The 130,690-nt window shown below is 38.4% G+C and overlaps 7 protein-coding genes across 12 annotated transcripts in view; 2 read left to right on the top strand and 5 right to left on the bottom strand.

The window, feature by feature from the left end:
* Window positions 1–24,119: 24,119 nt before the first annotated feature.
* Window positions 24,120–33,113, bottom strand: LOC109035869 (RNA-binding protein 1). Of its 2 annotated transcripts, XR_002009294.2 has the most exons (6): window positions 32,853–33,113; window positions 31,577–31,782; window positions 30,114–30,260; window positions 27,628–28,097; window positions 25,803–25,926; window positions 24,120–24,531 (listed from the first exon to the last, which is right to left on the bottom strand). XR_002009294.2 is itself a non-coding variant. In XM_019049677.2 (5 exons), exons 2-4 carry the CDS (start codon window positions 31,780–31,782, stop codon window positions 25,818–25,820), a joined length of 462 nt encoding a protein of 153 aa, XP_018905222.1. In that variant the 5' UTR covers window positions 32,853–33,108; the 3' UTR covers window positions 24,120–24,531; window positions 25,803–25,817. The 2 variants fall into 2 exon arrangements, 1 of the variants encoding a protein (XP_018905222.1); XM_019049677.2 differs by lacking the exon at window positions 27,628–28,097 and having other exon boundaries at window positions 32,853–33,108.
* Window positions 33,114–34,400: 1,287 nt separating this feature from the next.
* Arp3 (Actin-related protein 3) lies at window positions 34,401–47,648 on the bottom strand. The gene is made up of 8 exons (XM_019049678.2): window positions 47,444–47,648; window positions 45,382–45,562; window positions 44,375–44,531; window positions 43,351–43,508; window positions 42,234–42,551; window positions 41,095–41,313; window positions 39,338–39,421; window positions 34,401–38,811 (listed from the first exon to the last, which is right to left on the bottom strand). The coding sequence occupies exons 1-8, from the start codon at window positions 47,485–47,487 to the stop codon at window positions 38,716–38,718; spliced, it is 1,257 nt and encodes a 418-aa protein (XP_018905223.1). The 5' UTR covers window positions 47,488–47,648; the 3' UTR covers window positions 34,401–38,715.
* A 1,784-nt stretch (window positions 47,649–49,432) lies between these two features.
* On the bottom strand, window positions 49,433–53,125 carry mge (translocase of outer mitochondrial membrane 22 homolog mge). Its single transcript, XM_019049682.2, has 4 exons — window positions 52,877–53,125; window positions 52,078–52,192; window positions 51,102–51,229; window positions 49,433–49,899 (listed from the first exon to the last, which is right to left on the bottom strand). The coding sequence occupies exons 1-4, from the start codon at window positions 52,994–52,996 to the stop codon at window positions 49,867–49,869; spliced, it is 396 nt and encodes a 131-aa protein (XP_018905227.1). The 5' UTR covers window positions 52,997–53,125; the 3' UTR covers window positions 49,433–49,866.
* An 88-nt stretch (window positions 53,126–53,213) lies between these two features.
* Window positions 53,214–57,656, top strand: LOC109035873 (uncharacterized). The gene is made up of 3 exons (XM_019049680.2): window positions 53,214–53,483; window positions 55,305–55,506; window positions 56,924–57,656. The coding sequence occupies exons 1-3, from the start codon at window positions 53,362–53,364 to the stop codon at window positions 57,038–57,040; spliced, it is 441 nt and encodes a 146-aa protein (XP_018905225.1). The 5' UTR covers window positions 53,214–53,361; the 3' UTR covers window positions 57,041–57,656.
* Window positions 57,657–57,727: 71 nt separating this feature from the next.
* On the bottom strand, window positions 57,728–114,952 carry Naglu (N-acetyl-alpha-glucosaminidase). Of its 4 annotated transcripts, none has more exons than XM_072305219.1 (18): window positions 77,067–77,383; window positions 75,175–75,311; window positions 73,299–73,480; window positions 71,962–72,180; window positions 70,466–70,627; window positions 68,725–68,790; window positions 68,197–68,260; window positions 67,680–67,825; window positions 65,413–65,497; window positions 64,577–64,726; window positions 63,562–63,704; window positions 62,664–62,736; window positions 60,770–60,856; window positions 60,444–60,634; window positions 59,522–59,642; window positions 58,915–59,008; window positions 58,216–58,386; window positions 57,728–57,906 (listed from the first exon to the last, which is right to left on the bottom strand). In XM_072305219.1, exons 1-18 carry the CDS (start codon window positions 77,137–77,139, stop codon window positions 57,797–57,799), a joined length of 2,274 nt encoding a protein of 757 aa, XP_072161320.1. In that variant the 5' UTR covers window positions 77,140–77,383; the 3' UTR covers window positions 57,728–57,796. The 4 variants fall into 4 exon arrangements, with proteins under 4 accessions (XP_072161320.1, XP_072161321.1, XP_072161322.1 ...); XM_072305220.1 differs by lacking the exon at window positions 65,413–65,497 and adding an exon at window positions 65,268–65,352; XM_072305221.1 differs by lacking the exon at window positions 71,962–72,180.
* LOC140225644 (solute carrier family 35 member F3-like) lies at window positions 83,730–111,187 on the bottom strand. Its single transcript, XM_072305223.1, has 3 exons — window positions 110,776–111,187; window positions 86,389–86,478; window positions 83,730–84,278 (listed from the first exon to the last, which is right to left on the bottom strand). Exons 1-3 carry the CDS (start codon window positions 110,960–110,962, stop codon window positions 83,929–83,931), a joined length of 627 nt encoding a protein of 208 aa, XP_072161324.1. The 5' UTR covers window positions 110,963–111,187; the 3' UTR covers window positions 83,730–83,928.
* Window positions 114,953–127,927: 12,975 nt separating the features above from the next.
* Window positions 127,928–130,690, top strand: part of LOC109041900 (myophilin) — a 143,600-nt gene continuing 140,837 nt past the window's right edge. For both annotated transcript variants that reach the window (XM_072304876.1, XM_072304875.1), the window contains exon 1: window positions 127,928–128,087. In XM_072304876.1, the coding sequence (XP_072160977.1) occupies window positions 128,082–128,087 (6 nt within the window). In that variant the 5' untranslated portion in view covers window positions 127,928–128,081. The remainder of the gene's footprint in view (window positions 128,088–130,690) is intronic.

The following is a 130,690-nucleotide window of genomic DNA, read 5'->3' as shown; positions in this document are numbered from 1 at the left end:
CGAAATACAATCCTGGTTTTAGCGCCCTTAAACTACGGCTTAACGGTCAAAACTGCAGTAGCGGCACACAGGGGCGGACTGGTAGTCGAAAAATTAGGAGGAGACCGAAATGTAAGAGCTTCTCCTGTCGTTTGAGGGCCCCTCTAAGAAGGTCCGGGGGCCCTCCCCCGGTAAATTTTGAAAACTTTACACTTTTTAAACACGTAGGCATTATTAGAGTTGGATTCTGCAGTACTTGAACTTCAAAATAACCCATTCTTAGGATTCATCGGGGGTCCCTTCATCACAAATGCTTTTGGCGACCTTCCATGTCTCTTAGAGACAAAGTTTCAAGGAATTTGGGGCCTTTCAGTGATTAAAAAGGATAAGAAAATTACAACATAACGGGAAAAAAACGACTCGAAAAAAATTAGCCGCGGGGGCCCCTTCGGGACCTCCGCGGCAAATTGTTAAGGGGCGATCGCCTCCCCGCCCCTATGGCCAGTCCGCCCCTGCTATTGTATGAAGTAAAGTTAACTGATAAAAAAAGTTCGGTTACATGAACCGAACGTTCGATTACAAGAGAAGTTCGGTCTGACAAAACCGAGAAGGCAGGATAGTTCATATCACCACTTATTTTGGTGAGTTTTCGAGCAAGTCGCTTTCTAATACTGCCGTGCTAAGGGAGAACGCCGGATGAACCATCAGGCGTTGCCAAATTTCTTTTCATAAAAGGCGAATTTCCTGGTAAATTTATGAATATTCTCCACAGTTCACAATTTTACCTGAAGATTCAGAAAATTTAAAGGAAAAATATTCATAACTTTCCTCAAAAATAACCATTTTATCGAAGGAAATTTGGCAACTCTCGAATGTTCATACGGCGTTCTTCTTTAGCACGGCAGAATAGGTGAACGTACTTGCAAAGTGAGGAGAGAGCCGAATGATAGGGGGATTGACTCAGGGACTTAGGTTATAGGACATTCCGTCAACGATTTTTTTGTCCGCGCACCTGTTTTTTCTAGTAATTTACGTCTGAGCGTTTTTTCGGCAGGGGAGTTTTGTTCCACTTACCAATTGAGACCCATAATTCATGGGTCCACATGTTAATAAAAACGACAATTTATTGCTCATGACTCTTTTAGATGAAAATTTATAATGTCTTGAAAGAAATGGCTTTGCTTGTTTTTTTTTGTTTTTTTTTTTTCGTTTGTTTGGTTCAACGGAGGAAAATATACAATGGAATACTAGACAAGGTACGAATTTAAGCATTCTGATACATGCTTCTTGAATGAAAATTCAAGTAGAACACGATTCTTGCATTGAAAATTACTGAAATCAACACCTGACTGAGATATTGACGGTTTTATTTTACATTGGTTACGAGAATTTTTAACTGCCCGCTCACAAGAAACTCAAAGCTCGACGTGAGTCAAATCGCGCACTATAGCGGTTTCAGTAAGCTTCTCAATCGAGCAATGTTCATTTCCCACCATGTATTGTTCAAATTATGAGCAATTTGCTATAGCTGAGCCAAAGCGTCAAGATTGAGGTTGCCGGATTTTCATATCGCAAAGATTGTCAAGGTAAAGTTTAGTGTGCGATTTGATTCACCTAGACTATTGTGTTTTCATGAGTGAAAGGTTTGGATTCACACGTCAAGAAACATTAAATATCTTAATTAGGTGTCTATTTCAGTAATTTTTGTTTTGCAAATCGAGTTCTACGTGAAATTTTGGTCAGGAAACATGAATCAGAATGCTTAACTTCGTACCATGCCTAGTGGTCCATTGAGATTTTTGGCAAAAATGGGGGAGCGTCAATTCCATAAGGGAAAGTTCGCTAAAACTGTCTACACCTCTTTGGTGCAACAGGACTTAATTATATTTCATGAACATCCCATCTTGTTATAACTGAGTTATAACAACTGAGTGAACCTTTTGATTTGCATAACCTAAAGGCTCTTAGATTTTTCCCGCTTACGATGAATCCGCGATGGCGACGGCGCTGGCGTGCCGTGGCGCTTCGAGCTACTATGCCTCGCCACGGAGGTGTTGCATATTATAACGCGAGACTGAAAGCGCCCCCAAAGTATTATGATTAATGGCATCTTTCAAAAGCACGAAATTTCCTCGCAAATTAAATCGAGTGACGGCGGCCAAAAAGAGCGGTAGTCGAAAACCTTCCTAAGTCCTGGTATCCGTATTCAATAACGTTTAGCATGATTTTTGAACTTCATTAGAGGAAAAATGACTTGATTCAAACAGAAATATGCTCATATTCACCGCAGCGAAGATTTCCTTCTGAATCAATAAAGAAAATAATGCTTGTTTAAAGATGAAAAGATGCTTATATAAAAAGAAAAGTCCCTTACATTAAGCAGAAACCCGCTCTTTTCCAGCTTTTTTCCTATTGATTCAAAATAAAATCTTCTTGACGGCATACTCAAGTCTGTTTCTGCCTAGATTGAGTCATTTTTTTCTCTGACGAAATTCAAAAATTATCCTAAACGTTATTCAGTACGGATGGATGCTAGGACTTATTGAGTTTGGACTACCGCTCTCTTTTTGTGCCGCAGTATCTTCATTTATTTTGCGAGGGAAACTCTGTGCTCTTAAAGGACGCCTGTCATTCTTAATATGTTTGAGCACCTTCAATTTCGTGTGATACTTTGCAACACATCTGTTGTGAAATAGTTGCTTGAGGCGCCGTGCTGCCAGCTCGGAACGCGCACTGGCGCCTACAAACCTAAGGGGATATTTCAAGCATTGTGCAATGCGTGAAGTATCCACTTAGGTTTGTAGGCGCCCGTGCGCGTTTAGCACTGCCACCACGCAGTTCCGCTATTAGGTTCCGTTCTGTGTTAGGCTCTAATATTTATACGCGAGGAGTCACCGTTTTCCAACTCATGATTTTGAAATGTTTGCACACTCTGCATGGGTTATTCTCATTTGAATTGATGAAAAAAATGAGTACTATAGGAAAATATGATGTGTGTTTTGTAAATATTAAGGTGGTTCCGTGTCAAATTTAATGATTTCCAAAGCTTTCCAATTTTTTCTTTTATATTTTGTGCTTTTACTGTCCTGCAGCGTGGTGTATGCGCAACCAAATGCTCGAAATCGGACGTATTTGACTCTAAAAGATCGATGTACAAATGGGTTAAAACCATAGATTGCGTGCTTCCTGGTTTTTTCCTCTTTTATTTATTTTTGTATAGTTTTTTTCAGCACAACTACGGTTTATTGCGATTTATATCGATGCCATCGCTTGGAAAAGGTTTTACAAATACTTGCCACGTTTTAAAAATGTACATGTCTTTAAAATGAAGTAATATTTTCAACAAAAAAAAAAGAGGTATGTATAAGGTATATACTCATAGGTACCCCAAATACTCATATCCTTCGAAAGTAAGCAAATATTCGCGTGTGCGTGGATATCTTTGTGGTATAAACGAAGATTTGGGGGCGCTCCGTACATATCGACGGTGAAACTACCAAACCACGTATCTCGGTTTGCGACGTCGCAGACTTCCTGTCATACTTTATTTTTTAAATGAAAAACTACTTCACATCCAGTCTTGAAAATTTCTGTGATTTTTCCTCTTTGTGCGGAGAAAATTCCGTGAAAATTTCAAGGAATGGTGTTGATTTGGTCTACTTCAAAAAAATAAAATGTGAGCGTAGATTTTTAAACACCGCAAACGAGATACGTGGTTTGGTAGTTTCACCGTCGATATGCAACACGGGCATCCGTGAAGCTCGAATAGTTGCATCCAGGCGTTATAATGAAATTCGCTCGGTGTTTATAGTGTTCTCAGTGTGCGAAACTACACTGAGAAGAAAGTGAAGTTGATTTAACATTCTGGATGTAAAAAAGCGTGTGAGAGCTCATAAAATACTGAATTACCTATCACAGAAGTTAGTTTTACATCTTGGCATTGTTGAAATAACTGGTGTACAGAGAGTAATTCAGCATTTTATAAGTTCTCGCACACTTTTTACATCTAGAATGTTAAATCAACTTCACTTTTTTTTCGGTGTAACTGAGTGCATTTTGCTTGTTTTTTACACCTCAGCTTAATTCCAGCGTCACTCTAGGTCACTCATTGCATCGATGAAGTAAATTTTACTAATTTTATGGTAACACTGTGAATTTTCCCAAAAAGTAGTTTGATTGTTTAGTGAAATACAACGTTACTGCTCCTAACTTGCCGCTCTAATAGCGTTTCCGCGTGCCCTGTACCCTGCTGCTATACCCAACCGCCACTGAAAAAATTTGACACGTCATTTTCAAGCTGCCACTGAAAAAAAGTCTCGGCGAGTTTACCAAGGTCTGTTGGTAACTTTACCATCTCACTTTTGTTACCTATAACTGGTAATGTTACCGAGACAGATTGGTAAGCTTACCTAAAAAACGGTATTTTTACTGGTATTTACAGGTAATAATACGACTTGTATTGGTAATCAAGTCTCGGTAACTTTACCATTTTTTCGCAGTAATTCTACCACCGTGGGAAAAAATTATTTTCGTTTTTACCAAGGTCCATCGGTAACATTCCCATTTCACTATTATTACCAATTACTGGTAATTTGACCGAGACAGAATGAACAGCTTACCAACAGAATCGTATTTCACCAACCGTATCTTGAGGTATTTCATAAAGTAAAATGGAGGGATTATAAAAAGAAGTCTAACAAAATCTCGGGTTAGAATACCAATTACAAAAATGGTGACTATATCAAGGAAAAACCGGGATCATATACGACCGGAAATTCTCGGTAGCGGTTACCGTTTTCTCGGTGGAAACGTCGATAAATTTTCGCACTCAACTTTTTTATCTCACTCAAATTTCAAGTTCCGGATGTGGTCGTTAGATGCCAGCAGTGATCAATTCGTGCATGTGGATTTGCCGCGTCTATCTCGATTCTCGAGAGTAAAGTTGACACCGGGACGGAGCAGAACAGTTCCTAACAGTGCACAAGCACAACGCTGTCGTGCTGAGGAAAAACGCCGTAAGGGCCTTCAGAGGTTGCCGCATTTCCTTTGACTAATCACGAATTTTCTGAAAATTTTACAAATATTTTCGGTAAACTTTACAAACATTTTTAGAAGAATTTACAAATATTTTCGGAAAATTATATAAAAATTTCCGTCCAGTTTCATAGAGCATTTTGTTCCTAACTATTTTATCTTGCGTATCCGAAAAATTCCAAGGAGAAATATTCGGAACTTTCCTCAAAAATTCATTTTCTCCGAGAGGAAATTTGGCAACTCTCGGATGTTCACACGGCGTTATTCCTTAGCACGGCAGAACGGTGCATGCATGCGTGTTCATATTAGTGCGGCTCAATTCGCTGGGATGTGAGACTGCCATGCTAAGGAAGAACGCTGTATGAACATTCGAGAGTTGCCAAATTTCCCCGAATAAAATATGTATTTTTGAAGAAAGTTATGCATATTTTTCCGATTTTTTAAATTAAATTGGGAACAAAATCGTCTGAAAAATTGAAGGGAAAATATTCAGAATTTTCCCAATAAATTCGTAGGTTATTAAAGGAGGTATGGCAACGCCTGAAGGTTCATACGGCATTTTTCCTTAGCACGGCAGAAGAGGTGTTCGGCGGCAGGACGAAAGCTCCTATCCCATCGCACACGGGCGGGAAAGTGAGGAGAGGAGAAAAACAAACGAGAGTTAATCGGATTTGGTGACAAACAAGCCCCCTCTCATTTCCGGGGGATTGCCTCAGGCGGTGACGGGGGCTCCTAACTTCTGAACTTTCGGCTGTGCGCGAGGGCGCGAGACTTTAGCCCGAGGCCGCGAGGGAGAAGAACAGGAGTGGGTGAAACACCCCGATCAACCCAGCTCAGCTACGCGGTTTTCATCCCACGTAGCAAAATGGAAATATTTTATCAAAAAAAAATTAATGAAAAAAATTTAGAAAATATAGAAAAAGTAGTGAGAGTGTTAGTGTAGTTACGTGTCCGTAATGAGAGAATTCGCCAGGTGATGAAGGTTGAGAAAGATATCGTGCACGACGTCATGTCCAGGCAGTTATGCTGGTATGGACATGTGCAAAGAATGTCGGAGGAGAGGTTGCCCAAACAAGTTTTGGATTGGGTACCACCTGGGAAGAGGCGACGGGGACGTCCCGTAAAGGGTTGGCGGCAGGGCGTTGACAAAGAGATGTTGCGGTGTCAGTTGCCCGATAACCTCTGGGAAGACAGGCATATGTGGCGCTTGGGTGTCGTAGAACGCCAGAGTGCGTTATAAAGCGACTTTATATATATATATATATATATATATATATATATATATATATATATAAAGTAGTTGGCATTATGGAAAGCAGTAGACAGAAAATTTAAAGTCGTAGTTATAATGTTCCGATACCCGGATTATCAGGGGCGGACTGGCCCTAAATTAAGTATGGGGCGGGCCCCTAGGGGGGTCTGGGGGGGCCCCCCAGTAGAAGGGGGGTCCGGGGGCCCTCCCCCGCAAAATTTTGAAAATTAGGCCCTTTTAGAATGAATTTTACGCTATTTTAGACCCTATTCTTTAATATTATTTTTGAAACATTATCCAAAAAGAGACCAGAAATGCAAAACTTAGTATATTTTCTTAAACTGGATGAAAAAATGAGAATCCGTTGTATACTTGGAATTCAACTTTTATTTTCCTCTTCCAACGAAAAATTGTGCCAAAGCTAAATTAGTATACAGAAGATACATAGAATCAAGTAGAATAGTAATAGTGACAGTCTAAAAAGAACACATTCTGAAAAACACAGTTCGGATTTTTTTGTTCGTTTGTTTTTTTTAAATGTACTTTTTAGCCGCCAAAATTGACAACTGTCTTAATTTTTTTTTGAACGTTTTATTGGATCCTTTCTTCGCTCTGCTCATAGAAAAATCAGTGCCGTTTACTAGTTAAATGACGCGTAATGAATGAATAAATCGATCATGCGTTACGGAGGGGGGATGGGGGTAAAAAAATCGGAAAAACTGCTTTACGTATATTATGGACAGCCCCCATTATGGATTTCGCTAAAGGGGGAAAAATCGCCGAAGGCCCCTACGAAATCCCTTGAGGAAGGTAGGAAAGGTTCCCTACTAGGGGCCTCCAAAGTTCAAAATTGCATAGAAATGCGCCCTCGAGGCCTCTCTGAATCAGTACCAAAGGGCCCCCGGCAAAAAGGACCCTTTTGTCGAATCGGCGATAAAGAGCCCGGTGCCTTGAAGGTCCTTAGAGGCGGTATAAAACCGCATCAAGGCCTCTTCAAATCGGCAATAAATGGTCCCTTGGAAACGGCAAAAAAGGACTCCTTCGAATCAGATAAAGGGGCTCTTTTAAGGTCCTTAGAAGCGGCAAAAAAAGGCTCCATCGAGTCTTCTTCGAATCGGCAATAAATGAGTCCTTCAGGGCTCTTCCGAAATGACAAAAAAGGACCCCTTTGGACTTATTCGAATCAGAAAAAAGGGCTCTCAAAATGCAACGCCCTTAGATACGGCATAAAAAAGCTCCTTCAGGGCGCTCTCCGAATCAGCAATAAAGTGTCCTGTCCTCTCAGGAGTCTCGGGGCCCTTTCTCGAGGACGAACCGAAAAAGCCCTCGGGCGCTTCTTCGAAACGGCGAAATACGGCCCTTCAAATCGGCCAAAAGGGGCCCCTCTAGGGCCCCTTTTGGCCGATGAAAGTGGGGCGATCGCCCCATCGCCACCCCGGCCAGTCCGTCCCTGCGGATTATGGTTTTGAATAGTTCATATTCTTTTGTTATGTTCCGCTCCACTTGTTTATTTTTAATCCTCGTATAAAAACCACCAATTTGCTAAATGCAATTCTAGCTGGAGCGCACTTCAGCTATGCATTTACCGCTGCAAAAATGTCAAAGAAAATTGACAATCCCAGCGTGTATGGAGGCTATTTTAATTGTAATCTGCCGTCGCATGTCTAAGGCGCAATGATACAACTATTTGAACTCTCCGGAATGCGTGAGGTATCACGACGCATTTGAAGGCGTTTTCAAGACAGCCAAGTTCCGGTACCCGGATAATCGTTTTGCAAAGTTCTTATTATTATGTTTCATTTCCTACCATTTGTTTTTTTTCGATCCTCCTATAAAAACTAGCTGTCGATTTTACTGGATTTCCGATGTTAAAAAAAAAAATCGAGAATCTATCGAATTCTATGTACTTCGAGGCGTAGAATCGATTCCACGTAGTCTCGAGCCTTGCCAGAACTTCCTGGGCCGAGGAATGGTCACAAACGATCATTTTTCGCCGTTTCGAGCATGCTCGAATACCGTGGTTATATCTACGATTGTCAAGGCGAGTCGACTCTTGGAGCGTTTTGGACCACAAATTCGGACTCCTTGTCTCATTTTACGGGCGACTAGCCTCATTTTCGCCCATGTAACCCCTCACTGAAAAAAAAGGATTGCTATTTCACTGATTTAGGGTCGAGCTAAATTTGCCTAACTTCGTAAAGCTTTCTTATCCGTGCACGGTATTGAATCAAGTGAACGACTAACACGAATTGCTACACCGATTTGCCACATATGCGCGCCTTCATGTAGTTAATCTTGCATCGAGTGGCTTGGAAGTGTAACTCCATTTTTAGGTATTGGTACTTTGCCAACAGTAAAAATAGCTCAAAAGTTAGGCTGAAATAGCGGAATTTACGGAAAAATTGCGAAAGGAGGGGTATCGTTAAGGGCCTTTTTTGGGCCCACCCTGAAATTCCTCAACTCCGCGATTTTTTGGTCATTGAAGGTCTATATTTTACGGAATGCATAATGGTTTGGTCATTTTCGATCTATTTCGGGGTCTATCACTGGCCTAAACATGGGTCTGAAGGCCAATTTTGGCGAAAAATGCGGGTTTTTCGGCATTCAACGCGCTGTTTCATACCGATCCCTTCGGAGGACAAAAAATTCCTTCAAGTATGTTCATTAGGGATGTAAGAGAGTCACTTTGGCCAATTTTCGTTGATGTCAAACTTTGCGCTCATTGTTAAAAAAAACTTTTTAGAATTTTCCTGTTTTTCATCGTTATTTAAAATGGCTTAAAAAAGCGACTCATCTTACGCCAGAGTTTAATTTTTTTGACAATAAATGGACGTGGGTGGTCAAAACCTTCCTCAAAAAACTTTTTTGGATTCAAAGCCCCCCAAAAAAGCCGGTGTTGCCATATTTTATTGCCTGAATTCACGGAAAACCTAGTATTTCAGAATTCGGAGGCTGTTCCTCGTCAAGAACATTCCGCAAGTTCAGAAACCTTTATTTTTCACACGCAGTGGCCACATTAGTAGGGATTTTATGCATGTTTTATCTATTTATGTATTTATCTCCCGCTGTGGCTCAGCGTTGCCACATGTTATTCGGGAAAATCGAGAACAATTCGCGTTTAGGTGGTTTTGCGCCATTTTTTTCGGATCATGCCAGTGGTAGACCCCGAGATAGATCGAAAATGACCAAACCATTATGCATTCCGTAAAATATAGACCTTCAATGACCAAAAAATCGCGGAGTTGAGGAATTTCAGGGTGGGCCCAAAAAAGGCCCTTAACGATACCCCTCCTTTCAATCTAAGTTAATTTATTTGATTATTTGCCTAGGCATTTGACAAAATGCCTGATTTTACTATTTGCCTGAGACATATACTTTGTGACCCTGACGATGAAGCGCTCGCCCTTCGAAAAACCTCGGTCAAAGTTTATGTAAGTGTTTTTTTTTATAAAATTGTAATATTATCTCTAGCACTTGGCTACACCCTACATGCCAATATATTCAGTGCTACTACCTTTTAGACATTGTGTTATACAATATTCGCTGAACTTGATTTCCTATTTCAACACATGTAATTCAGCGGATTAAATCATTTTTTCGTATCTCAGTAATTAGGTAATCAATCTATGAACCAAAAGTATCCTCGTGCTCAGTTCTCTCGGTAGTTTCTACTTAAATACAAAATATTTATCAAAGTTCAGACTCCTGCAAGGAATTCTTATCGAAAGATCCGAACTAAATTTTGGTCTTATTTTAATTTTTAGTTATAGCAAATAGAGTTAATACTTTGTAGTTCTCTATATTTTGAATAAAGAAAAAAAAATTAATTTCAATTCAACCACTAGATTCCTGATAAACGAGAAGATCGGTTGCCCGATCCTAGGAATGCCTGATGGCGCTCACCACAGATTTGGAATTTTTGCCCTATTTTTGGGCACTGTTTTAAGTTGAGTTTTAGTTCAAGCTGAACAAATTATGATGATTTAAAATTAAAAGTATAATAAGATTGGAACTTCCGATGGAAATTTTTTAATACGATCGACAGAAATGAAATTGTGTCGAACTTGATGAAAATCCGCCTATTTTTAGCCGGTGTTCATCCGAATCTTCCATGGCAAATTCTGCCGTGCAAAGGAGAAACACCGTATGAACCTTCAGGCGTTGCCAAATTTTCATTTATAAAACACGAATTTCCTGGTAAACTTATATATTTTTCTCCCAATTTTTCAGATTATGTTGTTTGCAATTTCACCTAAAGTTTCCTGCTTTTCTGCTTTTCTACTCCTGCGTTAAAGTCCCCTTGTGATAGACTCGGAACGGTGCAGTGTAACACAATGGTTACAAACCATAGATCCTATACTGCTAGCGATGCGATGCGTGCTATGGAAAAACGCCGTATGAACCTTCAGGCGATCCCATATTTCCTTTGATAAAACACGAATTTCCTAGTAAATGTATGAATATTTTTCTCCCAATTTTTCAGATTATGTTGTTAGCAATTTCACCTAAAGCTCCTGAAAATTTCAAGAAAAAATGTTCATAACTTTTCTCAAAAATGAACATTTTACTGAAGGAAATTTGGCAAGTTTCGAATGCTCATACGGCGTTCTTCCTTAGCGCGACAGAATTACTAGGAGACTTTAACGATTGAGAAGGAAAGCAAAACGTGCGTTGATGCAAGACAAAGAATTAGTGCGCAAGAGATTGCATACTTTCCAGGCTGTCTTTAAAAAACACGCATTACGATTGCTTCCGAGCCACGCAGTGGCGTGGCGTGAATTGCGATGTATCGATTGTTTTGCAATTTAAACGTATGGTAAAGAATCGATTATTAAGGTGTTCGTAGCGAACACCCTGTTCATCGATCATTTTCCATAGGTTTAAATGGCATAACAATCGATATATCGCAAAGCACGCCACGCCACTGGAGCCACCCTAAAAAAAGAGTAATCTCCGGGTTTTCCGGACCTGTAGACACCCTGATCTAGGGAGAGCAGGCCCAGCTGTAGAATACCTCTCATCGATAGCCAGAAAAATCAATCGGCAGAAAAAATGTTTGAAGTCAACACTCAAATCCCGTCAGTCCGAACTCTGTATTGCGAAAGAACGTCCTATGAGCCCTCGGACGTTGCCAAAATTTGTGAGATAAAACGGGAATTTCGTGGGGAATTTGTGCCCCCCCCCCCCAAAAAAAAATTTGTTTATGAATTTTAATCGCGATTTCATCAAAACTATCTAAATATTTCAAGGAAAAATATTCATACCATACCTCACCAAGACATAATATTAATATTATCGTGATACGCACCGCTTTTGTTTGTGGAACTACGCAATTCACTTGGATGGCATTTAGCAAAAAGGAACCAGCGCGATTACAGTGTTTTCAAGATCGTGCACCTTCTTCTGTACGTTTAAAATTACTTATAATCTATGTACAGTGTTAGAACTTACCTTCAGTATTTTCCTTCAAAACTAACAATTGTTTCGTGAGAAGCCAGAACTATTTGGACTGCATTTTGCAATTTGGAACTATAAATTTTGGCTCATATGAAAAAACACTCATATGCATTGGGAAACTAATGGCACATACATTGTTTTTAAACTGAGCTAGAATTTATAGTTCCAAATTGCAAAATGTAGTCCATTTGTTATTCTGGGAGATTTCTTTGATAATTATGAAGAAGCAATCTTTTTACAACACTGTAATTGCGATGGTTCCTTTTTCCAAAATTCGACCCACTTAGAGACTTTCTCTGGACTTTGCCACCCGCCCCCTCTCTCTCTCTTTGTAGTTCAGTATTTTTTTGCTTTTTCACTGTAACGGATGTGTTTCCGAAATAATTTATTTCCGTGTTCTTTTTCCTGTTTACGATCCCCCCCTCTCCCATTGTTTTGCAGCCCGGAGGTTTCTTGACCGGACCGCCAAAGAAACAAAACAGGGGATTTCCATGTCCTGATTACAGTGACGCGTAAGGTCCATCATCCATCTCAGTGAAACAAAGGACCCCGCCTGGCCGCATCCGAAAGTGATGGAATGCACCCCTTCCTGAAATCCCGCAAAGCTCGGATTTTCCGCCATTGGAAAACAAGGAAGAAGTTTCTGGAATACATCCTAATTGCGAGAGGGGTCAGCCAGGGGGGGGGGGGGTGGGATTGTTTGTGGTGGCTTCAGGCCAGCAGTTTACGAGATTATAAAAGGGCAAACCCAACCCTAAATTTCAGTCAGTTTGGTTTCAGCAAGCGAAGTAATTTCATGGGTGAGCAGGTCAGTGGGTCAGTCAGTCGGTCAGTCGGTAGTGTTGTGTGGTGTTGTGTTGTGTTGTAGTGGTCGCTTACACTACAGGTTCTAATCCGTGAGTACACTGCGTATAATAGCTTATTCTTAACTTCTACTGCAAGAAAATTTATAGTTTAAAATTTATATGCTCTACAATTCAAAAATTTATTTTTTAATTTTTTAATTTCAAATTTTTTATATTGTAAATTTTAGATTTCAATTTTTACTTTATAAATTTTAAAATTTTTGGTTTTCAATTTTATTTTTATCTTAATGCTACATATCATTTTTCCAATTTATTCATACTCAATAGGTCAATAATACATATATATTATTACTACCGCAACTATATACTTACTACTACTTATACTATACTTACTTACTTACTTACTTACTTACTGTACTTACTATACTTATTTACCTACCATACTACTCACTATATGCCTACTACTACAATATTTATAGTATATATACACTATTGATCTATTGAGTCTGAAAAATGGAAGAAATGATGTAAAACATTAACATAAAAATCAAATTGAAAAATAAAAATTATAAAATTTAAAAAGTAAAAATTTTAATTCTAAAATGTAAAAGTTAAAATTTTTGAAATCAAAAACTTTTAATTTTAAAAATCTAAAATAAAGTTCCTAAACTGTAAAGACTGTTAACTGTTAAACTTTTTTCTTAAGCCAGATTTTTTCCCCTCCTCAAAAGCTTCACGTCAGCTTTTCTTTCTCATTTGTATGTATCTTTTCTGAATTGACGAGAGATGCGGTTAGATAATTTTCAGCATTTTAATCACAAGGAAAATTGATTGACTGCGTTTTTATTACTCTCTCGAATAAGACACTAGTTTTGCTCTCTGTGTTTTACTTTCATTTATTTTTTTATCAGATGAATATGAAACGAACACAGTAAAAATTGTTGGAGGGTATGATCGAAAAATGAAAACGTGAATCGATCGACAAATTATTAAAAAACCAGTGTCGACTCGATCGACATGAATCAATCGAAAAATGAAAACGTGAATCGATCGACATGAATCAATCGACACCGATTCGATCGACAGTTAATTTAAAAACACCCGTATCGATTCGATCGACATGAATGGATCGAAAAATAAAAACGTGAATCGATCGACACCGATTCAATCGACAACCGTGAATCGATCGACAAACCCTTGAATCGATCGACAAACCCGTGAATCGATCGACAAAAGCCGTGAGTCGATCGACAAACCCGTGAGTCGATCGAATTTTGTCGATCGAATCAATGTCGATCGATTCACGTTTTTATTTTTCGATCCATTCATGTCGATCGAATCGACACGGGTGTTTTTAAATTAACTGTCGATCGAATCGGTGTCGATTGATTCAGGTCGATCGATTCACGTTTTCATTTTTCGATCGATTCATGTCGATCGAGTCGACACCGGTTTTTTAATAATTTGTCGATCGAATCGGTGTCGATCGATTCATGTCGATCGATTCACGTCGATCGATTCACGTTTTCATTTTTCGATCGATTCATGTCGATCGAATCCATACCCTCCAAAATTGTTTCACCTTGTTTTATTTAGTGTTTTTTCTTGTATACTTTAAACTACTTTTCCTCTATTTGCATAGTTTCAGACCAGTAGGAAAAACAGTTTTTCAAACTGTTCAGCTTAGTTTCCGTTTTATATTCCGTAAACCTCAAACTACCTAATTTTCTTTTGTTTATCTTTTTTTTCAGATCGGCAAGAAACGAAGCGCTCACAGCGGAAGCTGTTTTACTCGCATTTGATCATTGAATTTCACATTAATAATATTTAGTGTTGCAAATATTAACATAGATTTTCGCATGATTAAGCAGGAAACACTGAGTCGTTTCTAATTACTTATCACTTTTTTATCATTTATAATCACTTTAAAATGACTTTTATTAGTAGCTCACATCGTCGCCTACCTGACATAAGGGCGTAGCTACACTTTGCAATGAACCCTGTCTTCCACACAATTCAATGCTTTTCCGGGCTCATCTCAATCTGTAGTTACGCCCTTCTGTCAGCGGGCCGATTATTGAAATTGATAGACAAAGCTATAGCCAAAGAAGACAAAAGAAATATAGAGGGATCCTATTGGTGATAGCGGGCGGTTGCATTGGACAAAAGAGGTAGGTAATAGACTAAGTAACAGCAACCTACGAGGGACCCGATAATTAGTCCATTATTTTCTCCCTTCGTCTAAAGGAACCACCCGTTTCAACCAATAGGATAGCTCCATACTCCCTATGTCTTCTTTGTCTATCGCCTTATCTTTCAATTTCAACAATCGGCCCGCAGCCAAGCGACGACATAACAAATAGCGAAAGAAAAGACAAAAGTAGAAATTAGCTACATTACATTCCAAATAAATAATTAATTTTGTATTAGAATAAGAGATGGGTATCAGCTTCATCAAATTGATTTTACATGAACAAAAAGCCCGAAGGATCATCATATTAAAAACAACAGAAAAGGGGATAGTATTCAAACAAACAAAAATATTTATCAAATTTCTTTATATAAAAACACAACTTCTATTTAAAATAAATCTTCCACTAAACTTTTTATTTTCAAGTTAGGTTAAGCTCCAACTAATCTTTCTTTTTTTTATTCTTAGTTTGTTTCAGGTCTGCAAAAAACGAAGAAAATGCTCCGCATGATGAGCCATTGAAGACGGAAGTAGTGCCCTCCAAAATGTGTACCTATTTGTTCTATCGTATCCATAACTTAAATGCCCTCAGTTGCTGAAAGAGATAAAAAGTATTTGCAATTCCTATAAGTTATGCATAGTTCTCGTGTGATACCTACTATCGAACAATACCGCATTCAACTGAAAGTAATTGGACTGAATCATGTAGAAAGGAATTATCATTTTCGGTTTATTGTAGCATAGACATAAATGCCATGAATTTTTCTAAATGAGCCAGAAATATTAGTTTCTTTTTGCGTTATACAGTTCAGTTACTCTACAGCTGAATGCAAACTTGAAATTAACGAGAGAAACAAAACCATAAACCCACGTAGCCCGGACGCATTGTCGCTTATCTGACGTAAGGGAGTACCGCAATTTCCGTATGAGCCTCAGAAAGCATGGTTTTATATGCGAAATAGAGCTCACATGGAAATTGAGATGTGCCCTTACATCAGAAGGGGACGGTATGTAACAAGGTGGTACAATAGTGATTAATAATAAAATAGGTAGTAGATAAGCCAAATGGTACAATAGTGCTGCGTCCACACAATTTTGCTGGGAAAACAAGGCCAAAAAGTTCGAAAAAATAGAAATCAAAAGTTCTATTTGGCCTCGTTTCCCTCACAAAATAGTGTGGACCCAGCACTATTTTCCCACCTTTCTGCAATTAACGCTGCATGATATAGTCCAAAAGCATCACGGAACTGCATTTTAAATTTGAAAAAGTAATACCTAAACTTTGATATCTGAATTTTGGCATGGTGCCTTGACTAAAATTTTGACAAGAGATAAATGGACAAATGGATCATGGACCTATGCACGCTAAAAGGAAGTATGTTGCATGCAAATAGTTCCCTTTAGCATTTATAAGTCCAGCGTAATAATCAGTGGCGTGGCGTGAATTGCGATATATCGATTGTTATGCCATTTAAACCTATGGTAAAGAATCTATTATTAAGGTGTCCGCTGGGAACACCCTGTTTATCGATCATTTTCCATAGGTTTAAATGGCATAAAAATCGATATATCGCAATTCACGCCATGCCACTAATGATCATAGAACAGAACTTTTAACTACGTGGATGAGGGATTAGATAGAAATGTAGAAGCCAGTTTTGTCACCTGTTGCTAATCATACTAATAATTCATGATTTGCCTTGTTTGTTTCAGATGCGGCTGAAGATTCGGGCTTGGGGGGAGGGATCGCTGAGGGGGGAGGTTCCCAGGGAAGGGGGGTTCGTAGGGTTGGGAAGTATCGCGGAACTAGGATTCCCAGGGGGGAGAGTCCCGGGGAGAGGGGGGTCCGTAGGGTTGGGTGCGGCATCGCGGGGTAGGGTTTCCTAAGGGGGGTTCCCGGGGAGAGGGGGGGATGTCCGTGGGGTTTAAGTAGGATCGCGGAGTAGGGTTTCCAAGGGGGGAGGGGCCGCGGAGTAGAATCACGGGGGGAGGAGTAGGATTTTTTTTTTTTTTTTTTTTTTTTCCGCGACTGGCTTGCTGAGATCCTCCGGGGCGTTACGTCCCGGGGTCCGCCGTCGCCGGCAGGGGCGCCCGCCGGGACCCCGTGGGTCCGTTGGGCGTCCCTGCCCCCGACCCCCCGCGAGGGGGGTCTTTGCCCCCCCGCAAGGGGGGGCTTTTTCCCCCCTCGCGGGGGGTCGGGGGTGGGGGCGCCCAGCGGACCCTTATGGGGTCCCGGCGGGCGCCCCTGCCGGCGACGGCGGCTCCGGGGCGTTACGCCCCGGAGGATCTCAGCAAGCCACGAGTGGAAAAAAAAAAAAAAAAAAAAAGGGAGGAGGTGGGAAAGGAACCTGGGGGCCGGAGGGGCCTGAAGCCGGGGTTGGGGGAGGCCGTCATCGTAACGGGATCGTCGTACCGGGATCATCGTACCAGGATCATCGTACCGGGATCATCGTACCGGATCGTCGATTTTTTTTTTTTTTTTTTTTTTTTTTTTTTTTTTTTCTGTTTCAGGTGCAGCTGCCGTTCCCGCAACCGAAGGTAAGATACCGTTTAATTTCTCCTCATTTGTAAATAAGGGTTATAATCGTTAAGCAGTTTTAGCGGGCACTACTTCCGTCTTCCGAGCAGAGCTGCTTTTTAGCAGAATCAAAAATGGCATGGAGCAGAGGAAGCATGGAGCTGCGTCAGCATTGGTAAGTACTTTATTTTTTTCCTCCCCCCCCCCCCCCCGTGGATTAGGGCTCATGGCGATACCACGTTAAAAAAAGCGCGCCTAAAGCTCTACCTCCAGGAGCAGTACCGTATCATTTACCTGATCGGACTATCCTAAGGTGGTGTGGAAACGAGCTTTTCAAAAATTGTTTCCCCGTTCCTTTTACGATTTGTGCTTTATACTGCCGTGCTGAGGAAAAACGCCGTATGAATATTCGAGAGGTGCCAAATGTCCTCCGATAAAACGTTTAGTAAAGAAGAAAGTTATGAATATTTTTCCTTGACATTTTCAGGAACTTTAGGTGAAATTGCGAACAAAATTATCTGAAAATTTGGGAGAAAAATATTTAAACATTTTCCCAAAAATTCGTGATATCGCGGAGGAAATTTGGCAACGCCTGAGGGTTTATACGGCGTTCTTCCTTAGCACGGCAGTATAGCTTCTGGCTGACGTCAAAACCTGAGAATCTTTTTATTGAACCATACGAAACTGAAATTTTCAGGTGAGAGCAACACGAAGCTGAAGAAGTGTGAATTTTCTTTTTTACACGGAGAGCAGAAATTAAATACCTGGTAACTGCCATCAGGTGCCTATAATGGGGCATCAGTTTCTAATAGACCAAATTTAGAGAAAATTTCCTGATGGAAATCCAATGAAAACGGGACACTTTACGCTGAGGAGCAACATGCATATTTTAGCAATAACCTGATGACGCTCGCCAGGTTTTGAATTTCTACTCGTCATGTATGATAGGCCAAGGTGATGTCATAAGTCTGTGTGGTATACTGCCGTGCAAAAGAAGAACGCCGTATGAACATCCGAGAGTTGCCAAATTTCCTTCGATATAAGGTTTATTTTTGAGGAAAGTTATGAACATTTTTCTTTGAGATTTTCTGGAGCTTTAGGTTAAATTGGGAACAAAATTATTTGAAAAATTGGAAGAAAAATATTCATACTTCTACTAGGAAATTCGTGTTTTATCAAAGGAAATGTGGCAACGCTTGAAGGTTCATACGGCGTTTCTCTATAGCACGGCAGTGTAGGGTCTACGGTTTGTAACCATTGTGTTACACAGCACCGCACCGTTCCGAGTCTATCACAAGGGGACTTTAACGCAGGAGTAGAAAAGTAGAAAAGTACGATGCCCATTGATGGTAAGCCAAGGTGACGTTTAAATGCTGCAGCACGAAGTTTACTTTCACAGTGGAGGGAAAGTTATTTTTCTTGAATTTCTGCATTATTTCATCTATTAATTATGACTTGACAAAAAAATTAGTCTAGATGCGTGAAATCACAAACTTTTAATTGCTTTAAATTTTTATCCTTTTTAATTGTCGTTTCCTTCTCACATCTCGTCTCTTTCTCAACCTATATACATAATTTTGGTTTTTTATTACTGTGTTTTGTTAATTGTAGTATGTGCGTTTGATGATGGCGTTTGCCAAAATGTATCGGTATGTCAGATTAATATAATACAAATTATGTAATTTCATGCATGCGGGCTACATTTTTGGAAAATTCTTGTGAGAAATTGAATGGTTTGAATAATTTTGCAACGTTGGAATTGGGTTACGTTCCATCGTCCGAAATATGATGAAGAAGAAGTAAGCAGTTGCTGACTTTTATAAACTTATTGGGATGATAGCGGGAGACGCATAAACGCACACGAATATTGTGACTTAATTCCCTGGTAAGCTGACATGAGTGACAGGATAGGTGTGAATGAGCATAAAACAAGAAGGAAACAATCTTAATCCAATTATTCAGAACAAGTTCTAAAGCCCATTTCTGATCTCTCTCTTCTCATGTGGCGGCTCGATATGTTTCGATGCATAACAAATGGAGGAAGAGTATCGTAGTCTCTCCACGAATGTTTCGTAATATTCGTTGAGGATTTGGTTGCGCATCAAAAATGTGTAAGCATGAGAAAAATACCTCGAGATTACGTAGCACTGAGCCCGTGCACGCAACCCCGGATTCCCTCCATTTAAACCTATGCTAAAAAATCGATTTTTGTCGGAGCACATGCCCCCCCCCCCCCAAGAATCGATACATTTCCATAGGTTTAAATGGAGGAAAGACGATGTTGCCAATTTGCTGGATCCGCCAATGTCGCCTGGACAAAAGTACGGAACTACATTTCAACATAGCGAAACGCCTGCTCCTAGATTGTATTTATCAAGTTTTTAACTGAAAATGTGGCAGAGTTTTCATCTGATTACATGTGAAATCAGCATGATTCGGGCAGCTCTTCTGCCGTGCTTAGGAAAAACGCCGTATGAACCTTCAGGCGTTGCCAAATTTCATTTGAAAAAAACACTAGTTGTTAATATTTTTCTTCCAATTTCTCAGATAATTTTGTTTGCAGTTTGATCTAAAACTTCTGAAAATTTTAAGAAAAAATATTCATAACTCTCCTCAAAAATGAACATTTTATCGAAGGAAATTTGGCAACTCTCGAATGTTCACACGGCGTTCATCCTTTTTTTTTTTTTTTTTTTTTTTTTTTTTTTATCCGGGATATTCCCCTTCTAACTTTATTCAGATATTTGTAAATACAAGGACATAATGAGTTTGTGTACATATTGTAAGGTTTACTTGAAGTTAATAAAATTATTTACATTGATATCGAAAGGGACGGAAGTATCTGGTGATATAACTATCGCCCTGGTTAGAAAAAAAATTAATATTATGATAGGTCAAATATAATGATATAATTTCTAAAGTAAGGCGTTCATCCTTAGTACGGCAGTATTCTGCCGTGCTATGGAAAAACGCCGTATAAACATTCGAGCTTCTCGCCGAAGTTTCAATGTCTATTTTAAAGGAGAATTATGAATATTTTTCTTTTAAATTTTTGGATAATTTAGATCTGATTGCGAATATACTTCTCTGAATAATTGGTGGAAGATAATCACAGATTTCTTTTCATAATTTGTCAGAGGAAATTTAGCAACGTCTGATGACTCATGCGGTGTTCTTCCTCTAGGTGTGGTAATATTGCACAGTTATATTCCTACATACATCGGCAAAAATTGTAGTTACATTTTTCAATCGTGAAACGACGTATTTTGTACACGTGTTAGAGCTTTGAGAATAGTTTGATTATTGTCCTACTTCTCTCGTTGCCTTTGAAAAATGGTCGACCCAACAAATTCCCATAACATTTATCTTTACGGAAGAATAACTAAAAAGGTAACAGACGTAGCTTTTCAGAGAGCAAAATCACCTACACGCATGTGTGTAAGTTAGGTGAAATTTGTGTAGCGATTTTACCTGCATGGTTTGCACGTTCGTTTTTTAGCTACACCATGCCATGAAATCCCCGCGTGCACGGCAATTTCAGCAATATTTTTTTTTCAGTGATACTCGTTTGCTGAATACACTTCTAGCTGGAACGCACTTCAGCTACGCAGTCACCACTGCAAAAATGTCAAAGGAAATTGACAAGCCCAGCGTGTATGGAGGCTATTTCAATTGTAATCTGCCGTCGCATTTCTAAGGCGCAATGATACAACTATTCGAACTCTCCGGAATGCGTGAGGTATCACGCCTCATTTGAAGGCGTTTTCAAGACGGCCAAGTTCCGATACCCGGATTATCGTTATGAATAGTTCATATTCTTTTGTTTTGTTCCGTACCACTTGATTATTTTTAATCCTCGTATAAAAACCACCCATTTGCTAAATACAATTCTAGCTGGAGCGCACTTCAGCTATGCATTCACCACTGCAAAAATGTCAAAGGAAATTGACAAGCCCAGCGTGTATAGAGGCTATTTCAATTGCCTTCTGCCGTCGCATTTCTGAGGCGCAATGATACAACTATTCGAACTCTCCGGAATGCGTGAGGTAACAAGCCGCATTTGAAGGCGTTTTCAAGACGGCCAAGTTCCGATACACGGATTATCGTTTTGCAAAGTTCTAATTCTTATGTTTGATTTCCTACCATATGTTTGTTTTCAATCCTGCTATAAAAACTACACTGAAAAAAAAGGATTGCTAATTCACCGATTTAGGGTGGAGCAAAATTTGCTTCACTTCGTAAAGCTTTCTTATCCGTGCACGGTGTTGAATCAAGTGAACGACTAGCACGAATTGCTACACCGATTTGCTACATCTGCGCGCCTTCATGCAGTTAATCTTGCATCGAGTGGCTTGGAAGTGTAACTGCATTTTTTGGTATTGGTACTTTGCGAACAGTAAAAATAGCTCAATAGGTCAGGCTGAAATAGCGGAAATTAACGGAAAAATTGCGAAATTTACGGAAGAATAACTAAAAAGGTAACAGACGTAGCTTTTCAGAGAGCAAAATCACCTACACGCATGTGTGTAAGTTAGGTGAAATTTGTGGAGCGATTTTACCTGCATGGTTTGCACGTTCGTTTTTTAGCTACACCATGCCATGAAATTCCCGCGTGCACGGCAATTTCAGCAATATTTTTTTTTCAGTGATACTCGTTTGCTGAATACACTTCTAGCTGGAGCGCACTTCAGCTACGCAGTCACCACTGCAAAAATGTCAAAGGAAATTGACAAGCCCAGCGTGTATGGAGGCTATTTCAATTGTAATCTGCCGTCGCATTTCTAAGGCGCAATGATACAACTATTCGAACTCTCCGGAATGCGTGAGGTATCACGCCTCATTTGAAGGCGTTTTCAAGACGGCCAAGTTCCGATACCCGGATTATCGTTATGAATAGTTCATATTCTTTTGTTTTGTTCCGTACCACTTGATTATTTTTAAACCTCGTATAAAAACCAGCCATTTGCTGAATACAATTCTAGCTGGAGCGCACTTCACCTATGCATTCACCAATGCAAAAATGTCAAAGGAAATTGACAAGCCCAGCGTGTATAGAGGCTATTTCAATTGCTATCTGCCGTCGCATTTCTGAGGCGCAATGATACAACTATTCGAACTCTCCGGAACGCGTGAGGTATCACGACGCATTTGAAGGCGTTTTCCAGGCGGGAAAGTTCCGATTCCCGGATTATCGTTTTGCAAAGTTCTCATGCTTATGTTTTATTTTCTACCATTTGTTTGTTTTCGATCCTCCTATAAAAACTCTCGATTTTACTGGATTTCCGATGGTAAAAAAAAAATATCGAGATGAGTATCGAATTTTATGTTTTTCGAGGCGTAGAATCGATTCCACGTAGTCTCGAGCCTTGCCGGAACTTGCTGGGCCGAGAAATGGTCAAAAACGATCGTTTTTCGCCGTTTCGAGCATGCTTGAATATCCGCGGTTATCCGCGATTGTCAAGGCGGGTCGACTCTTGGAGCGTTTTGGACCACAAATTCGGACTCCTCGTCTCATTTTACCGGCGACTAGCATCATTTTCGCCCGATCGGAGAACTATCGATTTTGACCGGAAAATTTTAGTCCATGTAACCCCTGTCGATTTTACTGGATTTCCGATGGAAAAAAAATTCAAGATTACGACGGTGTGAGTCGGCAATGACATAACTCGTTTGCGGTGTCGGAAAATGAAGTGACATCATTCCTAGAAGTTTAAACAGAATTTTCTTCGCTTAGAGAAGAAAAATCACAGAAGTTTCACAGAATTGCCGTTGAGTATTTTTCCGTTTAAAAAATAATGTATGACAGGAAGTCTGCGACGTCGCAAACCAAGTTATGTGAATGCCGACTTACACCGTCGATTAGTATCGAATTCTATGTACTTCGAGGCGTAGAATCGATTCCACGTAGTCTCGGGCCTTGCCGGAGCTTCCAGGGCCGAGAAATGGTCAAAAACGATCGTCTTTTGCCGTTTCGAGCACGCTCGAATATCCGCGATTTTCAAGGCGGGTCAACTCTTGGAGCGTTTTGGACCACAAATTCGGACTCCTCGTCTCATTTTACGGGCGACTAGCCTCACTTTTGGCCGATCGGATAACTTTCAATTTTGACCGGAAAATTTTAGTCCATGTGACCCCTGTTTATTTTACTCGATTTCCGATGGAAAAAAAAATTCGAGATTAGTATCAAATTCTATGTAATTCGAGGCGTAGAATGTATTTCACGTGGTCCTGAGCCTTGCCGGAACTTCCTGGGCCGAGAAATGGTCAAAAACGATTGTTTTTTGCCGTTTCGAGCATGCTCGAATATCCGCGGTTATCCGCGATTGTCAAAGCGGGTCGACTCTTGGAGCATTTTGAACCACAAATTCGGACTCCTCAACTCATTTTCGCCCGATCGGAGAACTTTCGATTTTGACCGGAAAATTTTAGTTCATGTAACCCCTGTCGATTTTACTGGATTGGCGATGGAAAAAAAAAAATTCGAGATTAGTTTAGAATTTAATGTACTTCGAGGGCGTAGAACAGATTCAGCATGGTCCTCGAGGCTCACCATTTTCATGCAGGGGCGGACAATACTATTAACCAACTCCGAAGCAATTTCAGTGATATATTTTCTAATTACCTTTTGTTTTTGGCATTCATAACATTTAATATTCGCACACAAAAAGTTCTAGGAAGTTTGATTTGATTCCCTGGTTGATTATGATTGGCTCTCAAATCTTGGTTGTTCCTATTAAGAATCGTCTTGTAGTACTATTTTCATAACAACATATTTGAGGATTTCAAAATAAGATCTGAATCCTGTGGTCAATGATACAAACAATGGTAGTCTAATGATTAAAACTTGAGGATATATTTGGGTTAAAAAAAAAAGATTCAACATTATATAGTGGGTAAGAGACCATTTAATAGAAACATGATGATATATACAAGTTTTTGTCAGAAATTACATCCTTCAGTTTCAAAATCACACTTGCGTAAACTATTCTTTCAAACTTCTATTGAATCACCTGTATAGTATTAGACTAATTTAAGAATGAACAGGACTGAAGGCTGGATGCCTATATGTAGAACTAAGAATTCAAAAGTAAACAGGAAGAAGTAAAAAGTAAGAAGTTCGAATTAAGTATAAGTAATTTGGAAATATATAAAACCTTGCTTGATCCACACAACAATTAACGCAGGTAACTGGAATTTGAGAGACAGTAAAAAATTAAATGCTTACAAAATAACATGTTATCTTGATATTTGGTTACATGAACGTTTCGGTTGTTCTTGCCTCCAGAAACAGCATCTGAAAACACAAGCAAAAAATTTCAGTGGATGAATACATACAATAAGTTTGATTCTAGAGGATACAGGACTCTCTTGCCATATCAACACCTATTATGAAAAAAAATGTCTTCATAATCATAAGATTCTCTGGTTCCTTGAACATTCTGTGTTAGTTACTTTCATTAATTCTTTTAATGTAAATTTCTCTACAAGGAAATATCCTTCCATACAAAACTGATTCGTTATAGAGAGACCATATTGTAGTTTGCTTATTATCCAGTTTACTTATGATAGTGACAAATTATTCGTTGGTTCCTTCGAGCCGAGATGGTCATAAAGAGCAATGTGTTAACTGCGAGTTTTCATCCCTTTACCATCAAAAGTATTCCTGTCCCATCATGGAGCCAATCTAAAGCTACATGCATTTGGACCAAGTCTGACAAAAAAGAACCAAGTCTTATTGAGATTGTATCGAGAAAAAGAGATTTGAACTTCTCTTCCTTCAAGACACTCAAGGTTGGAGATGAAGTTTAATGCCTATTTGTGCATTCTACAATAATTATCCTCAACTTTACATTTATCACCGGACAAAATATGTGGCTAGTTAAGCTAAAATTTAACCAACTCAATATCTCTCTTAACTCATTTCTTTTCAAAATAAGATTTGGCTCCTATTTACTTAATTCTGTCCGTACGATTATACACCAGAAAAATCTCCTTATTTTGTGAGTATCATCAAATAATCCTATTCATAGGAAAAAGGACTCGAAGCTGAAAATAGGAAGTTGGTACCACTACATTGAGGAGAGTTTTGCGACTAGTTTGGCATATAAGTCAAAAACCAAAAATTACGAACTAAATCAAGTTGACAACGGTTTGAAGATCACAGGTGAGTAAACACACTTCAGAGTAAAAGCTTCTTCAATTTTTATCTGCCATATGCGAGGCTAAAACTTTACTATGCGCGACTAAACACCCTCATGCAGTACCAAAAACAAAACGAAATTGGACCTAAAAGTTAAAAACTTTTGCTATATGCATTAACATCCCCTCTCCAAGGGATGGTCACAAGTGGATTACATTTTGAAATAAGGAACCATTATCAATGACTCTCCCATAAAGGCACATAACAGCATAAGAAAACCAATGGCATGTGTGTTGTTTCTAAAATGGGACAGAAATAGTGATTCCTTATAGCAAAATGTAATCCAAATGATGAATACAGAAAACCCATTTCTGAGAATAAAATATTCAGATTGGGTGAATAAATTAGAAAAGGAAGTAACTCACCCTCGGGAAAAGCTATTAGCGTGGGGAAATAGATCTTGAGTAACGTCTGCGAACCTCTGGAGAACGGCTGCGACTACGAGATCGGGAGAAAGATCGTCCACGTCTTGGAGATGGTGACCTAGACCTTAAAAAAAAAAAAAAAATTGTTAATATGATAGAGTGCAACCGTCTTAGTTAAGAGAGGGAGAGATGGGGGAATTTACCAGAGCAATAATCAATTATTTTCAGTTAAAACAAAGATCACTAAAATGCACCAATTCAAAATTTGTACGCTTAAATCTGTTGTGGTTGAGAGACTGGCTACGAATTGGATGAAGGCAATCTGTGACGATATGCAAGTAGATGCTTTCAATGGAAGTGACTAGACAACCCAGATATGTTAAGAAAAAATTATGACTTCGGGATGAGAACGGAGACTCATTGTGGAGTCATTTTATTGGTCGAGGCACAGGATTATAGCTGAAAAACTAATGATATTTTCGAGTTTTTATTATGGTTTGTAGTTACTATGCCTGAAGAAAAAAAATTGGCTGACTTATCCAGACAAGAAATTTTAGGACTTTTGAGATTTCCATTGAAAATTGATCATTCCAATTTGAATTTTGTGGTTAGAGCTTAACATAATAATAAACCGATAGCAAAGTTAAAAACAGAAAATTAAAAAAGAGAGAAAATTGAACTCAATATTTAAGACAGTAAACACATGCAAAAAGTTTGTATTCACAATTGAGATCTCTGATACATGTTTCACTCGAGATCATCGAGATGAAAGGCTGGCTCTTTTCAACCCACATATCCATTGGTCATCTGTCTTATACACCCTTCTTTTTAGTAAAAATATAATTCATTGATAAACTTATTTTTTTGGTATTGGAATAAAAATGTTTCGAGTCTTTAAAATTGACAGCAATGTAAACGTATAACTTAATTCAACTGCATACAAGCCTTAGACAAAAATGCAGAGGGTTAAAAACGATTATTAACATTAAAAAGGGCACTTGCACGGGCCAAGAAAATAGTGCTAAGCTCGTGTAGAATGGCTGAGCTGCAAATAAAATGTTACTATGCAATAGACGTTTTAAATAAATGTTACTTATATCTGCTTTTCTAAATTTCAAAGAGTTAAATTGGATGGGAAAGATTTCCCTTACAACAACAAAATTTAACTTTGCTGTTTCTTACCAGAGCAAAGGAAAAAAAAGAGAGAGACAGAAAATTGGGTTGGGCCAAAAATTAAAAAATTGGCAGAAATGGCATTTGATAAAACACACACTATGGATAACACTTAAACTGCAAAACTCTAAATTCACACGGTTCTTACTTCAAGGACTAAATGACACTACATTACATCCGTGTGTACTTATGAAAGAGACAGTGATCTCAAACACATGCTAGTTGTGAAATGATCTTTAACGAAAGTACATAGGCTATTTGAAAAGCTTTTCATCGGTGCATGAACTTCCATCGTAACCCTTTGTCTAATCCTACTTTTTAGGAGATCCGAAAGCTTCCAAGTAATTTTTGTCACTTCCTAACTTTTCCTGATAATAAAGATTAACTTGCAGATGAAAAGATCTCTCTTTAACACTAACCTACCTCCGTCCCAAACTTGTATGATGTTAAAATAAAAGTTCTTGGAATTTAGCTACCAATTTGTGAATTTTAATTAAGATAAGCACAACGGCAACCAAACTTAGTTTTCCCGTGTTCTAACTGTGAAAAGTGCCAAAACATGAACTTCAATTGCATCAGACAGAACTTCTTAATCAAAACGTGCAAGTGACCTTAAAATGGTAAAAATTACGGCTAATTAAGATTTACGCACCAGACCTGACGTACAATAAAGGATGAGATATTAAGTAGAATGCTTTAAAAAGATGATCGGCATGAAGCATAGCAGATGCAGTTTCATCTTAGATGAATAGACGACAAGTCGAGTTATTGATGAGACACCAAGAAAAAACGGAGGCTAAGTTGGTAAATTTTTCGCTTCAAAATGAAGAAGTTTGCAATTCCACCGAAGCACCATTATTGACTAAGTGGAGAAGTTTGCGATTCCACTGTAGAGCCAATAGCGACTATTCGAGAGGAATGCACTCAATTTGGAGAATGGTTGATTGGAGTGCGCTGGCTTCTCAGCAAATAGCAGTTCAGATAACAGATAGGAAGAATTTTGTGAAAAGGTATCTTGTTGATGGGTGGTTGGATGAAATAAAATCCATGTTTTTGGGGGGAAGATCTCGTATTCGTGTTAACAGATGTGTAAAAGTCGTGAGGAGGATCTTGGCACATTTCCTGCAAATTATGTGATAAACCAATTAAAATGTGTCTAGGAAATAGTTATCAGGTTTTTTTTCTTGACTGCTCAATCCATCACTCTGATCAAAGCATAACAAAAATCATGGTAAAAAATGCGTGGCAAAATCTAGTGCGAACACTTTGAATCTAAGTTCTTTCATGCTCTGCACTTGACCAATTCTATCAAAGTCACATGCTGAAAAACGATTTCAGCCGCAAGATAGTACCACTCCTTCACTTAAGAGCTAAACCAGATTATTGTAAGAGACATTATGTTGGTATGTACACTCAATAACATAGCAATACTAAGGACCCCTGCTAGCTTTAACTTCTTCATTTTTATCTACATTCAATGAGTAATCCCATCTGCATGTTTGTTAAGTGAACCTGGAGGTTAATAGTAGTTAACGTATGTCTATGTAAACTATGTAAAAGTCCAAAACTGTATATTTGGTCAAATTTGGCGTGGCAAAATACATTCGTACTTTTAATGCAACAAACAAGACATTTTTGGAATCTTTAATGCTAGATTTGGAAAGCAATATCCTTTGAAAACTTTTGAGTGATGTTAGAGATGTAGGAGAAATAGTTAAATGACTGTAAAACTGCCCTAAAGAATAATACATTGACTGAGAGATAATGCTTATTGAATGTAGATATGTAGAAAGGTATGAAGCTTCTGACTTTATCTAAAATAAAAAATAAAAATGACGACACACTTTTAAAGTTTCATAAAGTAAATGAAAAACATTTTGCTTCATCACAACCAGCATAGTGACAGATAAATTACTCTTCATGCTTCCAGCTGACGTTGTTACGAATTAGACCAATTCTTTTCGTTTGAGCTTTAAGATAATGAAAATAAACGCCCACAGAATTGATTGCAGCCCTGATACAAATTTGTCTTTTGTGTGGAGACAAAGATAAGAGGTGGAAAGTGAAGCCTTGAAAGTTCAAGAACGAACTTTCAATTTCAACATAGAGTTCAACCTTTATTTTTACCTACAGAATTTTTCAGTTTCTGCATTACCTTCACTGAGGTATTTTTTTTCAAAATTTTCCACACCCTTACTGCAATCATTGTTGCTCTTCACACTGATTTGAACGAAGTACAGGTAATGTTTAGCTGTACTAGAATAAACATCAAAAAATCGTTTCTTGAGGTCTTTAAGACCATATCTAAATTAAACTTCAAGAAAACATTTAAATTATAGTTTGAAGTTTAACTGAATGCCTTCCTTTCAAAACTGCTCTGAAAAAATGAAACGCTCATTTTATTTATGGTGGAAAAGGTTTTTCTTAAAGGTATCTTTCCACGACTTTTTCTTTCCATTATAAGTACATAAAAATTAAGCGCCAATATTGTTCATGGTAAGAAGTGCCAGCTCAAAGGTTTCAGGATAATCATAGTGCACCGTTAAAGCACCAAAAAAGTTCAAATTTTTGGTTAGAGGTGTCATGAGTAAAATTGACACTTATTTACATTCTGTTTGCAAACAATCGCAATGCAGTCGTCTGATAGGGATCGAGGATTGACTACAATAACGATCGGGCCGCAGTCAATCCTCAATTGCTATTGAACAATTGCATTGCGATCGCTTGCAAGTAGAATGTAAACGAGTGCCAACTTAACTGACGACAATAGGGCGCTTCAGGGAAACTGACAATGAGCAACATTCACCAAACAACGTATTCCATTTACTTAAAATCTTCAGCAGAATTAGTTTTTATTTTCTTTTCTAGAATTTTTTTTTTTTTTAGAACCAATCACTTCACAAAACACGTGATTCAACTGTTGTCACACCTATGACAATGGAATGATCTATAAATGGTTTTAAATGTCTCTTGAAAGTTTTAGTGAATATTCTTGTAATTCTTTTGAATCTCCTTCATGATATGAACACCCATTAAGAACAAGGAAGAAATTTGTCAGGTGAAACTATGCAACACATTGAGGTCCCTCTGGCTTCTTTCAAATTAAGGAGATGGACAAAAAACTAAACGGCTAATTACCTGTATTTGTATGGACGTCTTTCGCCTCCTCTTCCGCTACCTCCAAATCGTCCACCACCACCACCGCCTCCACTGCCGCCACCTCGCCTTCTGCCGCTTGAGTGACCTGATGACATTTCTACTCGGATCCTTGTTCCGCACAATTTTCTGAAAAAAAAATTATTTTCAAAATCGATTGAATTTCAAGTCTTTTTGAGTGATTAGATTCATCACTGAAATTTTATCATATTTCGATGTCATAGACGCATTTAGTGTGACGTCACATTTCTATTTAATTTCAATATCTCGAAAGTCGAAATGTGCCCCAACAAACGAACACAACGTTCGTCCGAAGACTAAGTATTATGTCACGAGCTTATTACATTATCAATTCTTATGAATGTGGTCTCAAACGTTTTAGAAAAGGACTAGCTTTCATAATTTTACAGTCGGATGGATTAATGTTTTAGTTTTAGCATTCTTTCATCAATTGTCCGTTCTGGAGGTTAAGTTTGTTTTATGGGGCGCATTTTGACTTTCGAGATATCGAACCAACAATATCGCTCCGTGACGTCACCACTAAATGTGTTTATTTCGCGAATAGGAACTGCGATTTCTGGCTCATTTGTAAGAGCACTTATGTGCATGGGGAAACTGAAATACCTTCCTGATATTTTTTGTGAATACTTTAGGATGAAAGAAGAAAATTAAGAGAAAACTTAAAGACAAACTTTTGGTTAATTGACTTTAAAAAAAACTCATTAGCAGAGAATGAGTCTGCTGAAAGCAAGGGTAGCAGTTAAAGGAAGATTTTCTGGGGATGAAATCATGTAAAAATCTTGATGGACACATCGAAAGTCTGAAATTCACTCTTCAAAGCACAACTAGTGTAGCTTACTACACACTTTCCAAAATTTCTTGCATTTGTAGACAATTTTTTATTAAGACCAGCAATCAGATTGACTCGAAGAGAGATTCAAGGAAACTTACCCCAAATAAACGAACAATTTTGCTGTTGGACCACTAGACAAGGATGCTCTCTGCTGAAAATCTTGCATGGAAAATGATTCACACGACAAGAAGTTTTGAAATCAGCTCCTGAGCGAGATATTGTCAAGTGTTTTTAACACATATTAAAAGGAAATCGAACCATACAAATGATGTCATTGGTATTTTTGCCAGTTAACCCATGATAATTGTGAACACTTGTATCTTGTTGAGGAATTACTTTCCACACTTTCTGTTGTGTGGTTCATTTTTCTCGTAAAATTATGCGAAGTAAATGTAAATAACTGCGTAATACTTTCATTCATACCTTTTATAGAGGACTATTGTTATACCTACTCGTATTCTAGGTATGGTTTCTTTTGATTTAAAACTTTTTTTTAAAATTAACACAAAGAAATAAGGAGAAACCAGAGCTATTGAGTACCTAGTGATTCCTCAGAAATGAATCTTTAGGACCAAAAATCGAGGATACTTACGTTCCATCTAAAGCTTTCACAGCGTCTTCAGCATCTCTTGGATCTTCGAATTCAATAAATGCGAAACCTGGTGGGTTTCTGGCGACCCAAATATTACGGATTGGTCCATACTTGGTAAAAGCATTCTGGAGTTCATACTTGGATCCATGATTCCCCAAGTTACCCACATAAACTTTGCAAGCTAAATCCCAGTCTCTATGTGACATCTGAAAAAACAAACATAGTTACATTAGTGTTCAAAATCATAATTAACAAAAGCAGAGAACCATACAATGTTTCTGCATTGAAAAGTTTCAAAATTTCTCTGGACAACTTTGTCTTGATTACAGGAAAGTCTAAATGAGGTTAAGGTAAAAATAACCTGTTGAGCGGTGCTGATTCGGAGGTAATCGGAGATCGACATTAGTCTCAACATGCGATGTGTCTGCTCTAGCAAACATACTGATTGAGGAGACTGAACATGAGAAATAGTATCTGCTAGATAGCCTGGAACTTATTTATTTCCACTTGATTATGCATTGATGAAGAACAAAAAAGAAAGTCAATATGTGGTTACCATCAAAAGTTTGGTTGATGCTATGTGAATCTGCAGACTTCAAGAGTCAGAATCCATCACCTGGGATTCTATGCTTCACACCGAAGTCTATCAAAAAGAAGTTTGGTCCAAGTAATTTGATGCAACTATAATTTCAACTCTTCATAGCATCCAAGCATTCTCATGATTTTGTGCAGTACCTATGAGTGAGTTGGGCATCATATGTTTCCACACGGATTGCGTAAGTTCGTAAACTTCTTTGGCGTGGACTCAAGACCATTTTACGTCACCACATTGATGGTAGAAAATGTTTTTCCTTTCAAAGCAGTTTTGGTGTTTAAAATGCATAGTTTAAATTACAAAGTTGTGGATTATCAACTTTGCCCCGGCTAATGTAGGCCATTCATAGTGAGGGATAGATTCTTGTGAAGGAAGTATAAACATCAGTACCACTCTTCAGCGTTGGCTCAAGCCATCAAGACTTCATGTAAAGGACACGAAGGGTGACTCTGAATGGGAAAAAATTTGAAGTACAAAGCACAAGAGAAAATATTGTGAATGCTCTTTGTAAGTTCCTTCCGAACCTCAGGGCCAGCACATTCAAGATGCTTGGAAGTAGGAGGCCAGGCGCAAAATTAGATTACGGATGGAACACATGAAAAGTTATAAAAACAGTGCGTCGCCACCATGGTGATACAAAAATTTATTTAAGGAATTCAGTGAATAAAGTGGATAACATACCGTCAAAAAGGCGAAATGCGTCGGTAAAAGGCGTCGCTGGAGGAGATGAACAGACCAGCTTTAAGTAGGAATATCGGTGAATAAAAATGAATGGGCAGTAAAGTGACGTTTCTGTTCTAGTTGCACACAGTCTTAATGCCTTACTTGAGCAAAATTAAATTGAAATGAAAGTAAAAAATTAAAAAGACGGACAATCATGAGTTCATGACAAGCTGCGGTTTTCGGTCGGTGCCTGCGTGAGATGATTGGAGAATGAATAAAGGTGCGCGCATCTGTCTGATTTTCTTTCTAATGACGTGAAGTGGGTACATGCCTTGTGACGTCAAGCGGGTGCAAGATACAACTAAAAGTTGACCACTTACTTTTTGAAAGGAATGAACATTTAATTTCTCTCCAGGAAAACTTTCTTAAATGCACAGGCACAAGCTTGATATAATAATAGAACTTTAGGAATTTTTATTGAAAAACTTGGGAGTCTTCTTAAAAGAAAAGTGAGCAAAAAGACACTGTAATGTTTGGTGATCATAATGCTCCGACTTTCTAACAAGGCTTGAATGATCTACCCTGATAGCAATGAATGTTAAAAACTTTTAAAACACTATTAAATTTCAAAAAGACAACTCTTAATATAACTGTTAAAATGTTTGTAATAGGAAACCCTTTGTAGATATTTTCTCAGTAAAGTTTACGAACGGTAAAATTTAAGTAAAAAGGTGTTAAAAAGACTCTTAAAATATCAAGTGTAGTTTTTCAAGTCGGAAAATATTTGAAAATTTTTTAAAATACACTACAGTGATATTTCAAGACTATAACAACACTTTTTTCCTTAAATTTTTTTCCCCTTTATTTTTTTGTAAATTTTACTTAAAGAAGTTAGTGAGAAAGGGTTTCTTAAATACGAGCATTTTAACAGTTTTTTTAAGCGTTTTTGAAAAATTTTTTAAAGGGTCACTGCTACTAGAGCTGGTTTATTAGAAATCAGTAGGGGGCCGTCCATAAATTACCTAACACTTAACGGGAGGAAGTGCCTCTGAGCCTGCATTGCAGGAAAGGGGGAAATAATAAAAAAATCCGATTTTCAGGTTTATGTGATTTATGAACGGCCCCAGATACCTAGTATTTAAGAAGAGATACAACACAAAGTTAAAATCCACAGTCTTTTATGACTGAAAATTCAGATAATTACCTACCCACACAACTGCATGACCAGGTAGCTAGAGCCTCTGAGATTATCTCAAGGGAGGCCATTTTTCCTTTCAAGGATAAAACGAAATGCCCAGCGGGCCGTTTCTTAAAAGCTTAAAGCAGCCCGATACGACATCGAAATGCGCTACATTGCATGGTAAAGATAGGGTTATGTCTTGTCTTGTTGTTCTGACATAGTTTTGATAATCAGTGCGCAGGTTGATCGACAAATTTTCAGACTGTAAATCAAACACTACACAAATGCACGCATGTAAAAAAAATGAAATGAGCTCAAGACTTCACTATGAAAGCTGCGGTCATTTTCATACCAAGGGTCATAAACGGTAAAAAAAAAGCAGAAAATAATATTATGTAAAGTAATTTACTTCTATTTTAAAATTTCTATACAGTTAAAAAAGTACAAAATTCTACATTGTAGAAAACATTATGTGTGAATAGAGAATGGTTAGTGATAAAGAAAATATATTATCTACATTAGTTTAGAACCTATCTATTTGAGCAGGTCAAATCGACACATCAGACATTCCTATCAAAATTTAAAATGAAATTTTACAAATCATACTGTCAAAATTGAATGACTGTACAGAAAAGTAGCAAGCTGAAAATGCTTGCTAGCGGTGGTACACCATTGGTATAAAACACATTGAAAGCCTTAGCAGGCCAAATGAACCATAACTGTATTCCAAGCGTAGACTGATAATTGAAACTGATAGGCCAAGTGACAGACGAAGTACCTACGTAAACAGAAAATTAAGCGATCCTATTGGTTGAAGCAAGTGGTTGACATGGACAAAGTAGAAAAGCAATAGACTAACTAACAGCAACTCATGAGAGATTCTATGGTTAGTCTATCATTTTCCCCTTGGTCTAAAACAACCACCTGTTTCAACCAATGCGATCTCTGCGCTTTCCTTATGTCTATAGCTTTGATTATACCTTTGTCTATCGATTTCAATAATCAACCCACCGCACAGTGTGCTCATACCCACTCATGAAGATAACGAGTAAACCTGAGATTAAATATACTGTTAGTTGATCAGAACTATTACGGTTATGAATGGTTTGAAGTGAGAATCTTACTTTTGTTTTGGCATCTAATAATACAATATACAAAATCACGAATAAGTTAGAAATACGGTGAAAATATTTTGTACAGTAAAATTTTAAATGTAAGCTACTAAAAAATGTCTCTGCTTTCGACACTTATTTTTGGTGAGGAATGGAAGTATAGTAACTGGATAAAAGAATTGTAGAGTTTAGGAGCAACTTACATTTTCTTTAGGTAACCCTGAGAAAAGCAGGGAGCAGGGAAATCACAGAATTTAGAAAATGAAATTCCTCGGCACATCTTTGATTTGCCAGCACATTTTGAGAAAATTCAAAAACAGTTAAAGATAGGTTACAAAGACATATCTGAAAGAGTTTTCCAGAAAAATTTGCTTTTTGAAACTTCAAACCAATTCTAGAGAGCAAATATGACTCAACAATAATTCCTTGACACTTGCGCTGATTTCCCTGTCATTTCCAAGTTTTCCCTACCTTTTTAAAATTCCCTGACATTTTCTAATTATCTCAGTATTCCCTGACTGTGGCAACTCTGTTTTCAACATCTTTGCAAGAGTCAAAAAAGTTTAGATCTACACAGTTAGTGATAACTGATGATAAGAAACCCAAGAAGCTTCAGGATTATGTTAATGAAATGTGAGTATTTCCACTCATTTACTCTAAATTTCCTGTTTTATATTTGGTGTTCTTATTTTGGTGAGAAAAGGTTGAATAAATACAGAATTAATGTTATTAGACTAAATATCTGATGAATAACGAAGCATTTTCAGTTTTTTTAACACAACTTAAAATAGATAAAGCTGAGAGAGAAAATTTTTTTTACAAATCATAATACATTTCATAAATATTTTACAAGATACATTGCCTCAGTTTTTGTACAAGTTGACGATAGTTGGAGGTTTTGGGAACTATCGACGGTACTACACAAATAAAAGCGCTAGGAGGGTGTTCAAAGCGCTTGAGATTGATCAAAACTCAATGTTTGTTTCTGAAGATAAAATTTCATTCAGGAGATATGAAAATGAAAAGAATTTTACTCAAAATTCCTGCAGCTCTCCTGAACGAAAATCGTTCCACAAATGCAGCTGAATAATGTCTATACAAAAGCAATGGTACAATTATTAAATGATACAGAATAGCTGTAATTGGAAGACACTAGGATAAGTAATTTTCTCCCTTTCCTTAGAAATAATTGAAATATGAGCCCTCACAAGAAAAAGGACCTCAGTCCACCCGCATACACAAAATTTACAATAGGGAGATTTTCGTTGCGGAGGATCAAAAAATCAAATTTTGAAAATTTGATTGAAAGCTCTGCCTGAGATCCTTGAAAAAAGGCTACGAGCGTTGAACTACATTATTGTACCAATTTAGGGCATAAAAAGGCATTCAATTCCGGAACTTCCTATTCTAAACATGGCAGATCAGAATCGGCCACTAGACAAAGTCTGAAGCAGAAGAAAACATCACACGTTTACTTTTCAAAATCTTACATAGAGAAGAATTCACTCAACGGGAAGTTTTGAAATCAGCTCTTTAACGAGATATCAACATGTCTTTTAAAAACAGATCAAATGGAAGTTTGATTATCCAAATTATGTCATTTGTGCTTTTTCCATTTAACCAATGTTAATAGAGAACGCTTGTATCTTGCTCAGGAGTTGATTTTTAAACTTTCCGTAATGTGATTCGTTTTCCTGGTGGAATTTCAAAGAGAAAACACGTAGGGTTGTACTTAAATACACACCTTGTCTGGAGGCCCTTTCATCTCAGAATAAATGTATTTGAACTTTCCTCAGTTTGGTTCGGCATTTTAGGATGTTTTTCATCCCAAAATGTTCGCAGAAAAGTAATCTATGTACTGGTATCAATGACTCGATTTTGAGATTCTGTGGACTAAAATCCCTCTTCTTGTGGACAGTGACAAGTAAGCAGTTTACATTTGAGAAAGTGAGCTTGAAAAGCAATTTTACGCAAGTTGCTTTACACTGAAATTACTTGAAATCAAAAGCGTTATAAGAAGCGGAACAGGAATAGTGACTAAACTGGAAAAACACATATACTAAACTCGGCATCCACATACCTTGATCACAGTGTTTCTAAATTTCTATGATTTTATTTTTTCAGAAGAGGATGAGACAGCTTAATTACTTAAAATATTCATGGAAAATTCCCAAACAGAGAAAATATTTCATGAAAATGTTCGCACTTAATCGTCTTTCGATTAAGACTTATCATACAATGATAAGTCAGCATTGTCACAAATCAACATACGTGGTTTCTGAGTTTAGCAATTGTAAACTTGATCTTTGAATTAGAAAACTGATAATTAGTTCTCGCAATAAAGCTTCTCTGTTGGATTGTTACCCTGTTTGAGCAGATATGCTCAATTTTAAAAGAAAGGGAAGGGAAACACTAGGGGGAGAGAAACAGATTATACATATTAAACAGAGAACATTGAGTAGAAAAATAAAACAATTATAAATTAAAAAGTAGTATTGATACCTAAGATTTTTTAATTAAAACTTATTGTGAAAAAAAAGAAAGAAAAAAAAATGCAGAAATTGATTTTCTTGAGAGAAGTGAACAACATAAATTGTTGACTCAATAAATATTGCAAAAAACCAAACTTAGGCCACATAAAAACAATATTTTATAATTTCCTAGTATTTACAACTTTCAACAGCCATAGGAAAGGATTCCAATAAATTTATAAAAATCTCTAGGGAAAACCGATGTCCTTTGACAATCCATAAATGCAACAAAAAATTTGATAAAAACAATGATAACGATAGACTTTGTCTGATTGTGGGAGGAAATCACAGGAACCGATCAAAAAGCGCCGTATGAGGTTTAACAGTTCTCCACCGGATCTAACAATAGTGCCCAGTATCAATATCACTGCAATACTTAGGAAATCACCTGTTTCACATTGTGATACATCTGACAAGATTGGAGATTCTTCAGTAAAAATGAAAACTATGCAAATGCGCAGTTGGCCGGTCATTTGAAGAGCAAGTTTTTTATTTGACACAAGTTATTGCATGATTCCGTAGAAATTGATAATTACTCAAATTGAAAAGTATACTGAAGCTGAGGTGATACGCGAAACCAAAAGCTTAATTCCTATGCCGCTCATACAAAAGGACAAGCGGTGGTATTCACTTTAACGCAACACCAGGATCAGATTGCACATTGCTTTTTGAGCAACATCTAGTAAATATTTTTGCAAGCTTTGCAACTAACATAAAGCATGTTGAGAAATTTTCAAAAATGAAACAATCCAACACAATAGACGTAAAAATCAAACTGCAAGAGCAAATACTTTCTATTGGTTTGGATTGCGCAAAGCGATTTCTGAATCATTCAAGCGCTGGTTATGTCAAAATTGAGAAAATTGTGGCGATAGGCAATTTTGACTTGAGTGACTAGTCTTCATTAAGTAATAAATCATACAATTTTATTCAAATTCTAGTTTTGACGAATTGCAAATATACCTACATAAAATTGCTGAAGATTCAAGACTTAGAAGTTGATCAGATAATGCACTTAGAAATTCAGCGAATATTTAACAACAGACTTAAAGATTGACTTAGTTCATGGTTCCAAACACTGGATTATGCCTACATATGCTTGGTCCAAACTCTTCGTAAGCTTTCTTCGTGTGGCACATTTGGAAAAATTCGGGCTGTAACGAAAGATATAAAGAGATTGTGATTCACAGCTTAGAAAAGCTAAGAGATAAAAAATTAACAATAATTTTTAACAATAGAATTTTTAGTTTCAATGAAAAGTAGGTACCAAAGAGAACAGTTTTAACTCAAATTCAGGCTGAAGTCTAGGGTTCCATACTGAATTAAAACTTTCACCCTAGAAGACCCTTTATAATTAATTTAATGCACTTTTGCTGGTTTTTCCCCCCTTTGCAAACCCGGTGCAAAAAAAGTAAAACAGCCTCCCTCTTTGGGATTTGAATATTAAGGGGCATTCACTTCCTATCTCCATCAAGTTTTTCAAAGGACGTTGGAATAAAAATCTTTCTCTTTCCGATAAATAATGCAAATTCCATAATTTCAAACATTAAGTGATGCTGAATTCGGATAGGGACCTTTACAAAGTTGCACAGTTGCCAACACAATATGATCATTTAAAAGAACTACTCGATTGTGAGTCAGATAAGATATAATATACAATTGTGGTAATTTTGAACTTACCGTTGAGGCATACAGGCTCCCACCAAAGAATACTGCATATCGTTGCATCTTGTGTGAAACCACTTGAACATCCACAGGTTTTGGCTGGAAAAATAGAGAGAAATATTAACAATCATTAAACTTGAGCATTATGATATTGAACATAAGATTATATTCCCAACATTCATATTAAGTTTTCTGATCTTTTAAATTGATTTTGATTGAAAATTCTGGTTCTTTTTGCAGCGGTTTCCTTTAAAATCACAATACATTACATAATTATGGTTTTTTCCTATACTTCCTCTTCACTACATGTACAGTTTTTTGTATTATCTTGATCGTCTATTTTGTATTTCTTTTTCCGTTCAAATTATTTCACAGGCACTTTCTGAACAACTACAATCTGATTTTAAATTGATACTCTCTCATACATGAATTTTTCTCTGCTCTAAGGTTTCAAGCAGGTGGTAGATTTTATCATTTTTGTTGTTCTTCTCCAACTTTCATTTTTGGTTTTCGAGTCTTTTAGAGAGACTGATTCAATTGCGCAATTTTAGAAAACAGTCGTAAGACATTTGTATGAGATTGCACTCGCAAGGTTCCTTGCGAAATTGATGTGCACCATTGTGTTTGCCATATAATAGAACCTCGCTAAGTCAGAATGCATCAGGACCAAGCATTCAGTCAGAGTTAGCAGGGTTTCCGAGTTAAAAAGACTTGGTATTGTTTCGTCTCGCACTTTCGAATTTCACGCCAAAAGCGCAGCAAAACTACTCCACGTCGTAACAACATGTCGAGCGCTCACAGCCACTGCTAGAACCACCAAATAAAAAGCTCTACGCACTGTAAAGGCGACGGGAGGTAGTATTTCAGTCATTCTTCTAACTTTAATGCCTCCTAAAACTGTAAGGCATACATTAGTTGAGGAAGCTGTAAAGTTATGAGATAGTGCCCGGCAACCGGCAACCATCGATCCCAAGAAAACGCGGCATGAGTTCGCACTTCCATCTGTCAATCTTTATCTTGCGCAGAAGCTGACTGATTAACGCTGAGCGAATGATTAATGACTTCTCCAGACGGAGGGTGCGCTGATGTCACGGAATGAAGAGGGTACGCCAGAGGCATTCGGTTCATTTCAGTTTTCCTCCTGCCTTTGTTGACATGAACTATGATCCTGCATTTTCTGCAGCCCTGCTGCACTCAAAATTCTATTAATAGCAGGAGGCACTTCGACGGTGTAAGTCGACAATCACATAACTCGTTTGCGGTGTCTGAAAATCTCCGCCTCTATGTTATTTTTTTAAAGGAGAAAAAATTGGCATCATTCTTTGAAGTTTACGCAGAATTTTATTCGCACAGAGAAGAAAAATCACGGTAGTTTTAAAGAATTGCTATTGAGTAGTTTTCTGTTTAAAAAATAAAGTATGGCAGGAAGTCTGCGACGTCGCAAACCGAGTTATGTGATTGCCGACTTACACCGTCGACTTGGGTTTTCTGACTCTGCTACACATGCATTTCTCTTAAGTGGTGCAATTCTAGAGGGCGTGTTCACTATTCCATTAAAGATAGGTCCAGTCTTTTACTGCTCACTCTTTTGACAAGGGCAGCAGTCGAGATTTCAATTCCGCTAACCTCAGCATGCAAACTTTAATCCTAAAATGCAATTAATCTCTTGAATGAATGGATTTTCTTAGACAATGTAGATACACTTAGTTTGTGAGAAAGTGTCAAAGTAAAATCGTCACTTCTCTAGTTCAAAATCAAACAAAATAACTTACTTTGATATATCCCCCACTTAGGGTTTCACTTTGTTTCAATCGGGCATCGACAACTCGTTGAATGTCCCTCTGGAGCCTTCTATCGAAATCTCGGAACATTGTTGATCCACCAGACAGGACAATATTTTGATACAAAGAACGGCGAACATCGATTGGGCAGTTTTGAATGACGTTATCGACAATTTCAGATATTGGTGTATTGAAATCAGGATTTGAAAACTGATGAAACAAAAAAAAGTCAGGGTGTAGAAAAAAATATCACTAAAAGACTAATAAATTTTGATAATTTTCACTGAAATGACAGGGTAGTGACTGAACTCAAATTATCGTAATTCCCAGACTTTTCCGATTTTTCAGACACATCCTTCATTAATTTTTGCAAAATTCACTGAATATTGTGAATGTAGAAACTTCTTTCTAATTTACAGAACATACTAAAACTTTGAAAATAGAACTTTTAAAACAATGTGTGAGCCAAATCGTCAACCACCTGAATTCTGAGAATAATACTTTTTGAAAAAAAGAGAAAAAGTAAGTGCGCTCAGAATTTTTGTAATTGACGACTGGGTGTGCCTAAAATTCACTGACTTTTCATTGTCTACAAACAGAGAGAGTAAATCAAATCAACGACCAACTAACGCAATCGCTTGAGGTTGTCTTCTCATCAAATGAAAACATTTCCTATCTTCCAGCAAAATGTCCTGATCTTCCCGGTTTTTAAAGCTCTCTGCCTTTTCAGGGTATTCCCAGATTGATGCAATATAAAAGATGAATGCATATAAAAGATGATATGCATTGATGAATATAAAAGATGGAAAGTACTAAACAGTGATTAAAAATTTGTGGTGGATTCTATGAAATTTTTTTCACCAGCCAGAAATTGTTAGTAGTCTACTTCCCCACTGTTTTACACCCGGATTTTTTTCTTTTTTACTTGCGGTAACTGAAAAGAGTATATATTTTAATTCCATTTGCTAGAGGTCTACATATTACGATAAAATTTTGGAAAATAAAATACTAATGATGAACTTTGTTTTATTTGAGCAAAATGATCATTTATCCAGTTTCAATTCAATGATACACCCTTTCAAGTTCAAACTGATTTACATCGAAACAAGACATGTGAAAAAAAAACTCACCTCAGGATGAAAGAAGATTTCAGGTCCTAGAAAGCGTTCATACCCTACATCAACACTGAATGGAACTTTCGTGACAGAATTTACACCTTCAAATTTTTTCGTCCATTTGGCAGGATCAGAATCGTATTTTGCGAACTCTCGAGCTATATCTGGACAAACGTATGAGTACCTTTCTTTGATAGCCTTGGCTGTTTCTAAACTCTGCTCAGGAGGGATTCCAACCTCCCTCTCTCTCAACAGAGATTGAATGAAATATGTTATGTTGCGACCAGCTATCGGTATGTGCTTGATACAACTGCCAATAACATGACCTTCCGCCTGGAAGAGAAAAAAAATTGTTAAAGAAAAGAAAAGGCATTAAGGAGGTTGACAGGTTGGTAAAAACTTCGTTCCGATGAGAAACCGACAACTATGAGGTACTCTAAGTCTTCCATGAATAAACACGACATAATTTCCTGACTTCTTTAATCACCAAAAACTAAAATGAATATCTTGCAACAAGGAAAACATTGCGAGTATATACATGCAGGGAAATTTGAAACAGTCCTGATTTAAATAAATCATCACTAAAAAGAAAAGGTTTTCTATTCTTTTTTCTTTTCTTTTCTATTGATTATATACATTATACAGGAAAAACCTGATTTATTATGGTAAGTACATTTTTCATCTTAAACTGCATAATACAAGTGTGCTTTCTGCCAAAAGAAACATTCCCGCCAAATAATCCACTACTCAGCCTTAACATTTCAAAAACCTCTTTTCTCCTGACCTCACATTTTTCACAGAATTAGCTGCTGTCAGCTAATCACACATGTTTGGCACTCCTGTGATCATAAATTTTCAAGACCATTGACCCAAAATTTTCCCCTGACATTGAAAAAGAACATACATTTTGTTAAAACTTTGGGTGGCTGTAGCCGCACAAGGTTTAACTTTAGAAGCCATTTTTATGGAGAAAAAGTCTCATTTAGACCTGAAGAATCGGCTTCTAAAATCAAGTTGGTTAAACCTAAGACATCTCATAAAGTGCCTTAGTCAACTTCAACAAGGCTTTTTGGCATTAACGTGGAAGAGATTTTAAAGACCTGAGCATCATAAATAACTTAGTTCAACTTACCACAGGTATAACGTGAGTTACTCCATCACCACTGTCTACGACAAGACCGTTCAAGATAGCAGCATTTTCTGTTTTCCTATTCCAAGATGCAGCAAGAGCTAATACAGCTTGCACTGCTATGTACAGCCCAGGAACATTGAATGACTCGAACATAATTTCTAGACAAAGGATTGAAATAGTATCACCAACAGTATTTGTAACCCTCTACGGGGAGCCAAGTTTCTATTAAAAGTCAAGTTTTACAATTAGGACAATTCCCAAAATTCAAACAGAGCTGGAGTTAAAAAATTGAATTTTAGCTTCAAAGTAAAGTTCTAAAAATTTGAGGAAGGTGGGAACATTTCTAGGCTGGCCTTTTATTCTCTCAGGATTAGACTACGTTCAAATTAAAATTGATGGTTTTCATGGATGCTGAATTTTGGTCAGACAGTAAACAGAGTTACAAATCTGGAAGTTCAAAACTTTTAAAGTCTGTTTCACATCAGCCAAAAACGCACAGCCTAACAAGACAAATGTTCTAAATGTTCGCAAATGGACATTGGACCTTGAGAGGAGAATTTTCCTGACTGCTGTACGGCAAGCAGATACCTAATTCTAGCACCACCCTGATTTTTTTTACCCGGTTCAATGTGTCAACTATAAGTTAGTATAATAAGCTTTTGGGAAAGATGGTACTCAAGAAAAGTTTTGGGAGTATAAATTTATTACCCACTATGAATATGTTTTTTCCCATTTTTTAAATTCATGAATTACTTTAAACATATACAGAGCATTTGAAACTCTAGTCTTTTCATATCATTGCACTTCTGTTTTCAATCTATTGATCTTAACCCTTTTTGTGAATGGGAAACAATTACCTGCAAGGTATTTTCGATTTTCAGGCGTATTCAGGGGCAGAATTTTTTAAATTCATGAATTACTTTAAACATATACAGAGCATTTTAAACTCCAGTCTTTTCATATCATTGCAAGTCTGTTTTCCATCTATCGATCTTAACCACTATTATGAATGAAAAAAAATTACCTGCAAGGTATTCTCGATTTTCAGGCGTATTCAGGGGCGGTTCTGTGAGAAGAAAATAGTGATCTTCCGGGTCGGCACGAAGATATTTAAAAATACATTGCTCCAAGAACTTTTCCATTAGATCCCAATCCTCAACAAGACCATGCCGCACTGGATACTGAAATATATGAAAGAAAACTCCAATAAAGGTGAAAAAGGGTACAAATGAATCTTGAAGGAATTAGACTCGAGCATCTCACATAGCCTAGAGATAGATGGTTCATTTAATCCGATAGGGCTATCAAAGATGAACCATTCTGATCGAAACCTTGCCCTCCGCAGAAAGGTCCACTTATTCCTCCTGGACCAGAATACACACAAAATGCTCATTAGAATCAGGGCATATACTGGTTGCTGTCGAGGAGCAATGGAGCATATTTTTGTTGCAGCCAAGCTTCACTTTCTTTCCTGCATACCTTTAAGTGCCTCTTCCTGGTATACAGTCTTTCATGGTCAAGCCTTTCAGTTTTGTAAAAAAATTACTTTCTTAATTCATGTTCTTCCTGCCAATTCGGTCAGTTTTTTTAGAGCATAATAGACATCGGCCAGAGCTCTTCTTTTTGGAGTCTCAACCTCTCAACTCACATTTAGTGGCACTTCAAGGCATGCTATATGTTTGGTGGATCAAAACAATTTGTACACCTTTCTTGTGACTCTTGAAATTCTAAAAACACATTTGTCACTGGCATTTCAACGATTTTACAGAAATGTTTTAAAGAACTTGATCCTTGAAAGATAAAAGGCTGTACTCCTCCAACAAAAAGTCACATTTACCTGGCAGTTTAAAGGGAAAGGAAGGTTGGGATATGCAACGCTCTTCCTTACCATGTCTGAAAAACTTCGTTTTTCCACAATTATATTGTCGTTTTTGCTATAATTTTCTTCTAATTTGGTACTAAATTGCATTGTCTGAATGCTTAAGTGTTGCAAAAATAACATTTCAGTCTGGAGACCTTGATTTTGCTTACCTTGACTGCATATCCTTTTGCATTCGTGGCTTCATCGCCAATGTAGAAATCTAAATCCTCCACTCCTTTGGTTAATCGTCTGATGGACTGTTCACCAACTTTGGCTGTTTCTTTAATTGCGATGGCAGACGGGATTATAAACTGCGGCTCCTTGTTACAAGCAAAACCTAATTTTGTGTACCTGCGGGACGAAATTGATAGCAAGCATTAAAACGTATTACTTAGTGCATCATCTTCATTACTGTAAGCTTTGGTTCTATAAATTTTCAGTTTTTGTATCAGTTATAGGAGATCCACAGAGTTGATTTCCATGATTCCACAGCAATCAATTTTTTAACAGGCGCTGGTGAGGATAAACTCATGGTGTTTAAAGTTTGGTACTGCAAAGCAGCCCTCTCTTGGTGCAGATGCTGTCAATTAGAGTCAAGCTGCATAGCAACCAGGGGGGGGGGGGGGGGGGGGTCCCTAGCATGGGCAAGTAGGCGAGCAGGAACACTAGGAAAAATCCGGGTCGGCCAGTCAAAAATGAGAATGATTTTAGACTAATTTCTTTCCTCTGCAAAGCAAAAATAAAACTAAAAAAGGCTGGTCCAGTAAAACCGGATCGCAAGAACAATGCTGGTTCAAACCTAAGTAGTAGAATTACCCTAAGCATTTTGCAATTTTTTTTGTTTTGATTTTTTTTAACAAGGAAAATATGACATATATTGACTAATGATTCACAGAAATTCCCTAACTGTAGGATAGTGCCAGGGAAACGTTTCATTTATGGAATGAAGAAATCAATGAAAATTTTGCAATGTTGGAAAAAACAAACTTGATCCAACTTTAAGATTTCACAACGAGGTGATTGCTGGAGTAATCTTAATGCTCAAAACTGGTACCAGTTTCTAAATTGGTATTCAACTATCTACTCTGTGACTCACACCCTGAAAGTGTAATTTAGAGATAATGCAAACTATGAATGAATCCATGGTTGCCACCTGTGCGACTGTCAATATACAACTGCCATGAAAGATACAGTATCTTATCTTCTGAAAAATTCGAACGGGGCCATACTTGCCTCAACCAGGCATTGCTGCTTAAGGCTATAAAATTACCGCTGAAAACGTTCAACAAGAAAAATGGCAAACTAAGAATGCTAATACTTTTTATCAACTTTCATGGCTCAAAGCATGGAGAGCAATGAGCCAATGAGGGCAAAAAATAAAAATCTACATTTATAATTTCTTGTATCTCAAGAAATAAGTTCTACAATGTGCCTTTCAAGATCAGTGTCAAATCAAAATCAATATCAAACGACATTAACCTCCCAAATGTGGCAACACTTAACAATGAATCATGGAATATGTATACTGATAATAGGAATGTCAGTAAAAGGCAAGTCAAATACAAAGCTCGTTTAAAACTAAATGAATAAAGAAAAACCATAATTCTGAGGATGAGATGCAACGGTTATACTGCTGTTAGGCTGACAACGAAATAAAAATATCATATTCAGGGAACATTTGGTTCAGTTGAGATAAGGCTAACCTTGCAGAATCCTGTGTTCGCTGCGATCATTGAGTTCAGTACGAACATGTCGTATCGAAGTTAAATGAAATACGTGAATGCTTAGTTTGGTGATTTAGTAGAATATGCACCAAACTGTGTCAACAGGAGAAATGATGGGAAGAGAGGAACACGTCTTGATGTGCCTGGTCCCAATATCTTATCGTTAATTATCAGCAGATGAATTTAGCATATGCATCGTTTTCCTTGCAGTCACATCAGGAGAGTTAGGGAAACTGTATGATACGGTCACAGAAATGAGGCCTGGGGTTGTTTGAGCCTCGCAGAAGGGAGGCCAACACCCTTTCGTAAACAGACCTCAATGTGCAGTATGTAGAACAGTTTCAGGCGAATTTGTTACTACAAAACTGCAAGTCTTGAGACAAAAGATACGGGAGGTATTGTACATGAATGCCTCGCAAAACGATAAATGTAAAGGGTGGAGAAATTAGCCCACAGAGAGATCCTGCCCTGCTATAAATGGTCAAGGGAGCATGACAGCTTCACTTACCCGGTCCCAACGTCAATTACACAAGCTGGTAGTCGGCCGGTCATGATTAAATTTGATGAAAAACTGAGAAAAGATGCGGCTGATTGCTAATCAACCTATTTTCTACGCACGGATGAACTAAAATAATTTAATAAATAAGTAATCAATTGCTTTTTTATCACCAGAGCCACCGCGGGGAATCGGGGATTCGGGGAAACCGTCATCACATCACAACTGGCGCTGACTGTTGACCTCCACTCGGTGGCCAACGTTTTAACTAAATTCAAAATTAGCCCGCCATAAAAAATGCCGCACCTCGTTATGTCTCCGTCGACTGATTCAAAAGTAGGAATGAATTAGTTTCTGCTTATTTTTTACCCTTCAAAAACATATGGTCGATGAAACTACGAAAGCATATTTTGTGATTGCGGTGTTTCAAAATTTCCGCTCCAACTTTATTATCTTGGATAATTGTTTCCTGACATAAATTTTAAATTCCTAATGGATACGCTTGAAAATGAGAAGAAAAACCACATCAATTTCGTACAATGATGGTGATTGATAAAAATTCATAAAAGTAGTATTGTAGGATACTGACAGAATATGCTTCATGCTAATTTGTTGTTATTGTAATATTTTCATTTGTTATTGACCTGTGTAATGGCTGTAATTGCAGTTTTTACATACGAGCGTTTTTAAAATATAATAAAATAACAGCACTGCAATTTTCCGATATCAACATCGATTAATTTGCCTTTTGCAATGATTGAAACACTACCAGAGAAGACTGTGGAATTTTAAGAGAACAAAAAATGGTTTGCGATGGCAAAATAGTTTTGGTTACCTTAAGTAAAACAGTGTTATAAGTAAAGTAGTGCCTACTTGAGTCTTTTTAAATAGCAAAATTTGAATGAAAATTTTGGCATAGCATGTCATTGTATAGGACAATTCCAAAATCTTAGAACATTTTTTTGGCCACAAATACCTAGGTACGAAGGTCTGAAAGCAACAGTCGAAAAATGATGAAATTTACTATTTAATTTTGACACCCTATGAATAAATAAATGCCTACCTCTTCTGCTGGGCAATTTCCTCAAAGTTACTTTTAACACTACCTATCCTGCGCTCGAATTTTATAGGATGGAAAATAATCACAATTTCTTTTTTTAAGTTTTTTTACCAAATCTGTCTTGAGAGGAATTTTCCATAGAATTTTGGGTAAAAATAATTCACGGACTTATTCTTTCACCCAAGATGCGGAACTATCTGAGATATCCTTGAATAACAATCTCAGGTATTAACATGAATATTTTAATCATTTTGCACAGTACTTCAGTAAGGTATAATAATTCAGAGAAAAAATATTTTTTTCCTTCACAACTTTATTGGAAATTTTCTACTTCTTCAATCAATTTATTATAGGTAACTTCTTCACAACATAAGTTTTTGCGATTATCAAATTAAGCTCAAACTGAAGATGGATAAAAATACTGCTTGTCATTAAGACACCAAGATGGATTTCGGTGAATGAAACATACCTAAATAAGAAAAATTTTTTATTATAATTTGTGATGAAGTTAGACAAAATGTGCTTTGAGGTGGGGGAAAATTTTGAGATAACTTTACTATGGCTTAGGAGGATTATTTCTGCATACTTGGCGCAACTAACACCCAAATTCCACCAATTAACCCACATTTTGAGGACAAAGAATGAGAAATTCAAGAAAAATGCTGTTGAAGCTTCTCGATTCTGCCACTACCCTTAAGAATAATTAATTATGGACGCTCATGACATCATTATAATGGCTTGAAAGAAGCTTTGATTCAATACTCTGGGAAGTATGAGACATTGTTTGGCATTGACAACTTAAAATCAATATTTTTGACCGAGGCAGGGTTTTTTGCTACACTGAACAGCCATAAGCAGCAATTTACCTGACTCCATCACATCTTTCATGAGGTTTGGATTCGTTCGATCGAAATTTCGTAAATAATCAAGACTAGAGAAAATCATAGCTAGAAACTTATTATATTTTTGAGGCTGAGATAACGTTTCAAACATCAAACACTTCCCACTTATCATGTACACACATACAAGTTTCCCAAACTCAAAAATAAAATGGAAAAACAGGAAACAATATGAATACAGGAACAATGTTCATTGGAACATGAAATACGGTTCAAACCATAAGAGAAGATACAAAAAGTGCTATGTATTAAGAAAAAACAAAAGCCTTCAGATGGAAAAGTGACGGCAGTTGACTAGCTACAATTAAAAAAGAGTGAAAAATAAAATCCTTTGCTCAAACCAGGTGAAATGCATTGAAGTTAAACTTTTAAACCTAGAATTTAAACTGAAGTATCCATGGTAAAATTTAAACAAAAGAGTAGGACTTTTTTCCATTACTTTTCATGATAAAAGAGACTATTCTCTGGACTAACATTTACCGGGGTGCAACTCCAGGGCCCAGCAGTGCCTGTAACAGGAAAAGAAACAATCAAGTTAAAAAGTAACCTGAGAATATTTTCAACACTTTAAAAACTGACCAGAGTCGTTACACAACTTGTGAGTTGTTTGCCAATGATCAATTGACAAAAAATTTAAAATCTTGACCATCATAACTATGAAGGTGTAAAAATATCTGTTTCTAATGATTTTGTGAAGTCCTTCAGTTTTTTGTGGTTTTTATCACTGAAGCAAATTCTCTATTTTCCAATTTTCCCAGTTGCCATGAATCCTGTTCAAACTTGTACAATGATACAATTTTGCATCTAGCAGACAAGTTAAAAGTACTTGAGTTGAGGTTTTTTCTTCATTTGAATATAAGTGACAGTCTGCGGGAAAAGGGACCTCGAGCTTTAGAGGCAGCAATCCTAGATGAAAGTGTCAACGTGGGCCAAGAAATAGGATTTTGAAATGATGACTGAGGATATTCTCTAGTGATCTAAAGATTTAGTTGTCAGCAGTATGGTTCATTTTTCTGTCAATAAAAGGCTTATTGAGGGCTCCCTGTTTAACACAATCGCATCAAATTCTATTTATTGGAATTTCATTTTGGATTTTCCTAATTTTTCCGGATGACATCAAATTATCAAACATTTTCTAATTATCCTGGTTATCATTAACAGTCAACTTCCTGTTAAAATGAGGCAATTTTGTACCCCATGCATGTTATTAAAAGAATTTTCAATTGCTTTTCCGTAAAGGTACATTTCTTGAACTCCAAACTTCAAACTGACAAAACTCCAGAGTAATTTGAAATTTGTTTGAGTTTTTTGTTCCAAATATTTGTGAAACACATATCTTAAGATGGTTCTTAGTAATCTAAGGACTAGATCTACCATTACTTTGCACTGCTACACGATTAGTGCCTTGGAAAAACAATAATCATTGTGTTGTAAAAATTAATCCAAGAAACTAATCCATGACGTGTAGCAGCATCAATACTGAGAAAGGTGACATCAAATTTTTGAGAATTCATTGAAAATTTATATTGGAAAAACCACCATAGCGGACATCACTCATTGACTCGATGATAGATTTAATTTACGCAGATTGTTCACTAGATTTGAATTTGCTCAGGATGATCTTCTGCTGTGCACAAGAAAAATCCTTTCAAATATTACACGAGACAGAACAGGTAGACGACTAAAGATGGCAAAAAAATAATTTAATCACCTGTTTCTGTTGATATTTCTGAACTTCTTCCATCTGGCAGCGTTCAATTTCAAAAATGATGGGAGCGACTAATATAGTCGATGAACTGAAGAAGATCCACGCGGATAATCGTGAATAATGGTACAAAGCTGTTGGAGAAGAGAGATTTGTATTAGAATAGAAAAGGAGAACAGGTGAAATGTTAACGCGCATGGCAGTGTGTGTCATTTCTTTGAGAAAAAATTGTAGAAGATGATATGATGACATGAGAATGTCAGCAGTGCTGAGCAAAAACCTCAGAGCTCCACTTAAAATTTGGCGAGTCTTTTCAAACATGAAGTTTCATGGGGAAAAAAAACTGAATATCTGGAAATAATGATCATACTTTCAGCTAACATACTTCATTTTCTTCAGTATTTGCAGTTATCCACACGTGAGTTCTACCTTCCCTCTAAAATTTTAGGAGCCTCCTTGACAAGAGAGCCTGATTTTTTTTGAACCCAAATAACTTTTAGCATGCACTATGTCATTTTACTCCGCAAGTCTGACTTAGCCTAAGCTGAAATTATTTGCATGTATTGACAAGTATACTCGTCATGGCGCGCCATCTTGCAGCGTTGCTAAGCGATTGTTTTCGTCATGTTTCTCCAAAGTTTTCATTGTTCTAAAAATCATCTGGAAAATTCTGTTGCTGACCTGTAAGAATCTTGGTAATTTATTATTCCATCTGAAGCAACAAAGTATTTTTATTGACAAACAAATTATGTTGCTAAGGGTGATCGGGAAATTTATAATGACATGTGGATGGGTTAAGCCTCTGACACAAATGATAATTTTGGCAGAGTCATCCTTCTTTGTTGATCATTTTCTGCACAATTTTTTTCTTAAAATACAATGAACTTTGCACTTTGACCTTTGATTGTCATAAAATCTGAGAAACACAGGAATCAATTTACATGGTATTAATTCATTTCCAGTTATTTAAAGTAGTACTTACTTTTGACAAGATTTTGGGAGCCCTTGCAGAGCGAATGAGTCTTATTCCTGAGTCCTTCGGGGAACATCTCTGTTAAGCCCCATAATCTTTCACTCAAAGTTTCATCTTCGCAGTCCTGTGAACAGAAAAGTTTAAAAGATAGACATTAGAATCAAGTTATGAGAAAATCATCATTCCATCAGAAAACACATAAAAGTGTCCATATCTGAAATAGCTTTAAAGCTTTCAACAAGACATTTAGATTAGGGATCAGTTACGATTATAAATTTCCTTCGTTCGAAGAGTTGCAGATATCTTAAGTACGGACATCGAGTGAGCTAAGATTGTTCTTTCATATACTTCACAAATTTTAGTGGATATTTCTGAATGAGGGAGAAAGAATCAACTATATATCAAGAGAGTCTGTTGGTAGATTTTCTTTTGAGAGAATATGATATGAGCTGGGATTTGCAAAGTCTCTAGTGAAGCTATGTATTTAGTTACGGACATTTGAGTTGAAAAGAGACGATTTCAAGAATGGAATTTTCAGTTTGACTCCCTGAAAAGTTCCTCCTTACAAGGCTTCTAGGCTGTATCGTAAAAATGAGCCTCCTGAAGCAGTCAGACAACGACATTCTACAACACTTTCGCGAGCCAGTCCACCTCCTATCGTTGTCTATCCTGCTCATTTATGGGAAAAATTGCTGATTCGATGAAAGTTTTAGTCATACGGAGCGAAAACCACGGGCTAATTTTATTCTATTACAGGTACAGTTAAAGCGAGTCAAATGAAAGCATGCTTCGACAAAAAGACAGTTACCTCATCCAAATCATCGTCGAGACTTTCCACCAACTGGGCAGTGATTTTTTCCGGAGTTAAGTCTTTACTTCCTTCGTTCATTGATTCTAATCCACTGTCGAGGTCCTCGACACCAGCCATTAGAAAACTTACTTGAAAGGAGGAGGAAAGCTGAAGCTACACACTTGTACTGCTTCAAAAACTCAAAAACAGTGAAAGAAAATTGCGGAAAAATGACAGTGGCTAACCTCACAAAATTGGATTGGATGCTGATTGGATAGCGATGGATATTCGGTAAACAAAACAATCTCTGACATTTTCTAACCTAAAAGTCGCGATTGCCATGTGGGAGCAGGATATTGAAAATTGAAATGAGTGATGTTTGTGCTCTGTGGACTGAATAAATTTTCAGGTGTAATTATTTAATTCAAGCCTTTTGTGATTTTTCCTTGCCATTAAAATTTACCTCTGTGTCAATTTGTCCGTTTTCCTCTTTTTTAATCACGATGAGTTCATCCTCAGACGAAAGCATAGATGAAAATAAAGTGATAGCACAATCGGTACCAAAAGGACGACCCAAACAGTGGCCTTATGTCTTCAAAACTTGGAAACCTCATGATAAAAAGCTGTAAGTCTGTTTTATTTACCTTGACCTAACAATAAGTATTCTTTTGGACCAATCTTATTGCACCGTAAGATCGCCAGTATTGTCCAGCAGGAGGATGAATGTGGAATGTGACCAAGTTAGGCCATCTACCTTGTCTTTTAGAAGCGTATTTTCATTGATGATTGGTCGAGCCAAAATACTGCGGTCGAATGGCAGCGGATCATACTCGGGTTTCTAAACATTTGAGGTAGGGCTCTCGAATTTGATGCTTGTGGAATGCCATCATCTACATCAGGTCATTTCTTAATCCCACCGTTTTGGGTCCACTATTGGCTCTAACGTTTGCAAGAATTCCACCTTCTATCTGTCTGGTGAGTCCCGACTTGATTCCGAATAAGTATGATCGCGTCAAAGCAAAATACTAAAAGCGCCACCCATCCACCCATTTTGGCTCGACCAACCATCAACAAAAATACGCTTCTAAATGCTACTAATATTCAGGAATTTCTTGATGCTCAGTCAAATCTTAGGGGTGTTCTGCTGTTTTGTCAAAGGATTGCACCTGAAGTTTGTAATCAAGTTTCATGATGACAAGCAAAATGCTGCGCAAATCTTGGCAGGGACTTAGCAGGTGTTTAAAGTGATTTGTGAAGCACTAGTGACGTGATCGAACTGGCATGCGATATATCACATCGATCAGGTGAAAAACCTTGGCATATTTTGACTTTTTAGCAAAAAAAAGGACGACAGCCCCTGCGCATCAGCCTAAAGAATTATTCTAAATCCAAAATCCAACAAAATTCAGAGAAATGAAAGCAGAACAATGTTTGGAAAAAAACCTTGCATTCGGTACAGATATCAATGGCGGTATCAAATGCGAGGTTTTTTTCCAAACATTATTCTGCTTTTATTTCTCTGAATTTTGTTTGTTTTTGGATTTAGAATAATCCTTTAGGCTTATGCGCAGGGGCTATCGTCCTTTTTTGCTAATAGCTTAAAATCTACGGAGATTTTTCACCTTATTGCGATATATAGCATGCCAGTTTGACTACGTCACTTGAGCTCGACGAACCACCTTCCAAGTCAACGGGTCAAATTTATCAGATGCCATGAGACCAGTTGAAAATGTGTAGTGCACGTTCAGCTTCCTGTCCGAAGAGAATAATCTCAATGTTAGCATCTTGGCAGGCGCTTTTTTTCTTCGAAGTTGGCTCTCTGAAGAGCTTTCTTTTATCCATGGAACGCTACAAACTGGAGAACTTTTGAATAGCCTTTCAAAAGGTTTTTTGTAAGTCATGAAATGCGTTGGGTTCCCCTAACACGATGTTAGGATTGTACATAACTGTTTGGTGGCCTTCCAGAGACATACAGACATCATGCTAACAGCAGGAAATGAAGTCATTGTTTTGCATTGTTGAAGGTGTCACTGCCAAACTGGGGCAATTTTTTCAATAAGAAGATGGAGGTATCCAAAGGATACGACCTTTATTGTACCTATCAATCTTGTCAACATAGATTTTTGGAGTTTAACCACTTAATTAATCTAAACCACCATAATAATAATATTCAGTGAAGCACCATGATGCATCTAAATGAATATTTCTCAGTTTGAGTTTAAAGGTTTTTCCTTGATATTCTTCACTGCTAGGAAATCGGCTGTTTCCGAGAGGGTAGTAGAAACTAATGGGAGTAGCACTAGTGTGTGCAAACATGAAAAGTCAACGGTTTTTATCTGCTGTAAAAAGACTGTTTTTTTGTATGCTATCTCTTGGGAATTTTCCATAGATTCTACCCATTTCTATGCGTTGAACTTTCAAACAATGTGTTCATTTTCTTTTACAGTATAATTCCTTTTCACTGTCGTAAGAACAAGCCCAAGTACACTGCAGAAGAAAGGCAAAGGATCAAGGATGAGAAGAAGCGCACAATAGAAAACCAGAAAAAACTACAGGAAAAATTACTTAAAGCAAACAAGAAGGGAACAATACAGAGGAAAGAAAGAAGAAGAGAACGATTTGAAAAAAGAGAAATCCGAAAGAAAGAGGTGAGAAAAAATTTCATCATCTATCTAATAAATGAAGATCCATTTCCCAGCCGAACCTTTAATTGATCCAATTTTTCTCATGATCAATGGTTAAGAATTGTTGAAGAGCTCTTTCAACTTTTGGCCTTACATTAGTGGTCTATCGAGTTTTTTTTGGCAGCATGAAGAAATTTATCTACCAAAGTTAAACAAGAATTGAACCGCGTTAAGCAGAAAGGAACCAAGTCACATCAGCTGTAGCCAAATTTAATTATGCACTTTAATTTTTTACGCGGAGACTGCTGTGCGGATTTTTGGGCAAATTTCAGTGAATTTTTCGCATAATGCAAAGCAAATTCCTTAAAATTCTCAAAAGGATCCACACAAACGTTTTCTTGTAAAAAATTGAATTGCCCCGTTAAATTTTGCAACAGCTGGTGTGGCTTGCTTCCTTCCTGCTTAACGCAGTTCAATTGGAAGTGTTGAACAAATACTGACCAATTATTATAAGTTATTTAAATTATATTTGAAAACCAAGAAGATTAAACCTTGTCTCTGGCTATTTCTTCTGCCTTTTTGAAGGCCCTTTGGCGATTGCCCTGAAGAATGAGAGTTACACATAGGAGCAACAATCAGTGATGAACAAAAAAAGATACTCAGTGAGTAACAGTAAGGAGATTAGTGCTATCCGCACTATTCGGCTGGGAAATCAAATCCACAAAATTGCAAAAATTGTGATTAAAGTCGTAAAATGAGCTCTAATGAAAATCGGTGTAAAACTGAGAGGGGAGATTGTTCAGTTAAGACAGATGTATTTTTGCACTTAATTTCATCAGAGTTCATTTCGTGACTCTAATCATGATTTTTGGAATTTTTTGGCTTTAATTTCCTTGTAGAATAGTGTGGACCTAGCACTGTTCTTCCACTCTGTTACTAACAATATTTAGGTCACATTTTTGATGCTCAGAGATAAGCAAGAAATCTCTGCTCCAAATTAACCTCCAAAAGTTTCTTGAGAACGCTTGATAATATACATGCTAACTGTTACTGTTTCAAGCAGGTCTGTATAACTTGTTTAAGGCTTATCATAAATGCTCAAAGCTCGAAGGAATCAAATTGAATTTTTTTTCTTTGAGTTAAAGCCATTGCTTTTCAGTAAAAGTAATCCTGAAAGTTACTTAAACTGAATGCAGAAAATCATACCTCACACTTTAGACTATTTTTTTATTTTGGAAACAACATTGTGGCCATTATTTTTAAAAGTTATGAAAATAAGGGAAAGAAGGGTATTTTATCATAGTCATCAATCAAATGGCCGTGTCCTTGTTTCAAGTGAAAAAAAGACTCATTCAGTGATCAAATTCTGAGTTATTTTCTTTAAAAACTAATTGTTCCACCTTTACATGAAGTATAAATTATTGTCTTTTCTTTTTTTCAGGTGGAAAAAGAAGAAAAACTTCAAAAGATAAAACGCAAATATGAAGAGAAAAAAATAGACCCAAAGAGAGTGATCAAGTTTGTTAATAAGTCCCTAAAGTTAACTAGCCATAAGTAAGTAATTAATTTAAAAAATGCTTACATTCAATGAATCAGAAGGATTTTGTAATATTCTGGTCACTTATCAAGTGAGTTGAAGCTCCGAATTTTATTGGCAATATTACAGCAACAACAGGATTGTAGCAATATTTCAAAATCGCATTGTTTTGAATCAGCATAAGAAATTGTTATAATTTTCGCAGGCCCTAATCATGCACTACATCCATCCAAGTTGCTTTATGGCGTGAAATCTATCAGGAGAGATCCACCAGAATTGCGTTCTAACTAACTTTCTGTTGTCACTATCGAAAGCGCAATCTCAAGCAAGGGCTTCAAGTTCAAATCGAGTTGATACAATTTTATTAGAATGTTGCCTGCAGTCGTGGTATCATTTAGTATACCTGTTTTTTCTGGAAGGTTCAAAAATTGCACTACATACCACCGGTTCAAAAGTCCTACAAAATGACTATCCTTACGTATTTTTCTCTATTTCTTGATAATAAGATTTTGGAAGTAGATAATATGCTATCAATACAGATGTATTGCCTCAGTGTCATGAAGTTATCACGCCTATTTGGAATCTGCTCAATATCAGTATCAGTTTCCAAAAATGTAAAAACTGAAAGAAAGAAAGAGTTATTTTGTATTTTAAAATTTGTTTTACAACTTTTTTAAGTACAACAATTTATGAATAAAGTCAGCTTGATTTTTTTTCTTAAAAAATTTTTTATTATAAGAAATTAAAAAAAAACCAACAAAAACAAAACAAAAAATACTAAACTAAAATCACCTCTTTGAAGTCATCCATCGATTGCATAGCATTCATAGTCAGGAAGAAATTATGCCATCCATTATACAAGTCTGTTGCTGTTTCCACTGTATCACCTACAAAAAATTTTTAAAAAAATATTAATATACTGAGCAAAGAAATCTTAAATTAGAATAACTTTTTAAGTTTGCCACCAAGTGCTGCACTGTCTCAGCCAAGCCAGTTTCAAATTATGTGAAAGGCTCTGAAGAGGCAAAGGTTTTCTCAATCAAATCACCTATCTAATTCAATACCCAAATTTATGATGACACCCGTAAAAGCAATGAACACCCTCAACTTGAATTTTCCTTTCCTTGTTGTGCGGAAGGAACTCCCTCGTAAAGTAAAGTAGAAAGAATATGAATGCAATAAGTGGAGGCTCTTACCATCAGGTTTTGTAGGAAACATTGTTAGATCTAAAGTGAAGGGTTGCTCAACATGCTTAAAAATGTCTTGTGAAAACTGAGAATGGTTGAAAGGAATTCCTTCAGTCAGTGATGTATTCAGGGTTGTAATGAAGTACTTCCACCGTGGGGCATAGTAATGAGATACAATGCCTACAACAAAGAGGGAAAAAACTAATGATTAGTAATCATAGAAGAGCTCAAAGTGTAGTACAAATTGAGCTTCAAAATTTTATGTAGACCAAGATTCGTGCCATGAAAATCATTTATATGAACTCTAAAGCAAGATAATAACAATTTGATTTAGCATTTGTCACGAAAAATTGGAATTTTCGCTCATGAGAAAAACGAGAGTCTACATGTATAAAATGGCGCACTACAATGGTTTTGGTAGACTTCTCAATAAAGCAGTGTCCCTTTCTCATATTGTGTTCTTCAAAGGGTATACAACATGTAATAGCCAAGCCAAAGTGACGAGATTGAGGTTATCATATTTGCTTATCGCAGAGACTATATTGCGGGGACATTTAATGGACGATCTAACTCAAGAAAATTATTGTTTTTTCTATGAGCGGGAAGTTTGAATTCATGCATCGAAAAACGTTGATTTCTTTGTTTTATTGTTGTAAAGTGGAATTTTTTTTTTTTTTAAAAAAAAAGAAAGAAATGGGAAGAACTTACCAGACCATTGTTTTGTTGCATAGTCTAAAATCTCTCCGTTGGGGCCCCATAGAGTGATTTGGTTGCGTGCGTTGTACTCATACAAATTGGCATCCTACACGAATTAAGAACAATTGAACCAAAAATGTAATATTCAATCTTTCGAATTTCCTTATAAAGTACAAAAAAATATTTCCATACTACAGAAATGTGCGTCTGATAAGAATAGGGAAAATTTAGCCAGGTTTGATACATCTAGAATTAAAGTTGGCCGCACCTTTCTTGTAAAGATACTCATAATTTTCCACTGTAGGAGAAAATCGAAGTGAAGAAAAATCATATCCTCAGTTAAAAAATCTGAAAGTTTAGCATTGGTATGTCCTCAAATTCTTTTATTCTGAATTTCAGAGTCAAGTTCTCCATCTGTTCTTCCTACTTAGTGTGCAAAAAATCATTAACTCTTGAAAATTGGTGATAAATTAAATTTTTTGTCCATGGCGCCACTTGCCCAGATTGTGGCCCCAAAATAAATTAAACCTAGGTAACTGAGCATACCTGTATTGATTGCAACTATAGCCTCTCTTTGCCTAGAATTAGTTAAACCTGCGACAAAAGGTCTGATACTTACCAATGGTGTGTAGCCCATATCTCTGGCAGCTTTTATCCAAACACCCAGCAAAAATTTCTCATTTGTAGCGAGGATTTTCTCTAGGTCTGCAAGTATTTTTACAATATTTTCTGCTTCTGTCCTGATAAGAGATATGAGAACATAGAATTTTATTTACAGTCAGCAGCATTAATGAATGTCATATCTAGTTTATTTTTGGTACATTTAAGATAAAGTCGCATTTTCACTCGGCCAACCATTATCCCAGCAGTTACTCCCTCTCATCAACTAAAACTGTTAATCCACTTAAGAAAAGAGATATCTGAACTGAAATATTGAGATGATATCAAGTTTGGTAGAAGCATCAACAATCGCAATCGAATCTGTCATTCTTAAAGACTTAGGTGCCAGAAACTGAAGTACAAGAAAAATAGTAGAAACTTTATTAATCGATTTGTTTTAAATCCTAGCTTAATTGATAATGTGACAACTCATTTAAATGCTTTAGTATAGAGCTCTGAGATGTAGAATGGGTAAATTTAATCGGTTTTCCTTGTATTTTCCTCTCTGGTGCTTAAGTCTTTTAGAGAATGACCGATTCAATTGTTGATGCAGTAATTTCAATGATCAAAAAAACAGATAACACCAAAATACTAATAGAACTACCAGAAAGATTGTACATTGTATTAAGAGGTGTTCAGCTTCGGCCCAAAGTTTGAAGTGGAAATATCGTAGGAGACATTTTCTCACTCAGCCCTTAAAAAAAGTTGGTTTTGATTATCAATACATTGCTGATTCTTTCGATGCAGAGCTCTGTGACCTCTCTAGTATTATAAAATGAGAGTGTGGAGAGGTTCCAAGATAAATTTATATTCCTCTGTTTCATTTAAAGGAATCAAAGCACCTTCCTAGCCCTCTCTGAATTTAATATAAAAATACATACTGGAATTGATCCTGCTTTTTGGCGTCGTATGACTTTATAAGTCTAGCGTAAGCCTCCTCGAATAATATTTGCATGGCTTGACGTGTAATGTCTACTACATCATGGGCGTAGTTTTTGCTTTCTGCCAGTTTATTTGAGGCGCTTATTAAATGACTCCATGCAGCCAGTACATCACTGGGGTCATACCAGATCTGGAAAAACAAAATTTTTGATCACGTATTTTGCTGTCGACAGATTGTTCGACTCTTCATTTTTCAATTCCTAGACAGTAACAAAGAGTCCTATTTCCTCTAGCAGATTAAATTAAATTATTAAGAAATTTTTACCTGGGGACGAATATTGAAGCCAGGACGTCTGCATATGGTGTATTTTCCGTGAAGGGATTTCTCCTGAGTGTAGTTGTAGGTACTTTTCTGGAAAAAATAGAAAAGGTTAAAAAATTAATTTGTTTCACTTTACTTTTAATGATCTGGTTATATTTTAAGTGTAAGAAGCTTTGAAATTAGGGTGTTGGTCCCCGTTTTCTCAGTTTTTTTTATTTTATTTTTTTTTTATCATTATTTTTTTTTTTTTTAGCTAAACGTGGCTCATACAGGAATCCACTTACCCCTCTCTTTCCCACGCTCCTGCTCACTGCGTCGGCGTCTCGACGAACAATAGCTAATGACGGTTGCCAAGCGATGCCGGGATCCTCAGCCCCTCGCCAAATTACTTACGCTTCATTAACCATTTCACCGTCACGCTAGGATTCGTCCAATTTTCAAAAAAAATTGTTTCGCGAGTTTTTAGCAATTTTTTCCTTACTCTCCGTTAAAACACGAATTAAAAGAGGTCTCATTCATAAAAATCGGCCAAATAGAAGAGAAGTTACAGTATTCGAAATCCGAAGAAATCAACAAAACTTCTCCAAACAAAAAATAAAATGAAGGGGGAAAAAAAGAAATGTATAAATTACAATTTAATATGATTGACCTCAGAATGTGACAAGCAATTCAATTATAAAAAGGAGAAAAAATTGAGTGAAATTACAAAAAATTAGCCTCTTGCAAGGGGCTTCCTTGTATGAGTTTTGACCTGAAGACAAGTAAATCCCGTTATATTATTAAAACGAAATTGACTCCATAGTTTAATGCCTTAGTTTCTTGAATACGATTATTTTAAGCACTCGATTTATATCAGCAATTTTACCCATGAGGTGATTTCCTGAGAGCTGATAATATCACGAATTTCTCATAGAGCCCTTCAAAAATGGCTTGCTTTTTGGGCAGCCGATTCGGCCATCAAACCGGGGTTTAAATGGAAGCTGATAATAACACAAAGCTCTGAGAACAATTTTAAGATGAGTATAGGAACGGTTTGTACATTACGAGGAGAGGCGGGCATTCTGTTCAGCATATCGATACATAAGTATTTTCACACGTAGAATTCAATTTTCACGTCAGGGAGTCGACATATTTTGATTTTTTCGATTTTATACGGAAAATTTATGGTTTTTCGGGATTGAAATTACTTACAATTGTTTCATGAAAAATGAATGCACCCAAAATGACTATAGCATTTTGACTTTCACATACCTACGTGCACTCACTAAATTGATTGGTAAATTCAAAGAGTGGGTACATCGACCTGGTATATCAAGTTTCTGCGATTTTTTACGGCAAATCGGTAGATTTTCGGGATGTGGATTGCTTACTTTCAATTCATGAATGAATAAAGCATGGACATGGTTGAGCTTCTTTGCATGAAAAGACGTTTAAAATAACAAAATCAAGACATATTTAATACAATTGCATTTATATCGAGTCAATTTCTTTTCAATAATATAACGGGATTTATAATACCGGTGATTTGGGTATTTTAACCCCAAAATACCTTTAAATCGACTTTATCTTCTAGGAATTCGACAGAATTTTTCCTTTCTTCGCTTAAATTTTTCCGTAGCACTTTTCCTCAAGAATCTGATAAGATTTTGCTTGAGGCGGATCAAAAAACTTAAATTTGTTCGAATAGCTTTCTAGATTCACAATACACGGTCTCGTCAAGGTGCGTCGTTGACCTTGCAGTGTTGGATCGTGATTTTTTGTTACATTTATTATTTGAGAAAATTTCTATTCATATATTGATAATCATCACTAATGAGGAGAGATTCACGAGGACATTCATCACAAGAATAAAATGATGAACTTCGACTTTTAAACTTTTCTGTCGGGTATCGCTTACCAGTAAATATTTCCAACCACTGGCTGCCTCTTCGTTCTCCTGGCCATACCTTCTACGAGCATAATTCGTAAACCTGAATAATTCATAGGAAAGCAAAAATTATTATGAAAGTAACAGAAATATTTTAAGATCTTTGAAATTATGGCGTAGCAGTCTCTTTCTGTCACGACTATTCTTGTAACGACAACCCCTCTATAGCGAGGAGGTCGGTCGGTCCGTTGAATTTCCTTTACTAAAAACATGTATTTTCTATTTTTAATCGACTTAATGAACGTGGCTACAGAGCACTGACTCCTAGTTGGGTCAAATCGCAGGTTCGTACCTAGGAATCTGCCCTCTCACAAGCGTAAACAATGACTACTGCCGTTTTCTACGAGTTCCCGGCGTCTGACAAATCAAAGCAGTTTCACACGCGGTGCGCGCATGGAATTAACCGCTTGTAAATTAACAGAAGAAAATAATTAGATTTCATGCATTTCTTTTTATCGTCATTTTAAATAACAGTGCCGAATCCGTAAAGTGTGAAAAACTTAATGATAGTAACAAGTTGGAAAACGCTGGCTCCGCGAGTTAAAACTAATCGCGCCGAACACAGGGCATGCCGGCGCGGAGCGCATATTAGCGCCTACAAGGCTCGGGGAATACTTCACGCATTGCGCGTTTTGCACGGCGCATACGAGGTCTGTTAGATTAGAAACCGGATTTTGGTCTTATCTAGCCCACAATGCGTCCGAATTAGGTTTTCTTGAGCTTTCCTGATAGCCGAAAATATACTTAAGAACGTGACGGTCACAGATTTTGTTTATTTTGATCAGTGTTTACCACGGTCCATATTAAGGTTGTTCCATTTTGCTTATTTCATTACGTACCCATTTTTCAATCAGCAAACTGATCTTACCATTCAACAAGATTCACTGGTTCTTTTCTATAACCCATTTCTGTCATCAGTTCATACATAACATAATTCTGATTAATGCCCTCTGGAGTGAGACCAGTTCCCACCATTGAGCTGTTTTCGGCTGTCCGCGCGATAAAAACATTCTGAAAAAGATGAGCATTGGTGGGTCCAGCGAATTGGCAACATTGTCTTTTTTCCATTTGAACCTGTGGAAAAGTATCGCCTCTTGGAGGGGCCAGGTGCTCCGTTAAGAATCGATCATTTAGCATAGGTTTAAATGGAGAAAATCCGGTGTTGCCAAATTGCTGGATCCGCCTCTGAAGATGAGTGACCAGTTAGCCCCGTAAAAATTAGTGCAATACATAAGTCAATGAGTATAATAAGGGTGATTTATGATATCGGTAGTATGGACCACATTTTGCAACAAGGATCCACTATTTCTGGCTCATTTTAGAAACAACATATATGCCATTCGTTTCCCTACGCAGAAATGCGCTTTCACAGAAGAGCCAGAGATAGTGGTTCCTTATCGCAAAATGTCATCCATATTAGGGTTGCCAGCTCAGTTTTTAGCGTTTTCAAAGATTTACAACAATTATTCTAAGCAGAATGCAACTGTTGTTGAAAATCGTTTAAAGTTGTGGCCCTGCACTGCCGTGCTACGTAAGAACGTCGTATGAGCATTCGAATGTTGCCAAATTTCCTCATTTAAAATGTTAATTTAAATAATGAAAATTAAAAATATAATATAAACATATAAAAAATAGTGAAAAATATCAAATTTTGAAAAAAGTTATTAATATTATTGTCAAATTGAGTTGCACCGGTCTATTCGAATCGGGCGAGATTATTATTTTCGACCACATTTTGAACATTTAAATGGAATCTGAACAGCAGTGCGTGCTTTAATCTATTTAAAAAAGAAAAATTAAGTGTTTCCAATAATAAAAACTGGATTATTTTGTCTGGAACGTACCTAGTAATTACCCCTTTATAACCTGAAAAGATGACTTACATTGTTCACACTTTCAACTGAACCATGCATGCCCAGAGTTCCTCCAAAGTTATGTAACATACACCAGATAAAGGGCTGCCCAAAGAAGGATGAAAGTCGTGTATACTGAGGATTTTGTTCAGCGTGCAAGTCTAAGACGATCATAGATCCCTGCAAGATTGAATGCCAAAATTAGTGTTACCTTGCTGGAGAAAAAACAAAGACATGAAATTTCAAAAAATCGTGAAAGCCTTCCAATTTCTCTACAGACCGTCTAAAAGAGGTAATGAGGATGAAGTAATCTGATTGAGTGGATCGCGCCAAAGAATGATATCAATTAATAGGACACATTTTAAGAACATTTTATTGACTGACGGAGTGAGTAGAGGAGTACATAATAAAAAAAAATTAAAAATTCACAAAATAGTAGGCGTCAAAACTGTAAAAAGACTTCATTTTTGTATATGTGTGAGTAATAAAGCATTTTAAAAAAACATAATTGTAAAAAAGCATGGCGCAAAAATTAGAAAGTTCTTCGAGTTAAAAGCGGTTTGCAGTCTGATGATAATTTTTAGATTGAAGTTATGAAAAGTCAACGTAGGTAATCATTTGATAAAACAGACGTTTTCGTTAAGAACAAATACTGTGGGTATATTCACTCAATACTGACTCATCGGCGGAACATATCTTATCTGCAAATGACGACACTTACTGTAGGCACTGCTGTTAAAAACGATTTTGCTCTGCTTTCAGTCCAAAAAAGAGGATCTTTATGAAACATCCAGCCCTGCAATAACCTGTAATTAGAAAAACTATAAACCAGAGGTTTAAATCAACGGTTAATTGATGTCACTTACTGCGGGCACTGCCGTCAAAAATGCTTTCGCTCTACTTTCGGTCCAGAAAATTGGATCATTATGAAACAACCACCCTTGCAATAACCTGAAATTAAAAACCAATCAACTTGACAAAGAATGAAAACATCTACATCTTGGAACAAATTATTTTAGTAAGTCTGCTTGAAAAATCTCAATTACAATGTGGGACATTCCCGATGATACCACCATTCAACCGCGTGGGAGCTAGTGTTGCCTACACTAAAAATTGAAGGCGAACTGACATAGCGTGTAAGCTACCTCTTCTCGTCTGATAAACAGCGGTTTTTCTGTGTGATTTTTCTGAGTAACGACCGATACCCCTCTTTGACCACGCTAGAACTCAAATTCCAGCATCGACAATTTTACTCTAACTGCAAGTGCGTTAGAATCACCACTCCAAGTTAGGTATAAGGGATTTTTTGTTTCCCGAAAAGGCGTGACAGTTACGGTGATACCACAATTGGATTGCATTTCGCAAAAAGGAACCGAAAGCATTGCCATGTTGCTAAGATTGTGCGACTTCACCCTTTGCAATAAAATTACTGTAATCATGCAAATACATGGAATTTACATGGTAATGGACCACTAGATAAGGTACGAATTTCAGCATTCTGATACATGTTTCTTAACCAAAATTTTACGTAAAACACGATGCACACAACGACAATTACCGAAATTAACTCCTTACGAAGATATTTAATGATTCTTGATGCGTGAATTCAAACCACCCGCTCATGAAAACTCAATGCTCTACGTGATTCACATCGCGCGCTAAACGTTATCATGATAGTCTCTGCGCGATATAAAAATCTGGCAACCTCAATCTTGACGCTTTGGCTCAGTTATAGAAAATTGCTAATAGTTTGAACAACACATGGTGGGAGATTAACATTGCTCGATTGAGAAGCTTGCTGAAACCGTTGTAGTTGGCGATTTGACTCACGTAGAGCTTTGAGTTTCTTGTGAGCGCGCAGTTCAAATTCCCCGTAACCAATGTGAAATAAAAACGTTAATATCTTCGTTAAGAGTTGGTTTCGGTAATTTTCGTTGTGGAATTGTTTTTTACGTGAAATTCTGGTTAAGAGACATGTATCAGATCGCTTAAATTCGTACCTTGTCTAGTGGTCCATTTTGGTGTTAAATTTATAGTTTTTAGCGTGTGAAATAGAAAATGTTCATCGATGATCAGGTTTTTCTTCCAAGACAAAAGAAGTTGCACAATCTTAGCAACATTGCAATGCTCTTGGTTCCTTTTTGCAAAATGCAGTCCAATTCGACCTCCTGGGAGCTCGTGTTTCCTGCACTAAAAATTGAAGGCGATTTGACATAGCGTTAGAGTAAACTCTTCCCGTCCGGTAACAAGCATTTTTTCGGTGTGTGTTCTTAGTGAGCGAACCATCTCACATTGATACCTATATTCGACTATGCGGGAGCTCATTTTGCGTACACCGGAAATCGTAGGCGAACTACCAATGCGTTAGGATAACCGCTACTAGAAAAATTTTATATCAATAGATCGCTCCGTACCGACTGTCGATCAAGTTCGTCGAGATAGCCGGGAAATTGATCCTTGCTAATAGATTGATAAACGAATTTTTTTTTTTTTTTTTTGTAAAACTAATATTAGAAAAAAAGAAGAGGGAAAATTTAAAATCGATGAAGATCTAAACCTTAAAACGAGACGAAGCGTAAGGAAATCTGTTCAGTGTCCGACAGAGACAAAAAACCGCGGTGAACGGACAGTCAGCGGCAATTTTGCGAGTCGGCGACATCGTTTTTCCTCCATTTAAATGTATGTAAAAATATCAATTTTAGGTGAAATAAGCTGTCTCACCAAGAACCGATTGTTTTACATACATTTAAATGGAGGATAAACAGTGTTGCCAGCTTTCAATAATTGCCACTGCGGATGAACTATATTTTTAAAAATTTGAACTCTAAAGCACTCCTTTCTCATCTTTATTTTTATCACAATTGCAAGGGATAGAACTGCTTTAAAATTGTAGCCCACAAGTTTTGACTCGATCGTACAAGAGCAACCGTACCTATGTAATTTTTTTTTTTTTTTTAATTAGCCATTTTCTTCGAAAATCAATTTTAGAGATACAGTGGAAAAATCATATAATTTTCCTTGGTCGAAGCAATTTATTTTATCGGTCACAAACTCCTGTGGATTATTTTCTCTGTGTCTTCTAATGGAAAAGAAAAACATTTTTTTAAAAAAATGAAGCATCCAATGTACCTACCATATTGATTTTGGGTCGACTTGAACCATTGATCGATAAATCGCCCTGCTCATGTTTGCCAAATAATGAGTATCACCTGAGTGAGGATTCATTTCGTTGAACGTGTCGCACGCATAGACATGATCACTGCCAAACTCAGCCAGCATCTAGACTTAAAAAGAGTTTTAAATAATGTAATTAAAAAAATTTAACTAGGTTCAGTGAAGTTACATAATGGAGGTTTCAATTTTCTGATCATTAAATATTTTCAGGCACTTTAAAGGAAGTGGATTTTCCCCACTTTCATATTTCGTTATTCTTTAAGAAAAAATACATACCAGACATGAAGATTCTTACCTTAAAAATGTGCGTATCAAAACATGAGATTTTGGAAGTTTTTGATTACTTCCTTTACAAATGTTTTACAAAAATTACTAACCGTGCTACTTTGTCGGTTTGATACTTAAAGTTGGGTAGTCACTTGTTTGAAAAATTTACATTATTTTTTTATATAAAAAGATAAATGATGCTGATTTACCTCTTTCATGTAAGAGTCTGCTATCTTTTCAAACTGCTGATCTGTAGGGCTCAATAACAATGGACTATGAAAAAGAAGAAAAAAATCATCTGAGTAAATTTCTGACGCCAACATTAGATTTCATACAGGCAGATTTCTGATTTCAACAAGAAATTTTTTTTAAAAAAAACTTTGTTCTGAATTGAAATGTATCATACAATTTGCTCTCGTTTGACTCTGATCAAACAAAAATCAACCAGTTTTTTTTTTTTTTTTTTTTTTTTTTTTTTTTTTTTTTCATGCATTTTTCTAGGATGCCACCGTTTCAAAGAAAAACCATAAAATGTTTTGAAAATGAAAACTTAGCTTTAAAACTGTTCTTACACTACAATCAATTGTAACTGAAAGTGCTAGTTAGCATCATTGTAACTCCAACGTATTTTTTTTCTTTTTTAAGTTATTTTCACACATTTTAAATGAGGATGATTTATAACGGCGTAGTAGCACTAGATGTAATTAAGCTAAAATTTACCAAAAATAAATACGCACCAGCAATAGTCATCAGCAAAATTATTCCATTTCGGAAGTTCAGTAAAGGTTGAACCAGGGAATAATCTAAAAATTAAAGCAGGAAAACATTTCAAAAACTACACAAATTGTACAACAAAAGTTTTAAAAAAAAATTCTCAATATTTCAAGTCTTAATTGCTTCGTCTTAAATTAAAAGATCTCCGAAGATTTTATGCGAGGGGTGTTTTAGACCGGCTTCCTTAAGTGCCTCGTCATTGATTTGTTTTTTTATGAACCCGGTCTAGTGCTCCAATTTGATTACTTCGAAGCAATGAGTTACGTAAGACGTAAGATAGATTTTCTACAAACTTAAAGTCCTGCTTCATCAGGTTCTGTTCTGACTTAATGTTCTTTTACAACTTGATTTTTTTTAACGTTTTTTTTTTTTTTTTTTTAACGAGAACATTTTCCTGAAGTGTCTATGAAATGACTCTGCCGCTCTTAAGTCAGTGAGTGTATAGGTCGTAGCCAACATTTTAGGTGGGCAAAATTGTAATACGTTTAAAAAATGCATTTTTCGGAAAATTGACAATGTCGCTGTAAAAATCAGTAATAGTTCACTTCATCGGCACGATGAGCAACGCTAGAATCAAGTCAAAGTGAAAGAGAGACAAGCCAAAAGCCCTCAGTTCAAAGAGCGCTGAACGAATTTTATAATAACGCCGGATGCAACTATTCGAACTCGATGGATGTCCGTGTTGCATACGCACGAATTTGAAGGCGTTTTAACTTTCCAAGGCTTCACTCACGGCGGTGGGCCTCACCACTAGGTTCCAAAATGATAGAGGTCTCCCACCGTAATAAAGACAATATTTGCCACAAAAAGAAAACAAGTCTACTCGGCTTTCGCGCTTTCCCGTAATTTCCTGGAAAAACTCAGGGGTGAAAGGTTGTCCAATCAGAGGAGGGCTCAAAAAGTCAGCCGAAATGCATCACGTAATACTTGGACCGCGTTTAACAGAAAAGAACCAAGCCACATCAGCTATTGCCAAATTTAATTGGGTAATTTAATTTGTTACGAGAGAATGTCTGTGTGGATTTCTTTGAAACTTTTAAGGAATTAGCTTGGTACTATGGAGAAAATTCACCGAAATTTGCACGAAAATCTGCACAACCGCTTTCTTGTAAAAAATTAAATTTCCGAATTAAAGTTAGCAACAGCTGATGTGGCTTGGTTCCTTCCTGTTAACCGCGGTCTACTTGAACGCCCCTCAGTGCGTATTGAAACCACTTTCATTCTGTAAAAACATACGTTAGGTTGAAATGAAACTCAATTGAGGGGCTTGGAGGACAAGGCGCATAAGTGCAGGTTTTTAAGAAGTTGGGATTTTAATGTTTTCAAGCAAAGCTAGTCTTAATGCATATTTTGTGAAAAATTCGCTTCCAAATTCCAGTTTTCAAGCAACAAAAAGTCAGTTTGAACTTTCTCTCCGCCATGAGGATCCACGTAATTCCGAAATTCCAAACACGTAATTCTCGAAATAGCAAAAACTGCACTTATGCGCCTTGTCCTCCAAATCCCTAAATATCTGTACATCAATTTTTCTTTTATGTTTTAAATCAATCCTGGATCATGGTGAATTCTGCCTACAGCTTCAGAAATTTTCCAGAATGTTCAAATGCTGTGAAAGATATAGATGAAAAATTAACCATCTACTGGAAGGTAGGAAATAATAAAGATGATATTTTACTTCCAAGAAAAAAAGCGAAACCTACTTACTCTTTAAAACTTCGAGGGACTTGTCCAGAAAATGCGGGCAAAACCGGATTGATTCCTAATAACCGCATTCGGGCCAAGATTTTGTGCTGCAGGACGAGGCTTTTCTCATGCCAGTTATCATTCAAGGGTCCACCAAAGCCTCGCATGTTTCCCATGCGACCCCTGACAAATATTAAGTTTGGAATGTAAGGAACATTGAAAAAAAAGAGAAAAACAAATTCCAAGGTTGATAAGAAAGGATTTGAAAGATTTCATTTAAAACCCTTTTTGCTACCCTTTTCCTGTACGCGTCCCCATTGGCTCCTCCCAGGAGGAACTCAGTCATGCATCTCCTTTGGTAGGCTTTCCTCCGCCACACAGTGGATCGAGTTGATCAGAGAGGTCGGACAAAATTCGGAAACTTTAAACGCTTATAACTCCATTTACACAAAAATTTGAGGTTCTGAAAGTGGTTTCATTGGTTTCCTCGTAAAATTTACCTCTAAAAGCACCCCTTGAAATTTAAAATGTGACGAAGTAAACATCAAAATTTGCAGTTTTAGTCAAAAATTTCATGTCCCACCTCTCTGATTTTCTCGATCCACTGTGCGCCATTCTGTTGAGGTGATTTGTTGCAGTTTTTGGAGTGGTCAAACCGGCGTGCAATATATCGCATCGATTAAGTAAAAAATTCTCGGCAGATTTTGAATTTTTAACCAACAAAAGGATGGCAGCCCCTGCGCATGAGCCTAAAGAATCATTCGATAGTAAGAACGTGGCAAAATTCAGAGAAATGATAGCAGGATCTGTTTTGGAAAGAAACTTGCGTTCCACACTGAAATCGATAGCTGTATCTAATATGCGAAGTTTCTCTCAAAAACGGCTCCTGCTACCATTCCTCTGAATTTTGCCAAGTTCTTGGGTTAGAATGATTCTTTAAGTTCATGCGCAGGAGCTGCTATCCTTTTTTCTTTTTTTGGCTTATAATTCAAAATCTGCCGAATTTTTTTACTTAATCCATGCGATATATCGCATGCCAGTTCGACCATGCCAGGAACCGTGACGAACCAGCTTGACATGGACGTAGGTTCGAGATAGCTGCTCGGCTACGATGTCAGATAGACCATCATTTTCAACTTCCGTGATCTGAAGCACTCAATCATTCATTGAAGGATCCAGCAAATTGACAACATTGCTTTTATTATATTCCATGTTAACCTGTAAAAATAATGTATCGAATCTTTGAAGGGCCGGATGCTCCGACAAGAATCGATTATTTATAACATAGATTTTAATGGAGGAAATCCTGTTCTGCTGCCAAATTGCTGGATCCATCCCCACAATCATCCCGGAACCAATCCCTTCTAGTAGTATCATCCCTTTGAGTGTTCAAACTTTTTTTAGATTTTCACCAAGAGTGCCGTTTTACAAGTTCTCTACAAATCGATAGAAAATGCCAAGTACTAAGAAAAACAGCTCAACAAAGTTATTTTAAATGACGCGAATGAAAAAAGTACCAAGCCAAAAATGCAGGGCCTGTGAAGTGTTTATCAATATCCGCTTCTTTCATATTGAATTTCTTGTAGACTCTGTTCCATACGGCCTCTTGACCATTGAATGCCAATGCCATGTTAATTCCGTTGAGCGCCATCCAGTCGATCTCTCGCTCCCACCGGCCCCAGTCCCACCAAACATAACTGTAACTCCAGGTGCAGACGTTTTGGTAATATCGCCAGCTGAATAAAAAAGGACACTGTATAATTGAAAGCTCCTTTAAAATATTCAATTTCTGTTTCTTTCCTATGATGAACAATCGGAAGTTTTCAAAATTTGCAGTGCGAATTTAGTCACAACCACTGAGGGGCTTGGAGAACAAGTGGGATTGCCACAGTCAGCGAATGCCGGGAAAACTGGGAAATGTCAGGAAAAATTGCTAAGTCACCTATATTTCCTTTCTAGAATGCGTTTGGCGTTTCGAAGGACAAATTTTGCCTGGAAACTATTTCGAATTATGTCTTTTTAAGCATTTGGCATATCTTCAGTTTTCAGGGAGTTTTATCAAAAGTCAAGGAAAACAAGCAGAGAATTTCATTTTCTTGATTCGGTGGCAGCTTTAAACAAGAAGCAAAAGTGCAGTTTTTGCTAATTCAAGAAATATGTGTTTTAAGTTTCAAAATTACATGGAGCCTTATGGCAGAAAGGAAGTCTAAACTCACTTTTTGATGCTTAAAAGTTGGATTCTAGTTGTGAATTTTTCACAGACTATAATTTCAAACTAATTATAGTTGAGTTCATGAATATCTCAATTTTTCCAAAACTGCACTTATGCGCCTTGTCCTCCAAGCCTCTTAATTCATGCTCCATAGAGCTCAAGGATTTCAAGCAGACTCAGATTTTTAGTCTTGACTCTTTCTCAAACTACCCGAAACACTCGTGATTTGAGCTTCTTTTTTCTGATTTGAAGTATCTGATCCAAATATTGAAGTGCAACCATACAGTCATATACTGCCATGCTGAGGAAGAATGTCGGAAAGTTATAAATATTATCACTACGGCGTTCCTTCTTAGCACGGCAGTTTAGGTCTTGAACCAGAAATGCTTTTTAAAGATAGCTATAACGTAAGTATGTCCTTCTTGATCTCTGAAATTGAAGACTAATTGTACATGCAAGTAAAAAACAAAACAAATCATTGAAATCATCTCTATGAAGGAGTCTAAAAGAATATTTTTCTTCAAATTGTTCTCCTAAAAAATTCAGATGTTTAAGAATCCTTGAGACCTGTTTCCAGTAGTAACTGGAAACAGGTCTCAAGGAAAACCTCTAAAAAATGTGTAAATTGTAAAAAGTATGTACATGTCATTGGCGTTCACGGTGATGTTGACGTCAGGTAAAGGTTGAGGAAGATTGATTTCATCATAATCCCAAGATATATGGCTGTCGCAAAAATGTTTCAAGTAATAATGAAATCCCCATGCTATGGCAACGCTAGATGACCCCTCAATGAAAACTTGATCTGAGGACGTTTCTTTGGTGAGCTGAAACAGCACAAACACTCAAACATTTTAATACGTCAGTTAACATGTTAAGATTATGCCTGTCTGCCTGTCCATATCCTCAAAAGAATAATTCTTCACAGATATCAAGGATTTCGGATTCAATCTGTGCCATGACTTTTGATATCATTTATAGTATTAATTAATGTCTTCTCACGGATAATTACTTTGTTGAATGAATTCCTCAATGACGTCCATTGACTGAATGAATAACATCTAGAATAACGTGGGCGTATTTCTAATTGAGACTAGAAATTTTTACCCATCATCGGTGCCGAGTAATTATCCAGTTTGATTACGATCTCAAAAAGCCTTCAATACCAAAAGTATGCAACCGAGGAATACACGGGAGCGCGAATAATTGCAGCAACAGCGCCTGAACGGTGAAGAGTCGCTCACATGCTTGAGAGGTCCAAATCAGACGTCATCGCAGCATTATGCCATACCCATTTCTATCATTGAAAACACGTAGACTCACTGATGTGCAACTATTTTGGGACGCTGTATTTTTATGTTTTAAAATGCACGGTCAGTAGATAGATTGCGGAGACGGTCTTTATTATGTGGTTACTTATGTTCGCAAGCGTGGCTTAATTACCATACGAAGAACGATCAGTTTCTTACTGAATAATCATCGGGGTTTTTTTTTGGGGGATTTCCACTGCAATTTTCCTAGGACGGTGAAGAGTTATCTTTAAATATTTCAGAAAAGAATGCATTTTCATACACCAGTCGCGGGAAAAAATGTGTCTCGCGGGATGTGCGGAGAAAAGATGACTATTGAGCTATATCCTCGGAGAATTAAGATGTGGTTGCCTCCTGTGGCTTGTATCTCAATTGGAAGTATTTCTATCAAACGGAACTATGAGCATTAAGACAAGAGCCCTGAGACCCATAAGAATATATGCATAACAGGGCTCACTTCATAATGCACATAGTTCCGTTTGACAGAAATGCGTCCAATTCTAGGACTATCACCGTTAGCTCTCCTCTGCTGTTTTTCAACTTTTAAAACTGAAAAAGCCAGGACTAGAAGAACCTACACGGAAAAAAAATTGCTGATTCAACAATTCAATTGCTAAAAACAGTGAGTGCAATGTTTCAACGCAGATTTTACAACAAAAAAATGCTACTTTAACCACCCCTGCGGTTAAATACTAGTTTACAATGTGGTTAAAGTAGCATTTTTTTGTTGTAAAATCTGCGTTGAAACATTGCACTCACTGTTTTTAGCAATTGAATTGTTGAATCAGCAATTTTTTTTCCGTGTAACTGCACTGCAACATTGCCGGGTTTCTCTCGTCAAACCATTCAGTTACTGAAAGACAGTTGCACATTTTTCAAAAATCTCTTGAGAATTTTTTTCGGGAATAGATGAATATTTCTTGAAAGTTTCAAGATAAAACACTCACTTTTTATTGATCAGAAAAATTAATTGTCAGGCGAAACTCTGCAACTTTGCAATGCATTTAAGCCCCTATTATTTTAACCCTTCCAACTGTTATTATATTATGTGAACAACGTTTTTTTTTTTTAAGTTTGATGATTGCGTTTCTTCGTTAGTTTTTTACTTTTTTATTCTCCGTGCGGTAGGACTAATGTGATGACATGTCAGGCACCTAGTATTTCTCGGCATTAGGATTGTTAAAAAATCGCCATGATAGGCAAGGACATACCTTAAAAGCGGCCTTGTTTCCTTCGCTGAGATTTTCGTTTATAGACACGTTGAATAAACGACTCGCATTCCCAATTACTCGCTCGATCAAATTTTCAACCGCCTGCTGTTGTCCCGTCAGTAAAATCGGCGAGTAGTCTGGAAAAATAGAAGAACAATCAGCATCAGCTCATTTGGCTTCAAAAGAAGTGAATCGTGTGACTCAAATGAAATCTCTTAACATATGAAACACGCCAGTACCTGATGTCGTCTCTACCCGGCCGAAGTATCACAAGCGCGATGCGACTTTTAAAAATTTCCGCATTTATTTTTTTTAAAGAGACATTCTTGGTTGAATCTGTTTGAAAACTTCACTTAATTTTATCAGCAGCCCAAAGAAAATTCAGTGAAATTTCCGGAGAATTTCGTTGAGCGATTTCTCTGTAAAGAAATAAAATGGCGGCGAAAAATTTGAAACGTCGCGTGGTGCTTGGAATACTTTGATCGGGACGTGACAGGGTCTCCGAAACCTTGTCACCTCCGTGAGTAAGGTATAAAATGTGACAACTTTGAAATTTTACGAAGACCCTCTTCTCGAAAACTGAGAAATGACAGGCTAGAACTAGATACTGAGAATATTCTAGTGGTATGATCAGAATTTCTTCTGATGTAAATATTTTGGCTAAAAAGGACTCAAATGGCACAATACATCGGAAATTATAATTATTAAATTATTGGACCGCGTTCAGCAGAAAGGAACCAAGCCATATCAGCTATTGCCAAATGTAATCGGGCAATTTAATTTCATGAAAACGGTTGTGCGGATTTTTTTTTTATTTTGCAAATTTCAGTGAATTTTTCGCCTTGTGCGAAGCGAATTCCTTGAAATTTTCAAAGGAAATCGCACAAAGTTCTCTTGGAAAAAATTAAAATGCCCAATTAAATTTGGCAATGGCTGATGTGGCTTGGTTCCTTTTTGCTGAACGCTGTTCAACTGTCTGTTTATAGCTATAAAATTGCAAGCTTTTCACCATGAAATTGCAATATATTCCCATCATTTGGTGAATTGAGCCAGATTTTAAACGATCAATCAAATGACTTCAATGTGTAAGAATGGTAGAAAATTTGCATTGCAAAAAAAATGGCTGAGTATATTACATTTTATCGCAATACATTTCAGTACGAAGAGCCTTTTCAATTGGATTACATTTTGCAATAAGGAACGACTAGCCTTAGCTCTTCCATAAAAATACCTTTCTGCATAGGGAAACCAGTGGCACATGTGTTGTTTCTAAAATGAGCCAGAAATAGTGATTCCTTATTGCAAAATGTGCTCCAACTAGTGAGTAGACAATCTGGATTACATTTTGCAATAATTAGCCACTATCTCTGGCTCTCCCACAAAAGCACATATCAGCATTGGGAAACCAATGGCATGTATGTTGTTTCTATAATTGGCCAGAAATAGTGCAGGTTTCTTACTGCAAAATGCAATCCACATGCACCATACTTCCGTTACAATGCCAATAATTTAAGCATGTATTGGCAATTCATTGCACCCTGGGCTACCTAGGAAGTGTGCCTACTCACCATTTTTAGCAGGGCGTACTCCTCAGTCCTTTACTATCATGCATAGGAAGAACGCCGTACGAGCCTCTAGATGTTGCCAAATTTCCTGTGGTAAAATATAAATTTCCATTGAATTATTTTAATATTTTTCCACCAATTTTTCAGAGAATTTTATTCGCGACCAGATCTAAATTATCTGATAAGTTCATGAGATAATATTCATAACTCTTCTCAATAATAATACTTTTATCGGAGGAAATTTGGCAACTCTCGAAGGTTTACACAGCGTTTTTCCTCAACACGGCAGTCTAGTACAATGAAGCAGGGATCGGAAATTCGACTTACCAATTTGCACGACCGCAAAAACACACGGGACAGCGAGGGCTGCGACCAAAGTAAAAAAACAATACCTCTCCATTTTTTCATATAAACTTCATCACCTGGTCTTCGATCTCATGGAGAGAATGCAAGTATACAAAAAGCGTCAACTAATGGGGAATGACAGTATCAAAAATGAAAGATATAAAAACACACACACACACACGCACGGGGATACTTCTTTAAACGCACGTTAAAAACTTGCGCACGTTGTTCGGTTCTGTGAGGCTGCCATCTTTTGCGGCCTGGACCTAACTGAGATTTGATACGCGCTCTAAGAGGAACGGCACCTAATCAAATCTCTAGGGGGATTCCGGGGAGGGGTCGGGAGAGGGGGGTTTTGATAGTTATTTAATCGAATTGATAGGAGATAATTCACGCCATGAATCAATGTACGGACAACGCATTGCCAGTAGCACGCTTAAGTAGCCTTGATCCATGGTGTTCTCCGAAAGCGAATTAATAGGACTCCGTGGCGTGCTTTGCAATATATCGATTGATCTCCCATTTAAACCCATGGAAAAGGATCGATAAACAGGTGGTGCGCAAGGAACGCCCTAGTGATCGATTTTTTACCACAGTTTCAAATGGGGAATATCGATAATCGCTCATTCACGCCTTGCTACTGATGGATAGCGTATCGCTCAAGCGAGATTCGCCGGCCGTCGACATACTACGGGTACAATTTCAGCAGTGGCGTGGCGTGATTTGCGATTTATCGATTGATCTGCCATTGAAACCTATGGAAAAGGATCGATAAACAGGGTGTTCGCCGCGAACACCTTCATGATCGATTCTTTACCATAGCTTCAAATGGGGGATTATCGATATATATCGCAAAGCACGCCACGCCACTGAATTTCAGTCATCACTGGAATCAATACTAGAAAGAAACCACGTAACTGTTGAGAACGAAAATAGGTGAGTTCGTGAAAAACGCAGCTAAAGTTCTGAAATGAATGGTGTCGTGGGCAGTGGCGAGGCGTGAATGATCGATTATCGATATTATTCCATTTGTAGCTATAGTAAAGAATCGATTATTAAGGTGTTCGTTGAGAACACTCTGTAAATCGATCCCTCTTGATAAGTTTAATTTTAAACCCCTTTAAATTTTGTCCCCGGAAATTCAGTCCATATTCGATTTTCCCCGTCGATTTTCCCCGAATTTCGGCCGGAAAAAAATCTGGATATTAGTGTCGAATCCTTGGTAGTTTGAGCCGTAGAATCGCTTGCTCCCGATTGTGATCCCGAGGTCCCCACGGCTTCCTGAGGCGAGAAACGATAAAAAACGAGTGTTTTTGACCCTTTCTCACTGAAAAAAAAATCTCGGTGTATTTACTAAGAAAAGGGTAAAATTACCAAGAATTCAGGGCTCTATTTGATCCCAGTTTTTTCTTGGTAAAATTACCATTTATGAATTGGTAATTTTACCGAGAAATCTCGGTAAAATTATTGAACTTTCTCGGTAATTTTACTGGACCTTGGTAGAAACGCCAATACTTTTTATCAACTGTGGTAGAATTACCGAGATAAAATGGCAAAGTTACCGGGAATTTATTACCAATAAAAGTGGTATTCTTACCTGAAAAAACAGTAAAAATACCGATTTTTAGGTAAGCTTACCAGTCTGTCTTAGTAAAATTACCAATAATTGGTAAAAAAAAGTGAGATGGTAAACGTACCAACGGACCTTGGTAAAAACGCCGAGAATTTTTTTCAGTGCTGAAAGTTCATCACAGGCGCCTTTTCTCGCCGATCGTGGGATCCACCGGACTCGTGGAGTCTCTTGCGATCTGAAAATCCCCCTTAGCGAGTCATTTCTATGGGGACTTATTTGGTTTTAGCCAGATTGGAGAACTTTCGATTTTGACCCCGAAAATGGGTCCGTTGCTAGAAAGAGATACAGCCAACTGAACATATTTTTTAAGGGAAACATTCGCTCAAAAATCACGTAAGGCACATCAAAAGAGTGTCAAAGCCACTTCATAACGCGCAATTTGCGTAGTTTGTAACACGCTTTTCCTAACTTACCGCGTATACCTATGCGGACAGTTTTTCTTGATGGCTGACAGTCAGGTTTGCACGACGAGAGACCTAGCTATAACCTAAATAAACAAGCAATCTTGCAAACTGTTATAAACTCTCCTTGTGGAAGAGTTCAATTGATTCAAACTTTCGTTTTGCAAAATAAAGAAAGGAAAAGGAAACAATCGCTTGAATACAACTGAAATCATACAAAGGAAAAATGGTACCGGTACCTGGTGCCACTGTCACTGTCGATTTTTCTCGATCATAAATAAGAAGAAAAATCTCGAGATTAGTGTTAAATCCTAAATAGTAGGCGAAGTTGTGGTAGTAGATCCTAGGCGCTGAATCGATTGCGTGTGGTTCCGAGGCTCCGCGCGCGATTCACCGGGCTCGTGGAGCTTTTCTGACCAGAAAATCCCACTTAGTGGGTCATCCAGCGGCGTGATACCAGCGCGGAAGACGCGCTGGGGCGCTGGCTGGCGCCTACAAACCTAACAGGGATACTTCCCGCATTGCGTAATGCGTGAAGTATCCCTGTTAGGTTTGTGGGCGCCTGTGCGCCTGGTTGCCCGCCGGCGCTGCGTAGTGCCACGGCGCTGCAAGCAACTATTCCGCAACAGAGGTGTTGCACAGTTTCATACGCAATTGAAGGCGCTCCAACGCATCAAGTCCGACGGACATACTTTAAGAGTGCGAGCTTTCCTCGCAAAATAAATCAAGGTCAAGCAAAAAGAGAGCGGTACTCCAAGAAAACTCACCAAGTCCTAGCATCTGTATTATTAACGTTTGGCATAATTTTTGAATTTCATTAGAGAAAAAAGTGACTTGAAAGTGTTTTTGACTCAGGAAAAAACATTCCGACATTACCGTCAAGGAGATTTTATTTTGAATCAAGAATAAAATTGCTGAATGAAAGCGGCTTTCTACTCGATGTAAGTGACTTTTCTTGTCATAGAAGCATCTTTCCTTCTATGTACAAGCATTATTTTTGTTATTGATTCATAAGAAAATCTTCTCGACGGTAAAATTGAGCATATTTTTGCTCGATTCAAGTCACTTTTTCCTCTAATGAAATTCAAAAATCATGCTAAACGTCACTGAATATGGACAGCAGGACTTGGTAAGTTTTACGACTACCGCTTTTTGTCGTCATCACTCGCTTTATTTGCGAGGGGACAGCGTGCTTTTGAAAGATGCCATCGGGCATGATCCGGTGCCTTCAATCTCGTATGATACTGTGCAACACCTCCGTGGCGAGATAGTAGCTCGGAGCAACGCTGCCCCCGCCCTTTGCCGTCGCGAAGTTATCGTACACAGGAAAAATCCAAGAGACTTTAGCTGAGGCAAATCAAAAGGTTTATCCGGTTCAGATATGACTAGGTGGGATTTTCTTGAAAGATAGTTAAGTCCTGTTGCACCATAGATGTTTAGAGAGTTTTAGTGAATCTTCCCTCGTGGAATTGGCCCTCCCCCATTTTTACCAAAAATCACAATTTATATTTTTTTCCTTTGGACCAAATAAACAAAAAAAAAAACCTCATTCTTCAAAGTTATTTTACAGTTTCATCCTTAAACGCCGTGAGCAAACTTATAAAAAATATATGACATAATCTCTCCTCCCCTTTAACGTCATCACAAATCGTGGCAATCACGCTCATTGACACGCGTGGTTGAAAAGTTGTGCACTTCTGCGCTAAGTTTTTCAATTTCAAGAAAATTTTTTAAACGTAAGTCATCTATTAATGCAGAACATACACTAAATTGTCGCCTACCTGACATAAAAGCGCAACTACACTCCGCAATGAACCTTGTCTTCCATACAATTCAATGCTTTTCCGGGCTCATCTCAATGTGTAGTTATGTCCTTATGTCAGTCAAGCGACGAAATGCTCTATCAAACAAACAGCCGGTGACTAAGAGAGCTCCCTAGGGGCCAGGAGGACAGCCTCCGGCTTTGGCTCCTTAGGGTTCAGGGGGCTGGCCCCCGGGTTTGGCTCTTTAGGGTTCAGGGGGCTGACCCGCGGATTTGGCTCTTTAGGGTTCAGGGGGCTGACCCGCGGGTTTGGCTCCTTAGGGGCCAAGGGGCTGACCCACAAGTTTGGCTCTTTGGGGTTCAGGGGGCTGAGCCCCGGGTTTGGCTCTTTAGGGTTCAGGGGGCTGACCCCAGGGTTTGGCTCTTTAGGGTTCAGGGGGCTAGCTGACCCCCAGGTTTGGCTCTCTAGGGTTCAGGGGGCTAGCTGACCCCCAGGTTTGGCTCTTTAGGGTTCAGGGGGCTGACCCCAGGGTTTGGCTCTTTAGGGTTCAGGGGTGCTGACCCCCGGTTTGGCTCCTTAGGGTCAGGGGGCTGACCCCCGGGTTTGGCTCTTTAGGGTTCAGGGGGCTGACCCCCGGGTTTGGCTCTTTAGGGTTCAGGGGGCTGACCCCCGGGTTTGGCTCTTTAGGGTTCAGGGGGCTGACCCCGGGTTTGGCTCCTTAGGGTCAGGGGGCTGACCCCGGGTTTGGCTCTTTAGGGTTCAGGGGGCTGACCCCAGGGTTTGGCTCTTTAGGGTTCAGGGGGCTGACCCCGGGTTTGGCTCTTTAGGGTTCAGGGGGCTGACCCCCGGGTTTGGCTTCTTAGGGGCCAGGGGGCTGACCCCCGGGTTTGGCTCTTTAGGGTTCAGGGGACTAACCCCCGGGTTCGGCTCCTTAGGGGCCAGGGGCTGACCCCCTGGTTTGGCTCTTTAGGGTTCAGGGGGCTGACCCCCGGGTTTGGCTTCGTAGGGGCCAGGGGGCTGACCCCCGGGTTTGGCTCCTTAGGGGCCATGGGGCTGACCCCCGGATTTGGCTCCTTAGGGTCAGGGGGCTGACCCCCGGGTTTGGCTCCTTAGGGTCAGGGGCTGACCCCCGGGTTTGGCTTCTTAGGGGCCAGGGGCTGACCCCCGGGTTTCGCTCCTTAGGGGCCAGGGGGGGGACCCCCGGCTATGGCTTCTGATGGGCCAGGATTGTGGTTCCGGCTTCTTACCCCGTTGTTTGAAGTCAATGATTCGCCTTCAAATGGCCGGGTATGCAAAATGACTGCCCTGATGCACGAATAGTGGTATCAGAATTTTGCATTAAGTCTGTGGATTGATTTGAAGGCGTTCATCTGTATCTACTGTGAGTGGACTTGTACAATGATTTGTACCAAAAAGTTCATAATTTCGGTTTTTAAATCGTGCCGCATATCCGAAAAATGCCGAGGAATATTATTTTTAAAAAATAATAAGATTGCTTTTGGTCTCTACGTCTCATTCGTAAGAAGAGAGCGCAGGCGGCTGGATCAGATTGTATAATTTAAGTCCCTTTGTTCGGTCATCGTATTCAGAAGCGAAACTGAAGGAGTCGCCGTTTACAAGATCGCAACTTACTCAAAGGCGGTTGTGAATTTAAAAAGTTTCGCACGGATTAAATTAGCTTTCTTTGAGTAACTGTGAATAATCAAAATTTAAGAAAATGTACTTTGTCCACTGGTCTATTTGGAAAGCGGAAAGCATGGATGGATGGAGCATCGATGACGAACTAAATCTTATCTGATAAGGAATTTCAAGTTTGAAACCCTTTTTTCTGTATTTAAATGATCCAAATCCACCAACAAGTTTAAAACACTAATTCCAAATATGCGTATCTCCTGATGAAGTGTCGATTTGTACCAAAAACGCGAACCTCGGCATTTCTGCCGTATTTTCTAACAGTCCGAGAAATTATTTAAACTGCTGATGGAGTTTTGAAAAAACATCTTATTCTTGCTATATCCTCAAGAATTATTACCCTTCTACCGACAGTAAAGTGGAATGCAGACAGTTTTTTACTCTCCTGGAAAATCGTGTTTTCCGGGATTCGCACTTCTGCACTTTCGCCATCTATAAAGTGCGTTAGTATTGTTTAATTAACATTTGCACAGGCAGTGATTGTGATTTTTCAGTCAATAATTTTTTTTCTCGTTTATTTCTTCAAAAACATTCTCAGGTATATATGTTGCAGGCAATTAGCAATTGCCAGCAAATTGCAATCTATTCGTGTTTAATCAACAAATTAAATCGTTTTAAAGTGAAAAAACGAGATCGGAAGTAGGGATTATTATGCTTTGAATTCAAACATACGTTAGCCCCCTTCTTTTTGGATACATTGTGCCAGCTAGCACACTCGCGAGTTCGTGAAATGTCATCAATAATCTGTGTTAGGTTCGGTTAAGCAACTAAACTAACTCCTTGGCAAAGCGGAGAGTATCGCTGGATTTGAAGGCGTAAAGAAATCTTTACTAATATCGATGTTATGGTAATTACAATTTGACGAATTGACAAGTACGGAGCTTGCAAATTGCCGGCGATTGCTGACTCCCTGCGACTTATACACTGATAAAGATTTCAGAGATATTTATCTCCATCTTTAAGTTTACATGTACTTTTTTCTCTTCTAATCAGCATGTGTGTTTCTTTTTTGTTTCTGGTGCATCCCTAGGAATTTTTGGATTCAAAAATCGATGATCTTCCTGGACAACGCAATCGTATCTTCCTGGACAACGCAAATCGTAAATTAAAAAATTGGGACCTCTATGTTCTTTTTTAAAGGTGAGCGAATGGCCATCATTCCGTGAAGTTTTAGCAGAATTTCCATCACACAGAGAAGAAAAATCACGACAGTTTCAAAGAATTGCCGTCGAGTAGTTTTCCGTTTAAAAAAACAAAGTATGACAGGAAATCTGCGACGTCGCAAATCGAGTTATGTGATTGCCGACTTACACCGTCGATATATAATAATCCAAAAACTATCAGACTCAATGTATTTATAAGCACGAGTCAATTTGAAACTTCACGTATAGACAAAGTCTTGGACATCTAAGGGTTAAAGTATGTGAAGCTGGTAAAAAGACGGAACTTCTTTGAGGATCACATGAGTAAGGAAGACTCCTACCGAGCTTTATCTCAATCAGCTTCTCTAGTAGAAAAGGAATCGATGTCTCCTTTATCGATGATTGCGGATAGAAATAAAAGCTCACTACATACCTGAGCACTCGAGTGATGTAATCCGGCCAGTTGTTGGGGAACATGACCAAGAAGAATCCTATTGATATTAAAATTATTCCCGCTAGTTTCATGCCTTTGAAATCTGCGCCGTATAGAACAACATCTAGAGCTGGAAAAGATTTTAAAAGTAAAGTTATGTACGTATTTATGTCAAATAGGGTGCTATAGAAATGTGATCATCAATAGCCATATGGCAAAAGGTCCTTAGTGCCGAAGATCAGCAAACGACGAGAAGTATCCAACCGGACCGGTGCTAAGATGATTTAAAGTTTGCAGTTTGAAATATTACGATAGACCTAGGTACCTAGTGCGATAGACTGTTTAAAATAGGTAAAAAACTCGTAACTTTTAAAAGGATACCCTTAAAACCTATTAAGATGTTGGAGGTAGAAAACATTTTTGTTTTTGTTTTTTTTTTACGTAAAAATGCCATCTCACCTTCTCGCAAGTTTTTTTTATTACTTTACTTCGGTGAATTTTAAGTTATAATTCGTAACAAATTTTAGTTCTTCACTTCGTATTTTTTGAAGTTTATTTAATGTTTAGTATCGATATGAGTGATTTCTAGAAGTCATCAAACTTCATTTACATACTTTTTTTATGACAAATTTCACATGAACATTACTTGAAAAAGAACAGAGGGGGTTTCCTAAGCGCGTACATGTTTTAATTTCTTTCTTTTTTTTTATTCGCTCATTTTAACAATATTTCAAAGTCCAACAGTTAATGCTATTTGAAGTTTCAATCTTCCATATTCGCAGCTAAAATTGTTGGATTTCACTTGTTTAATTTTTTCTATAGGTACAAAAGTGAAGTACAAAAATGAATAGCTCGTTCTTCGAAGTATATTACCCAAAACCTGACATTCTTATTAGTCGGTCAAACTTCACGAAAGTCTGCTCTATGTGAAATATCTCTCCGTGGAAGATACGATTTCTGCGGATAGTCAAGTGTTGCTTTTGAAGATCACTTACAATAGTATGAGAGAAGATTTGCTTGTTTCGTCAAAGCTGAAGCTCTCTTTGAATCATTGCACTTTTCACTGACCAACTTAAAGGTTTAAGGCGGAATTTTGAGTTTCACAGTTCTATTTTAATCTTCAAACTTATAAAATTGAAGAAACTCCAGAAAGCTCATCAAAATCAGAAAATTTTAATTATAATGCGCAGAATTCTGGCAGAGTGTATTTTTAAATATACGAGGTCAAATATAGACCTGCTTATAAGCGCCCTGGTAAAAATTGGCGATAAGAGTTGCGTTTCAAAATACCATAGGAATTCTTATAGCCGGCTAAAAAAGGCTACAGAAAATCATATAGCTGGCTGTAGAATGCGGAGAAAACCATACGGCCGGGCTATACGAAGCGATAAAAAATTATGCAGCCGGACTATAGTTCCTATAGCCGGGCTTTACACTTTATCGCCTGGCTGTTGCTTTTTCGCCATCGATTATAAAAGGCTATAAGAAATTGTGTAGAAATTCGTGTGCTTTGGAAATCATTAAGTTTGATACGGAACCGCCTTAATATTTACAAAACACACATAATATTTTCCTTTAATACATATTTTTTTCATCAATTAAAACGAGAATAATCCATACAGGATGTGCAAACATTTCAAAATCATGAGTTGAATAACGCTGACTCCGCCGAATTAAATATAGAGCCTAACACAAAGCGGAGCGGCGACGCACTGGCGCCTACAAACCTAACAGGGATACTGCACGCATTGCGCAACGCGTGAAGTATCCCTGTTAGGTTTGTAGGCGCCGATGCGCGTCTCGCGCTGGCTGCTCGCCTGCCACACCGCAGCGTGCCACGGCGCTTGAAGCAACTATTTCACACCAGAGGTATTACACAGTATCATACGAAACTGAAGGCGCTCTAATATATTAGGAATGGCAGGCATCCATCAAAAGTACGGAGCTTTCCTCGCAAAATAAATCAAGATACTACAGCCCAAAAAGAGAGCAGTGGTCCAAAAACTCACTAAGTCCTAGCATCCGTAATTAGTGACGTTTAGCATACACTTCATCGCCTGGCTGTGAGTTGCTTAATCGCCATCGGCTATAAAAGGCTGCAAGAAATTGTGTAGCCGGCTATAGAAGAATAGAAGCTATTGGAAATCTTACAGCCGGCCGTAGGTCTATGGTATTTTGGAACACAGATTCTACTGCCAATTTTTACCAGGGTGGTACCTAAACAATGATTTGCAACTTACCGGCTGACACAGGAACTGCAGTTATTAGTCCTAGAGTGATGAAAAGTTCGTAGGTCACAGCAACGCAGAAGTTACCGAGCAAATTTGCAACTGGAACACAAGTAGAAATTTATTAGGAAAAATGCAGTGAATAATGTCACTTCCTTTTAATCATAAAGGTGCAGCAAATAAGACTCGGTATCCGCCTTGACCGCTGTGGCGATTCTTGAAAGTCTAAAAACTGATTTTCCTCCATTTAAATGTATGGAAAATAATCGATTCTTAGTGAGGCAGCTTGCCTCACGCAAAATCCATATTTTCAATGGATTTGAATGGATGGAGATCGGTTCCGCCGAGCCCGGCAAATAAACGGAGAAATCGACAGTTTCGCGTCGGTCCTGAGTTTTTGCAAAGACCTTGGAGTTTTTCCTGTTTCCAATGTTGCCAATTTGGCAACTCTCGGATGTACATACGGCGTTTTTTCTTAGCAAGGTAGAGTGGATGGATTCATGCTTAGGAGAGTTGCGATCTCTTCTGGGTCTCGATAAGAGAATTTTCTCCGACACCGCGCCGCCGCACACAAGTCGGACACAATCTGGAAACTTTGAAATGCTTGTGCTTTCGAAAATATGAAACGAAGCAGTTTGAGGGCGGTTTCATCGGCTTCATGGTGAAATTTCCTCTCAGTGTCATCTTCAGAAATTGAATTGGTAACGAAATAAACATCTAAATTTTCAGTTTTAGTCAAAAATTTTACGTCCGACCTCTCCTGAAGACTCGATCCACCGTGCGCCGGCCGGTCGCCAAACCGAGATTCTGCCGAACGGATGATCAGCGTATCTGAATACGCAGTGACCACCCCTACAACAGTCCTAGCTCCCCCCCCCCTCCCCCCCCCCTCCCGAGACTGATCGAACAAGACGTCCAGCTACACGTGCCGTAGTCGGGTACGTCAAACCGAGGGAGGCGGTTCACCTCTATACAATAGCTTGCGATTTTGAGGAACTAATTTTTTCTGTAAAATTCGACAGTTCGCGGGCCCGATAAAAGCGCTTGTGATTTTGAAACGCTACTTCTCCGGTCTAACTCTAGAGTTTGCTAAGTACCACCGTCAGTGGAGCTAGTATTTTCTCATTCTTGTCAGTTGTGAGAGTTTTCGGTGGCATTTTTTTTCCGTGACTTTCATGATTTTCGGTTGGAGGATATCGTTCTGGAAGTCATTCTGTCCCTGAGTATGCGGTATGCGCTTCAGCAGTATTTATTTGGTGAGTTGCTTGCATTTATATCACTGAAAATCGTATTTCTTCGAAGGAGATATGGTTATGTGTAGTATACTGCCGTGCTAAGGAAGAGCGCCGTGCGAACATTCGAGAGTGGCCTTTCCTTCAGTAAAAGGTTTATTTTTTTGGAAAGCTAGGAATAATTTTCCTTGAAATTTTCAGGAACTTTGGGTGAAATTGCGAGAAACATTATCTGAAAAATTGGACGAAAAATATTTATAAGTTTGTACCCGGAAATTCGTGTTTTATCAATAGGACTGGCTTAAACTGCGTTGCTCCTTAGCGTGGCAGTGTAAGACGTGTAAGCCCCCGGGAGGCGATTGTTTACGGAGGTGCAAAAATTGTGGAGGCTGAGATTTTTTTTGTTTTTTTTGTTAGATATTTCAGATTTTCAACTATGGTAAAGGAATGCAACTCTGGCACACATTCTAAAATTAAAGCGCTAAATGCAGAAAGGGCATTACTTGGTTGCGGTGTTTCAGGATCTCGGTTAACGTTTTATCCACTAAAGTTAAGGCAAATCCATGAAATTCGTTAAAACTTTTACTGAATTTTCTCTACGATTTCACGATGCTTAAAATTGAAAGTTTCAGAAAATTCACGCAATAATTTCATCTCTTAAACTTACACTAGCAGTGAGGAATCTAAAACACCTCAACCAAGAAATACCCTTCCTGCATCACCCGAAAACTCAATTAGTAAAAAATTCCACAAAATTTTGACCGGCGTGTTGTTATAATCTTTTCGCGGAAACCCAGCGCATGGCAGAATATTGCGGAGGCCTAGAACAGTTTGCACCCCTGATTGTTCATTTTGATTTTCTCGAAACCCCAAACAGTTGCACCCAACAGTTTCCTCTCTAAAATATAAATCAGCGGCAGTAGAAATTCTGAAACACCGCACCCAAGAAATACCCTCTCTGCACCCAACGCCTCAATTGCGACTTTGTTTCGTCTTCTTGCTTTACTTTGTCCTTTGTAGGAACGGAGTTGGAGATTCGTGTTTTGGGCAGGGGTGACTATCCGTCCCACCCTTCCTTGCCTAAGTTTTCCCCCTGATATCTGTCATCACCACTTCGACAACACCCACACTGGAAAAAAAAACACACATTGGATCTAAATTCCAGACTCTTAAAAACATCGACAAGAAAAAATACTCTTGATTCGATCGGATTTTTGCTTAAATCAAGAACCAAGCCTCTTCATTTGAGCGGATTTCCTTTGATTTAAGCAAAAATCTGATTGAATCAAGAGTATTTTTTCTTGTCAATGTTTTCAAGAGTCTGGACTCTAGATCCAATGTGTTTTTTTCCCCCCAGTGCAGGCTCTATCCCTTTTATACAGGGTTATTCAAAAGTCACGCACCACTGCCATGAGGGGGGTGGCCATTTGAAATATTTGAGTCGCCCCAGCCCCCCTCTCCCGAGGGAATCAAAAACTGGAATGTACCTAAAGAAGTTTCCCTCCTCGATATGAGGAAAAACGTCTTAAACCGCAAGTCGGTATCATAATTAGAATTCAAGTTATGACCAGTGGAGAGTGACTTTTGAATGACCCTTTATACTGCCGATTTCCTTTTTCATCAGAGCCTCGATAAGAGAATTTTCTCCGATACCGGCCACCGGCCGGGCCGGTGTTACCTGTCGCCAGAAGACCAGACAGAGATTCTACCAAGCGGATGTTCGGCTTATCTGACCACCCATAGCCCCCTCCTTACCCCCTTACCAGAGACTGATCGGAGACGCTACGTGAAACGTCTTGCGGCAGTCACTAGTCAGGTGCGCAGGGTCCGTGAAGTCTGGAGGTGACGGTTCAGTCCATTTCAGTGGATTGTGATTTTGAAGAGTTGATTTTTCTGTCAAGTTTGGCGATTCCTCGCCCCGCTATCAATTATTTTGAAACATAACTTATTCCGTCCGATTCGATTTTTTGCTGAGTCGCTTTTGAGTCGGATGAGAAAACTTGTATCCGTTATTGTGCGAGTTTCGCCAGCCATTTTTCCGATATTCCATGATATTTGACCAGTCAGTTTGTTCATAAACCATTTAGTGTTAATTTGGTAAGTCACTTGCTCATATCATCAAAAATTGAAGGGTTGGGTGCAGAAAGCGCATTTTTTCGTTAAAGAATCTTCATTGTCGATTTCTATTATAGAGAGCGGAGCACTAGGAGAATTTTCTAATTTGTTTAATTTTCAGCATTGTAATATGTTATAGAGGATTCAGTTAAATTTTAAGGACTTTAATTCATTTTCTTTAATTTTAGTGGATGAAACGTTAACGGAGATCCTAAGACACTGCAAGTAAGAAATGCCCATTTTGCACTCGGAGCTTCAATTTTCCTTTTAAACGAAATGTTGTTACGTACTGAATCTGACTTGAGAGTCCCTAAGGGGCGATTTTCTCTATAGATTTCCTCGGGATTTTTTTAATTCTGGGAGTTTCACAATCAATGGAGTTACTATTCTGCCACTCGTGTCGGTTGTCATTGTATGCGTTATCGGTAGCCTTTTTTCATGATATTTGGTTTGAAGTTATCGTTTTGGAAGTCATTTTTATTTTTGTTCTTACGTTTACTCCCTCAATGTTGATTTGGTAAGTCACTTGCCTGGATCGAAAAATCTTTTAACTATTCGAAGGAGATGTGGCCAAATACACTCGTACATCCTCTGACTTATGAGTCCTAAATGTAGGGGGGGGGGGGGGGGGCGATTGTTTCTTTTGATTTTTCCTTTTGCAATCCTATGGGATATATGTAAATGCGATGATACAGTAATTTGTTGAATTTTTTCGCAGCAAATTGAATTTCTCTTTGAAAAGCTTGTATTGAGTAAAATATCAATTTCCCGGAAGCTGGTGGGTATTGAGAAAGACTATGAGGTCATTTTCAGACTCAGCGCTGAAGATTACATAAGATTCAACCGTCATTTTCCCAACAATCTTTTTGCAGGCCTGCTTAATTTTTGAACCAAAATACGGTGCAAAAAATATTTTTCACTCAGGAAAAAAATTCAATGCAATCAATGACCGATTTTCATTTTACCGGATATGTTCTTCTGAAGTATTCCGTGATAGTTTCCCGCTTTAAGATTTAGGGGCTGCGAGTTTTTGTAGACTTTCGTCAAAGCCACCCGTGCTGTCAGAGAGGTTGTATCTATGTTCCTTTCAGCCTCCCCCCTCCCATGTTGCAACCCTGCGCTGACCAGTCAGACAAATCAGGTTCGTACGTCCATCTCGTCTCGTTTCGTCATGTCGGCGTCGTCAAAAAGAGAGCTAGACAGCTTCTTTTCATCAACAGGAAATCTTAGGCAGATTACAGAGTCTAGACAGGGTAACAATAGAACCGGTCTGAAAAGGAAGATGGAACTGCCAAATCGGTTTCTTTAAACTTCGAAACGATTACATAATAGGGAGCGACAATAAGACTGAAACTCTGAAACGTCAAGGGTAGGAGAGGGGCTAGGCCCACACACGCACACGTCTTTCTCCGGACCAAAATCGCCGTGCTAAGGAAAAACGCCGGCGTATGAACATTCGAGAGTTGCCAAATTTCCCTCAATAAACGTTTATCAATGAGGAAAGTTGTGAATATTTTTCCTTGAAATTTTCAGGAACGTAGGGTAAACTTGCGAGCAAAATTATCTGAAAAATTGGAAGGAAAATATTCATAAGTTTACCAGGAAATTCGTGTTTTATCAAAGGAAATTTGGCATCGCCTGGAGGTTCCTACGGCGGTTTTCCTTATCGCGGCTGAAAAGTCCCGGTGGTTTCAGATCGTCCGAGCACACGTGCGAAACCCCCCCCCCCCCTTCAAACGATGCCCGGCCTATGGCATTTCCCTTTGCCAGTTACCTGTTCATCAGTCTAGTTCAGAGATTGCCTCCCATTTGCGCGCAGTATCCGACTGGTGACAGTAGCCGCGCTTAAAATTTAAAATCTGATCGCCATCGTCAAAACGTTTCTTTTACGGTTGTGCTGTTCCTCTTGAAGTGCTTGTCAACTGTCTTTTGAGGCAATTTCAAGGTGTCGTGAGCAAATCCTCGCTCAAAGTAATCGTGGTGAGAAAGGCATTTTCTTTGTAACGAATTCTTGATCCGATCAATTCACCCGCGTGTTGAAATTCAGTTTGCACCGCATCATCTGTGGTTTCTTTGGACTTTCAGGGGCGTTTCCGAAGGCTCCGTTTGCGTTCGCGAAATTCATATGTGACTCTACATGTGCGTACTCTCCTAATCGTGACATATTAGCAGCTTCAGCTTTACCTAGTTTGAAGTGAGTCTACCTTAATTAATGTTTCCATGAACGGTCGGATTGATCGTCGGACAATTGGATTGTGTTTTTATTTGGTCCTCTTAAAATGGGTCTTCAATATATTTACAACTCGATGTTTTTCTCCAATTTTTTAATCGAAGCGAGATTTTGCAATGATTGAAACATTTATGGGGTTTGATCATTTAAATGCCTTAATCGGGCATCACCTACGGTGTAAATTAATATTTCAGCTAGAAACAAGTAGGCACCTAGGGATTTATACGAAAATTTGAACCGTTCATGGGGCGATAAGTCATAATTTGCTGATTAGCTATTCGAGGATATTATATTGCAGGTGGAAATCAATTTGGGAAGTATCCAATATAGGATGATCCAGCAGGGTTAAACGGCCAGACTGCGGGAGTCGAGGCGTACCCCCTCTTTAAATTGAGATTTCGATTTTTGCGGATCATTTATGAATTTAGGGCTTAAAAGTGCAGGGGTGTACAAATTTTCATGAGATTTGGTTACAACCGTTGCCAAAATTCTGGATGAACTATCTACTTTCCGACATTTGGGGGGGGGGGGGGGCGTAGCTTCGACTGGGGGCACTTTTGGAAAAAACTTTATACAACAAAAATGTCTTATTTTGACCCATAGATCACGCTCCTGACCGTTTTAATTCTGGATCACCCTGGATAATACGATGGAAATGAACGACTTTACTGGTTTTTGCATCATTAACTTGGCCTTAAGAATCCCAAATCATGCTTTATCTAGTATTTTACCTTTGTGTAAGAGGATTTGTAAGGTGATTCGATGGACGCCATATTTTGTGTCAGAACGGCATGCGATATATCGCATCAATTGGTTCCATTCTTTCAGCTACTCGTCATTTTTCTCCAATTTTGAGATCGCAATTCTGTTGTCAGGAGACTAAAGCACTCACTTACCAATTTTAACAAAGGAATTCAACGTAATAAAGGCGTGGTTTTTTTCAGAGAGAAAACATCGCATTCGAGTGCAGTTTCGATATCAGTATTGAATGCGATTCTTTCTCTCTGAAAAAACCACGCCTTTATTACGTTGAATTTCTTTGTTAAAATTGGTAAGTGAGTGCTTTAGTCTCCTAACAACAGAATTGCGATCTCAAAATTGGAAAAAAATGACGAGTAGCTGAAAAATGGAACCAATTTATGCGATATGACACAAAATATGGCGTCCATCGAATCACCTTAAGATCGAGTAGAAGTGATTACTCCTACCGCCTAAATTTCCACCACATATCTCCATCTGCGCAATCTACATAGTTTCAAACTCGTATTATTTTTATTATTCTAATTATAAACTTAAAATGTTCCGAATCCCATATTTAACTCGCAGACTTATTTCTCCCATCTTGAAAATAGTAGAAAAACAAGGGGGAAACGGGAAACGAGGCTAAAATAGATACACGAAAAAAAAAAGAAAAGGAAAAAAAAAAAAAAAAAAACTCCCGGGACGTTTCGACTCAAAACTGAGTCATTTTCAGTCCGAAATATTACAATAAAAATTTAAAAAAAACTATGAAAAACCCGAGTTCTACATGGTGGTGGCCGGAAAATGTGACTCCCAATTTTCATTGTTATTCATGGCTCTAATCCTTTTGATACATTTCGATTATTATTTTCTTTTTGTTTTATTTTTCAGATTTTCCAGCTTTACAACTTGTCTGTTATGAACTTACGAGTCGCTGAAGGTATGTAGTCTTATTTTTTGATACTACCGTATGTTTCAAATTTTCCGCTTTTTCCCATTATTATGTTAACATTCCAATTATGCGTAGACTCAACTCGTTTTTCAATTTTCCCTGACAAATTATTTTCTCCTTCTGCATCGTATTTTATACGTGGCATTTGCAAAGAATCTAAATTCTTGTATTTACTGGCCGTTGACTTCCCTCCTCTCCGTTAATTCACCCCCCCCCCTCCACCCGAAAGAACGTAACTCCATTTAAATGTTGCCAAATTTCCCCTCGCGAATTGCATATCGACAAGGAAAATTTCGGGCATTTCTAACTGAAAATTTCACTGATTATTCCTCAGATTTAATGGAATAAAACAGAAAAATGACTAAAAGTTGCACAGGTACATTTGAGTCAAATTGATGAATATTTTGAGTCAATTTGGCTACCTTGGAATGGGGTAACGTTCCACCGTCCGGGATACTACGCATTTGACCTGCCTCTCACGAAGGAGAAAAATCACGGGGTTTTTAAGAATTTATTTTAAGGTAGTATTTCACCTAAAAAATTATAAACGACAGAAAATCTGCAACGTCGCAAACCGAGCTACGAGGTTTGATTGTTGCACCGTCGATATGAGGTTAATAATCCATCAAACCTTAAAATGTTTGTCCTTTGCCCCTTCATCGGCCTCATTAAAACCCGTGCGGGATGAAGCATGCGACTTACCGAGTTTTGCGTGTGCTGTGGTATCACTCGAAATTGAAGGCACTCTTTTATTCCTGTGAGCCTGTCGTTGCGTCACCCTGAATGTCTCTGTCTCTGTCAGTGGTCATACCGGATTTAAACTTTTCATTGGACTTTTTTTCGCTGTTTAGTGGTGAAATTTATCTGGTTACGTGAATTTTAACTGGTTAAGTGAATTTTAACTGGTTAGTAGTGAAAAGGTTCAGCTTGAAACACTTTTACACCTGTTTCCTACAGGGGGGGAGAGGGGTTAATCAGTCGGCCAAAATGGCTTAGGTAATATTTGAACGGCCCCTCTTGAGAATTTTCTGTGTTGGATTTACCGATTTCTTCAACTTTCTTTTATAGTCAGTGCTACTAAGACGCGGCAACTGTCTCAATCATTTAGCGAAAATCTCATCGCCTTTGGATGTCAATAGACTGATTTAGTACCTACGTCATAGTTCAAGTGTAAACAAACACATGACCTTATCTATGATTCGAGTCCTTCGCGTCATGGTGGTCCAATTCGCCCGCAAGTGTTTCTTGCAATCGAAATTTCTTGTTCTTGATGAGTTCTCAATTGTTTATGGTCTGTCAATACCTAAATTGTAATGAATTAACTCACGAAGTTGCACGGGAGGTCATATAAGGTCAATATATCAGTTTTGGTTTGGACCAAGAATTTGATATCATATCAAATGACGTAGTCACTAAATCAGTCTATTCTGTTCATTCAAAGAAGACTATATTTTTAAGAAAATTTCCACATAGACTTCATACATTTGAGACATTTGGCTCATTTCATGGTGTCAAATGCCACGCTCAAAAGAAGTTACCTAGACGTCATGGCGCTTATGATGTTTTAAAATTCTGATATACGGATTATAGAATGAGCACCTCTATAAACCTAGATTTCAAGCTTATTTCAGTAATGAATAAAATTTTTATGGATGAATTATTGTAGACTATACGTGCACTGAATTATGCCACAATGGAGAGAATGGAGATGTTGCATGTGTGAGGGATTTGCGATTTGACTGTTGTTTCTTATACAGGGTGGCCCAGACCTACCGTACCAGGCCTTTTTTTCGGTTAATTTGGGTCGCACGAAGTCCAGGATCGCGGGGATGAATAAGGAATTGACCCCAAGGAATCCGAATTTCATGGTTCCAGAGCCCCCCTGGCGTCCCCTAGGGAGTAAAAGGGGGGTCCGTACTTCAAAAGTCAGGGTTAATGTCCAAATTTTGAAATTATTTCATCGGAATCAGAACATACGGAAATTTTTAACTTGAATCGACACCAAGAAATCCAAAATCGGACCATCCGGGTCCAAAATACCGACCCCTAAAGGTGGGGGACAGAGCCCCCTTTAAAAAAATATCAAGTTCGTTAAATTGACGTGGAGAGTCGGAAAAAATGTGTATTCATAGGTAATCAACCCCAAGAAATTCAAATTTGAGGGTCCCATTGTCCTCGGACACTTTTCTGATGGGGCACAGGGGTCTCTGAACTTTTAAATTTAACTGGTGTGGAGGTTACCCCTGTGCCCCATCAGAAAAGTGTCCGAGGACAATGGGACCCTCAAATTTGAATTTCTTGGGGTCGATTACCTATGAATACACATTTTTTCCGACTCTCCACGTCAATTTAACGAACTTGATATTTTTTTAAAGGGGGCTCTGTCCCCCACCTTTCGGGGTCGGTATTTTGGACCCGGATGGTCCGATTTTGGATTTCTTGGTGTCGATTCAGGTTAAAAATTTCCGTACGTTCCGATTCCGATGAAATAATTTCAAAATTTGGACATTAACCCTGACTTTTGAAGTACGGACCCCCCTTTTACGCCCCAAGGGACGCCAGGGAGGCTCTGGGACCATGAAATTCGGATTCCTTGGGGTCAATTCCCTATTCATCCCCGCGATCCTGGACTTCGTACGACCCAAATTAACCGAAAAAAAGGCCTGGTACGGTAGGTCTGGGCCACCCTGTATAAAAGTTCGCGGGAAACACGATGGTGCCACTGGTTTTCTCTGAAAAAAAAAACCTCAAAAAAGCTCTCAAAGTGAGGCCAAAATGGAGGGGATATCCTGCCCTACCCTGAGAGTCCACCTCTACATCAAAACAAACTCTCCATGCAAAGATAGGGAGCAAATACATTAGCAGGGTTGCCGTGTTTTCAGTTTTGGAGTCCCCAAATGAAGTGGCAGCCCCGTCAATGTATTTGCTCCCTATCTTTGCATGGAGAGTTTGTTTTGATGCAAAGGTGGACTCTCAGAGTAGGGCGGGATATCCCCTCCATTTTGGCCTCACTTTGAGAGCTTTTTTTGAGCTTGGGAGATTATTTCAGAGAAAACCAGTGGCACCATCGTGTTTCTCGCGAACTTTTACACAAGAAACAACAGTCAAATCGCAAATCCCTCACAAATGCAACATCTCCATTCTTTTAAAGATCCTTTCAGAGGCGCAGAATTTCCACAAACCAACGACCGATTGGTCGTTCGCGAATTGCGTATAGGCGGTGGAAAAATTGCGTGGGCTACAACCTTGGATAATGGATGATAAAAAATGTATTACGTTTTGATCAAAACGTGCTCCATTTTTGCGTGCACCTTCCGAAGTTTTGTGCGCGCACTGTCCCACGCATTTCCAAATTTCGCATCCGCATTTCGGAACCTATACAATGGAGAACGTCCGAAATTTGATGAATTATGCGTTTAAGTGGAAACTACTGAGTAAACTGTGCACGAGGATACCCTTCGTTCATGAATTTAACTATTATATGAGATGTATAACAAAGTGATCTATTCCGCTAAATTACGTGCGTTGAAATGGGAAATGCCGCTAGATGAGATCACTGGGTGCATTTTCTCACTTCGAAATCTATTTTTATACTATTTCCCATATCAGAAAAAAATTATAAAAAATACTGTGAAATCAGCTCTTTAAGGTGATTCGATGGACGCCATTTTATGTGTCAGAACGGCATGCGATATATCGCATCAATTGGTTCCATTTATTCAGCTACTAATCATTTTTCTCAAATTTTGAGATCGCAATTCTGTTGTCAGGAGACTAAAGCACTCACTTACCAATTTTAGCAAAGAAATTCAACGTAATAAAGGCGTTGTTTTTTTAGAGAGAAAGTATCGCATTCGAGTGCAGTTTCGATATCAGTATCGAATGCGATGTTTTCTCTCTAAAAAAACAACGCCTTTATTACGTTGAATTTCTTTGCTAAAATTGGTAAGGGAATGCTTCAGTCTCCAGACAACAGAATTGCGATCTCAAAATTGGAGAAAAATGACGAGTAGCTGAGAAAATGGAACCAACTGATGCGATATATCGCATGCCGTTCTGACACGAAATATGGCGTCCATCGAATCACCTTAAGTACGTTCAGATGAAGCAATAAAAAATGTGCATGTAAATTCTCCATTAGAGCGATTCGCGAGGCAAGAGGCGAGAGCGAGAGCGGAGATCGTGCGATGTTTGAAGTATCCCAACAGTTTTGCAGGCGCTTCCCGTGATCGCTTTTCGCGCCAAGTTCAAAGTTTCGGAATATTTCTTCCGGAGGATGAGGTCCCTTTTCACAGATCCGGTCCCAGTTATATGAAGCAAGGAAGCAACGAAGCTTTCTCGCGTATCCGCAACAATGACAATGAGTTCGGTCTCTTTCCCGCTGTCTCGGAGGTTTAACATGGAGTAAAAAAGTTGGACGGGACGAAACGCGTGACGTAACCATTTCGATTTCCAAGAGGGTAAAAGTGAATCGGTCAGTAACAAAATGGCTCAAGTACCAGTTAGAAAAATACAAAAAAACAGTTGAAACTGTATTAAAAAACCCGTTTCAAATTGCAAATTAATTAATAACGTGATTAAGTAATTCATCGCTTTAATATTTTAGAGCTCTGAGATTTATACGGGGTCAATTAAAACGATTATCCCCATTTTTCTCGAATTCTCATTATTATTGGTGCTTGTCTCTTTTGTAACTGATTGATTGAATTGCGTTTCACACAATGGAGAAGACACCCCCCCCCCCCCCCGTCGACTTAGAGACTTCAACGCAGGAGTACAAAAGTTGAACGCGTGATACGACTATTTCGACTTCCGAGGTGATAAAATTGCACATCGACGAAATGAAGGAGAATCTCTTCTCGGCTGACTCAAAGACCTTAACGCAGGAGTACAAAAGTTGAACGCGTGATACGACTATTTCGACTTGCAAGGTGATCAAATTGCACATCGACGAAATGAAGGAGAATCTCTTCTCGGCTGACTCAAAGACCTTAACGCAGGAGTAGACAAGTTGAATGGGCTAATTGTAAGATTCAAGAACCGAGAGCGAGACTAGACATCAGGTTGCACCGCAAGCTCGGCGAGATGACGCGGCGCGATGCGTGAAGTATACCTACAGTTTTGCAGACTCTTCGCGATCGTTTTTCGCGCAAAGTTCAAAGTTTTGGAATCAGAATTACATGCCTACCATACATAGAAACTTTTGCGTGCATTCGCTGCGATACGTTTTAAACTTCCGGGACTAGTAAGTCCTTCTAAGGTAGAGCTTGTAGTATTCATGAAGGATAGGCTTGTAGTGGCAATTAAACTTCAATTTTGGCTTTAGCACAACCCTAATAGCATGGAGTCCTATTTTCTGTCTGGCACTAATTTAGAAACTGTCTATTTTCGAGACAGAAAAATAAAATAGAAAGAAAATGGAAAGAAAATAGATGTATCAAATAGAAGTAAGAAAATTATTAGAAAACTTCTATTTCCTATCTGTCAAATACAAGGAAAACAGTAAATTTTGCTGTCTCCATTCAGTGTTTTTTCTTTCTGTTTTCTGAATTTTAAATTTCTCAGAAATAGATAAAGAAAATGTCCAATTTTTCTCTATTTTCCATTAGGTTTTTGGATCATTTTTCTTAAGGAAATAGCCCTATCAATTTTCTAGACGGAAAATAGATCCATTTTGTAGACAGGAAACTGACCTATTTTCTTTGGTAAATAGTGACACTCACTTTAAATCTGTCTATTTTCCATAGTGCTAGCTACTTTGTCTTAATGTATTAAATTTTTTCCATTAATTCTTTTTTCATAAAATATTTTCACTTTGCTACTTGGGAAGGCGGCATCTTATAACCCGGGGCCTTATGTTCATTGTTCATCCTCATTTTTCACACGTTCATTTTTTCAACTTTTCTAAGGTGCGACTATAGCTTGTAAGAGGAGCATGTAATCTTTTGTTAAGTTATTCTAGACGCGTGTGGAGTAAGAATACTAATAATTGAAATGACGCACGGTAAACGCCTATTACCTCCTACACGCTGCGCTCTTTCTCATAACAGGTCCATCATTCATACTTCGCAAATATCCGTGCATTTCCGCGAGGTGGAAAAGGAAAGCTAACAAGTTTGCTTAAGTTTTCTTCCTAAATCTGTAAAAACCAATCCAGCCGCATATTTCAAAACCCAGGAATTTTTCTTTTTCTTTTTCCGTATTTTCTTCTTTTTTCTTTTTAAATTAACAAGTTAAACCCACAATCTGTATTTCGCAGATGAGCCATTATTGTGGTCGGTATAAAATTCCATTTTTCTGAGCCGTAGGGATCGTATACATACATCTTTATAACACGTCAAGGGATAGATGGCGGGAGGATGGTGTCAAATTGTGCTTCAAAATAAAAACAGCGCAAGTTATGTTCCAATAAATTGCGATTACATGAGAAAGTTACTGCAATCAGATCGAAAAGATGCGTATGTTGTCTATTCTCCATTTGAGGGGACTCCTCTTTTCAAAATTTATTAGAATAAAATCGCGATAAGGCACACTTTTTTGTATTGCGAATTGCCTACTGCCCTATACATAGAACTATTTGATCGCTTACGATGGGAATTCATAAGATGTAAAAATAATGCAATTTAAATGGTAAAAATTGCAGTTTTTTCCATTAACTTGTACCATTCTTTCAAATTTCCATTGCTCTATGCTCCTTGGGAACGATTTTATTTATTGTATGACTATTTTATGTAGAATTTATCTATTAAATCATTCTTTTCTTTCTTTTGCAGTTACGAGTATGTTGTGGTCTCTCCAACATTCGTCAAGGCTGTGTACGAAGACTAAGAATTTTCACTTTGCGTCAGAGCTGCTCCTGACTTTACGGATCATCGCTTCATCACGGTAAAATCTCTCCAACTCCTTCCTGCTCTCAGAATGAATTGCGAACGAATTGCAGAATATTGCAGAATATATGTAATTGCAATTACATTTTGCATAAGAACATTAATGGCACTTGCGCTGTTCTAAAATTGAGTCTTAAATATTAATTCCTCATTGCAAAATAGTTTGACACCATAGGAATGAAGAATTTTTTTTGCTTCTTTTTTGTGGTGTCGCGTTATCAAAAAGATTTCAGTTTTTTAATTTCTGAGCGGCAAGGATGTATCTAACATATGACGGTGAAACTACTAAACCGCGTATCTCGTTTCGATTGTATGAAATCATCGGAATGGATGGGAGTTATTGGTGAAAGAGGGGTGAATAGAGTCATCGTGAGGGTTGTACATTTGGAAAATCAAGAAAATTTAGAATGGAATTTGTGAATATTATCTTCTTTGTACATTCCATCGATTATCTTCATTTCGTTCCTCTTTTTTTTTATTAGTAATGATAGTTGCATCCTTGTTAAATATTTTATTCCATAGCAATAAATTATTTCATTAATACAATTTTTGTTCTGGGGCTGCAATGCTCCTCTCTCAAACATAAATTCAGAAATTTTGCAACGCTGGGCCTCCAAAGATTTGCCATTGATTCTGTGTTTTCTTGCATCAAAAAACTTTATCAATTGAGTGAGATTTATTCTGCTGGAGAAGAAATAGAGATAGGAGAAAAGAGAAGAAAAGAGAGGAAAAGAGAGAAGAAAAGAGAAGAAAAGAGAAGAAAAGAGAAGAAAAGAGAAGAAAGGAGAGAAGAAAAGAGAAGAAAGGAGAGAAGAAAAGAGAAGAAAGGAGAGAAGAAAGGAGAGAAGAAAGAAGAGAAGAAAGGAGAGAAGAAAGGAGAGAAGAAAGGAGAGAAGAAAAGGAGAGAAGAAAAGGGAGAAGAAAAGGGAGAAGAAAGGGGAGAAGAAAAGGGAGAAGAAAGGGGAGAAGAAAAGGGAGAAGAAAGGGGAGAAGAAAGGGGAGAAGAAAAGGGAGAAGAAAAGGGAGAAGAAAAGGGAGAAGAAAAGGGAGAAGAAAAGGGAGAAGAAAAGGGAGAAGAAAAGGGAGAAGAAAAGGGAGAAGAAAAGGGAGAAGAAAAGGGAGAAGAAAAGGGAGAAGAAAAGGGAGAAGAAAAGGGAGAAGAAAAGGGAGAAGAAAAGGGAGAAGAAAAGGGAGAAGAAAAGGAAAGCATGAAGAAAAGAGAGAAGAAAAGAGAGAATAAAAAAGAAAGAGAAGCATGAAGAGAACAGGAAGAAGAGCAGGAAGAAAAGAGATAGACAGCAAGAAGAAAAGAGAAAGAAGAGCAGGAAGAAAATAGGAAAAGAGGAGAAAAAGAAGAGAAGAGAATGAAGAGAAGAGAGAAAAAGAGAGGGGAAAGAAGAGAGAAAAAGAAAAGAAAGCAGAACAAAAAAAGAACAAAATTTCAATTAACTTTCGTGCTTTAGTTTCAGTCCCTCCCCCTCCCAAACAGAGAGTGGTCTTGGGGATTTTAAATATTCTAGCGTCCAGTTTTATTAGAATGGGGGGCGTACGCTACCGCAGCTTTTGGTTTGGGGTCGCAGTAGTGCTTGCACTTCCGTTGGACGGTCGGCAGCCATGGCATCCTTTGAAGGCCGAAACCAATGACCCAGGACCCGGGTGCACGGCAAGGCCTGAGGGCGGTAGAGGAAACCCCTTCAGCAGATAAAGAATGTCTGAGTTGGCAGGGGTCTATAATGACGGGACGAATAATTAAAACCTCCTCGTCCTCTCTGTTTTTTTCTTTCAGTTTTCGTTAAAGAGAGGATTGGTATAGGTCTAATGGGTAACGAACTATTTTTTTTTAACTTTTCTTGATAATTCAAACGCACAACACTCACGAAAATTCTATACCCTCCTCTTTCACCAGTAACTTCCATCTATTCAGGTGACTTCATTTGATTATCTTCATTTCGTTTCTCTTCCTTTTAATTAGCAATGATAGTTGCATAATTGATAGTTATTTTTGCTAGCAATAAATTAGAGCTACTTACCCCTATCTTTTTCATTAGTACAATTTTTGTTTTGGTGTTAAAATGCTCCTTTCTCTGGCATACATTCATTATTAAATAGAATAAAGGATGATTAAGGAAATGAGTGGCTTGCGAAAGAGAGAAAGAAATAAAGAAATAAATAAATTAATAAATGAATAAAGAAAAAAAATCGATATAGAGAGTAAAAATGAGATGCTAAAAGTGCATTAGGAGTTTTAAAAATAGAGTTTGATGCCATTGAACAATATTTTCGCCGTAATACCCTTGAGACCCAAGGTGCCAAGGTGTCAATCTGCTTGCCCCCGTAGCGTCGCCTGAGTAGTAGTCCAGGCAAACAAGGAAAAGAGCCTGCAAAAATCCCGGGTAGCAATGTTTTCATCGATTCCTATGTAATTTTTGACGCTGAATCCGAATTTCAACTTTGCGCCATTAAATTCGGACCGGAAAGTTGCCAAATTTGGCAAAAATGGCCTAAAATCGGCCTTTTTTCCGGATTTGGCCTGTAACTTGCCAAAAATTGATCTGACGATAAAATTAGTTATTTTCAGAAATGAAGCTCGTTAAATTTCCTACAAATCAGTTCCTATACACTTTTTTGCTCAGGGCAAAATCAAGCGCGCTGGCGGGCTCCAAACTTTGAAAAATGAGCGAAATTTTGGTTTTTTGCGGGTTAAGGCCTGTGACTCGTCCAAAATTTATCTGACGACAATTTGGTTGTTTTAAAAAAAAGTTCGTTAAAACTCCCATAAAAAAGTTTCTATACACTTTTTTGCTCAAGGCAAAACTAAGCGCGCTGACGGGCACCGAACTTCGAAAAATGAACGAAAATCGCGTTTTTTTGCGGTTTTTGCAAAAATCCTGGGTAGCAATGTTTTCATCGATTCCTATGTAATTTTTGACGCTGAATCCGAATTTCAACTTTGCGCCATTAAATTCGGACCGGAAAGTTGCCAAATTTGGCAAAAATGGCCTAAAATCGGTCTTTTTTCCGGATTATGGCCTGTAACTTGCCAAAAATTGATCTGACGATAAAATTAGTTATTTTCAGAAATGAAGCTCGTTAAATTTCCTACAAATCAGTTCCTATACACTTTTTTGCTCAGGGCAAAATCAAGCGCGCTGGCGGGCTCCGAACTTTAAAAAATGAGCGAAAATTGTGTTTTTCGCGGTTTTTGCCCGATGTCTCCTGTTTTAATCGTCCGACGAGTAATTTCTGGACAAATTAAGTGCAGATGATAAAATTTACACTTAGTGAAATGAATTGATGTAAATAATAAGGATAACCCAACACATTACAGTATGCACAATTTTCGCACATTTCACAAAGTTCGGAGCCCGCCAGCGCGCTTAATTTTGCCCTGAGCAAAAAATGTATAGGAACTGATTTGTAGGAAATTTAACGAGCTTCATTTCTGAAAATAACTAATTTTATCGTCAGATCAATTTTTGGCAAGTTACAGGCCATAATCCGGAAAAAAGGCCGATTTTAGGCCATTTTTGCCAAATTTGGCAACTTTCCGGTCCGAATTTAATGGCGCAAAGTTGAAATTCGGATTCAGCGTCAAAAATTACATAGGAATCGATGAAAACATTGCTACCGGGATTTTTGCAGGCTATAGCCCCTTTCATGGCTTATTTGCCTGGACTATAGACCCGTGAAATTGTCATGCGTACGTCGGTGGAGTTCCCAATATTCGTGTTGCCCCGAATATATTAGATATTTGTTCTTTCACCGATAAAAAATTGATTGCCCGGAGATTTGATGGAAACAATTTTATTGAATCAAAGGAAAATATACCGTAAGTTCAGCTATACAAATTTAGAGTTGCAGTGCACGTCCAGTGCTCTTATTTACCTATGTGTCCTCCTAGCCTGACTGCTCATCGAAGCAAGCTACGTTTTTTAGCATCTCAAAAGCAGCATCAACTCCATTATGAATACTTGTGGGTAAGACATAATAGAGACATACGGATGAGAAAAGACAGACTCCATTAATACTTGGAGTTATTTTCATTCGAAATTCATTTGATTTGCAATCATTACAACATGCAGCCCCCTGATAATGACAGGTTGAATCCTACCTACAGCAGATGGAGGCACCGTTTTTTGTCAAAGTTAATGATTCATCATCTTTAGACTAATGCATTTGATTAAATTTAATCGGTGACTGTGCTTTATTTGAACTAGTATCTGGACTTTAAAGAGATGAATAGGAGATAAAAAGGAGATGAAAATGAGATGAAAATGAGATGAAAAGGAGATGAAAAGGAGATGAAAAGGAGATGAAAAGGAGATGAAAAGGAGATGAAAAGGAGATGAAAAGGAGATGAAAAGGAGATGAAAAGGAGATGAAAAGGAGATGAAAAGGAGATGAAAAGGAGATGAAACGGGGATGAAATGAAAAGGAGATGAAACGGGGATAAAATGAAAAGGAGATGAAACGGGGATAAAATGAAAAGGAGATGAAACGGGGATAAAATGAAAAGGAGATGAAAAGAAGAGGCGATGAAAAGAAGAGGAGGTGAATAGAAGAGGAGATGAGTAGAAGAGCGAGATGAATAGAAGAAGAGATGAGTAGAAGAGGAGATGAATAGAAGAGGAGATGAAAAGGAGATGAGATGAGTAGAAGAGGAGATGAGATGAAAAAGAGACGAAAAGGAGATGAGTTGAAAAAGAGATATAAAGGAGAAAAAAAGGGGATGAAATGAAAAGAAGATGAAATGAAAAAGAGATGAAACGGAGATGACAAGGGGATGAAATGAAAAGAAGATGAAATGAAAAAGAGATGAAACGGAGATGAGAAGGGGATGAAATGAAAAAGAGATGAAACGGAGATGAGAAGGGGATGAAATGAAAAAGAGATGAAAATGTGATGATAATGAGATAAAATGAAAATGAGATGAGATGAAATGAAAATGAGTTGTGATGAAATGGAAATGGGATGAGATGAAATGAAAATGAGATGAAATGAAAATGAGATGAAAATGAAAATGAGATGAAAATGAAAATGAGATGAAAATGAAAATGAAATGAAAATGAAAATGAAAATGAGATGAAAATGAGAGGGGGGCGGGTCTGGTGCCGGAGCCTCCTCGTGGTGGACCTGGGGCGGGTCTCCGACTCGTGCCAAACGCCGGCAAACCTGTTGTGATTCTGCACCCTCCCTCGCCTCAGGTTGTTAGCCCATATCTCTTCACACATCGTAACGAGCAATTTAGGATCAAGCGCATCCTTGGTACGTTATTACCTTGGTTGTTAGCCCATATCCCTAATACGCTCGGGCATGGATCAACCGCTTCCTTGGTGCCCTGCTTCACGCGCAGCAAGGCTGTTTACACCTTGGATGTTAGGCCATATCCATTGCAGCCTTGGATCAAGCGGAACCTTGGTACGTTATTACCTTGGTTGTTAGTCCATATCCCTGGCTTACGGAAGAGATCAAGCGGAACCTGAGGAACTTGAGGGGAATGATGATCTTCAGAGGACCACTGATAGTAGTTAGGCCATATCCTTGAACCGCGAGGTGCAAGGATCAACCGGTACACAGTGGTCTGAAAATCCCGATCTGTGACCGACTTTGCGCGATTCGTCAGCGACCAAATGCAGGGGTGACCGATCGAAGCCTGGCAATCCTGTTCTGGTCAACCTCCGGTATCTGCCGATGCTTGCGCACTAAAGCCGTCATCCCCCCCGGACACTTTAGACCAGGCAAAGTCGGAACCGGAGGGTCGGACGCCTCTCAAACGGGCTGGTGGTTGGGGCGATGTTGCAGATTGAAGTAGGTTTTGATGCAGGAGAGCCGAATACTTCACGAGAGTTCCGGGGCCTCGTGGCTCAGGGTATTCTGTTCTCCTGGGCCGAACAAGCCGGACAAAGTTTCAGCAATCTCTATCTCTGTAGAGAGTATCCAGCTACGAGTTTGTTGTCTCACTGCTGGATCGCACGGTGGTAGAGGAGTTCCCTGCATTCGGTCATTGGCGAATTGTTCACTGTTGTGAGTGAGGGTGCGCGACCTCGAGGCGACCCAACTCTTCATGGCATGAGATCTTGAAGAGGTCACTGGTTATCCTTACTAAATCTCACTCGACTAAACCTCTGATCTCGTAGGAACTGAGTAGATCCGTTGTGCTTCGTTCGCGCGGGAGTCCGTGTGAAAAAAGCAGAACGGAGAAGAGATCTTAAGGAGGAAACTGGTCGGTCCGGACCGGCTATAGGGCATCCGATCTCGAGTGAAACAAAGGCATGAGCCCCATGCCTTTGTCTTTTAAAATTTCTTCTCAATTTCTTCAAAATTTCTTCAAAATTTTGAATTTCAAATTAACGCAATGCCATGGGAGTTGTAAGTTGGACGATGGAAGCGTTGCCGTCTGATGTCGGTTCCTCCTCGTGGTGGACGGTGGAAACGAGGGTTTTACCCTCGGCTAATCGCCGACAAATAGGTGCTGGTTTTGGTAGTAATACCTACACAGGGGTCGATAGCATAGACAAACTATTATGTCTCATGCTTCTCCTTTTAGCACCTTTCATGAATGAATAAAACACTAACTGATAGTTTTTGACCATTCTCTTGCATAAAAATGAAAAGTTTCACATGCGATCTTCTAGTTCTCACTGCCGCTCCTCCCAATTTGGTTTATCTCTCACAGGCAAGTAATCTTGACGAACGAAAGTTAGCTCATTTACGCGTACTGAAGCGTGAAACTAGAAACAATTCCATTGAAAATTACTGGAAATTCCAACTACATTGCTTCTTTTTTCTCGTTGAATTTTTTATTTAAAGTTCTGCAATTTTGGAGAAGTGCCACGTTTCTTCGCAAACTTGCTCGAATATTCGATTTAAAATACAAGAATTTGTATATTTTCTGTATATTATTAGTTTGGGTTTCTATGGTGTATTTTTATTTTAGAGTAAATGTGTGCAAATACCACGCGAAGACAAAAGCGAATACATCGATTACAGATGAAGAATTTTGATTTTTTCGGAGTTGATCCAAAATGACTTAGCGTTTGATTAAAGAGAATTCGAAAGAAATGGGAAAAACTGCGAAGAGTTACTTTTCTTCTGATCGTATCAATGACCTGTGAACCAATATTCATGTTTTGCCGACAAGCGTATTGGAGACAATTAATCAATGCAAAAATTATAGACAAAAGTAGCACGAATTGCAATAAGTAGCAATTACGTTGTAAAAATAAGTATTGCAATTCCACTGAGTGTTGTGTATGTTGCCCAGCTTCTATTTGAAGGGGTTCCATTTATTGAAACTTCTTGCAATAAAATTGAAACGAGTTGAAATTTTTCATTGCATTGCATATTGCGTATCTTTCTGACACATGAAGCTCATTCTGTTGATTGTTTAAAATCGTCATAAATTGACTAAATGATGTAAAAATATTGCAATTTGATGGTAAAATAATTACAATTTTATTGAAATCAAATTGCAATTTAAGTTCAATATTATCGTTGCACTGTGCTACTTGGGAGATGTAATGACTATTCTTGACGTAGCAAGGTCGATTTGTACTTGGAATAGCCGACGAGATACTTTAGCAACGCTTGCCGACGCACTGCACTTGTATCTCCAAGTGCTCATATTGTTCTATGTTTTTTTTTTCTTCTTCTTAATTAGATTGTAAACAAAGGCATTTGGCTGATTGTAGGAATCTGTATTTTTTTAATCCAAATTTGTATTTACTTTCATAATCTCGTCTAAAAAACAAAGTTGTTCCTTCCTGGCGAGTGCAATGAAGCGTTATGCTCACAATAAATGATTGTTCACACCTCCGAAATACATTCGAGGGACTTGGAGCAGAAGGCACGTAAGTACAGTGTTTGAAAAAATTGAGATATTAATGAATTCATGTAAAATTAAGTCTTAATGCATATTCTGAGAAAAATTCGCTCCCAAATGCCAATTTTTAAGCATCAAAAAGTCAGTTTGAACTTTCTTTGCACCACAGGATCCGTGTAATTTCGAAACTTCAAACATGTATTTCTCAAAATAGCAGGAACTGCACTTGCGCCTTGTCCTCCAAGCCTTTCATTTAAGGCGCGCAAATCTACGATGCATGTTGAGGATCAACGACAAAATCATAATGTTGCGTTCAAAAAAATTTTGAAATTCTATTAATATCTTTCAGCAAATCTTCAAGCCAACTTCGGTCGTTAACTTCCGCGGTAGATTTGCACGCCTTAAGTACCTCATTTTTTAATTTATCGGCGGAAAGACTCCTAAAACGATATTTTCAAGTAGATACTTGAATATTTGAACTTTGAGGAGAATATATGCGAACGGCCTTCAAAATTTTGTTTATGCCACAAGGAAATCGGTTCAGCATTGGTAACCTAATGAACGTCTCTGTGCATCTATCATAATTCAGTGCAGATAGTTGATAATGCCGTATTCTTACAGAGCTTATGTAACTTTAATGTATTTACTTTTAAGACATCGACTGTTAGTTTAATACTTTTATTGCATGTAGAAAGGTACGAAACACCGTTAGCAACTGTTTAATTTCTTTCTAATTGGAGAAAATTGTATTTTTTTCAAAAAGAAAGAAGATTGTATGTAAAAAATTGTATTAAAATTGTATGTAAAAGTTTTCTTTGGTGGTTGGTAGAATTGTGAAAACAGAAATTTAAAATGAATGGGAAAAAAATAATTTTATCAAATAAAAGAAATTCTGATTTACAATTTTGTTACTTTATTAGAATTTTTGTGTCCTGTCTTATTCCGTTTGTCAAGATACCAGTTAGGTAGTAGTCGCAATTCGCAAGTGCATTCTGTTATTTATTATTTTCTTATTTTGACTACATCAAACTTCTGAATCTTTTTTATTATACCTAGTGTGAGCCTATTGAGTATTATTTGTGTCTATCTTATTTATTATAGTCATCTTCTCGTTTTTTAAAGAGACGGTTTCTTTTACAGCCGATTGCCGGAGGTAAATTAGACCTCTGGGGCCATCGCTTCAATTCATGACTTTTCGCTTTTTGTAGGGCCACCTGTAGCACTACTATTTTCCGCAGAGATGTTAGGTTGTACTCTGCTAATATTCTCTCCATTTCCTCGGTGATAATTTGTATTAGTGCACTTGTCTCGCCGATTTCAACAGGAATCGCTACTGTTTTAATAAAAACAGTTAATTTATTATTTTGATGCTTATTCATATTAGAGAAAATAAACTTCTCCTGTACAGTCTCTAAAAGTGCATGAAAAGGATGAAGGGAGGAAAGTAGAAATCGAATTGCTCAAGCTTTCTTTCCCTTTTTCCCATGTAAGAGGGCGTAAGTATTTAGGGGAGGAAGGTCTAATAATAAAGAAAGTGCAATGACGTCAATTATAGATGGTCGCAAATGGTGTCTAAACTCTGGAGTGCTTTTATATTGAGGTCTTCTTAATTTACTTTTTCACTGTCAAATTAAATGTGACGGATTCCATTAGCTTTGCACAAGTTTTGCGACTGCGGACCCTACATGATCTGTTAAAAAACATGTGCTAACATCACGTCACATGACTTCAGTAAAAAATACATAGTCCCTTTCCATCCACTCCTCCCCTCTGTCGGTAGCTACACTCATATTTGTTATCAATCTAAGCATTTGTCAAACTTGTCATCTTGTGAGTGCATTCATTTTAATTCAGAGCTTATGTTAGTTATACCTAACTAACTCAATCATCTAAATCAAATGGATGGAACAATGCCTCAAAGTAAAGTACAGTGAAGGCTCACTTTTGTGAGACTACATAACCGTGGTAGAGCACACGTCAAAATAATGACTTTACGCACATTTTGAATGCGACAAAAGAGTCGTAATCTTTATAATTGTATTTTTACCTCCAACGCTGGACTGAAGACAGATAAGCCACATCAGCGATTGCCAAGTTTAACTGGGCAATTAGATTTTTTACGAGAGAACGGTTGTTCGGATTTCTTTGAAAATTTTAAGGAATTTGCTTCGCACCACGGAGAATTTTCACTGAAATTTGCTCGAAAATCCACACAACCGTTTTCATGTAAAAAATTAAATTGCCCAATTAAATTTGGCAATAGCTGATGTAGCTTGGTTCCTTTCTGTTTAACGCGGTCCAGATGTTCCTCTGTCACATTAAGAGTGCGTAAATTTATTTGGAATGGCTTTGTTTGCTTTAGATTTTTCAAAAGTGAAACTTCAGAAGTTATTTCTACAAATATATTCTCGTGCACTCACCAAGAGATAGTATGCTTGCGGAAAGTAACGCAGGCCACGGTATTTGATCCCAGTGGATTACTTCGACGCCAGTGAAGTAAAGCGCCAGGCAAAGAGGCCACAGTAGAGCTGCGTTTAGGCCGATCACAGAAAAGAAGAGCGCTATTTGTCCGTAACTGGCATTTCCTATAACCTTCTTAAAAAGCATACCACCGTTTCAAAGAAAAACTATACAATGTTTTGAAAATGAAAACTTACCTTTAAAACTGTTCTTACATTACAATCGTAACTGAAAGTATTAGTTAGCATCACTGTAACTCCAACGTATATTTTTTTTCTTTTTTCAATTATTTTCACATATTTTAGATTAGGATGATTTATAACGGCGCAGTAGCACTAGATGTAATCAAGCTTAAGTTTACCAAAAATAAATACGCACCAGCAATAGTCATCAGCAAAATTATTCCATTTCGGAAGTTCGGCAAATGTTGAACCAGGGAATAATCTAAAAATTTAAGCAGGAAAACATTTCATAAATTACATAAATTGTACAACAAAAGTAGAAGTTTTAAAAAAAATGCTCAATATTTCAAGTCTTAGTTGCTTAAACTTAAATTAAAAGATCTCCGGAGATTTTATGCGAGGGGTGTTTTAGGCCGGCTTCCTTAAGTGCCTCGTCATTGATTCGTTTTCTTATGAACCCGGTCTAGTGCTCCAATTTGATTATACTTCGAAGCAATGAACTACATAAGACGTAAAATAGATTTTCTACGAACATAAAGTCCTGCTTCCTCAGGTTCTGTTCTGACTTTCTGACTGTTCTGTCCTTTTACAACTTGATTTTTTTAAACGTTTTTTTAAAATGCTTCGGCTCGAGAAAAATTTCCTGAAGTGTCCCTGAAACGACTCTGCCGTTCTTAGGTCAGTGAGTGTAGGTCGTAGCCAACATTTTAGGAGGGCAACATTGTAATACGTTTAAAAAATCAATGCATTTTTCGGAAAATTGACAATTTCGCGGTAAAAATCAGTAACAGTTCACTTCATCGGCACGATGAGCAACGCCAGAATCAAGTTACTGTGAAAGAGAGACAAGCCCAGTGCCCATAGTTCGAAGAACGCTGAACGAATTTCATAATAGCGCCTGGATGCAACTATTCGAACTCGATGGATGTCCGTGTTGCATACGCACGGAAATGAAGGCGTTTTAACTTTCCAAGGCTTCACTCATGGCGCACAGTGGATCCAGTCAATGGGAGAGGTCACAAGATTTGGGACCTTTAAACGCTTACAACTCCGTCTATACAAAACTTTGAGGCTATAAAAGTGATTCCATTGGTTTTCTCATGAAATTATTTTCCAGAAAACATCCCTTTATTAAAATGTGATGAATTAGACATCAAAATTCTCAGTTTTTGTTTAAATTTCATGCCCGACCTCTCTGATTGACTCCATCCACAGTGCGGCGGTGGGCTTCACAGCTAGGTTCCAAAATAAATGATAGAAGCCTCCTTCCATGAAAAAGATAACATTTGCCACAAAAAGAAAAAAGTCGGCTTTCGGGTTTTTCCGTTATTTCTTGAAAAAACTTAGGTGTGAAAGGTTTTGTAATGAATCTAAACCTTTCAAGAGGAGGGCTCAAAAAGTCAGCCGAAATGCATCACGTAACCTTTGAACCCCCCTCAAGTGCGTAGTGAAAACACTTTCATTCTGTCAAAACATACGTAGGTTGAAAAGAAGCTCAATTGAGGGGCTTGGAGGACAAGGCGCACGAGTGCAGGCTTTGAAAAAATTGAGATATTATTGATTCCAAGCAAAGCTAGTCTTAATGCATATTTTGCGAAAAATTCGCCTCCAAATTCCAGTTTTTAAGTCTCAAATAGTCAGCTTGAACTTTCTCTGCGCCATAAGGATCCATGTAATTCCGGAACTTCATACACGTAATTCTCGAAATAGCAAAAACTGCACTTATGCGCCTTGTCCTCCAAATCCCTCAATATCTGTACATCAATTTGTTCTTTTATGTTTTAAATCAATCCTGGATCATGGTGAATTCTGCCTACAGCTTCAGAAATTTTCCAGAATGTTCAAATGCTGTGAAAGTTAGAGGAAAAATTAACCATCTACTGAAGGGGAGAAAATAATAAAGATTATATTTTACTTCCAAGAAAAACAGCAAAACCTACTTACTCTTTAAAACTTCGAGGGACTTGTCCAGAAAATGCGGGCAAAACCGGATTGATTCCTAATAACCGCATTCGGGCCAAGATTTTGTGCTGCAGGACGAGGCTTTTCTCATGCCAATTATCATTCAAGGGTCCACCAAAGCCTCGCATGTTTCCCATGCGACCCCTGACAAATATTAAGTTTGGATTGTAAGAAACATGAAAAAAAAGAAGAAAAATCCCAAGATTGATAAAACAAATTTGAAAGATTTCATTTAAAACCCCTTTTGCTACTCTTTTCCCGTACGTGTCCCCATTGGCTCCCTCAGGAGGAACCCAGTCACGAATCAATGGCGTGGCGTATTTTGCGATGTATCGATTAATCTACCATTTGAACCTATGGAAAAGTATCGATAAATAGGGTGTTCGCAGCGAACACCTTAATAATCAATTCTTCACCATAGATCTTCAAATGGAGAAATATCAATAATCGATCTTTTACGCCTCACCACTGTCATGCGTCTTCTTTGGCATGCTTTTCCCGCCATCCTGTTTAGGTGATTCGTCGCGGTTTCTGGAGTGGTCGAACCGGCGTACGATATATCGCATCGATTAAGTAAAAAATTTCGGCAGATTTTGAATTTTTAGCCCTAAAAAGGGTTGGCAGCCCCTGCGTATGAGCCTTAAGAGTCATTCGAAACCAAGATTGTGGCAAAATTCAGAGAATTTATAGCACGATCTGTTTTGGAAAGAAACTTGCATTCGACACAGAAATCGATAGCTGCATCGAATACGAGGTTTCTCTCCAAAACGGCCACGAAAAGAAAAATTGATGTCAAATAGACCATCATTTTCAACTTCGATGAAGTACTCAATCATTCCTGAACCAATCCAATCCCCTCTAGAAGTATCATCTTTCTGAGTATTCAAACTTTTTTAAATTTTCACCAAGAGTGCGCGTTCACTACAAACCTATAGAAAGTGCCAAGTACTAAGAAAAAAGCAGCTTAACAAAATTATTTTAAATAACACGAATGAAAAAAGTACCAAGCCAAAAATGCAGGGCCAGTGAAATGTTTATCTATATCCGCTTCTTTCATATTGAATTTCTTGTAGACTCTGTTCCACACTGCCTCTTGACCATTGAATGCCAATGCCATGTTGATTCCGTTCAGCGCCATCCAGTCGATCTCTCTCTCCCACCGGCCCCAGTCCCACCAAACATAACTGTAACTACAGGTGCAGACGTTTTGGTAATATCGCCATCTGAATAAAAAAAGGGCACTGTATAATGTATAATTGAAAGCTCCCTTAAAATATTCAATTTCTGTTTCTTCTCATGATAAACAATCGGAATTTTTCAAAATTTGCAGTGCGAATGTACCCACAACAATGGGTCCCTAACCCTTGTTTATTTTATTTGACATTTTGAAAGGACAAGGTGAGTAGATAATGTGGTGATTTTTCCGCATTTTTATGGAGCCGAAATCCCGCTTTTAAAAAATCCGAAAACTGCATGAAATTTCAAACGCATCCGAATGGAGGTAAACTAACGGTGGTGATGAACTGCGGTAGTCAAATCGCAATCTTCTCTCATTTTCCACCGATGTGTGTTAAAATAAAACGTATTTCAATGTGGCATTATTGCTTGCTCACTTAAAGAATTTTACAGACAAGTAAAAAAAAAATAATAATTAAAATCATCTCGATCAGCTTTACGGTCTCAAAGAATCTTTTTCTTCAAGTATTTCTCCTCAAAAATTCAGATGTTTAGGATTCCTTGAGACTTGTTCCGAGTTACTGCCTTTTGAAAAAACTCTAAAAAATTTAGAAATTGTAAAAGTTTATGTACATGTCATTGGCTTTCACGGTGATGTTGACCTCAGGTAAAGGTTGAGGAAGATTGATTTCATCATAATCCCAAGATATATGGCTGTCGCAAAAATGTTTTAAGTAATAATGAAATCCCCATGCGATGGCAACGCTGGATGAACCCTCAATGAAAACTTGATCTGAAGACGTTTCCTTGGTGAGCTGAAACAGCACAAACACTCAAACATTTTAATCCGTCAGTTAACATGTTAAGATTATGCCTGTCTGCCTGTCCATATCTTGAAGTGAATAATTCTTCACAGATATCAAGGATTTCGGATTCAATCTGTGCGATGACTTTTGATATTATTCATAGTATTAATTAATGTCTTCTTACGAATAATTACTTTGTTGAATGAATTCCTCAATGACATCCATTATTGACTAAATGAATAACATCTAAAATAACGTGGGCGTATTTCTAATTGAGACTAGAAATTTTTACCCATCATCGGTGCCGAGTAATTATCCAGTTTGATTACGATCTCAAAAAGCCTTCAATACCAAAAGTATGCAACTGAGGAATACACGGGAGCGCGAATAATTGCAGCAACAGCGCCTGAACGGTGAAGAGTCGCTCACATGCTTGAGAGGTCCAAATCAGACGTTATCGCAGCATTATGCCATACCCATTTCTATCATTGAAAACACGTAGACTCACTGATGTGCAACTATTTTGGGACGCTGTATTTTTAAGTGTTAAAAAGCACGGTCAGTAGATAGATTGCGGAGACGGTCTTTATGATGTGGATATACTGATGTTCGCAAGCATGGCTTAATTACCATACGAAGAACGATCAGTTTTTTACTGAATCATTATCGGGTTTTTTGTGGGGGTTTATTCCAGTGCGATTTTCCTAGGACGTGTAAAGAGGTATCTTTAAAGTAGATAGAGAGTGTATGTTCTGGTGTAGTGATAGGATTAGAAACGCTGTTGAAGTAAAATTAAACTACAAACTTACAGGGCCGGATTTACCTACTTGCCGCCCCCTTCTCATTCGTTTTGAAACATCAATAAAAACCATCAAGTGAACGTGCCGGAGGGGGAGGGGTGCATAAGACACGTTTACCTACTCGTGTTGGATACATTTTTTGCGAAAGCCCTGTCAACACTACTCGCAAAATTTCACGGAACTTTGCGCGAAAGTTAAGTTCCGTAAACCTATCTCTATGTGGACAAGGTCCTCCATTTATAAGAAATGAACCAAAAAATTATGAAAGAACAAACATAAATGTGGTTTAATAATTTTAACTTCCGCCGCTGCGCCGCGCTGATCGCACTGTGATTGGCGCAATGCGTGAAGTATTCCTGCAGTCTTGTAGGCGCTATACGTTTCACGCCAACCGCTCCTGACCGCACTGTGTTTTGGCGCAATGGGTGAAGTATTCATGCAGTCTTGTAGGCGCTAATATGTGTTACATGCCGATCGCCGCGCCGAGGGCTTGTCTTTTTCATCTCAAGTCCTCGTCATCATTCCTCTCTGCGTTGAGCTCCAGGCCAAATTGCGTGTTTAGTTCCTCTCTTCACTCTACTAATTAAAGATGCTATTTCTTGTATCACCGAAAAACGACAAAATTAGAAATTACTATACTCTCAGGAAAGAGAGATTTCGTCCCCTTTTCTCATGGATAATTTTTTTTCTGAATCCGATTTTTTTTATACCTACATTTAAAACAATTGCAAAATTTGCCGCCATGGGCCGCGGCCCATGTGGCCACCCCCATAATCCGGCCCTGCAAACTTATCTCAAGCGGTTTTCTATGAGGCTGCTCCCTTGCGACGTACGGTTGATTTTCGGTTGACGCAGGCTATGTGCATATTGTTACGAGGGTGTTCGTCAAACGAACTCGTGCCAATACGTTCATAGCCTGCACCAACTGAGAATGAACCCTATACGACGCAAGTTATGAGTCTCATAGAAAACTACTGAAAGTAAGTTTGTAGTTTCATTTTACTTCAATGGTGTCTCTAATCCTATCACTACACCAGAACATACACTCTCTATCTACTCTTTAAATATTTCAGAAAAGAATGCATTTTCATACGCCCGTCGCGGGAAAAAAATGTGTCTCGCGGGATGAGCAGAGAAAAGATGACTATGCCGTAGCATAATGCAATGCAAATGTGAATAATCAAAATTGAAGAAAATGTACTTTGCCCACTGGTCCATTTGGAAAGCGGAAAGCATGGATGGATGGAGCATCGATGACGAACTAAATCTTATCTGATAAGGAATTTCAAGTTTGAAACCCTTTTTTCTGTATTTAAATGATCCAAATCCACCAACAAGTTTAAAACACTAATTCCAAATATGCGTATCTCCTGATGAAGTGTCGATTTGTACCAAAAACGCGAACCTCGGCATTTCTGCCGTATTTTCTAACAGTTCGAGAAATTATTGAAACTGCTGATGGAGTTTGAAAAAACATCTTATTCTTGCTATCCTCGAGAATTATTACCCTTCTACCGACAGTAAAGAGGAATGCAGACAGTTTTTTTACTCTCCTGGAAAATCGTGTTTTCCGGGATTCGCACTTCTGCACTTTCGCCATTGATAAAGTGCGTTAGTATTGTTTAATTAACATTTGCACAGGCAGTGATTGTGATTTTTCAGTCAGTAATTTTTTTTCTCGTTTATTTCTTCAAAAACATTCTCAGGTATATATGTTGCAGGCAATTAGCAATTGCCAGCAAATTGCAATCTATTCGTGTTTAATCAACAAATTAAATCGTTTTAAAGTGAAAAAACGAGATTGGAAGTAGGGATCATTATACTTTGAATTCAAACATACGTTAGCCCCCTTCTTTTTGGATACGCTGTGGCAGCTAGCACACTCGCGAGTTCGTGAAATGTCATCAATAATCTGTGTTAGGTTCGGTTAAGCAACTAAACTAACTCCTTGGCAAAGCGGAGAGTATCGCTGGATTTGAAGGCGTAAAGAAATCTTTACTAATATCGATGTTATGGTAATTACAATTTGACGAATTGACAAGTACGGAGCTTGCAAATTGCCGGCGATTGCTGACTCCCTGCGACTTATACACTGATAAAGATTTCAGAGATATTTATCTCCATCTTTAAGTTTACATGTACTTTTTTCTCTTCTAATCAGCATGTGTGTTTCTTTTTTGTTTCTGGTGCATCCCTAGGATTTTTTGGATTCAAAAATCGATGATCTTCCTGGACAACGCAAATCGTCAATTAAAAAATTGGGACCGTTCAATTAAAGGGGACACTTGATTCAATTAACTGAATCTTTAAATTAACTAGAAACTCACATTTACCACAAATTCTACTCAACCGAAAACCTGATCTAACCCTGCTAACCAAAACTTTACTCAACCGATGATCTTACCCACCGAAAACTCAAATCAATCGACCAATCGTCCGGCCGAATTTTACTTAACCGGAAATCGACAACCGTAATCTCTGCTCGACCGGAAACGTGCTCCAATCGAAAACTTGACCCAACTGGAAATTCCATCCAACCTGAAATCCGACCCATCCCAAAATTCCAATTCACTGGAACCGTAATCCATCCGTATATGACGTGACCACTGTTCCAACCGGTAACGTGTCCCTGTCGAAAATTTGACTCGACTGAAAATTTGATTGGATCGGAAATCTGACCGAACGGAAACCACAATCAACGGGTATCGTTATCCACCCGAAATTTTACTTGACCGGAAATCGAAAATCTTAATTTCTACTCGACCGGAAATGTGCCCCAATCGAAAACTTGACTCAACTGGAAATCGACCCGACCGGAAGTGTGTTCAAACCCAAAAGTTGGTTGTTCTCGGATGGAGAATAACCAATTTGAATTACCAATATATCATTGATTTTCCTAAAAATTCGCAAAAATTCGATATAAGCGATTGATATATCGACTTGTTAACGTTAAAAATCGATTCTACAAGAAGAAATACGTAGGTGTCGGTGTACTGCAGTCATATTAGGTGCATTTAGTCATCCATGAATCAAAAATGAACAATTTCAATCTCAAAAAAATCGTCGATTTTCCGTAAAGAATCTTAAAAAATCGATATAACCGATCGATATATCGACTTGTCAACATTAAAACTCGATTTTGTGTGTAAAAATACGTAGGAACCGGTGTGAATGACATGTGTAAACAACGATTACAACCCCGTAGACACATCAATTCAACAAGAAAATGGCGAAAAATAAGGCCAGAGTTTGACCCCTTTGCCCCTCCGTAACTCGAAGACAGTTCCAATACTCATCTTGAAATTTTTTCCTGAGTTTTCTGTCATTATAAGCTTCCACTTAAACCTTGGTTCGATGGTCGAATCGGATACCGAAAAAGGGGCGAAAATTTGGGAGGCTCTTTAAAAGGGAAAAAAGCGGGGCCTCGGTCAAACTTGCAACGCCGCCGCACAGTGGATCGAGTCAATCAAACAGGTCGGACAAAACATTTCTGACTGAAAGCGCAAATTTTGATGTTTCTTTCGTCACATTTTAACTTTCAAGGGGCATATTAAGAAGAGAATTTCACGAGGAAACCAATGGAACCACTCTCAGAACCTTAAACTTTTGTATACACGGAGTTATAAGCTTTTAAAGTTTCCAAATTTTGTCCGACCTCTCCTATCGACTCGATCCACTTTGCGTTGAGTCAATCACGGTTGGGCGGCAATATTTTGGCACATCTTTACGTAATTATTCGCCGACCGAATATTTCAAGCGCGGGCGAACGATTAAAACCAGCGCTGTTAGGTTTTATGGTCGTAAAATTAACAGGAGATAGACGAGGCATTGTCAGCTTATCAAAAATATCCGACGGTATTTTTGGCCTTTCCGGATGTAGTTCGAAAATTCGCGGCAACTTGGGGTCACGGCGCGTGACGTCATCCCCTTGCCGCCGCACAGTGGATCGAGTCAATAGGAGAAGTCGGACAAAATTTGGAAACTTTAAGCGCTTATAACTCCGTTTATATAAAGTTTTGAGGTTCTGAAAGGAGCTCCATCGGTTCTCTCGTAAATTTTTCTGCTAGAGACATCCCTTGAAATATAAAATCTGACGAAATAAATATAAAAATGTGCAGTTTTAGTTTAAAATTTCATGTCCGACCTCTCTAATTGACTCGATCCACTGTGCGCCGAGCCTACCGATCGTAAAAGATACGGACCTGCCAAAACCAAGGTGCGCGGATGATTTTATTTTTGTATAGCCGCGTAATCGTGTGCGTCAAAGCATGAGGAAAAAAGCCCGCAAGAATTACAAGTACTTTCGATGCGTGAGCCCCAAGCTCATTTTTACCTCAAATAATCGGAAAATCTCGTCGATCTTTTGTGGTTTCAAAATTAGAATCTCTTATTTACACCCAAAGATAAAATAAGAGTCCGCATTGAGTAGCAAAAGTGAGTGACCACCTGATATTCCCGCGCTTGCTTTTCAGCCAATCAGACACGCGATGATTATACTATTGAATGATTATACCACTTCGAAAATAATTTGGGAAATTGAAATCATTATTTTTGTCAAATTCAGCCGATTTTTCGGGAGAAAGGTGTCCACGACTGACTTATCGAGAATTAAGCGTTTCTATTAAGGTATATCTGCCATGATTGTAGGTAATTCCTGCTAATAAATTTCCTAAAATTTGAATTATTAATTTATTCATCAGACGAATTAGTTGCATTTTCTGCTAATTTATCTGCCTTAAGATGAAAATCCGTAATTATCTCTAGACCTCTCATTGCCCGGGGTCCATATTAACTTTTTTTTGCGGGTGTAATACTTCAATCTCCACTGGAATGGGTCATATTGTTTCCGAAAATAACTAATGATACATCAACTTGAAATAGAGTGTGAGTGAACGCGCTGACCGCTGGGGTAAAATGGGAATTTTGGGACAAATGTTGCTAAATAGTTTGCGGAAATTTGAAGTAAAACGCGATGCCACCAAATCGTGCCGTAAGATTCAGATTTCGAGCGCAACAAATATGTTCGCTTTTGAAAGCATGATGAATAAATTTTTGTAATAACACCACTACTAATTTACAATTTTTAAAGTTTTTTGCGGTAAGCAAAGCTCGACACCAAAAACGATATTTGCCAATAGGCCAACAAAGTCGTTTATCGATTCAATCAAAGCTCATGTATCAAGATAATGATTGTTTTTTGGATAGATAACTATTCGCGTACCCGGTGAGCATGGTGCCTATGGAGCTAAATTGAAGGGGAACTGTAGATGGAGGATACCTATCAATCGGTCAAGATGGTCGTTCATCGGTTCAATCAAAGCTCATGCATGGATCAAGATCATGTATATTTTTTGGATATAGATAGGTGACTATTCGCGCTCCCCGGAACGTTTGTTGCCTATTCGGCTAAATTGAAGGCGCACCTCAAGTGGACCTCAAGCACCTTAATTGTGATAGCTTTTGGTATAGTCGAACCTCATGCGCTACTTTTAGGTCCGGCCCTGTTAACATGGTAACTACAATTCTGTTAAGTTCGATCCTGCGACCAGCGTAGCTGACCTATTGCAAGAATCTCCCGATCGAATTGCAACAAATCGCTGCTGCTGCTCTCGCATGAGATTGATTCTATGGTCGGAGCCATTAAACCCACGAATGTCGAAAAACGCAGAGATGTATTGAAACCACGGCAACATCGGAGAGTTTCCGTCAGTTTCAATGTCACGGGTTGGATGCGGCTCAAAATTATTGATGGCTCATTTGCAAAGATGTCACTACGGCTCGCGTGACCTACATCTCTCGTTCCCGCCCAGCAAAACATATTAGCGCCCCTTCGGAGTGGGGGGGGGGCGAACGCGGGGTTGAGGATGGACGTATCTCATCGCTGACCAGACGAAGGGACTTAACTCCATTCCCAGCTTGCTAAATTGACTCAAACAAAAAATCATCTTCACGAGAATGAGACCGTGCGATCACCGTTCAAAATTTGCCAATTTCAAGATGTGATCGAATGGAAAATCAGTAAATTTTTCGGTTAGAAATTCCAAAAACTTCCCTACGTAAAATGCGATTCGCGAGCGGAAATTTTGCGACGTGGAAATGCAGTTACGTTCTTTCGTTTGGAAAATTATGAATTATGGCAAAAGGGACAATGTGAAAATGAATTAATTTAAAACGAACTACGTGCATAGAATCTCCGTGCTTTCTTAGTTCCTTTTTCTTGAATTCTTTTGTACGTGGTTCCTTTTAGAATGATTACTTTTAAATGGACACATTTATGCTAAAAGGGAATATGTACATGGGGCTTGGGTGCGACATAGTTCTTTTTAGCATAATCACGCGCAAATGAAAAAATCGGGGCGTGGACCATGTTGAAAACAGCAAGGAGGCGTGGTGATCGATTATCGATATTTCCCCACTTGAAGCAATGATAAAGAATCGATTATTAAGTTGTTTGCTGCTTACACTCAGTTTATCGATCCTTTTCTACAAGTTTAAATGACAGATCAACAGATATATCATACCGCCGATGTATCGATGTGTTACACGATCAACAGATGGCTCGTCTCGCGAAAAACATCGTCGGCGGCCGGATATTTTGTACCGATCTGTGTTCGTGAGAAATGAGCTTGTTTACTAATTATAATTTCCTCTGTTTCTCGGAACGCTGTAGAGTTTCGACTCTCGCTTTTTCGGAATGATTTTCTGGCTTATGTTCTAAGTTTTTGGGTGATAAATATGATAAATTATTTTTACAAATTATGAGTTTTTTTCTATCTCTTCAAACTTATAGTTTCGTAAAGGAATTTCGGGTTTGAATTTATTGTGCAGTCGATTAAAATTGTAGTCAAAATTTACTAGACCGTGATCATGATTTAAGAATTGAGACAGCGGACTTACCAGAGATCACAACTCGTTGAATGGCGCAATAGCGTGGAGATCGGCCCGATAGATTTTTAGACATATCTCAAGGAATATTGAGGAGTCAATGGATTTTCGGTAGAAATTTTACATTTAAATCTTAATTGATTTCTTATTTTGATTTTGTTTACTGTATTTCATGATTAGGTTCATGAATGCGAACACCCTCAAAGAAGATGAAATGGCGCATCCATAAACAAAACTGGAATGACTTTCAAGTTAACGAATTTAATGTCAATAATATTTTAAACTAGATACTATCTATCATTTAATTTCTGGGGATTTACACTTGTAACGGATTTTTCTACAGTTCAAAATACATTAAAGTACGAGCAAATGCGCTTATTCTAAGCCAATTACTGTCATTTTGTTATATTACCAATAGTATCTGGTTTAAAAATATACGACAATGCAGACGTAATTTGCGTCTTAAAAGTTAAAATTGATGCGCGCTGCTACACTGGAGGCACAATCAAATGCGTCAACTTCAAGCTGAAAAGTCAGCGATTTGACAAAATTGCTATTAAAATATCCTGCAACAGTACAAGAATGAAATTCTCCATTGCGCCTAAAATTGACGGTGATACAAGTTTAGCTACACTGGAGCACGAATAAGTGCATTAACCAAAAGCTAAAATCTGTTAAAATTGACGAACAAAACTCGCTCTGACACGGAGATTGGAATCTCTGTTGCGTCTTAAAATTAAGAAAGACCAAATTATAGGTACATTAGAGTATAAATAGTTTAATTGAATATAGGCTGATATCTTTGCAATTTTGTAAAATTGCTACTTAGAACTCGTTTCCAAAAGTTAAATTTAATGACATTTTTCGTCTTTACTTCTTTGCACGGCATCGGCGTCATAGCGACGGTGAAACTACCAGACCGCGTATCTCGTTCGTGGTATTGACAAATTCCCACCTCCATTCCATATTTTTGAAGGAGAAGAAATCAGTATCATCTTCTATATTTTTCAATGAGTTTTCTTCGCGCAGAGAAGGAAAATCTTGCAAGTCCTCAAGAATTGAAATCAAGTCCCTGGTAAAAATTGGCAGTAGAATCTGTGTTCCAAAATACCATAGACCTACGGCCCCCTTTAAGATTTCCAATAGCTTCTATTGCCGGCTACACAATTTCTTATAGCCATTTATAGCCGATGGCGATTAAGCAACTCACAGACAGGCGATAAAATGTATGCTAAACGTAACAAATTACGGATGCTAGGACTTAGTGAGTTTTTGGACCACTGCTCTCTTTTTGGGCAGTAGTATCTTGATTTATTTTGCGAGGAAAGCTCCACACTTATGATGGATGCCTGCCATTAATAATATATTAGAGCGCCTTCAATTTCGTATGATACTGTGCAATACCTCTGGTGTGAAATAGTTGCTTCAAGCGCCGTGGCACGCTGCGGTGCGGCAGGCGGGCAGCCAGCGCGACACGCGCACTGGCGCCTACAAACCTAACAGGGATACTTCACGCGTTGCGCAATGCGTGAAGTATCCCTGTTAGGTTTGTAGGCGCCAGTGCGTCGCCGCTCCGCTTTGTGTTAGGCTCTAATATTTAATCTCGCGGAGTCAGCGTTATATCAACTCATGATTTTGAAATGTTTGCACATCCTGTATGGATTATTCTCGTTTTAATTGATTAAAAAAAAATATGTATTAAAGGAAAATGTAACGTGTGTTTTGTAAATATTAAGGTGGTTCCGTATCAAACTTAATGATTTCCAAAGCTTACGAATTTATACACAATTTCTTATGGCCTTTATAATCGATTGCGAAAAAGCAACATCCAGGCGATAAAGTGTAAAGCCCGGCTATAGGAACTATAGCCCGGCTGCATAATTTTTTATCGCTTATTCGTATAGCCCGGCCGTATGATTTTCTCCGCATTCTACAGCCAGCTATTTGATTTTCTGTAGCCTTCTTTAGCCGGCTATAAGAATTCCTATGGTATTTTGAAACGCAGCTTTTATCGCCAATTTTTACGATGGGTAGTTTTCCATTTGGACGTAAGTCTGCCAAACGGAACTATGTGCATTATAGCGTGAACCCTGTTATGCGTATATTTTTATGGGTCTCAGGGCTCATTGCTCAATGCACATAGTTCCGTTTGACAGAAACACGTCCATTTAAACAATAAAGTATGACAGGAAGTCTGCAACGTCGCAAACCGAGATACGTGTTATAATATAGGGAGTTTCACCGTCGAGGCGACTTGATTTCAAACCAAATAATTTCCGATTCGCTGAAATTTCAGTCAAGAATCCGTTACAAAATACGCCACTATAACTTACTTTGCCCTTTAAAATTTATAGCTGTACAATTTCAGCCGCTAAAGAGCGTGGATAGCAAAGAATCTTCGCAATGCAGTGCAAATTCCGACGAGAATTCATTGAGAAATACGGCATGGCGTGCGAACTGGCCCTCGGCGTATACATGCTATCTTTCATTTTTGACTTTTTTCCCTTCGTAATAGATGACCAACCCACTCGACAGAATTCAGCGGCGCTTGCAGTGTTATTAAGCGCCACCGCAGCTGCAATTTCACCTCGAGTCAAAGCTGCGAAGTAATGCGTTGGGTGATTCCGGAGAGTGAGCAACCGTGAAATATTGTCTCGATTTCCAGTGCACGAACGAGATCGGTAGATCGGGAACTTGTTTTGTCTCTTGATAGTTTAAAATTTGATCCGCTCTAGAAAATCACAAAATGTTACATTATGATTTTAAGTTGGAAATCTTTCCTCCATGGTCCAATTCCTGAAGAAGATTGTGATGCATGCAGCAGAACAAAATGTGCCTTGAGGAGGGGAAGGAGGAAACAAGTAAGCTGGCTAAACTACAGCTTAAAAGGATTATTTCTGAAATTATTTGGCGCAAATCCACAAATTTCAAGAATTGGCCCTTTGGTAGCAGGTTCGAGGATGAAAATCGGAGAATGTTGGAAACGGACTTCGCCTTCAATGACAGTGATGGCAATAGGCGCGGCTTAGAAGTTCAAATAGGTGCGCGCGATAGTGTTACCACTTTCGCCCAGTCCGGCAAGGCGGACACTAAAGTATCCTGCGTTTTCCCACCTAACTTGATTCCTCTACGTTTAAATATTGGTGCGAGTCCAAAAATCGTGAAAAAGGCGTTTTTCATAAGCTCATGCCGTGATGAAATCGTTGTTATTAATAGTGCAAGTCAAGGCTTGAAACTTGGATTTAATTTTTTTGAGAGTGCTTTCAGAAAGTATTCAGCACCGAAAACTGGCAATGATCTTTGTCACCATAATTCGCCGGTTTTTTCAATGCACTAAAGAGTTTTCTTCTTGAGGTCCATTCTATCCTGCTGCGTTATAATCTCCTCTAAAGGACCATAACCATAAAAACCTTAAAGTTCATCAGAAAATTCTATGGCATGCGAAATATGCTCATAGCGGGTATACTAACGTGCATTTCTTCTTCTCCTTATACGTTCTCATCTTTTTTATTGTTCTCACGGAGAAAACAACTTCGTGCATGAGACCCGAAGTTCAGGCCATATGTATCTCTGAACTTTTCAGATCGCGCATCCGAAAACCTGAGGTCCAGTTGCCTAAGTTCGGGTCACACATCTGAAATACTTCAATATCTCGATTGAAACTTTTCAAGAACCAATTGAAACACCATACTTCCGTACTACCACAAGTACTTCAGATGTCTGACCAGAACTTCGACAGCTGCCCCTCAAGGTTTTCGATGCACGATCCGCAAACTTCAGAGATCCATATAGCCTAAACTTCGGGTCTCATGCACGTAGTTTTTTTCTCCGTGTTACTTTTCATCTTTTTTAGTCCTTCTTCCTTCTCATTTATTCTTTTCCTTCTTCAAGTTTTGCTCTACTCTTCTTCCCTATCCCTTTCCCTCCCTCTCCTTTCTTCTTCTTAAGGGCTTTCTCTCACGGAGGAAAAAACTTCGTGCCTGGGACCTGAAGTTCATGTGATATGGATCTCTGAAGTTTTTGGATCACGCATCCGAAAACTTGGGATTTTGCTGCGGAAGTTCGGGTCAGGCATCTGAAGTACTTCGGTGCGTAACGAAGGGTTCGGATCAGACATCTGAAGTACTCCGGTATATACCGAAGTACTTCAGATGTCTGACCCGAACTTCGATAGCAACTTTCGATTCGAGTTTTCGCATGTGTGACCCGGAAACTTCAGAGATCCATATGACCTCAATTTCGGGTCCCACGCATGAAGTTTTTTTCTCCGTGTGCTGTGCTAAGGAAAAACGCCGTATGAGCCCTTTCACATTGCCAAGTTTCCTCCGATAAAAATCGAATTTACGAAAATTGCGAATATCATTTTCTAAAATTTTCAGACAATCTTGTCCGCAATTCAATCAAAAACATCTGAAAATTTCAAGGAAAAATCTGCATGAATGTTGTAAAAAATACGTGTTTTATCAAGGGAAATTTGGCAACTCTCGATTGTTTATACGGCGTTCTTCCTTATGCCGCAATTACACGCTGAATGTGGCTTGAATGTGGAAGTCATCGGCCCGATGCCTAAATTTTGCGCGTGTAGCACAAAATTCAGCAACGATTCTCAGCAACCATCGGACTAATGTTGGATTTGTCTGAACTATTCGAGTAGACTTGATTCACATCTGGATGAAAATAACTCGAATTTGCTAAATTTCAGCTGTTGGGCGATGACTGTTGACTTCCACATTCAGCTGCTAAATTCAGCGTGTGATTGCGGCATAAGCACGGCAGTCTTGTCCCTCTCATTTTCCCTGTTCTTCTCCTCCTCCTTCTCCTTTCTCCCTCTTCTCTTCCTCCATTCCTTACGTCTTCTCTTTCCTCTTCTTTTCCGCCTTCCTCTGCTTTCTCTTCGATTCTTTTAAAGTTGGCAATTCCTCGTCACCAACGCACCCGACCTGGGTCAATGGCGCCTGCAGTTTTATTAAGCGCCGCCAGCTGCAATTACCTCACTCCGAGTCGGAACCGCGAAGATTCCGCAGCGCGGTTTCAGCGGCGCGTGCAACCGTGAAAATTCGTGAAGATCACCAATGCACGACAGGGAGCCTTGCCTGCGTGGCTGCACCCCCCCTCCCCCGGGGGGCGACTGCAGGGTCCACAGGATGCAGTTGTAAACACAGCGTGGGCGGTGGAGCTCTCTCGGCGTTGCCAGATCGACGGGGAATCCTCGGGATTTCCGGCGTCGCTTCGGGGAATCGGGGTAAAATTTGGCGAGCGCTCGTTGGCGTCAAGTCAAGCGCGGTGCGAGCGTTTCGGAGGAAATTGGAGGCTTAGTTATAGTCGTAATCCGTCGCCGACCGTGTGGAAGTGAGCGAGTTTGAAATTTTAAAATTCACGCAGTTTCCGAGCCCGTCCCCGCGGTTTAGATTTTTACCTGTTTTTCTCTTTTGTGAGCTTAGGATCTACAAGCACCATGCCGGTGAGTGGAATTTTTTCCAATTGGGGGATTATTTTGTTGTTGCATGACGCACTTTGCTGAAACTTTATCGGCACTATGAGCACAGCTTTCAACGAGGATAAATAACACTTTTTGTACTCGATCATACATATCGACGGTGTAAGTCCGCAACCTTGTATCTCGTTTACGGTGTTGAAAATCTCCGCTCCTATTTTATTTTTGTAAAGGAGAACGAATCGACATCGTTCCTTGAAGTTTTTGCGAAATTTTCTTGGCATTGAGGAGAAAAGTCACGGCAGTTTTTAAGAATTGCCATTGAGAAGTTTTCAATTTAAAAAATAAAACATGACTGGAAGTATGCAACGTCGCAAACCGATATATGTGGTTACGGACATACACCGTCGATATGATCATTCACTGAAAAAAAAGTACCAATTACAATCCCAACTGTACTCCTGGCTGCTTGTGGCGCCAAATATAAGAGTAGTCAAATTAGACAGAGGTATGGTTGATCAAACCGCAATTTCGGCTGACTCAACTGAGCCTCTGACTGGTGCAACCACTCTTATATCTAGCGCCAAAATCATCTAGGACTATAGTTGGGATCATGATACTTTTTTTCCGTGTTTTATGATCGGTTTCAAAAAACCTGAAAATTTCAGGCACATCCATAAGGTTCAGTTACACCATCAAATTGATCGTGTAACTGGACCTATATAAGCGCGTTCCTGCATAGGGGAACTTAATTTACACGTGCTGTGACTGAAATAAGCCAGAAATTGTAGTTGCTAATTGCGATATGCAGACCAATTGGGAATTGACCCCTTCAAGGAATCCAAATTTGACGGTCCTGTAGCCCCCCGAGGCTTTGCTGATGGGGCATCGGGGGGACCCTAAATTGATTAAATTTACAAACCCAAGCTTTGCTGCAAAAGCCTGGGGGGGGGGGCTGCAGGACTGTCAAACTCATAGCCCTTGGGGTCAATTTCCTATGAAACCATCTTGTTCAATCCTCTACGTCAATTTAGCAAACTTGTATTTTTTGGAGGGGCTCTGTTCCCGACCTTTAGGGGTCAGTATCGTCGCTCCTGTGACGTAGAAGCCTATCTCGATTTTTGCGTGAGCCCCAGAAAGCGTAGATTTATATTTAAAACGGGGCTCACGTGGAAATTGAGGTACGCCCTTACGTCAGAGGAGCGACAGTATTTCAGATACGCATATGCCGATTTTGGATTTCTTGGTGTCGATTTAGCTTAAGATAATTCAAGTCCTTGCATAATTCAAATGGAATAATTTTAAAATTTCGATGTAAATCTCGACTTTTAAAGTGAGAGGACCGCCTTTTTACTTCTTAAGGGAGAGAGGGCTCCAGGACCATAAATTTTATACCTCTCGGGATTAATTTCCTGCGGGAAAATTAGTGAAATTCGTAGACAAAACTATAGACAAAGAAGACATGAGGAACATGGAGCGATACAATTAGTTGGAACGGGCAGTTGTCATAGACTAAGGGGGGAAATGATGGACTGATTATAGGGTCCCGGGTCCCTCGCGTATTGCAGTTAGGTAGTCTATTACTTTCATCCTTTGTCGATTGCAATGACACCTGCTTCCACCTAATAGGATCACTTTATTTTCAATGTGTCGTTTTTGTGTGCCGCTTCCCTGGTAAAAATTGGCAGTAGAATCTGTGTTCCAAAATACCATAGACCTACAGTCGGCTGTAAAATTTCCAATAGCTTCTATAGCCGGCTACACAATTTCTTATAGCCTTTTATAGCCGATGGCGATTAAGCGACAGCCTGGCGATAAAGTGTATGCTAAACGTTACTAATTACGGATGCTAGGATTTAGTGAGTTTTTGGACTACCGCTCTCTTTTTGGGCCGCAGTATCTTGATTTAATTTGCGGGGAAAGCTCCGTACTTTTGAAGGATGCCTGCCATTCCTAATATGTTGGAGCGCCTTCAATTTCGCATGATACTGTGCAATACCTCTGGTGTGAAATAGTTGCTTCAAGCGCCGCGGTACGCTGCGGCGCGGCGCGGCAGGCGGGCAGCCAGCGCTGAACAAGCATTGGCGCCTACAAACCTAACAGGGATACTTCACGCATTGCGCAATGCGTGAAGTATCCCTGTTAGGTTTGTAGGCACCAGTGCGCCGCCGCTCCGCTTTGTGTTGGGCTCTAATATTTAATCTCGCGGGGTCAGCGTTTTTCAACTCATGACTTTGAAATGTTTGCACACTCTGTGTGGATTATTCTCATTTTAATTGATGAAAAAAAATATGCAGTAAAGGAAAATATAATGTGCGTTTTGTAAATATCAAGGTGATTCCTTACAAACTTAAGGATTTACAAAGCATAAGAATTTCCACACAATTTCTAATAGCCTTTTATAGCCGATGGCGAAAAAGCAACAGCCAGGCGATAAAGTGTAAAGCCCGGCGATAGGAACTATAGCCCGGCTGAAAATTTCTTTATCGCTTCGTGTAGCCCGGCCGTATGATTTTCTCCGCATTCCACAGCCAGCTATATGATTTTCTGTAGCCTTCTTTAGCCAGCTATAAGAATTCCTAGGGTATTTTGAAACACAGCTCCTATCACCAATTTTTACCAGGGTTTGT

Source organism: Bemisia tabaci, chromosome 10 (assembly GCF_918797505.1).
Source record: "Bemisia tabaci chromosome 10, PGI_BMITA_v3".
Classification (NCBI taxonomy): Eukaryota; Metazoa; Arthropoda; class Insecta; order Hemiptera; family Aleyrodidae; genus Bemisia; species Bemisia tabaci.
The sequence above is the reverse complement of the archived record's forward strand: the minus strand, read 5'-3'. Positions and strand labels throughout refer to the sequence as shown.

What these genes read in the sequence shown, in the direction of transcription:
- LOC109035869 (XM_019049677.2), bottom strand. Translation starts at nt 31,782, where the DNA reads ATGTCACATAGAGACTGGGATTTAGCTTGCAAAGTTTATGTGGGTAAC. An exon ending in GTGAAAGCTTTAGATGGAAC is followed by an intron (nt 30,261 to 31,576) that starts GTAAGTATCCTC and finishes TTTTTTTTTCAG; the next exon opens with AAAATTGTGCGGAACAAGGA. An exon ending in AGACGTCCATACAAATACAG is followed by an intron (nt 25,927 to 30,113) that starts GTAATTAGCCGT and finishes TTTTTTTTTAAG; the next exon opens with GTCTAGGTCACCATCTCCAA.
- Arp3 (XM_019049678.2), bottom strand. Translation starts at nt 47,487, where the DNA reads ATGACCGGCCGACTACCAGCTTGTGTAATTGACGTTGGGACCGG. An exon ending in AAATCTTCTTTCATCCTGAG is followed by an intron (nt 41,314 to 42,233) that starts GTGAGTTTTTTT and finishes TTGTTTCATCAG; the next exon opens with TTTTCAAATCCTGATTTCAA. An exon ending in GGAGCCTGTATGCCTCAACG is followed by an intron (nt 38,812 to 39,337) that starts GTAAGTTCAAAA and finishes CTTTCGTTACAG; the next exon opens with CCCGAATTTTTCCAAATGTG.
- mge (XM_019049682.2), bottom strand. Translation starts at nt 52,996, where the DNA reads ATGGCTGGTGTCGAGGACCTCGACAGTGGATTAGAATCAATGAACGAA. An exon ending in CTCCCAAAATCTTGTCAAAA is followed by an intron (nt 51,230 to 52,077) that starts GTAAGTACTACT and finishes CTTCTCCAACAG; the next exon opens with CTTTGTACCATTATTCACGA. An exon ending in AGAAATATCAACAGAAACAG is followed by an intron (nt 49,900 to 51,101) that starts GTGATTAAATTA and finishes TTCCTGTTACAG; the next exon opens with GCACTGCTGGGCCCTGGAGT.
- LOC109035873 (XM_019049680.2), top strand. Translation starts at nt 53,362, where the DNA reads ATGAGTTCATCCTCAGACGAAAGCATAGATGAAAATAAAGTGATAGCA. An exon ending in AAACCTCATGATAAAAAGCT is followed by an intron (nt 53,484 to 55,304) that starts GTAAGTCTGTTT and finishes TTTCTTTTACAG; the next exon opens with TATAATTCCTTTTCACTGTC. An exon ending in GAGAAATCCGAAAGAAAGAG is followed by an intron (nt 55,507 to 56,923) that starts GTGAGAAAAAAT and finishes TCTTTTTTTCAG; the next exon opens with GTGGAAAAAGAAGAAAAACT.
- Naglu (XM_072305219.1), bottom strand. Translation starts at nt 77,139, where the DNA reads ATGGAGAGGTATTGTTTTTTTACTTTGGTCGCAGCCCTCGCTGTCCCG. An exon ending in CAGACTCTTACATGAAAGAG is followed by an intron (nt 67,826 to 68,196) that starts GTAAATCAGCAT and finishes TTTTAAGTCTAG; the next exon opens with ATGCTGGCTGAGTTTGGCAG. An exon ending in AAAAAGCAGGATCAATTCCA is followed by an intron (nt 59,643 to 60,443) that starts GTATGTATTTTT and finishes ATCTCTTATCAG; the next exon opens with GACAGAAGCAGAAAATATTG.
- LOC140225644 (XM_072305223.1), bottom strand. Translation starts at nt 110,962, where the DNA reads ATGCTTTTTAAGAAGGTTATAGGAAATGCCAGTTACGGACAAATAGCG. An exon ending in CGCAAGCATACTATCTCTTG is followed by an intron (nt 86,479 to 110,775) that starts GTGAGTGCACGA and finishes CTTGTGTTCCAG; the next exon opens with TTGCAAATTTGCTCGGTAAC. An exon ending in TGCAGTTCCTGTGTCAGCCG is followed by an intron (nt 84,279 to 86,388) that starts GTAAGTTGCAAA and finishes AATCTTTTCCAG; the next exon opens with CTCTAGATGTTGTTCTATAC.